General features: G+C 36.4%; 4 protein-coding genes, 1 long non-coding RNA gene, 1 other non-coding gene and 3 pseudogenes across 35 annotated transcripts; 4 read left to right on the top strand and 5 right to left on the bottom strand.

Moving 5' to 3' along the window:
- Positions 1-9,626: 9,626 nt before the first annotated feature.
- On the top strand, positions 9,627-19,566 carry LOC146938271 (putative WRKY transcription factor 31). Its single transcript, XM_085752243.1, has 6 exons — positions 9,627-10,102; positions 10,248-10,331; positions 10,569-10,709; positions 16,877-17,227; positions 17,896-18,009; positions 18,673-19,566. The coding sequence occupies exons 1-6, from the start codon at positions 9,908-9,910 to the stop codon at positions 19,216-19,218; spliced, it is 1,431 nt and encodes a 476-aa protein (XP_085608369.1). The 5' UTR covers positions 9,627-9,907; the 3' UTR covers positions 19,219-19,566.
- Positions 19,567-20,930: 1,364 nt separating this feature from the next.
- On the top strand, positions 20,931-28,883 carry EMB1789 (CCCH-type zinc finger family protein). 27 transcript variants are annotated; one of them, XR_015031239.1, is made up of 11 exons: positions 20,931-21,307; positions 22,560-23,692; positions 24,079-24,144; positions 24,816-24,881; positions 25,088-25,216; positions 26,310-26,360; positions 26,755-26,895; positions 27,187-27,493; positions 27,551-28,244; positions 28,475-28,519; positions 28,670-28,883. XR_015031239.1 is itself a non-coding variant. In XM_085752249.1 (9 exons), exons 1-9 carry the CDS (start codon positions 21,157-21,159, stop codon positions 28,108-28,110), a joined length of 2,604 nt encoding a protein of 867 aa, XP_085608375.1. In that variant the 5' UTR covers positions 20,931-21,156; the 3' UTR covers positions 28,111-28,883. The 27 variants fall into 27 exon arrangements, 7 of the variants coding, with proteins under 7 accessions (XP_085608375.1, XP_085608377.1, XP_085608376.1 ...); XR_015031244.1 differs by having other exon boundaries at positions 24,819-24,881; XR_015031242.1 differs by having other exon boundaries at positions 24,082-24,144.
- A 1,154-nt stretch (positions 28,884-30,037) lies between these two features.
- Positions 30,038-31,760, bottom strand: LOC146938274 (uncharacterized; annotated as a pseudogene). The gene is made up of 2 exons (XR_015031227.1): positions 31,473-31,760; positions 30,038-30,411 (listed from the first exon to the last, which is right to left on the bottom strand). The product of XR_015031227.1 is annotated as an uncharacterized LOC146938274 (transcript).
- Positions 30,038-35,876, bottom strand: LOC146938273 (Pentatricopeptide repeat (PPR) superfamily protein). The gene is made up of 3 exons (XM_085752244.1): positions 35,634-35,876; positions 31,473-34,626; positions 30,038-30,411 (listed from the first exon to the last, which is right to left on the bottom strand). Exons 1-2 carry the CDS (start codon positions 35,841-35,843, stop codon positions 32,266-32,268), a joined length of 2,571 nt encoding a protein of 856 aa, XP_085608370.1. The 5' UTR covers positions 35,844-35,876; the 3' UTR covers positions 30,038-30,411; positions 31,473-32,265.
- A 14,923-nt stretch (positions 35,877-50,799) lies between these two features.
- On the top strand, positions 50,800-104,696 carry LOC146938275 (uncharacterized). Of its 3 annotated transcripts, none has more exons than XR_015031250.1 (3): positions 50,800-50,981; positions 51,325-51,395; positions 104,095-104,696. It is a non-coding gene; the product is annotated as an uncharacterized LOC146938275 (long non-coding RNA). The 3 variants fall into 3 exon arrangements; XR_015031249.1 differs by lacking the exon at positions 104,095-104,696 and adding an exon at positions 51,509-52,461; XR_015031248.1 differs by lacking the exon at positions 104,095-104,696 and having other exon boundaries at positions 51,325-52,461.
- On the bottom strand, positions 83,143-84,335 carry LOC146938276 (uncharacterized; annotated as a pseudogene).
- LOC146938277 (small nucleolar RNA R71) lies at positions 90,952-91,057 on the bottom strand. Its single transcript, XR_015033813.1, has one exon. It is a non-coding gene; the product is annotated as a small nucleolar RNA R71 (small nucleolar RNA).
- Positions 104,697-106,544: 1,848 nt separating the features above from the next.
- Positions 106,545-107,845, bottom strand: LOC146938278 (putative polyamine transporter At3g19553 pseudogene; annotated as a pseudogene).
- A 4,851-nt stretch (positions 107,846-112,696) lies between these two features.
- LOC146938279 (uncharacterized) lies at positions 112,697-114,117 on the top strand. The gene is made up of 2 exons (XM_085752252.1): positions 112,697-112,972; positions 113,682-114,117. Exons 1-2 carry the CDS (start codon positions 112,880-112,882, stop codon positions 113,895-113,897), a joined length of 309 nt encoding a protein of 102 aa, XP_085608378.1. The 5' UTR covers positions 112,697-112,879; the 3' UTR covers positions 113,898-114,117.
- The last annotated feature ends 30,062 nt before the right edge of the window (positions 114,118-144,179 follow it).

Below are 144,179 nucleotides of genomic sequence, written 5' to 3' on the forward strand. Positions count from 1 at the left end.
GAGAGATTTGATGATTAGATGATGAAAACTTGTTGAATTGATGTAGAAATTATATATAGTCTTTAGATAACCCATAGGACGATTATTGGATGTAGTTTTGAGGTTAAAACCATGGAATTGGATGAGATGTTGGTGAGTTTAAGAATTAGGGTTTAATAATTGTAATAGGTTGTTAATAGATTTGAGAACCCTTTGAATTTGCATACAGTAAGTTGATGAATAATTAGTGTTCTAATGATAGGGCAATCATAGAGTAAAGATTAGGGTCAAGTTTGGAGAGTATTAGATCGAATAAGAAGTGGAAAAGATTTCCCCAAAGCGAAATCGCAGCTGAACTGCGATTTTGTTGTCAATGTGCAAAATGCGTTTTTATTGTCTCAGTTTGACAAGTTTAAGTTCCGAACTGGGTTTAGGTGTAAACAAAAAAGTTGTAGGTATGGATGTTAGCTTTCTAATGCCGTTGGTCTCACGTCAATAGGATTTATAGAACTTGAGTTGTGGTCAAATTACTGCACGTAGGTCACAGTGAACTTTTATGGACTTTCAGCACAGTTTTTCCGAATTTAAAATAAAAACTGGTATTGATCGGTACAGAATTGGTCTTAGAAGTAAACATGAAAGTTTTAGATAATTTTGTTAGCTTTCTAGTGGCTTTGGTGTGACGTGAAAATGATGTTTGGTCTGTGAGTTATGATGAAAATACTACAGGGAGGTCTTAGCAAAATTGTACGGTGACAGCATTCTCTGTTTCATGTTTTTGCGTTTTGTTCATATGTTTCTGTTTTGAATTGATCTTTGTTGTAAACATGAAAGTTGTTGATATTTGTGATATCTTTCCAATAGTTTTGGTTTGACATGAAAATATGTTGTGGATAATTTATTATGTTTTTACAAAGATACATAGTGAATTATTGTTGATGTTTAAATACGATGTTATATGAAGTTGTTTATGATTGATGAATATGATGTTTTAAGATGTTGTTTATTATCATTTGATATTGTTATATTATGATATGACATGAATTATTTATGTGATCCATATGTTGTCAAGATGTTAAGATGTTAAAACGTTAAGATGATAAGAGTTGTTAAGTCGTCGAGTCGTTATGAAGTCATCAAGTTATTAAGATGTTATGTTGTCAAGATATCAAGATGTTAGGATGTCATACATGTTCATGAAGTTGTCTAAGTTGTAGGAAGTTGAGTCCATTGCATACTCATTAAAGTTGGGGGCTTTAGGCCCGGCAGCCTTGTGCTCATTAAAGTTGTGGGCTTTAGGCCCGCCAGCCTTTGTGCTCAAACTACGTTGGGGGCTTTAAGCCCGGCAGCTTTATGCTCACATGTTGAAGAGCCTAATTACGCTCATTTATGTTGTTGAATGGTACCACATGCATTTGCATATCAAGAAGTTTTAAGATGATTTAAGATGTGAAGTTGTCGAGTTGTTAAGTTGTCAAGATGCTATGATGATTTGAGATGTTAAGAGTTACATAGTCGAGTTGAGTCGCATTGTCGAGTTAAGTGAGGTTTGATTATGAAGTTTGATTGTGATTTGATGATTATGATTTAATGATGATGTTTGTTTCTGAAGTTGATTATGAACTTGATTATGTAGTTGCTTTCGATAAATGCTATGTTTTGATAATGATACTTATGTGAATTATATGATGATGCTTACGATTATATTTGGTGTTAGATATTGATGCTTATGATCATGATTTAAGATAAGATATTTTATGAATAATAATTGAGATTACTTGATGAAGTATGTGACTAATGTAGGAAGGATAATGACACTAGTTAAGGAAGTTTAAGTTATTAGATATGATTAATGAATTATAAGATGTTTAAGTTGTTGAATGTACTTTATATGATTTATATGCTTAATATTATTGTTTGAGAAATCTCACCCCTCTGCTTGGAAATGTTGCTCTTCGTATGGGTAACTTGCACGTAACCAGGATTAGTTGCGGTCGTGAGTGGACTCCTCACAAGTGTGTCTTAGGTGCTCTGATACGTAACGAAATGGGATTATGTCTTTACTTTCTGTTCCTTACGTATTACTTTATGAATCTTTCAAGAATTGATGTTGAACTAAGTTTTATGAAATTTTATATTGAGGCCCTTGTTCCAAAGATTATTTAAGTTGTCAAACTATTCCGCTGCGAAGTTTTAAAGATTATGTTATTATATTTTTGAAGGATAAATTATTATTGCATTTACGTTTTTTAAGAAATGTGACATTCCGTTTTATGATGAAAAACTCTGATTTTATTTAAGAAATTTTTACGTTGGGAAAACGGGGTGTTACAGAAACTAAACCTATAGGAACTCACAAGTTAAATCTGATATCTCTCAACAGCTCCAAATCCTTCTCCTACACCCCTGCTTCTGCCCTTGATTCTCCCTTCACTCCTTGTTCCTATTTGACAGCAAAAACCAAGAATAAACCTCAACACAAACATGAATTTCACTTGTAGCTTAAAACCCCATGAATTTCCAAGTGGTGAGGGTGAGTATTGGCTCAGCCTAAACAAAAAAAGAGGGAAGAAAAAATTCTGCGGCTTGCTCCTAGATTAGAACATCATGGAAATCATGGAAAGATGATTGCATGTTAGGTTTAATGAAATTTTTGAGAGAAGATGGGGGAGTTCGGGAAAGAAGAGAGAATGAAGAGATGGTATGTTTTGAAGTGAGATAACAGAAGGAAGAAATGAAGGAAAAATGAGGTTTTGCAGTCTAAAAGACACTTCAATCTACTAATTTGAGTGGGATATTATGTAACAATTCGATTTTTAGGATATTATTTGTTTTATTATTTATTTAATTGTTTGATGTGTTTGAATTGTTGGGATAATTGGATTTTATTAGAGATAGAGGAAATAAGGGTATTTTGGTAATTTTAGAGTGGGCGGCAATTTAATAATTTAGAGGTTGAGAAATATTTATTAAGGTTAGTAGTAACTTGGTGGAATTACTAGAATATAGATAAATGGTAAAAAGGGATAATTAAGTGAGTTAAAAGAATTATGCTCTTTAACCAACAAAAAATGCTCATTCCCAACTGAAATTACAACAAATGTGACTTAAGTCACGTTAAAACATGCTGCTGTAACAGTACTGCTAATTGATTCATGTATGGATTCATGTATCGCTACATGAATTAGGGATAATTCATGATGAAAACAACAACATGATATCACACCTGTCACACACAAAATGAAAAAGATTGTGATTATTATCAATTGAAGTTATTAATATTAGCAAATAAAATGAGATGATGAATGAATAATAGTCACTAACCAGTGTTGTATCCGAAGAGAAGACCACGAATGCCAGCGACAACGGCGAGGCCAAGAATGTAAGGATTTTTGAAGAAAGACATCTTACAATCTGGATGCATATCTAAGTAACCTGAACTTCCCGGTGTAGACTACATAACTATCGGAACCGTCAACTTGATACTGAGAAATTTGTTTTTTTTCAACGTGACTTAACTCACGCAGCATGAGTTAAGTCATGCAGCGTGAGTTAACTCACGCAGAATTAACAGTAGCGTGAGTTAACTCACGCATGGGCATTTTAGTCTTTTTAGTTGGGAGCGAGCAACTTCTGTTGGGTAAAGAGCAGAATTTGAATTAGAATTAGTAGTGTCATTTGTTAGCAAGAATAAGATTAATCCCAATAAAAGTAAGTGAATTAAGCCCAATTGATGAGAGTATATATGATTAGTAGTAGTCACAAACTTGGGTTGTAAAATCATTTGTCAAGTTTACAAATTGGAGGCTAGAGAGAGAATAGAGAAAGGAAGAGAAGAAAGAAGAGCTCAAGGGGATAAAAGAAGGAAAGCTTAAGAGAATCAAAGTAGAGGGGAAGATTGGAGGTAGGAAAGCTTAACTTTAGGAATCATAAAGTATAGGTGTGAGATTTATTCATCTTTAGGAATGATTGTTCATATGAGCATAATCTTGGTTGTGGTGTTTATTGTGTTTTCATAAATTATTGATGGATTAAGTTAATTTTTGTGCTCCATTAACTATGCTTATTTTGGGTATGAGAAAAGTTGGAAAATTATGGTGTTGTTGTGCTAAAACTCATATTTGGTTATATAGAATAAGTGCTTTTGAGATTTTAGCTTATTTGTGTGAAATTTATGAAGTTGTTGGTGAATATTGCTAAGTTCATGTTCTATCTAATTGTTATGTTATCGGGTATGAATTTATGTCGAAATTCATGGATGTTATGATATTAATGCCTTCTTTGGACTAAATTGTTATGTTGTTGTGAATTGTATGAGAAATTGATAATATTCATGAAAGTTGTTGTTTAATTGTGGATTGGGTTTAATGGTTTGAATTGATAAAGTGTTGTTGTGATGAAATGAAGAGAATTATGTTGTTGTTTTGTTATTGTTGATGAATTAAAGATGTGAGGAAGTTTTTGCTGTTGTTGTTGTCATTTCTTTCTGAAGAGTGAAATGAACATGCTAAAATTTGATAGAAACCAACTTAAGCGAATTGAATCATGTAAGCTTGGTGTCGAAAGAGGTCTCGTTTCTGTAACCAAAACAAAAAGGGAAATTTGGACTTTTCTATTCCCAATTAGGTTTTTGTCTCTTCATGAAAGTTGTAGCTATGAATGTCAGCTTTAATTGGGCGTTGGTTTGACCTCATTTAGACATCTAGAACTAAAGATATGATAAAAAATTTACACAAGGGTCATCAGGGTCGTGCTCTTTTCCGAGGATTAGGAAACCAACTTTACTAGTCTTTTTTCTCTCTTTTTAAACTGGGTTTTGATGTAAATATGAAAGTTGTATATATGGATATTAGATTTATTTTTGCTTTGTTTTGACTTCATTATCATTTATAATACTTGAGTTATGATGAAAATACTACATGTATGTCATGCTGCATTTTTTCGTGAAACTTGAAGCATGAAAATGGATTAGAATGAAATAGAGTTTTCCCAAATGATATGATGTTTCTATGCTTGAAAAACTGTGATGTTAGACATAATGATAATATGTAGTAATGATAAGGATATGTGTGAGCATGAAACTTGGTTTATGTGAAATATGCTAAATAGACAAACTTTGGAAAAATAGATGGACTTTGACAAATGATGAATCATTCTATGTTAACTTGTGAATGACTAGGTAATAATGATAAGTTGATGAATAATATATGGATGATACATTGGTTGATTATTTGTAAATGACTAATCGTCTAAAATGATATTTTTTTTTCTAAATGAAGAGATGTTGTTTCCTTGATGTGATAGATGTTTGATGATGGTAAATTTTCTTATGAGATAATGAGAACAAATGTTGATATAATTATATGTTTTGAAACGGTGATGTGAACTATATAATAACAAGATTAAATGTAGTATGCTTGATGATGTTATAATAATGATGAAATTGTTGTTGATGTTATATCGATGATGAATATATATATATATATATATATATATATATATATATATATATCAAGTGATGATGTTAATGATGTGTGTTGTATTGTATGGATATATGCATTGTTGAGTCACATGTTCATGCATACATGGTCAAGTCCAAGTGAAGATGTTAAGTGAAGATGATAGGATAATTAATATTCAAGATGTGTGGGATATTAAATATCTAAGCGATGATGGGATCAATCGGTAACAGAACTCCGACATCCAAAGAATGGTACCACATGCATCTAGAGTCGTGTCTAGTACGTTGCATGCATATGTGTCTACTTGAGAGTTGTATGTTTGATGAATTTGTGTGATGTTGCACATGTGACTAATTGTATTCATTTTAGGATTGTTGTTTTGGTGATGGTGATGAAGTGTAAACAATATGTACTTGACTATGTGAACCTATGTGAATCTATGTAATTGGTGATTGGTGACTATGGTGTGAATGTTGTGTGTTCTTGGTGAACTCTTAAATGGTGAATATGTTTGAATGAGGTGCATTCAACTTAACGATTTATTTGATGATGATGACTTTCTTGTTCATACTTGAATTTACTTGTATCAATTTAAAATAATTATATGAGAATACATGTGAATATTGTGTGTTTATGATGAGAAAGGTGATCTAATAATGGTGCATAAACTTGTAATATCTTATGTCCATGATTGAGAATTTGATATGTTTGTTTCATATGTATGTTGTTGTTTCCTTAAAATTATTCTTATGTTCATGATTTTTTTTGTTGAGTATTTCTCACCCTTTTTCGGGTTTCAACCTATGTCATATATCTGGTGGTGTAGACATGCATGATTGACGACGCGTGATCGGCGTGAGGACTCGAGGATAGCTTGAGGCTTCCTCGCTTTTATGTTTTTGCGCTTGAAGTCTAGTTGTAGGCTCTGATTAGGATCTTGTCGAGATTTTGTTTATTTCATCTGTTGGATTATTTTTTAGAAATCCTGATGTTTTATGATGACGTATTTTGAGATGTCGAGACGATGATTTCATGTTGTTTTACTTTATGAATCCATTGCGACTGTTTTATGAAAATTAATTATGCATGATTTTGGATTATTAAAGGCGTAGTATCTTGAACCTTGTATTTATCTGTTCATTTCTTATTAAATATTGAATGTGGAATTTGAGGGTGTTACATGTTACATTCTACCCCCTTAAGAAAATTTCATCCTCGAAATCTACAAATTACCTGAGAATAACTGCGATAGCTCTTCAACATATCTGATTCCAGTTCCCACGTAGCTTCACCATCGGGCGAACCTCTCCAAAGAACTTTCACAATAGGAATCTCTTTGCTCCTTAAGGATCTGACATCATGATCAACTATTTGATCTGGTTCTGGCTGAAATGTCAAATCCGACTCCAAATCCATGGTTTCCAATTCTACTAGCTGAAAAGAATCTGGAATAAACTTCATTAGTTGAGAAACATGGAACACGTCATGCAATCCTCACATAATTGGGGGCAAGGCAAACTAATAAGTTGTTGTACCGATACGTCTGAGTCTATGAAATGATCCAATATATCTCGGGCTAAGTTTCTTAGTTCTGAATACTCCTCGTATTCCCAACTTAGGTGTAACCTTCAGTAACACATGATCTCCTTCACTGAATTCCAAAGGCCATCGCCTCTTATCTGCATAATTTTTCGGACGATTTTGTGCCATTTTTATCTTCTCCTAAATAGACTTAATCTTCATAGTAGTCTCTTGAACAATCTTTGGTCCCAAGATATCTTTGTCTCCGACCTCTGGCCAACACAAGAGAGTTCTGCATTTCGTACCATATAATGCCTCGTAAGGTGTCGTCCATATACTGGAATGGTAACTATTGTTGTAGGAAAACTAAATTAGAGGTAGATGATTACTCCAACTTCCTCCATCTTCAAGGATAAAAGCAAGTAATATATCCTCTAAAGTCTGGATAGTCCTTTCTGAATGACCATCCATCTGAGGATGATGTGACATACTCATTTTCAATCGAGTTCCCAAAGCTTTCTAAAAAGCCTTCCAAAAGTGAGAAGTGAAAATTGGATCTCTATCCGATACAATACTAACTGAAACACCATGCAACTTAAAAATTTCTGAAATAAACAACTCTGCATATTGGGACGCTTTGTAAGTAGATTTAACTGGTAAAAAAATGAGCAGATTTGGTTAATCGGTCTACGATCATGCAAATCGAATCATGTCCTCTCTGAGTATGAGGTAATCCGCTTACAAAGTCCATGGATATTTGCTCCCATTTCCATTGTGGACTTTCTAAAGGTTTAAGTAAACATGCCAACCTTTGGTATTCAATCTTAACTTGTTGGCACACAATAAGTCTCGCTACAAATTCCACAATCTCGGTTTTCATGCCAGGCCACCAATAATCTCTCTTCAAATCTTGTTACATCTTGGTAGCACCCGGATGAATTGAGAAACTACTCTTATGTATGTCTTCTAGAATTAACCTCTTAAGGCCCGCATCATTTGGAACACAAATCTTGCCCTCAAACATTGTTCCATCTGATGCCACGAAAAACTCTGGATACCCAACTCTTCTTTAGAGATCCATATCTATACTCTGTGCCTGTGGGATTTTGGAGCGTAAGTCACAATAAATTTCCAACTTATGTAGCAAAATTCCACCATCAACCTCCATGACTTCGAGATCAAGATCTCTAAATTTATCGTATAAGTTACAAGTATGCATCAACACTTTTGCTTGAATCAAAGCCTTTCGACTCAAAGCATCGGCTACTACATTCGTCTTTCCTAGATAGTATTTCAAGTCAAAATCGAAGTCTTTCAACTACTCCATCCATCTTATTTGCCTCATGTTAAGTTAATAAATACTTCAAACTCTTATGATCACTGAACAAGTCAAACTGCGCACCATACAGATGATGTTCCACACCTTCAATACAAAGACTATGGCTGCAACTCGAGATCATGAGTAGGGTATAGCCAACATTGGCTCTTTGGTTAACTTATTCTTCAAAGTTCTAAAACTATTTTCACATTCTTCATCCCAAATAAAAGGCACAACCTTCCTGGTAAGACGTGTAAAAGGCAAAGCAATTTTGGAAATTTCATGATAAATCTCGGATAATAACCTGCTAAACCCAAGAAGCTTCTAACTAATGAATAAACTTGTCCCATCAACACTAGTATCACACTCTCTATCACGCATTTTCTAACGCACACTCTCATCATTTAAAACTAGCGTTCAGACAGACACTTTGTGCACGTCTTTTCTCTCTTTTTGTTGTGTTTGTCGAATAAATTTTGAACGACAATTTTTACAAAATTTTGATTTTGATTAAAATTGTAGGTATAAATATTTTACATTTTCTTATTGTAACAAAGTATAAAGAACTTTTTCAATGACACCAAGAATATTGCAACAATATAGCAAATACAATATAAATTTTTATCGTTTTGATTGACAAGAACAATGTAACATTCTTATAGACAAATTTGTTTAAGAATATAATTGTAAGTGAAAAAACTACCCCAAAACCATCTATTCTCTTTATATATAATATAGATTCACATGAGTCTGACTCCCGCCAAATAATGTTGCTCTTATATAAATTCGGTGGAGCTCATGTGAATTTCGATCAATAAAACAAGAGTGTGCTAGAAAAGTGTAAATTAATCTCATAAACAATTGTGGTTGTCATATATAGTTTGACATTCCACCCACACCCGCTATGATTTGGATTCAAGTCTAAATTCTACAATTGATAGGTTGTGTGTTACCCTGATCTATTTGTTTTTTAATTTTTAGTGTGAACCATATATCTTCTCCATTCTCTCAAAAAGATTTTAACAATGTTGCATTCTCAATTTTGAATTTAAGTCATGACGTTAAGTTGGAAAAGATTCCTTGCCATATATTCAAATGTGTTTAGGAAAAAAAACCTAAATTAATATCACACATCCATATATATTATAGTACTGCCTCCCCTATAAAAAGAAATAGTACTGTCTTAAACACATGTCCTCCCTCCAACATTTTTCTCCTTGTTTACTTAGAAAACCTATGAAAGAGTGCCATGTGGACTGTAATACGCATCATCTTACCTCATTTCCCAAATCTTTAATATTATTATTATCAATATTCATATTCAAGTTCCTTCTCCTCACACAACCAACTTTTTTTGTTTGGAGTAAATTAATATTTGGTCTTAGTCCAAGCTAACCATTTTTGTTGCCGAGTCCATTGCATCTCACAAACTCTGACTTCAACTTAATAAGAATCAAACCCTCTCTCTTATAATCTCCACACACCTTTCTTTTTCTTTAAAACAAATTTGTGGGCATGAATACTATTGTTAGAGCTATAGAGGACTCTCCTTTGATACTCATCTAACCACTTTCTTTATCTCTCAAACACCTTTCTCCTTAATTAATATTATTATTTATATCACAAAATGGAAGAAGAAGTCATTTGTAATGATGCTATAGGAAATGTTGTTGAAGTTCCACATTCTTCTTCTTCTTCTTCTCAAGTCATGTCTTTTAATGGAAAACGACTAATCATGGATGAGGTTGATTTCTTTGCAGAGAAGAAAATGAGTCCAGTTAATGACCTAACACTTCCCCAAATGGAGCATCATCACGTAGATGTATGTATATATTGGCAAAAAGAAATTGATGAACTCATAATTATTTGATTAATTTCAATAGATATTCCATTATTCCATTTTACAATTTTATTTCATTTTTTACTAAAAGGGCTAATTTAGCTTATCGTTGTTGTTGATTTTTTAGACTAGTTTAGATCTTCTCACAAAGATTTCTCCTAGCAACAAAATGGATGATAGAGAATATGCCAATGCAAGAAACGAAAATGAGGTATGTTTTTCTTGGTGGTCATCTATAGTAGATATTGTTTTGATTTTTTGAAGAAATGTGTATATACATGTTAAGAATGGTTTTTATTTTCTTTCACATTATCACAACATATAGCATTCTATATTTTTCTATCATTCATCACATCTCATTCTTCTTTCGCATATACAATCCAATAGGAAATTGTAAAGCTAAATTGCACCATTCATTAAGAATATATTTTTCCTTTTGTGTATACAGTATGCTGCTGTGGTAGCTAAATTGCACCAAACTCACGCTGAAAATCAACGTTTAAGAGAGCTAATTGATAGGCTTAGAATTGATCACAATGCCCTAGAAGAGCATATTATGCAGCTGAAGCAGAAACAGAATAAACATGAGGTAGTTCTATTCTTTCTTATAAATAAATAAAAAATCAACTAGTTCCGCAGGATTTAATTACAGGAAAAATAATTAATTATAATCGTATTGTGAATATCAAGTAACCTCATTTATTTATTTTTTATTTATAATGTAAAAAAATCATTGCATTTCTTAAACTGTCCTTTTTTCACACAGTTTATAAAGACTTGTTGCATTGAAAGATGTTTAAAGCATAACATAGTATGATGACATTAGTTTCTATTTTTTTTTTACTAAAGTGACATTATCTAGTTGTTGCTTATATTTTGGTTTACTAAATATAGCTACTTTTTTTCTTGTATATTGTTGGGGAGTTTGGGGAGCACCAAGAACAACAATGAACTAAACGTTCAACATTTTCTCAATTTTTAATCAATATGAGACTAACTACTCATACTTGAACTCTAACAATCTTCCCTTTAAGTGTGAATCACTCACATCGCTAGCTTGATCCACACTAGTCGCTCCCCCACCAAACTGAACCATGACTTTGATACAATTCTTTCGAGATCCTAGGAAGCGTCAGGAGCGGCAATGGGCTACACGTCCAGGACTATTAAGAGAAATTAACATCATATATTTATCCTAAATTTTAAGGCATTAGGTATATAGGTCTCATCTCTTATATATCCAACATTAATTTGATCCACACTCACATTTATAGGAGATGTGAGACTAACCACTCACATTTGCATTCTCTCTTATTCAAGTGTAAGTCACCCACATCATTAGTTTGATCCACACTGGGATCCTGATCTGCCACCAAGCCGAATCATGACTCGGATACGACTTGTTTGAGATTCCATGGAGAGTCAAGAGCGGCAATGAGCTGAAGATCCAGAACTCCTAAGAGACCTTGACACCACAATTTTACCTAAAATCTTAAGACATTAGGTGTATGAGTCACCTCTCTTATATATCCAATATTTCATCAATTTCTAGTTGAAGCGAGACTAACCACTCACACTTAAATTCTGACAATATTCCCCTTAGGTGTGAGTCACCTACATCGATCATTTGCTTCATTCACACTAGGATCCTGCTAACCCAGTCAGTTGAACCATGACTCTGATACCACTTGTTGGGGAGCTCATTGAGCGTCAAAAACAGTAATGAGTTAAACGTTTAGGACCCACTAAGAGAGTTGACTCCTCGTCTTTATCCAAAATCTTAAGATATTAGGTATGAGTCAACTCTCATTTACATTCATCTTTCCTCCATTCATAGTCAATGTAGAACTCAAACGCTACTTGAACTTCAACCTATATTTGTCTAGAGTTGTATTTTTGTTTGTAACTACCTAATCAATTTTTTTTTTTTTGTATGATGAAAAACCTTTAGACCGACTAATTTTTTTCTAAATGAATTACATTTAACTCATCAATGCCAAGGAGACAAGATGAGAATCGAAACCACGAAATAATTATGATTATCAAGTATTTGTGTATCCTTCATTATCATTGTTGTGAAAGTGACTCAAAATTGGAGTTTGGAGGCCAAAATTGATGTTTGCTGAAAGTACAATTCGGTGGCCGATTTGGAAAATCGGTGGCCGATTTTGGCTGCCTTTTGGGAGGTTTTCTGTTCGGGAAAATCGGTGGCCGATTTCGCGTGCTGTTATTTTTCAGAAACGTATTTTTGGGCCAGATTTGTTACAATTTTATGGGAGTTTCTTTTACTATAAATATAGGCCGTGTATCAGACTATTTAGAGAGAGATAGAGGGGGCTGAAACAAGGGTTTAGAAATCAAACTAGGGTTTGTATAGAGTTTGTCTCTTGGCAACAAACTAGGGTTTGAAGGTTGATTCACCTTGGGAAACACTATTAGGATTGAGTCTCTTGGTTACGGGAAGAGGCTGGGATTTGGGTAGAATTAGGCGGGAGACTTATTCTTGTAACCCATTGAAATCTCTTTTGTAACGTTACTCATCATATAGTGGAACGGAGGGCTGCTCTCTCCCCCAGACTAGGTCAATTTGGACCGAACTGGGTAAACAGATTTTTTGTGTTCTCTCTTCCTTTTTTCTCGCTGTTGTTTTCTACTTTTGGCTTGTGTTAATTGTTCCATACACTTTGATTTTGGTTGCTTAATTATCCCTTGCTCCACACATCAAGTTTGTTATTGGTGTGTTTTCTCATCGAATCCGCAACAATTGGCGCCCACCGTGGGGCAAGGTCAAAGGATAATCTAGTACCATGGGTTCGAAGTGGGATATTGAGAAGTTTACCGGAGATAACGATTTTGGGTTATGGAAGGTAAAGATGGAAGCGGTGTTGATACAACAAAAGTGTGAGAAAGCTTTGAAGGGTGAAGGTTCGTTACCGGTCACCATGACACGAGCGGAGAAGACCGAGATGGTGGACAAGGCCAGGAGTGCCATTGTCTTGTGCCTCGGAGATAAAGGTTCGAGAGAAGCAGCAAAGGATACAACCGCGGCATCGATGTGGTCAAAGTTCGAATATTTGTATATGACAAAGTCTTTGACCCGTCGGCAATTCCTAAAGCAACAACTTTACTTATTCAGGATGGTAAAGTTAAAGATCGTCATGGAGCTACTTATGGAGTTCAACAAAATCATTGGTGATTTGGAGAACATTGAGGTGCGTCTTGGGGATGCGGGTGCTCTGATGGTGTGGTGTTGTTTGGAGGATGAAGAAGGTGATGTTGGTCACCTTGGGATTGATGCCTAGTGGAGCAGTGATCGTCTGGAGAGACGTTAAACACTCAACATCAGCCTGGAGAGGCGGTGGTAAGAATACTCATGATCTACCGGTTGAGGTGGAGGTTCAAGGAAGACATAGTGGGATGTACTCATTTGCTAGTTGAGAGGTTGGAAGCTCAGCTTTAGGTGGAGTTGAACACACCGGGAGTGGTACGACTATGGAGGACCTTGGGTGCTATGCTCTAGTGGTGAGCAAGGGTTTTCTTCATGAAGACGGAAGGCATTCCGGAGGTTGAAGAATGTATAGCACGGCTTGTGGAATTACCCTAAAAGTCCAAGGGTGATTGGATGCAAGGTGATCTTCAAGGAAGCGGGAGATGTCTCGTATTGAAGAGGTATGGTGTAGTCTTGTAGAACTACCTGAAATTCCTAGTGTAGTTTGGATACAAGGATCTTCGAGAAGGCGGAAGACATTCCGATGGCTGAAGAGGTTAAGGTGTGTACTTGTGGAACTACCTGAAATTCCTTGAGTAGTTTGGACACAAGGATCTTCAAAGGGGCGGAAGGCATTCCGATGATTGAAGAGATTAAGGTGTAAACTTGTGGAGCTACTTGGTGTAGTGGGAAGCAAGGGAAAGAGCAGCAAGGTGTTGATGTTAAATGGGCATCATCACTAATTTGGAGTCAAGGTGGAGATTGTTGTGAAAGTGACTCAAAATTGGAGTTTGGAGGCCAAAATTGATGTTTGCTGAAAGTACAATTCGGTGGCCGATTTGGAAAATCGGTGGCCGATTTTGGCTGCCTTTTGGGAGGTTTTCTGTTCGGGAAAAATCGGTGGCCGATTTGGAAAATCGGTGGCCGATTTCGCGTGCTGTTATTTTTCATAAACGTATTTTTGGGCCAGATTTGTTACAATTTTATGGGAGTTTCTTTTACTATAAATATAGGCCTTGTATCAGACTATTTAGAGAGAGATAGAGGGGGCTGAAACAAGGGTTTAGAAATCAAACTAGGGTTTGTATAGAGTTTGTCTCTTGGCAACAAACTAGGGTTTGAAGGTTGATTCACCTTGGGAAACACTATTAGGATTGAGTCTCTTGGTTACGGGAAGAGGCTGGGATTTGGGTAGAATTAGGCGGGAGACTTATTCTTGTAACCCATTGAAATCTCTTTTGTAACGTTACTCATCATATAGTGGAACGGAGGGCTGCTCTCTCCCCCAGACTAGGTCAATTTGGACCGAACTGGGTAAACAGATTCTTTGTGTTCTCTCTTCCTTTTTTCTCGCTGTTGTTTTCTACTTTTGGCTTGTGTTAATTGTTCCATACACTTTGATTTTGGTTGCTTAATTATCCCTTGCTCCACACATCAAGTTTGTTATTGGTGTGTTTTCTCATCGAATCCGCAACAATTGGCGCCCACCGTGGGGCAAGGTCAAAGGATAATCTAGTACCATGGGTTCGAAGTGGGATATTGAGAAGTTTACCGGAGATAACGATTTTGGGTTATGGAAGGTAAAGATGGAAGCGGTGTTGATACAACAAAAGTGTGAGAAAGCTTTGAAGGGTGAAGGTTCGTTACCGGTCACCATGACACGAGCGGAGAAGACCGAGATGGTGGACAAGGCCAGGAGTGCCATTGTCTTGTGCCTCGGAGATAAAGGTTCGAGAGAAGCAGCAAAGGATACAACCGCGGCATCGATGTGGTCAAAGTTCGAATATTTGTATATGACAAAGTCTTTGACCCGTCGGCAATTCCTAAAGCAACAACTTTACTTATTCAGGATGGTAAAGTTAAAGATCGTCATGGAGCTACTTATGGAGTTCAACAAAATCATTGGTGATTTGGAGAACATTGAGGTGCGTCTTGGGGATGCGGGTGCTCTGATGGTGTGGTGTTGTTTGGAGGATGAAGAAGGTGATGTTGGTCACCTTGGGATTGATGCCTAGTGGAGCAGTGATCGTCTGGAGAGACGTTAAACACTCAACATCAGCCTGGAGAGGCGGTGGTAAGAATACTCATGATCTACCGGTTGAGGTGGAGGTTCAAGGAAGACATAGTGGGATGTACTCATTTGCTAGTTGAGAGGTTGGAAGCTCAGCTTTAGGTGGAGTTGAACACACCGGGAGTGGTACGACTATGGAGGACCTTGGGTGCTATGCTCTAGTGGTGAGCAAGGGTTTTCTTCATGAAGACGGAAGGCATTCCGGAGGTTGAAGAATGTATAGCACGGCTTGTGGAATTACCCTAAAAGTCCAAGGGTGATTGGATGCAAGGTGATCTTCAAGGAAGCGGGAGATGTCTCGTATTGAAGAGGTATGGTGTAGTCTTGTAGAACTACCTGAAATTCCTAGTGTAGTTTGGATACAAGGATCTTCGAGAAGGCGGAAGACATTCCGATGGCTGAAGAGGTTAAGGTGTGTACTTGTGGAACTACCTGAAATTCCTTGAGTAGTTTGGACACAAGGATCTTCAAAGGGGCGGAAGGCATTCCGATGATTGAAGAGATTAAGGTGTAAACTTGTGGAGCTACTTGGTGTAGTGGGAAGCAAGGGAAAGAGCAGCAAGGTGTTGATGTTAAATGGGCATCATCACTAATTTGGAGTCAAGGTGGAGATTGTTGTGAAAGTGACTCAAAATTGGAGTTTGGAGGCCAAAATTGATGTTTGCTGAAAGTACAATTCGGTGGCCGATTTGGAAAATCGGTGGCCGATTTTGGCTGCCTTTTGGGAGGTTTTCTGTTCGGGAAAAATCGGTGGCCGATTTGGAAAATCGGTGGCCGATTTCGCGTGCTGTTATTTTTCAGAAACGTATTTTTGGGCCAGATTTGTTACAATTTTATGGGAGTTTCTTTTACTATAAATATAGGCCTTGTATCAGACTATTTAGAGAGAGATAGAGGGGGCTGAAACAAGGGTTTAGAAATCAAACTAGGGTTTGTATAGAGTTTGTCTCTTGGCAACAAACTAGGGTTTGAAGGTTGATTCACCTTGGGAAACACTATTAGGATTGAGTCTCTTGGTTACGGGAAGAGGCTGGGATTTGGGTAGAATTAGGCGGGAGACTTATTCTTGTAACCCATTGAAATCTCTTTTGTAACGTTACTCATCATATAGTGGAACGGAGGGCTGCTCTCTCCCCCAGACTAGGTCAATTTGGACCGAACTGGGTAAACAGATTCTTTGTGTTCTCTCTTCCTTTTTTCTCGCTGTTGTTTTCTACTTTTGGCTTGTGTTAATTGTTCCATACACTTTGATTTTGGTTGCTTAATTATCCCTTGCTCCACACATCAAGTTTGTTATTGGTGTGTTTTCTCATCGAATCCGCAACAATCATAAATATAAGGTATAAGATATTGATTTTTTTTTTTACAAATGGACTACTCTTATAGTTATATTGTTCTAGCTAGCTAGTATTTTTTTGGGTAAAAAAGAAGAAGCTAGCTAGTTCAGTGACTAACATATGGATCTGGTTTTGTATAGAATAATGATGAAGCAGCTGAAGAAAAGAATGGTATGAATATGATTCCAAGGCCATTTTTGTACATGGGTTTTGCTAAGGGTGAGCCTTCACAAGAGAGAGAAAACATGGTTGACTTGATGGAGTGCGATAAAAAGAGTACTCAAAAGTTTTCCAACAATGGAATTATACAAGAGAAGACTGAAAAGGAAGAAGATCATCATGAGAATTCACAAGCAAATAAAGCATTTCAAGGGTGGCTTTCAAACCAAGTTCCAAGGGTGAATTCTTTCAAGGGTGTTGATGATCAAGCATCAGAATCAATGATTAAGAAAGCTCGTGTCTCAGTTAGAGCAAGATCAGAAGCTAATATGGTTAGTGTCAAATTAATTAGCTAATCATGCCTGTTTATATTTTTCAAAACTTTTTAATCAATGATATATCACATCAAATTAATTAACAAATTTTAGCATAGATGGTATTTGGTGAATTCTAACTGATAGAAAAGTTGAAATAGCGACGGAAAAAGGCAAAATATGTCTCTAACTTCGTCGCGAAGTGTTTAAATTTCACATCAACTTTATTTTTTATTTCTCAAATTTCAGTCATTATTTCAAATTTGGTGAATTCCCTTGAGATTTTCAAGACGGAAAAAGGCAAAATATGTCTCTAACTTCGTCGCGAAGTGTTTAAATTTCACATCAACTTTATTTTTTATTTCTCAAATTTCAGTCATTATTTCAAATTTGGTGAATTCCCTTGAGATTTTCAAACCAGTGCCAACCAAGTCTCTCTTTAAGTAGCGTGGACAAAAGGATATTGAGCCTCTACTTCTAGAGGACGGCATCATTAATGTTTTGGATAAATTTTGGACAATTTTCAAACATCGTAACAACATTCATCAAACTAGTCTGCCGTAGAATTTGTTTAACACTAGTGTATATTGTGTGTGTATCGTTGAAATACAACAATGTTGTGTGCCATGTGAATTATATAATTGCTGCTAGACTAATTTTCTTTTTGATCAATTAATGTATCACAGATTTCAGATGGATGTCAATGGAGAAAATATGGACAGAAGATGGCAAAGGGGAATCCATGTCCAAGAGCTTATTATCGTTGCACAATGGGCACTGCTTGTCCAGTTCGGAAGCAAGTATATACTATCTCTCTACCTTTTATGAAATTTGATTACATACTTTTATGTTCAGTAATTTGCACATATAGAAAAGAGTCAGTCCAAAATTAATGTAGTTGAAATATTTTAAATTGGTTCTAATATAAAGTTACAAATATTTGTTTCTTTTGGTCACTCATATAGACTTGTTAAGATTTTTTTATTAAAAAAAAATAGCGAAGGGTAAAATTATTTTTAATTAAAGTGACGTTAATAATAGGTGACACATAGGTTATCCATAGAAAAATGGTGGGTAATTTATCTAATTAATGAACATTAGTCACATAAGTAGATTTTCAAGTGGCACCCACAAACTAATAAAGACACATTTTCATTGGTTGGTGGATAAGTTACCCGTCATTCTTTAAAGATAATCTAGAAGAAGAAAAAAAAAACCTTAATAATCTTTTTACAACTTTGAGAGGATTTAAAATTTGTATCTCAAGATTAAGGTCAAATTCTTAACTACTTAGCAGACTTTGTGAACATATAAACTTACTTAGATCAAATTTAAGGTTCATAAAATTTTTAAAAAGAGAAATTTGATCAACTTGACTTAATAAAGACCATTAACAAAGAGTTATACACTTTTTATACGTTTTAATTATTCATTTAATTGTTATGCTTATTTATTAAATATAGGTTCAAAGATGTGCTGAAGATAGAAGTGTTTTGGTAACAACATATGAAGGACAACATAACCATGCTCTACCACCAACAGCAAAAGCAATGGCATCAACAACAACATCAGCAGCATCAATGCTACTTTCAGGACCAATGACAAGTGCAGATGGTTTAATAAATCCAACAATATTAGAAAGTGGATCACTCCCTTGTTCACACACCATGGCAACACTCTCAGCTTCAGCTCCATTTCCAACTATCACACTAGATCTCACTGAAGAAGCTATCAATAATTCATCACAAAAACAACTACAGCAAGGACAGTTCAACCTTCTCCAACCCTTTTTGGCTCAGAAATTTATGTCAGCTCCGAATATTTTTGGAATGGAAAATGCTTCATTTGCTGATACAGTTAGTGCTGCAACAGCTGCTATGACTTCTGATCCGAAATTCACTTCTGCTCTAGTTGCTGCCATAACTTCCATCATTGGAAGTAATTCAAATCCAAACAATAATGGTCCTACTAATGGTACAATTGGAGACCAGAATTGCAATAAAGCATAGTTTAATGACTTCACTTGCAAAATTAAGCATGGTTTTAAATTGCAGTGCGCGACCGCAGTTGTGGTAGTCGTATAACGCTTTAATGGCATTGCAACTGAAATTTTGGCCATATGCGTCGGTATTTTTACTATAAAGGTTAACAACATGACTGCAACTGCGGTCGCAACCACAATTTAAGACTGTGTTGGAAATGGGTAGTTTTTCAATTTTTCCTATCCTCTTGGATAGATGGATAACTTGTTTCTGATCATTCTTTAGGATTAGAAGGATCTCACATTGATTAATTGTTGCATTTACTGTTCATTTGAACTATGATTGTGGTCTAGAATTAGAAGTGCAAAATTTGGCTTAGTGCTGTAATTTCCAAACCAATTAAGAAATAGTTAAATGCATTTTTATTTTAAAAAAATGGAATAGAAAATAGTGAGAAAATGCATTCAAATATGTAATAAATTAAATTTGTTTGAAAGTTAATTATCCTCTCCATGTCAAAAAAAAAATTGGATCGTTCTCCTTGTATTAGACTCACTTTATATTAATGACTTTGTATTTGGTTAGAATACCCTTTATGTTTTATCCTCAAAACTATGTTTTTCATTGGAAATAATATCATACTCAAGAGTCAAGAACACTTTGTGCAAGTGGGATAGTCTCTATTTCAAAAGTCAAGATTGGTGTTGTTATTATGGTAATAAGGGAGTATAAAACAATACAATATATCAAAGAAAAATTAGACCAAAAACAAGACAAACTGTTTTGAACTTTATAGTGAGTTATTGTTTGGTCAACAATACGTTGGTTGTCTAGAGTGGTTATCTTTTATATGTAAAACATCTCATAAAATTGAATCCAATGTCAATATGATTTGATCTTTTGGTAGATTGGATTCTTATCCGAACTAATCCATTATGACTATCAAAGTAAGCATTAACACCTCTACTCCCAAATGTTAACTATGCATTGACACCTCTACTCTTAAATGTTAACAAGACCCTACAACTATACACATTCCAACTCTTTCTACCAAAAAAAATTATTCCAGTTCAATTGTAGAAAAAGGAACCATTTGCATGTTAAATGAGCAAAAAGAGCAAACTTATATAAGTTGTTCTACGAAAGTCCTATTCAACGATTCAGACCGCGCGTTATTCATTCAAGCTAATAGCCTGTTTGGTACAGAGTTTTTCTACCCACGTTTTGTGTAAAAGCACGGCAGAACCCACTTTAACCCAAAAGCTCCAATTGCTAGCTTTTAAAAATCACGGCAAATTTGCTTTGGAAATCCCCCAAACTTGCTTTTTTGCTTGCAAACTCCATCCCAAACAAGCACTAACTCTAGATTTGTCATGGATAGCCTACAAAAACCAAAATAAAAATGTAAAACTAAAAAAAAAAAAACTTAAACTATCACTCTAGGATATCATCAATTTAGCCCATATTAAAATCAAGAAATGCAAGTCTTTACTATTTTTTCATCTAACTATTTAGTCTCTAAGTTAACAAAATTGATTAGTTTTCATCATAATTTAGAGATTAAATTGATGTACTCTTCATAATTTATGAACTTTTTTCTCTCAAAAAAAAAATTAAATTATGAACTTTTTAGTTGATTTTATTAATTTAAAAATTAAATTGTAAAAAAAAACACACACACACAAAAAAAAACGTATTTAGAAGAAAATAAATGTGCCCTTTCGTGGTTCATTCTTGTCACACTCGAACCACAACAACACAGCAGGAGCTCCCTCGTGTGCCGCCCTCTCACTCCAGCCGCTACGGAGGCAACATAACCCATTCAATGACTCTCTCTTCTTCAAACCCAGAATCTCGGTTCTCACTCACTCTAAGCCAATTGATGATTCTCTAATTTCTCATTCCTTCTCCAATTGTTTGTTTTAGGGTTTTAAAATTGAGAATTGTTAATGGTTTTTTTCTGCAATGGAGAAAGTAGACTCTGAAATCATCCCTATGCCTTTCCCTCCTTACCGTCGATCTCACTTCCGCAGTCATACTTACACCACCCTTCTCCGTATTCTCACCCACCTTTCCCCTTCCACGGTTTCAACTCAACAACCCCTCGACGTTCCTGGTACATCCTTTCATATCCTATTTTCCTTATTCTTACTGTTGTTGCTTCTACTTTTACCTCTTGTTTTACTACTGTTGTGTTCCGTGTCGTTGTATATTCACCATAGGAGGTGAATTTTTAGCCACTAGGCTACTAATAGAAATTGAGAGAGAAAAAGAAGGAAAGTAGTATACATTTTTTGTTATGTATTTCATCGAATCATTTCAATTGAATGTTTGGTTATGCAGTGAGAAAAACTGATTTTCAATGAATTAATTTTACTTTAGTTGAATGTAGAGTGATTTATGTTTTGATACATTTGCATGAAAGTGAGTTGAAAAATAAATTTCAGTGTAAAAATCACATTTAGACTCAAGCGATAAACCCTAGCTTGAGGTTAGAATCAACTCTGGAGGCAAAATCAATGGTACTGGAGATCAACCAGACATGTCAAAATCAATTTTACACCTTTTAAGAGTCGATTTTGGTTGTTCCAAACGTGGAACCAAACATAGGCTAAAGTGTAACGGAATTTTAACAGACCGTTATTGTCTGGTGATACATGCTATTTAGTACAAAATGTGTTCAAAATGGCGGCTATAGTGGCGTTATAACAATATTGCATAGCGGAATTTTATCAATCCGCTATTCGTGATTGAGTGATCGAGTCAGCACAGTTAGTTATACGAACATGGTCTTGTTTGGCTCTGTAGTACCAGTATTCTGCTCGCACAGTTACAAGGTTAACACATTGTTTGGCTAGCTGTGCTATATTACTCTATTAAGGGCTATGATTGCAGTGTCAGAGACATCAAAAATCTTCATGTCTCACAGCTAGGGTTGTGGAAGCGCTTGCCCCCATTCTTTTCTGATATTATTGATTTGAATGATTGTTAAATTCAGTTTCTTTTGTTAATTGAAAACACAAGGCCGTTCCTTTTCTTCAATATATTTTTTTTAGATATAAAAAAACTTCCTGTCAAAACAAAAATATAAATAATTTGATGTCACAGCTAAGGTTGCGATTGCAGACATTTTTAACTAGCCTTTTTTTTTATATTTGTTGATTGAAAAACAGAAAGGTGTTTCTTTTTCTTCATTTTTTTAATAACTTTTTTGTGAAGTTTCCTGTTGGATTTTGAATTAAAGCTTATTTGTTTGGTTGTTGTTATGGATCAAATTGATGATAGGTCCTATATAATTGCTGCACTTTTCATATTTTTTTGCTACACTCTTTGTTAAAACATTTAATAATTTTTCTTCCTCTTTCAAGATAATGGCAATGTTGGAATGGAGCAAGAAAACCAGGAAAAGGAGCCTGAGAACTTTGAGTTAAAAGTTGGTGCTGATGTCAAGGATCCCAAGGGTCCAATACCCTTGAAGGAAATGCATGATGTCCATGAGACCATTGAAAGTGTTGGAGACAAGGGCAAGGATTTGAGTGCCAATGCTATGGTCCTAGATGATGCAGCAGAATTTCTTATGGGAGTAGATGAACCGTCTACACAGACAGATGGTTTTCATTTGGAACAGATGATAATGGACGAGTTGGAGCTTGTTGTGAAAGGGGCTGAAGATCCTGTTTGTGATGATAGTTTAATCCCCCTGAACTGCGAGAAACAGAATAGCGGTAGTGAAGTTGATTTGATGGATTACCGAGTAGAACATGTTGAACATCTGCGTTCTGGTACAAACACGTCTGAAAGTGTAAGTGAGGTGCAGTCGCAAGTACAAGGAGAGCTTAATCAACTTGACTCGGAAGGCTTTCATGTGTCCGAGTCAACAAAGGGACACGCTTCTGACTCCGTGATTAGTAGTACATCAAGTATAAACAATGAAAGACAACAAAAGGAAACAGAATTGGTAACACTGGTTTGTCCTCTAGCAGGATATCTTCCTACTATTCAAGAGGGTGAATTTGAGAAGGAAGAACAGAGTGGACATAAGGTTGATGAAGCAACTCATAGTTCTTTAGATCTTGATACAAATATTGAAGCATTGAATATGACAGAAGATGGTGGATTACTGGATTCTACAATTATGGAAGATAAATGTGAAACACAAAATGAAGAGAAATCAGAGAAGTTAATTTGTGTGAAAAATACAACAAGTTCTTCCGATATTCTGATTGAAGAAGGAGATTTAGAAGAGGGAGAAATTTCTGGAGATTTTTCAATGGATGGAAACACATTTGATGTGTCTTCTGCGGATGCTATAGTTTCAGAACAGATGAAAAACATGATTTCTCCTTTCAAAACGGGTATCTCCTTTCAAGGCTTTCCATCTAATCTCTTTATGGTAAATGCAATTCAAAATACACCAACTTTAACCAAAAATCAAGTCTTGCACAAAGGATTCATGGAAGAAACCTCTATCAAAGATCACGGGAACTCATCTGTAGTACAGGTATGGGTTTCACCCATTATTTTAGCACAATATGCAATGATAACCTACCTTTTATTTTATTTACCTTTACATTATGTTTTGTACTCACTACCAATGATGAATGGAAGATAAATTTTATTTACCATTACATTATGTTTTGTACTCACTACCAATGATGAACTGAAGATATTCGATGATGATCCTTCCTTATGTAATTTTTAATATATTGCCCTATTTGAGTTTGTTTGGGAAAATTTATTTAATGGTGGAATAATGTTCTATAATACTTTATCATCAACCATATCCTTCGGCATCCTATGTAGAGTTCCATAATATAGACAACTATTCAATGATGCTAAAACTTGGTGATGTTTACTTTTCTTTGATTAATTATTGTTCATATGCAGCAGAGTGTTGATGCCAGCAGAAAGGAACAAAGTGGTCCTGATGCTAAGAAGAAGAAAAACAAAAAGGTGTTCTTCTTATATTGTTGGCTTGTTATATTTTCTTTCTTAATATTGTATTGAAGTTCGAAACTTGTGATATGGGTTTTGAGGCTAGTTGATTTTTCCTCCTCTGAAATAACTCCAATATCAGTTGATTCATTATCCTACTATTTATGAAGAAGATAATTGCTAGCAAAACACTCTCTTAACACTCTTTTTAACACACTTTCTTCCATTTGTTGAAATTAATATAGGTTCTACATTGTTTGTGTGGGACCCACATCATTTATTATAATGTATTGAAGGAATAGCTTATTATAGATAGATTGCGATAAGAATGACCACAGTAGGAATGTCACACTAGATTACTATCCGTGCGTAACTGTCTAACTGTATTAACTGGCAACTCATATTGCTTTCTCTTTCATATTGCTTTCTCTTTCCATTAAGTTTGCCAATTTATTTGCTTGTAGGTATGTCTTCATATTGCTTTCTCTTTCCATTAAGTTTGCCAATTTATTTGCCCTATTTCAATTTTTGGGCGAAATGAACTAAATATCAGAATAATTGACAAGTTATTTTACGGTCAACCAAATCCTTAAGGCTATTATTTTAGAGTTCCATAATGGGGACCAAAAATTTAATAATTTTAATGCAAGTGATGCTTATATTTTTGGTGAATTATTGATCATTTGCAGCAGATGGTTGATGCCAGTGGGAGCAAGCGTGGTCCTGGTTCTCAGGAGAAGAAAACTAGAAAGAGGGTATTATTCTGATTTTATTAATGTCTTCCTTTATGTTGTATCAATGCCCTAAACTTGTAGATATATTTTGAAGCCAATTAATTTCACATCCTTCGAAGTCGTTTCAACATTGGTTTATTGATTATCTGCAAGTTACGAGAATAATCCCTATTTCTATGTTTTCGTATTACTGATGATTTCTTTATTTGATAAAATTTGCTCTGCAGAAGAAGTATCGAAAGAACAGAGCAGAAAAGAACAGAGATCTAGGTGTTAAAAGGCCCAAGTTTCAGCCTCCAGAACAAAAACCAAAAGCTAAAGAATGTTGGCATTATATGAAAGGAAGATGCCATGAGGTTGTTATAAACTCAATTATATTAAACCCCGACTTATTCTTCACTTTATATCATGACACCTTTATGCTTGTTTTAAGTTTCTTTTTATTGTTCTTCATTATACTGTTACACTAGACGGGATAGGATTAGAAATGACGACATTACAAAGAGAATTGGGGTAGCACCTAGTAGAAAAGATGGTGGAAACTAGACTTAGGTGGTTTGGGCATGTAGAGAGAAGACATGTAGATTCTGTAGTAAGGAGAGTAGATCACATGGAGAGTAGTCAAATCACTAGACGGAGTGGAAGACCTAGAAAAACTATTAGAGAAACTATTAAGAAAGATCTAGATATTAATGAGTTGAATAGAAATATTTTATTATAGAGCATTATGGCTTCGTATGATCCATGTAGCCGACTCCACTTAGTTGGATAAGGCTTGGTTCTTGTTGTTGTATTGTACCATTACACAATGCATATGAGAACTTGTTATTTTAGTATTGATGCTTCATTTAACTTTTTGAAGGTAATAATTGTATATTTATTAATTGGAACGTAGAACTTGCTTGAATATTCATTTATATATGGGGTTAATGAGCCATGTCTTTAAATAACAAGATAAATTTCATGTTGATATTTACCTGTCATGTCAGAAGATTTCCGTATTCATGACTTAAATTAAAATCTTGTAAACTCTTCTTTTTCAGTTATATAATTTGATATTTGAATTTATCTGAACCCTGGAAACAAGTTTATTGTGGATTTGTGAAAACTGAAAGTTACCTCCAGGGCCGAACCAACACATATTGAGGCCTAATTGAAGTTTTCATACATACAAAATCATATATTAAACTAATGTAATCAAGTAAATTTTATCAACATAATGCCTTTTTATCAACTATCAAGTATTTATTATTTTTTTAAAGTAATTGAGATCGTGATTGCCTTGCTTGCCTTACCCTTGGGCCGACCCTGGTTACCTCATCAAGATCTGCAATCTGTGCAATATTTGTTTGTGTGTCTATAAATAAAATATGTAAATATAATATAATCTATCTATTGAAAATTACCAATTCTTACTTTCTCTTGCTTTGACAAAAACAAATTTGACAGGGTGATAACTGCAATTTCTCACATGATGCTATTCCTTCAACAAAGTCCATGGTATTGGTCTTTTTAAAATATTACTCCCTAGTATTCTTTTCAAGTTTAAATATGTCTATGGTCCCTGCAAATATATGCCACCTATTGGTTTTAGCCCCGGTAAATTTTTGTTTTTTATCCTTGCAAATATACCACTTTTTACTTTTGGTCCATGATTTTTGTTTTAATCTCAGTAAAATTTGTTCTTGTTGGAATTAGTCCCTTTAATGTGTTTGATATTCATTTTAGTCCTTATGTTGTCTGTACTCTGTACTAGAGGGCCTAAAATCAAATACTCTGCATATTACAGTACCAATTCCAACATGAACAAAAACATATTTAAGCTTTCTTTTCATCAAGTTGTAACAAAACCAAGAGAAATTTACAGAACCTTGTATTGATTTTGAAATTGCAGCCATGTACTCACCATGCTTGTGGCTCTTGTATGAAAGGGAATGATTGCCCATATGATCATCAGCTCAAGAAGTATCCTTGTTCCAATTTTGTGTCACAAGGCTCCTGTTGTAGAGGTGGTGAATGTAAGTTTTCACACCAGGTACGACATCCTATTCAACTTTACTTGTTGTAAATGACTTAATGTCAACGAACGTAATAAATAATCAATGTTGTCTTATAGCGGCTACACTGACGCTATAGCATAGTAAAATTTGAAAAACCAATATTGTTCCGTGATACACTATTTGTACAAATTGTTTTTGAATAGTAGCATAGTGGAATTTGAACAAACTTCTTTTTTCCGGGATCCACAATTGACAACACTGTAAATAGTGGATTTGCATTGTATATTTATTCTCTCTTGGATTAAAATGAGCTCTTTCTCATTTAGGTGCAAACCAGCCAAGATATACCTACGCCTACAAATGCTTGCAAACCAGAGTTGAAGTCTCCTCTTTCGTCAGGAAATACAAATTTCAGTACACCACTGAATAATCATGGCACTGGTTCTGTCCAACAAAACAACTCCAATTCTAAGAGAATTTATTCTCACACCAATGTAGAACATAAGGTAGACGTTTCACAGACAAAGCCTACCTCAGCACCCAAAGGAATTAGATTTATAAATGTTGCTAACTTATCACCTAGTACACCAAAACAAGACACGGTACAACCAAACAAGGGAAATCTTGTCCACAGTGGAACATGTGCAGATAAAGGTCAAAATACTGCGGAAATTTCTAAAAATATTCCAGCTGTCATGCCCAAGGGAGTCAACTTTCTTTCTTTCGGCAAAGGTTCTGTTTGCAGTTTTAAACGTTCTATTCACTCCACTGCAGAAGGAATGATATTGAAGTTGCCTCAGTCAGTCAATTTTGGTTTGTCTGAACATTCAGTTTCACTGCTGAATAAGGATGATAATGGAAAAACCAGTGATAGAACTGCACAAAATTTACCACAAACTGCGCTATTCTCACATGAGATTTCAGACAAAAACCAATCCATGGCAGAACGACTGAAATCAAGATTTTTAGGGAAAGATTCAGCTGATGATTCTGTGAGGGATCACAGCCATTGTAAATCAGTTCAAGAGGTAAATAAGGCATCTGATAATTCTCAGGCTTCAACTGTGACCTCAGCTACGCTTCTTGCTAGTCCCTTTGTTTCACTTCAATCTTCAGAAGGCCTAGTATCCAGATGTCATAAACAAGCATCAAACTTAGGCCAAAGGGCATTCATTTCGACTTTAGCTTTTGCAGCGGAGCATGAATCAAATATTAAGATGAAATGCCCTACTGGTGCTTCACCTGTATGATCAGAGGAAAATAAGTAAAACAATTGCAGCTCAAAGTTCAAAAAGAATAACATTCCTAAAAAAAAAAAATCAATCCATGAAGCTCCTGGTGATTTGAATCAAAGGCACTTCCTAACTTATTGGATGATAACCAGGTAGGGGGATGTTTAGTTTATTATGTTTCCATTTCTCTCGCGGTATGGTTGCAGGTACAGTAGCACTATAGATTGCTAATACGTAAATCCTTGGTTCAATTGTTATTTTGAACATATTTATTTTAATATAGCGGTTTCAATTTCAATAGTCCTTGTGTTATGCTCTTCATAACTCGGCAATGTAACTTCGCTTATCTTGTTACAACTCAACTTTATTGCGGACATTGTAGGTAATGCACTCATGCTGTGTTCTTTATGACAACAAATTTGCAAAGGTGGATTTCTCCATCTACCTGTCAGTCACTTACACAAGCAATATTCTTGCTTCTGGAAATGACTTGAGTTTTGAAGTGGTTAATTGGTTTTAAAATTTTGGTTCTATGATGCATGTACCTATTAAACTTGGTCTGCTGTTGCTTGTGCAGGTAACTTTGAGCAAATTGGCTGTCTTTTAAGATTTTGCACGAAAAGCTGCGTAAACCAGTTGTTTGATCTTAGTTTCTTATAATTCTGAAGGTGTATGTATTTTGTATTTAACAGTACTAGAAACTTCTGATTTCTAAATATTTTTTGGGAGAAATTCTGAAGAAAAATTAGTTTGGAGCAATATATGGCTGAATGATCTATCTTTTTGCTGCATCACCTTGTATCTTGTGATATACATGTTACAATTGTTTTCCCGTTTCATTTGCTATCATTTCTAGTTTATAATGTTTGTTCAACCATTTTAGTTTTTAACTTTATGTCTTGATCTTTGATATTCTAATGAGTCGAACTGAGTAGAGTTATATAAAAGGGTAAAGCTCTGAGACTATATATTTAGAGCGATTATTCATTTTAGTCCTTTAAAAAAAATTGACATTCAATTTTGTTTTTCATAATAATAATCTTTGGAAATTATTAATTCAGGACATATTAGTCACTAATAATCTTTGGAAATTCACTAACTGAACTGGCATATGAATAAAGCATAGAATGAAACAATGAATATACAAATCGTTGAAGTAGGGAGTTTAGTAGTTGAGATTATGAAAAGAAATTAATTTAGAACAAAAATTTAAGTTGTTTATAGAAAAGCATATGATACTTCTCTTATCAGTTGAGTTGAATTGTTCACCAAATAAGTGTAATTTGTGAGACACTCATTTTAAAACGGATGGAATAAAGAAGATCCATATAACTAATGTCTTCAGATTTTAAATGAAAAAGTAATGTCTAACTCATTTACACCATTACTCTCAAACCATTGTAATGCCTCCCCGGTGGTTTAAGCTCACTTCAGGACCCAACACATGGTTCATCATTCACAAACCAAGGGATTGGTGATTATTTTTTCTTATGTTACTTTATTGAACCTTTGTTAGTACTAATTAGATAAGCTACCAAATGAAGAAGTTCCTATACCATCCCTATACTTTAAGCAAGTATCTTCATCCTTTCATACGACTATTAAGTTTATGCTATAAATCACCTGGAATGAACAAGTTGTGCACAAGTTATGAATGCGTTTTTAAAAACAAAACAATTAATATTATCAAATCAATTGAGCCATTTGGAACTAGTACAAACATTGTTGCTTGTATTTCAGGTAAAACACGGTAGGAATTTCTAGCCTTAGTTGAAAAGTTCATCGGAATTGATCGTTACAAACAATATTATCACATTGTTCAGGAATCTCTAACCTTATTGCATGCACATGCTGGTTTAATTCATTATTGTGATTGTGATAAGGTACCCCTAAATCATGTCACAAGAATGTTTCATCATGTCCTACAATATTATAAGGAGAACACAGCAGCAACATATTTAACATATCCAATAAAAACCTAATAATTAAAAGGAGTACACACTATCCATGTTAAAGAAATTACATCATTCAAAACGAAATCTTCAACAGTCTTGTTCTGTACCCAAAGTAACAAAAACAAAAAACCAAGGCTACTACTATGTTGTAGGACACGATACTTCCAAATATAACAGTTCTGTACACCAAAATGTGGCCTCCATATAAAAACTAAACGTTAGCGAAAAATCTGTAAACTTGCAATCATTTAAGGAAGTGAAGGCTTATCAACCCAGCAATCTCAAACATAACAACTTCATCTCTCCATGCAAAGACCTTCTTCAGCTTCTCATCACAGCGAATACGCCTCTTGTTTTCAGGATCCTGTGTAATTATAAACAAAGCAAAAATTCAGTTAAAACTAGTAAAAGGTTACAAAAGTTACATAAAGTATCTGTGAATGCAAGATAGCATTAGATTAATGGATTGTTATCCCAGAAAACATTTAATTTAAGCATAACTCGGAAGTAATCAACATTGTATACAAGAGTAGTTTGTAGAAAGCTAGATGATTATATCAAACACTAAATTTGTAATTATATCAAACATGGAACTTTAGATAAGATAGCTCCAAAATTCACGATAGAACCCATCTGCATCATCCATTATCAATCATGTAAGCTGCACAGAAATGCATATACAACAAAATTCAGACATTATTGTGCAGATCAAACAATTGAAATGCAGAATAGAAGAGTTAGTAGTTCATGGCCAGACAAGTTAATCATCTAGTGTTTGTAGAACAAGTTGAGGATATCAGTCAAAATATTTTTGGAAAAGTTGTGGGACAAATTGAAGAGTGATGGCTCAATTTGAATACTCAATTTAGTCCTTCACAGTTTTCTCGCGGCCCAATTTAATGCATGACAGTAAATAATACCCAAACCCTAACATTTTCATATTGAGGACAACTTAGTGCCTGATCTTGTCTACAATATAAAAAAATTAGGGACTAATTCGGGTATTGGTTATTGTTATAAACTAAATTGTGTCGGGTCGCAAGAAAATTGTGAGACCAAATTGGATCTTCACTAAAAATAAAATATGAAGAATGGTGTTGTATTGGAGTGGCACCTAGCTTATTAGGGCTTAAGTTAAGAAGCACCAGTTGTTGGATTCAATCAAGAATTCGTCTCAACAGTCAATAATAATATACTTCATCATAATGTCTTGAAACCTCCTCATAAGATAATGAAAAGAATAAACAATCAAATGAACATTATTATATAATTAACAACTCACCAACCATTCTGAATGAACTTAATCAATGCGGTTTAACAATTTCAAAAACAAATTATTCTTAGGGTTTGTGTGAAATTTAGTTTTTTTTTTTTGGTCAAAAGGGAAAACCTTATCTAGAAGAGAAATGAATGAATTAAACAAACCTGACGATTGTGTTACTTAATGTAGGCCCAAATGTGCTTGAGTGCTTGGGTTGGTGAAATCTCAGGAAGACCGACGAGGTCTTGCATCTCCGGTGAGATTTTTTTGGGCTGCGAATTTTCCCGCCGCTGGGAGAGACACTGGCAGAAGTAACAACTGTTGTTCGGAGTGGGTTGCATCTCGTAGGTGTGGGAAACGCAACAAACCTTGGTGGTTGTTGAGGCCTGAGGATTAGAGTGGGGATGCTGTAGTAAAGTAAATAATGGTCTCGTTGCCATTGAAACCGCCATGTTCTTTCTTCTTTCACTCACAACGAACGAATGATGAATAGATTCGTATAATCTTAGTATCTCTCTCTTGGAAAATAAATGTTAACTTACTCAATAACACTATCCCCACTCCGCTCCAACCGTTATCCCATTCTCATCCCCCGCCCTCTCTTTTCAGTTACCAAAATGCCCTTTTTCAGTCGAACATCAGTCATACCTGCAGGAATCATCAGTCATACCAACAGCCTTCACTTCACATGTATTTTTCTTGATAGCATTACTACATAGTTTACTATCTACATGGCATTGATATTAACACCAACCCTTCTCCCTGCTCTTTCTATTATTTAATTTCCCATCTTTATATACAACCCAACCAGCAAACATCAATGAGCAGACATACTGCTACCTTTTTCTCCAAATAAGCTGCAGTGAAGGAGCCACCCCTTTACACAGAATTCCATACCCAGATATTATATATAATATTTCGAATTCTCGTAAACCATGAAGCAAGTCATCCACCAACTCATGGCAATTCCCTTGCCATTCTCTTCAGTAACCTACTTTTCTCCTCCTTGGAAACATGTGGGTCGATATTACCAAGGTTTTTCACGAAACTGTTTGCTTCATCTTGCCGGCTGTGCTTACAATACCAATCAACGATGGAGTTATAAGTATTTTGGTCAGGCCTACATCCTTGCTTGATCATGTATCGAATAACATCGATAGCCTCAACAAACATTGAGTCAGCAGCATAAGTTGCAACAAATGTGTTGTAAGTTACAACATTTGGAACAAGTGCAGAATCTTTCATTTCAGAAAATATCCTCAAAGCCTCCTTCATCCTGCCATTTCTGCAATATGCGTAAATAACAGTATTATATGAAATTTTATCCGGTTTCATACCTTTCTTCAGAACTTCCCTTAAGATTTCTTCTGATTTTTGGAACTTATCAGAACGGCTGTACATATACATCAAGCTATTATATGTAGTCAAACTTGGAGTAAAACCATTCTCATACATGAAGTTCAAAATCTCATTGGCCTTGGACACCACCTGCTTCCTCCCATATATTGAAATCATTGCATTCAGAGTAGTTAGGCCAGGTGTAATTCCTCTTTCCTTTAATTCAAAAAAAGCACGCTCTGTTTCCATCAGGAGATCACTCTTGCTACTTACTAGAACAAGGGTCTTTAACAGAACAGGATGTGTTTCAATAGAGCCGGAGTAGATCTCATCACCAAGTGCTTTCATCCTTTCAATCTCCTTACCATTGGCATAGGCATGAAGTAGAGAAGAGTATGTTAGCTCATTCGGTCTACAGCGACCATCCTTCATTTCAGCAATAATTTTCTCAGACTGTTCCCAAAACCCTCCTCGAGCCAACGCAGCTAAAACAGCATTATAAGTAGAGAGATCAGGAGACACTCCAGATTCCAGCATGCTTTTATAAACAGCCATTGCTTGATCAAACGAACCACATCTGCTGTATGCACTAATTAAAGTGTTGAAAGTGTCCCTCTCTGGCACAAACCCGGATCTCTTCATCTCTTTAAACACTCCTGCTACTTCAGAGTCCATTTGATTCTGTCCAAACACAGCCAAAAGCGTGTTCCAAGTAACAATATCAGGAGAACACCCACATTCCTTAATCTCGTCAAAAACTTTCATCATTTCCACAAACATTCCACGATTACCATGCATTTTGATAAGAGCATTAAAGGTACAAATATTCGGTTTGCATCCCGCCGCTTTCATTTCTTCGTAAACTTCAAAAGCAAACTCATCTTTCCCAGCCTTCTCAAACCCCGACAAAAGTGTGGTGTAAGTAAAAACATCTGGCTTAATCCCTTTCTCCACCATCTGAACTTTAAGCCGGGATGCTTCCTCCAACAAACCACCTCTAACATGAGCAGATATCAACGAATTGTAAGTAATAACAGTCGGAGAAAAGCCATTACTTTCCATATCTTTAAGAACCTGCAAAGCCTCTTTGGGTCGTCTAGCCTTCGCAAAAACATCTAACAACGCATTATAAGTAACCCTATCAGGAACAAAACCCGCAGACTTAATCCGGTCAAACACATTAACAGCTTCCTCATATAACGAACCTCGACGACAACAAGTGATAAGTGTATTATAAGTATACAGATCCGGAACCACACCATTTGTTTTCATAGAATCAAAAATGGCAGTAACACGAGACCAAGGCATACCCATTTTGCCATAAACATTCAAAATGGAATTGTAAGTAACAAGAGTAGGGGTACAACCGTCACGTTGCATTTTGTTGAACACAGAAACAGCATCATTATACCGACCTTTACTAGCATAAGCAGTTATCAAACAAGTATAAGCATAAACATCAATCTCAAACCCATCGTTTTCAAGTGTTTTAAGCAAGGATGCAGCGGATGAAACCCGACCCGCTTTGCCGAGAATGTTAACAATAACAGCAATAGCAGAACCGGTTAAAAGATTAGAAGAATCTTGATGGTTGCGAACCCAATCGAAAACGGAGAAGGCAAGTTGGGTTTTTTTGCGAAAGCCTAAAGCTTTGAGAATAGCAAGAATATCACGTGATAAACGAGTGGGGTGTGGATGAGGTTGGGTGAAAAGGGGAGAGAGGATATTGTTGAGGTGAATGGGGGTATTAGGGGGTGTGTCGAGTAAGGTGTTGAGAACATGCTGACCTGGAGGAGAGAGGTGGTGGTTGGACCAGGGTTTACCGGAGTTGGGGTCAGAGGAAGATTTGGAGATGGAGACACGAGTACGGGAGTGAGGACTTGTCAAATCAGCAATCTCAAGCATACCAAATTCATCTCTCCCTGCAAAGACATTCTTGAGGTTCTCATCAAAGCGAATAGGCCTCTTGTTTTCAGGGTCCTGTATAATAAGAAACAAAGCAAAAATTCAGTTACAAAAAGTATTTGTGAATGCAAGATAGCATTAGACTAATGGATTATTATCCCAGAAAACATTTAATTTAAGGATGACTCGGAAGTAATCAACATTGTACTAGTGTACTGTACAAGAGTAGTTGTTGAAAGCTAGACAATAATAAACACTTCATTTGTAATTATATCAAACATGTAACTTTAGATAAGATGGCTCCAAAATTGACGATAAAACCCATGTGCATCACCCATTATCATACAAGCTGAATATACAATTCAGACATATTGTCGGATCAAACTATTGAAATGCAGAATAGCAAAGTCAGTAGTTCAAGGCCAGACAGGTTAATTACCTAGTGTTTTGTAAAACAAGTGCAAATAAGGTTAAAAATAAAGAGTGGTGGATATCACAGTCAAAATGTTTTTGGAAAAGTTGTGGCACAAATTGAAGAGTGAAGACTCGATTTAGTCCTTCACAGTTTTCTTGCAGCCCAATTTAACGCATGACAATAAATAATACCCAAAACCTAACATTTACATAATAAGGACAACTTAGTGCCTGATTTTGTCTACAATATAAAAATATTAGGGACTAATTTAGGTATTGGTTATTGTCATAAACTAAATTGTGAGACCAAATTGGGTCTTGACTGAAAATAAAATATGTAGAATGGTCTTGTACTGTAGTGTAGGGCTTAAGTTAAGAAGCACCATTTGTTGGGTTCAATCTCAATAGTCAATACTAATACTTCATCCCTGGCCCTCATAATGCTATGAAGCACATACACTTCTCGGATTACACGTGTTGTATCCGACACCAACACGACACGGAAACATATAATTACACTGAATTATACGAACATTATTTTATAATTAAACAACTCAGCAACCATTCTGAATGAACTTAATCAATGCAGTTTAACAATTTCAAAAAAGGAAAACCTTATCCAGAACAGCAATGAAACATTGAAAAAGGAGAGAATGAGTTTGTTGAACCTGAAGATTGTGCTCGATATTGCCGCTGGTGGGAGAGACGGTGGCAGAAGTAACAACGACTGTTGTTCGGAGTGGGTTGCATCTAGAAGGGGTGGGAAACGCAGGAAACCTTGGTGGTTGTTGAGGCCTGAGGGCTGTTAGAGTGGATGATGATGATGTAGTAGTAGCAGTAGAGAATAATAGTCCCGTTGCCACCATTGAAACCTCCATGTTTTTTCTTCTGAACGAACAACCAACAAAACCAACTATGAATAGGTTCGGATGGATAATATTTGGTAGGGGAAAAAATTTAAAATTAGGTCCTTATTCTTTTACTCCCTCTTTCTTCAAAATATCTCTCTTTATCATTTCTGTTCTGTCTCAAAATAATTGTCAATTTAAAATATCAAAATAATATTTATTGATTTTCATTCAACTAAACTACTTAATTAACTATAATTAATAAGTATTCGTGAGCTTAGCTCAGTTGGTAGAGACAATACATAATATATGAAAGGTCCGGAGTTCAAACTCCGACCACCACAAAAAAAAAAACTAATTTTAATAATTTTAATATTGAAATCAACATAATTAATCATTTCCTTAAAAATCGTGTACAAATATTAATCGACTATTATTTTAAGATGAAGGGAATATTAATACACTAAACATATGGGCCAGCACGCCATGACCCGCTTTTTCAGCAGACTGAATGGGGCGGGTTAACTATAGAGGTAGGCTCAAAACCTCAACCTATTTAGCTTAAAATCGCGGGGTAAACGGACTGGTCATACAAATCATACCGTTTTGCCACCCATATCCATCATTATTGAGAGTTGTTTTTCTGACCCCTCAATATCTCTTTATGTTGGAAAAAAATATATTATTTAAGAGTTTATTTATTTTATTTTATTTTTACAAAAAGAAACGATATTCATTTATTCAAAATGACAAAGTACATCCATACAATAAAAATTTAAAGTCGCTAAAAACAAAAATGATGAATCTGCAAACAAACTCACATCATACATGTTAATAGCATAAAACGGCGGAGTATTTATGCCTATAAATATGATTATATTCCACTCTCCGGAATAATCATGTCTTCGAACCTGCAATGTTTGTAACACCCCGTTTTCCCAACTTGAAAATTTCATTTAAAATCAGAGTATTTAATTCATAACGGAATGTCACACACTACTTTAACACCTCAAAACAGATAATAATAATTATCCTTCAAATTCAACATCATGAAAATTCTTAAACTATTGCAGCGGAAAATAGTTCAACATTTAAAAGTCTTGGCACGCAGGCCTTATTGAAAAATCTCATAAATTAGTTCATAAAAGAGACACGTAAGGAATAGAAGTAAAAGCAAGCCCCCATCCCGTTACGTATCAGAGCACCTAGACACCAACTGAGAGTCCACTCATGAACGCCTCTAATCTTTATTACCTGCACATTACCCACGGTCGAGGCAACATATACGCAGAAGGGGTGAGATTTCATAATCAATACATTAAGCATATAATCCAATAAAATGCATTGAACAACTTAAACATTAATAACATATCAACAATTAACAATTAGCATAATTTTTCATCACATAACAAATACAATCATCATTACCATTACTAATTTTCATCACAAATCATAATCAACTTAACACTCAACTTGACGACACAACTCTTCCTTGACCATGCAACTCTATCAACTCAACAACAACTTGACAACACAACTCATCTAGACCATGCAACTTTATCAACTTGACAACAACTTGACAACTTAAACATCATGAAACTTCTTGATATGCAAATGCATGTGGTACCAATCAACAACAAATGAGCACAATAGGCTCTTCAACGTGTGAGCACAAAGGCTGTCGGGCCTAAAGCCCCCAACTTTAATGAGCACAAAGGCTGCCGGGCCTAAAGCCCCCAACTTTAATGAGCACAAAGGCTGCCGGGCCTAAAGCCCCCAACTTTAATGAGCACAAAGGCTGCCGGGCCTAAAGCCCCCAACTTTAATGAGTATGCAATGAACTCAACTTCCAACAACTTAGACAACGACGTGTACAACTCATACGACTCACAATCATGGACAACTTCTTAAATTCCAACAACATAGACCGACTCATGCAACCTCAAGACACTAACAGTCGACAACAGAAAACAGCAGCAACATACAACAATTAACAACGCTTGAATGTGTTAACATTCACATAAAGAATTAATTACATCAATATAAATATCATAAAACATCATTATAGCATTCATGCAGCAACACTTCTAATTTCAGTCACCATAACAGACTTCTGGAGCTTATGAAAGCATCCTAAACAGCTCTCTAACTTACTTCTAAGGTCATCTCAAGACTACACGTGCGGAAGGATCGCATCGGGACAATTTTGGGCAACTAACAGCCTAACTCGCAGTGGCGAGTAACTTTGCTCGCAATGGCGAGCAAAGCGCACATTCTGGGATTCCTAAGGTCCTGCTCGCAATGGCGAGCTATCTTGCTCGCAATGGCGAGTGTTTGGTTACTCGCAGTTGCGAGTTGTTTTGCTCGCAATGGCGAGCGATGGCTCCTAGCTCGCAATTGCGAGTGTTCTTGCTCGCAGTTGCGAGCGATGAATGTCAGTACGGCCAGAAACCTAAAAATCTCAACTTTTCACCTATTCTCATGTTTCTTTCATCCAATTAGCATCTAATTATCATCTTAGGCAATATCTAAGGTCTGTACACTAATTTTGCATCATTCTAACATCTTTTCATGGTTCAATCATCAAAATCGATCTTAACCCTAATTCTCAATTCTCACCAAAACTTAACCTAATCATGCTAAATTCATCCTATAGAATCATACTCTTAATAATATTGAAAATTAGTCTCACCCTTACCTGGTTATGATGAAATCGCAGCTCTCCCTCTGGTTCTCCTCTTTTCTGACTTTTCTCCCTTTTTCTCCAAAAACGTACGTATTCTGTTTTCTAACTTTTGTTGTCTATTTATCTCTCCTAATTACTCTTATCACTACTAATTGCTCATCTCACAACACAGCCCAATTTTTAATATTTTTATTTTATTTATCAAATCTTATTTTATTTAATAATAAAATAAGTCATAACAACATAACAACTTCACCACAACAAAATATCCCTCATAATTCAGTTATAAATCATATAACCCACTCAACTTCATGAATCATAAAATTCACACATATCAGTCATGAAAATCACTTAAATCATATATATAAATATATTTTTAAATAATCGAATAATTAAGACGGGCGTTACAACTCTCCCCAACTTATAGAATTTTCGTCCTCGAAAATTTACCTCAAGCAAACAACTCTGGATAAGACTCCATCATCTTACTCTCTAGCTCCCATGTCAGGCTTTCACCAGTCGTTCCACTCCAAACAACTCTCACTAGAGGTATCTCCTTGCCTCTCAACGTCTTCATCTTGTGATCATCAATCCTCAAGGGTAAGGTCTCTACCGTAAGGTTGTCTCTAACTTGCACATCATCACTCCGAATCACATGGGATGGGTCTGGAACATATTTCCTCAGATGCGACACATGAAACACATCGTGCAAATTCGATAAATGCGGTGGTAAGCCAACTCTATAAGCCACCGTGCCAATTCTCTCGGATATCTGATAAGGACCAATAAACTTTGGAGTCACATTCTTTGACTTCAATGCACGACCAACACCGGTCGTTGGAGTAACTCTCAAGAACACATGGTCTCCCTCTTGAAACTCAAGGTCTTTCTTACGCTTATCATGGTAGCTCTTCTGTCGACTCTGCGACGCTTTCATCTTCTCTTGAATCATTTTCACCTTCTCAGTAGTCTGTTGAACAATTTCTGGTCCTAGAACCACACTTTCACCGGTCTCAAACCAACACAACGGAGTCCTACACCTCCGACCATACAAAGCCTCGAAAGGTGCCATCCCAATACTTGAATGATAGCTGTTATTATAAGTGAACTCTATCAACGGAAGATGACTATCCCAAGTTCCACCTTGCTCAAGTACACAAACTCTCAACAAGTCTTCGAGTGACTGAATCGTTCTTTCCGACTGACCATCTGTTTGAGGATGATAAGCCGAACTCAATCTCAACTTAGAGCCTAAAGCCTCTTGCAAACTCTTCCAAAATCTAGAAGTAAATCTTGGATCTCTATCTGACACGATGCTTGAAGGAACACCATGCAATTTCACTATGTCTCGAATATAAATCTCTGCCAACTGAGCCACAGGAAAACTAATATTAATCGGAAGGAAATGTGCCGACTTCGTCAATCTATCAACAATCACCCAAATAGCGTCATTTCCCTTAGGAGTATTCGGCAAACTTGTCACAAAATCCATGGATATACTATCCCATTTCCATTCTGGTACATCTAACGGTGTCATCAATCCTGCAGGTTTCTGATGCTCTACCTTCGACTTCTGACAAATCAGACAAGAGTACACAAATTGTGCTACATCACGTTTCAATCCAGACCACCAAAACAACTTCTTTAAGTCATGATACATCTTTGTAGCTCCGGGATGAATACTTAAGCTACTTCTATGACTCTCTTCAAGAATCATCTTCCTTATCTCGTCATTGTCTGGAATACAAATCCTACCTCGAAACCTCAACACACCCTGATCATCGACCTTAAAGTCACTATCTTCAGTTTGATTACTAGCAACCAACAAGTCCACAAACTTAACATCAGCTTTCTGCGCATCCTTAATATCTTTTAAGAAATCATTATCAATTTTCAGCATTCCTAACTTAACGCTCCGAGATGACATTTCACAAACTAAGCTCATATCTCTAAATTGTTCAAGTAATTCAAATTCCTTCACCATCATAGCAGACATATGTAAACTCTTCCTACTTAAGGCATCCGCAACAACATTAGCTTTACCCGGATGGTAATTCAAACTAAAGTCATAATCCTTCAACAATTCGAGCCACCGCTGCTGTCGCATATTCAATTCTTTCTGATCAAACAAATACCTCAAGCTCTTGTGATCACTAAACACCTCAAATCTCGAACCATACAAGTAATGTCTCCAAATCTTAAGGACAAATACGACTGCAGCTAATTCAAGGTCGTGAGTAGGATAATTTCGTTCATGAGTTCTCAACTGTCTTGATGCATAAGCAACAACTTTACCATCTTGCATAAGCACACCGCCTAAGCCCAGTTTGGACGCATCACAATACACCGCAAAAAGGTTCATCAGGTTTTGGCAAAATCAAAACTGGAGCCGTCGTCAAACGCTTCTTCAATTCATTAAAACTGTTCTCACAATGAACATCCCACACAAAAGCTCTACCTTTACAGGCCAACTGAGTCAATGGAAGTGCCAACTTCGAAAATCCTTCGTCTTCTGTAATAACCAGCCAAACCAAGAAAACTTCTGATCTCCGTAACTGACTTAGGAGTCTCCCACTGTGATACCGCTTCAACCTTCGACGGGTCAACTGCAATACCACTACCCGAAATAATATGGCCAAGGAAACTTACTTCACTTAACCAGAACTCGCACTTTGACAGTTTTGCATACAACCTCTTTTCTTTCAGCACCTGTAAGACAATCTTCAAATGTTCTGCATGCTCTTCTTCATTCTTAGAATAAATCAAAATATCATCAATAAATACAACCACAAATTTATCTAGAAAAGCATGAAAAATTCTGTTCATATACTCCATGAACACACCAGACGCATTAGTAACACCGAAAGGCATCACTTTATATTCATAGTGCCAATACCGTGTCCTAAAGGCCGTCTTCTGCATATCTTCATCCTTCACCTTAATCTGATGGTAACCCGACCTCAAATCGATTTTACTAAACACACGTGCACCCACTAATTGATCCATCAAGTCATCAATTCTCGGAAGTGGATACCTATTCTTTATCGTCACTTTATTCAGCTGACGGTAATCTATGCACAATCTCATACTACCATCCTTCTTCTTTACCAACAATACTGGCGCTCCCCAAGGTCAGACACTCGGTCTTATAAATTTCTTATCAAGCAATTCTTCTAACTGCTTCTTCAATTCTGCCAACTCCGAAGCTGACATACGGTAAGGAGCCATCGACACAAGCTTCGTACCCGGCACAAGGTCAATTGAAAATTCAACCTCCCTCTCTGGTGGCACATCTGGTATCTCATCAGGAAAGACTTCAGGAAATTCATTCACAACGGGCAATCTATCAATTATCGACTGATTCTCTACAGACAAATACGCCATCAAAGAAAACATCAAGTTTCCATCATGTTCTAACTGCTTCAGCTGCTTGGTAGATAAAAATTCTGCTCCACTCTCATCTTCAGCAGAAGAAAGGTACACCGTCTTCCTAAAACAATTAATACAAACATGGTTGTACTCCAACCAGTTCATACTAAGGGTTACACAACAAACAACAAACAGGACAACAAGGACAATACAAAATTGTCACACAACACTACTAGGCTCGACACGACTCTACTAATTGGCCGGACGGACCGACCTGCTCTGATACCAATTGTAACACCCCGTTTTCCCAACTTGAAAATTTCATTTAAAATCAGAGTATTTAATTCATAACGGAATGTCACACACTACTTTAACACCTCAAAACAGATAATAATAATTATCCTTCAAATTCAACATCATGAAAATTCTTAAACTATTGCAGCGGAAAATAGTTCAACATTTAAAAGTCTTGGCACGCAGGCCTTATTGAAAAATCTCATAAATTAGTTCATAAAAGAGACACGTAAGGAATAGAAGTAAAAGCAAGCCCCCATCCCGTTACGTATCAGAGCACCTAGACACCAACTGAGAGTCCACTCATGAACGCCTCTAATCTTTATTACCTGCACATTACCCACGGTCGAGGCAACATATACGCAGAAGGGGTGAGATTTCATAATCAATACATTAAGCATATAATCCAATAAAATGCATTGAACAACTTAAACATTAATAACATATCAACAATTAACAATTAGCATAATTTTTCATCACATAACAAATACAATCATCATTACCATTACTAATTTTCATCACAAATCATAATCAACTTAACACTCAACTTGACGACACAACTCTTCCTTGACCATGCAACTCTATCAACTCAACAACAACTTGACAACACAACTCATCTAGACCATGCAACTTTATCAACTTGACAACAACTTGACAACTTAAACATCATGAAACTTCTTGATATGCAAATGCATGTGGTACCAATCAACAACAAATGAGCACAATAGGCTCTTCAACGTGTGAGCACAAAGGCTGCCGGGCCTAAAGCCCCCAACTTTAATGAGCACAAAGGCTGCCGGGCCTAAAGCCCCCAACTTTAATGAGTATGCAATGAACTCAACTTCCAACAACTTAGACAACGACGTGTACAACTCATACGACTCACAATCATGGACAACTTCTTAAATTCCAACAACATAGACCGACTCATGCAACCTCAAGACACTAACAGTCGACAACAGAAAACAGCAGCAACATACAACAATTAACAACGCTTGAATGTGTTAACATTCACATAAAGAATTAATTACATCAATATAAATATCATAAAACATCATTATAGCATTCATGCAGCAACACTTCTAATTTCAGTCACCATAACAGACTTCTGGAGCTTATGAAAGCATCCTAAACAGCTCTCTAACTTACTTCTAAGGTCATCTCAAGACTACACGTGCGGAAGGATCGCATCGGGACAATTTTGGGCAACTAACAGCCTAACTCGCAGTGGCGAGTAACTTTGCTCGCAATGGCGAGCAAAGCGCACATTCTGGGATTCCTAAGGTCCTGCTCGCAATGGCGAGCTATCTTGCTCGCAATGGCGAGTGTTTGGTTACTCGCAGTTGCGAGTTGTTTTGCTCGCAATGGCGAGCGATGGCTCCTAGCTCGCAATTGCGAGTGTTCTTGCTCGCAGTTGCGAGCGATGAATGTCAGTACGGCCAGAAACCTAAAAATCTCAACTTTTCACCTATTCTCATGTTTCTTTCATCCAATTAGCATCTAATTATCATCTTAGGCAATATCTAAGGTCTGTACACTAATTTTGCATCATTCTAACATCTTTTCATGGTTCAATCATCAAAATCGATCTTAACCCTAATTCTCAATTCTCACCAAAACTTAACCTAATCATGCTAAATTCATCCTATAGAATCATACTCTTAATAATATTGAAAATTAGTCTCACCCTTACCTGGTTATGATGAAATCGCAGCTCTCCCTCTGGTTCTCCTCTTTTCTGACTTTTCTCCCTTTTTCTCCAAAAACGTACGTATTCTGTTTTCTAACTTTTGTTGTCTATTTATCTCTCCTAATTACTCTTATCACTACTAATTGCTCATCTCACAACACAGCCCAATTTTTAATATTTTTATTTTATTTATCAAATCTTATTTTATTTAATAATAAAATAAGTCATAACAACATAACAACTTCACCACAACAAAATATCCCTCATAATTCAGTTATAAATCATATAACCCACTCAACTTCATGAATCATAAAATTCACACATATCAGTCATGAAAATCACTTAAATCATATATATAAATATATTTTTAAATAATCGAATAATTAAGACGGGAGTTACAATGTTGATGACGCCAAAACCATTGATTGAACCTGTACTTGCTCAAAGCTAATATTTCAATCTGAATCATATAAACCCCACACTAAGACGGAAAATCAACAAACACACCGCACAAAGACGATAAATCAAAACAAACAGAGTTGTGCAAAAACAACAAAATCACAAAAACAAACGAAAAAATAATGAAAATATGTGGAAATGACTTATTTGACTAAAAAAATAAACAAAAACAATTCGGAGAGGTGATTTTGAATCAAAATTAATCCTAAATCACCTCTCTTCGGTAGATAAGAAGAAAAGTGGTGACAACTAGAGTTTTATTTAAGAGTTTATTTATCGAAGGTTTTAAAACTATGATAAATATCCTTCAAAAACGATGTTAGCATTGTTTGAGGGGACTAAAAAATGTTCTTCAAGAGTTATATACTGAAGGTGTTAAAACCAATAAAAATGTAATCAGAGGTGAATGATTTTAGAGTTTTTTTAGAAATAATATTTGTACAACTATTTTGTAACAATTTTTGAACCACAACGAAATCATAGTACAAAAGGGAATTAGTCATTTTAGTCTCTGAACGGGAAATGAGTAGTCACTTTAGTCCCTAAATGCAGAGAAATGCAAAACAGTCCTTGAATGTAGACTCTGTTGGTCAATTTCAGGGACTAAAGTGACTATTGAAGGACTAAATTGATTAACGGAGTATGCATTCAGAGACTAATCGACCAACAGAGTCTACATTCATGGACTATTTTACAATTTATCTGCATTCAAGAACTAAAGTGCCGATTCATTTCCTATTCAAGGACTAAAGTGATTAATCTCCCTACTACAAAATATAAGAATGACCTCCCATCCTAAATTGTCTTAGTATTTAATTGCTTTCATACTGCAATGTATCGTTGTTAAATAAAGGCTTAATAGCAGTTTTGTCCCCCATATGTTTCAAGAAGTTGCGATTTTTGACCCCTAACTAAAATAATTCGATTTTGGCCCCCTATGTTTTGCCCCCTTTGCACTTTTGGCTCCCTAGGCCAATTTTGACCAAGTCAATGCTGACGTGGCGCCACATGTGTAATTTTTTTATTTTTTTAGTTAAAATTTTTTAAAAAAAGTATTTTTTTATTTTTTTAATTAAAAAAGTATATTTTTATTTTTTTAATAATTAAAAAAATAAAAAATAAAAAAATTTACACACGTGGCACCACGTCAGCATTGACTTGGTCAAAATTGGTTTAGGGGGCCAAAAGTGCAAAGGGGCAAAACATAGGGGGCCAAAATCGAATTATTTTAGTTAGGGGCCAAAATCGCAACTTCTTGAAACATAGGGGGCCAAAACTGCTATTAAGCTTTAAATAAATTGTCTTGGTATTTAATTGCTTTCATACTGCAATGTATCGCTGTTAAAAAAAATACTGCAATGTATCGCTTTCATTGTTATGTTCTCATACTAAAATTAAGGAGCAAATTAGGGATTAAGTTAAGACAGTAATTCATCTCATGTGCATAGATAGCTCTCTTGCCCTCCTTTAGATTAGAAGTGACCTCAGCTCTTCCTCTTATTGTGTTGCAGAATCGAGTGTTACAACATCAAACAGGATATAAGCCACGTGAGTTGCAGGAATGTGTTCTTGCCATTTACACTTTGCACCGCATTGTCACACTTAAGAATCAGAAGCTTAGGTGAGATCCGGAGTCCTATAAGACCTCCAAAAAAAATTTCCCCAATGAAAATACATATTAGATATCGGGTCTTAAATGATTAAGACATCACCATTGGGGATGGTCACAAGTAGTACGGGAAGGTTGAGACACCTTCCTCTCACTATTACTCCCTCCGGTCCTATTTACAAGAGACAATTTACTTTTTAGATACATTAAATAATTTATGTATTTGGTTTAGGTTCTTGACTAGATACATACATTATTCAATGTATCTAAAAAGTCAATTTTCTCTTGTAAATAGGACCGAAGAGAGTATAAACAAAAAATCTATTTTTAGATTCACTGAGTAATTAATGCATCTAGTTTGGTATGTGTTTTCTTGGTTCATGTACGCAAAGGTTGGAGGGGTTGTATTTTTGGACTCTTTTTGCGGTGGTTGAGTTTCATAAACCCGAAAGGGTCTAGTTCGATTAACCCGAAAGGGTCTGGTTGCTGACGTATTGAACTCATCCCTCGATCTGAGTTATTACGTGTTGTTTGCTCGTAAGAGCATTTTATGCATGTTGATTCAGGGGGTTGTTGGCACTTGGATTGGTTACCGTGTTGACATGCAATCCATTCAACATGTTTAAGCTTTAAATGTTCTATGCATATGTCCATTTTTCATGTTTTTTTTTTAACCTGGTTTCTCACTTGTACGCGGGTTCGCTGAGTTGCACCAGTGATTAGTGTATTTTTGTTAGGATATATTAGAGTTGTTCCACTTGAACTGATTTTTCAAGATGTATCCCCGCTTGGGTTATTCCTGTGTCAGGTCCAGTGCCCCCAGTCTTTGCATCTGTTACTTTTTATTTATTATATTTTCTTTTTGGTTTAAAAAAAGTTTACAATATAGACCAGATACATAAGAAATTCAATGAATCTGAAAATGAAATTTTTGCTTATAATAGTGATCAGAAGGTGCACTTGATAGTAGTATTCTAGTTCTGCTTTTGACTTACTTCCTTAAATATAAGTTATTATACAAATTATTAGATGCATTTATTATTATTTTTCTTTAACAAACCTTAATTAATACTACTAACTTATCTTGAAATATCCTTTCAAAAGAAAAAAACTTATCTTGAAATATAAAAAATCAGATTTAATACACATATATATAAATGATAATTTAGTAATATTTACACACAAAACAGACACATTAATTAAGAAATGTGAAAAAGACAAACGAAACTTGTATATAAGGAAGAAGTGAGTAATTAATTTGACATTGCGTGTTGTATTGTATCTAACTAATGATCTAATCCGTGGAATGCACGATTTAATACACATACAAATAAATGATAATTTAGTAATATTTACACACAAAACAGACACATTAATTAAGATATGTGATCCTTCAAAATAATAATTAAGAAATGTGAAAAGGACAAACGAAACTTGTATAAAAGGACGAAGCGAGTAATTAATTTGACATTGTGTGTGTTATTGCACCGCTTGTATTGTATCTAACTAATGATCTAACCTGTGGAATGCATGATTTAATACACATACAATTAAATGATAATTTAGTAATATCTACACATAAAACAGACACATAAATTAAGAAATGTGAAAAAGACAAACGAAACTTGTATATAAGGACGAAGCGAGTAATTAATTTGACATTGTGTTTGTTATTGCACCGCATGTATTGTATCTAACTAATGATACAATACAAGTTCAATTTCAGGCTTATAATTATCAACGGAAGGAGTACATTAGTATAGGAGCAACCGCTTTTTAGCAAGTGCACAAAATCGTAACAAGTAATAAAGTAGTAAGTTTATCGTTCTCCATAGAGATTGTCGTTCAACTTAACAATTAGTAAATTTTATTTCAAATTGTGAAAGTAAAATAGAATTGAATAGAGTTGCAGGGTTAAATTTCCCTGCCCAATGCAATATTATGTTTATGATTCAGATTATTAACGGCGATTAGGAAATCCTTGAGCCCCTTTTGTCTTTGATGGAATTAACATAGGAAACAAACAATTATGTGATGCATACTCATGATTTACTAAATTAACGGTTAAAAAAATCATACAAAGCTTCTCACAACAATATATATTTCGAATTAACCTAGGTTATATTGCGGCGTTGTCCAAAGAAGAGAGTTGAAACGATTAGGTTTTGAACTTGAATTTCATTAACATAATTATGAGTAACTAATTAAAACAGCCATGAACAAAAAATAATTTTGATTTGTCAATCCTAGTTTTAATCTCTGGATCAAATTTCAAAATTACGATTCAGAGATGTTCTTCTTATTTTCTACTACGTTCTACTAATTTTTTGAACATTTTCTCATGTTCTTGAATAATTTCTTTCAAAAGTGTTTGGTAACACAAAAAAGCTAGCTTATAGCTTGTTAGACAAGCTTATAAGCTTGTTTTGACAGAAAAGATGTGTTTGGTAAAAATCTTTTTTCGTTAGCTTATAACGTTTTTTTGATAAGTTAATTCAAGTAGCTTTTGAGCTTATAGCTTTTAGCTTTTTACACTTTCTTCCATTTTTAACCTTTAATATTATTTTATTATTTTTTCATAAAAAAAAAAGGTCACGATAAAAAGTAAACTACCGACTACCCACGTTATTATTCTGCACTATGCTCTTTTTCTTGATTTTATTTATAAACGGTTTCTCTTAGATTTATATTACCTATTTAGCATTATTTTTTTTCTTTTCGCATATTTACAATTTTAAATAAAACATACAACTTTTCATGGAAAAAAAAATAGAAAGATATGATAATGAAGTTGAGCAAATTTAATTAAAAAAATCTCAATTAAGTTCATATCATATTTATAATTTTCAAGAGGAAAAATAAATAAATACATACATACATACATACATACATACATACATACATACATACATACATACATACATACATACATACATACATACATACATACATACATACATATATATATATATATATATATATATATATATATATATATATATAGGGTTATGTTACAAGCCACCCTTTGGTGGTGTCTTTTATCAAGTCACACCTTAAGGTGTGATTTTCACTTTTTAGTTATAACTTTGCTAAAAGACACCTTCATAAAAGTAAGTTGGTGTCTTTTCGCAAATGCTCATAGAGTAACTTGAATTTTAAAGTTTCAATGCATTAAAATGCATCATTTTTAAGATAAAGTTTCTTGTTTAAACTTCTTAAGAAGTGTCAACTTGTTACTCCCTCCGTCCCATAATACTTAACACAGTTGACCTTATTACGCATGTCAATGCATAATTTTGAGCTTAAATATCTTGAATAATATATTAGAAAAAATTATGAAAATTTGATATTTTGAAAATACTCATCGAGACAAATCTAACGACATCTTATATGATATTATTTATCTTTGTATAATAATCGAAAAATATGAGTCATCTATTGCGGGACGCTAGCATTTTCCTAAAAATATTAGTGTATCTTTTTCTCTTTAAAGAGGAACAAGTGGGCCCGTGTTTTCAAATTTCAGTTTTTTTGAAACGTTTGTTACCGTTGGTGAAGAAATCGTAGGTCCCAGGCTTAAAGTCTTAAATTTTGAACCGTTGTTGAAAAAGCCAAAAGGTGTCTCAGTCTCATAAATTTTCGTTAGATAGGTGCAATAATTTGCATTTGTGCCCCCTTCCTTCCTAACCAATAAATAAATGGGTCTTATTAACAAGTGTCCTGGAATACTGGTTAAGAAATTTAAAAGTAAAAAAATTGTCTTAGAAATATAAATTGTTACTTTTAACTAACTAATTATTACAACACTTTTAATAAAATCTTACTTCTTTTAACTGCTTAACCAATGCCCCAGAAGCACTAGGTAACATTCTCGTAAATAAATATAGGTACCCATGATGTTTCCTTTATCATTTCATTCTTTTTCATTTTGGGCGTGCATAAATTCTAGTAGTTTATATAACTTATTTTTCTTTTCTAATTATGTTTTTTTACAACAATTTGTAATTATGTCTTTTATAAAACAATCTGTAATTATGTTGTTAGATTAGAATACTAGATCATACATTTTAACATAATTTTCCACCTAAATACTTTGGTTATTGCCAAATCAAGTAAAATTGAATAACATATTAATTTTGTCAAAAATAATAACAATAACATATTTAGCTCTTGGACTATTTTTTTGGTAGTGTCCAGAGTTCGAACCTCAGACCTTTGTATATATTATGCATTGTCCTTACCAACTGAGGTAAGCTTACGGGGACTAGCTTGTGGACTATTAGTAGTGATTGTTTAATTTTATAATCTAAAGACATAAAGTTAAATTTTTTATGGAGATTCTAATCACAAAAATACATTTGATGAAGATTGTTTGGCTAAGTGTCTTCTCCTCTCCGCTAGATAAATATCATTTCTTCATCAAACTGAATTAAGCTGTCAGAGAGTAAGAGACTAATTTATCCCTATTATCAAAACATCATAACTAATTTGGATTTATTTTTTGTCACTGAATTAAACCATGAGAAAATCGTTCAGGATCGAATTGGGTAATATTCACTCCAATATTTACATTGATAGTCCATATCAATTAAATCATTATTATTTGTAAAAAAAGATCAATACAATTATTTATTTTATTTTTGTCGAGGATTTAAATTATTTTATCTTCAATTCTTTTAACCAAATTTAAATTTACTAAAACAATTTTACCATTATAGAATTAAACATACAGGTGGTACATGATTAGGTTCATCTGAAATTAGGTAATATTAAAATTCATTTATTTATTTTCCAATAATATCATACAAGGGTAATATTGGAACCCTCTAAAGTTGGTTCTTTCCTTCGTATATAAAAGTCCTAAAGTCCTGTTATTGAGAAAGACAGAAAAGTAGAAAACAAAAAAAGCAGAGGAAAGCAGAGCAATATACAGAATTTGAAAACAAAGTCTGAAACTTTAAGAAAAAAGTGATCATTGGGTGTTACAGTTTGAAAAATATGGAAGAGTTTGAAAGCTCCAAAACCTTGGAAGCATTTTGTTCTTGTTCTGGAACTGTTAAGGTAACAAAAAACACATGATCTTTTAATTAACTTATTTAGAAACTGTTACTTACAAGCTTATGCTTTTATTTTCTATATATCATTTCAGAATTTTCTTAATTTTCATCAATAAGTGTTTTTGTATTTTTTTTCATACTAAAATCTCTCAGCTAATTATATGGCCCTTTAGTTGTTCTATCTTCATGATATTGTGATTTGTAGGAAATAGGAAATTGGGTTTAGGGTTTCTTTTTCTTATGTATTCAGTGAACATAATTTAATTAATATTACACTGCATGATAAATATAAAAAGATGGGTGTGTAATTTACTAGGCTAGGCTCATATTGATAATTGTTTTTGCAGCAATGTGAACCTGGATATACAGCTCCTCCTCCAAAGAAATCAGAGATAAATGATGAAGTAATGTCCATAAGGTACTTAACCGCGTTTAATTCAATCAAAAAGAACATTCAAATAATTATTTAATTTATTTAATCCTTCGTTTCATATTATTAAGTCTTAGCTAAATATGATAATACAATTTAAGGCGGAGAAAGAAGCTTCAAATGCTATAAGAGAAGCTGAGGTGGAAGGAATTGTAATAGAAAGTGATTGATTACTCAGAATGCAGCTCTACCACTAAGCGTATGTTTGGCGATACGTTTTCCTCTTCCAAACTGGCGTTTTACTTTTTCAAACCACCTTTTAAGGTATTTCAGTTTGTTTGGGTGAATGAAAATCGCTTCCAACAAACTCAGTTTTGAGACCAAAACGCCGGTACAGCTAAAGCAGGAATTCCTAACTTTTACTTTTGTGAAACTCAGTTTTGATTTCAATGACATGTATAGTTACCAATATACCCATGTTTTCTTCTCCAATTTCCTAGTAATAAACATCTTTCTTCTTCTCCTTCTTCCTTAAAAAGAACATCTTTCTTCTTCTTTATTGTTGCAAATCTATCCTAATTTTATCGGATTTGCAGATCTGTTCTTAATTGGTCAAAGAAAGAAAAGGAACCGAAAAACTTAAAACAAAGAAAAGGAATTGAAAAACTGCAGATCTGTTCATAATTGTAATTGGTGAGAGATGGAGAAATGGTAGAATAAGAGAAAAATAGTGAGATGAGGAAGAAGAAAGGCTAGAAGAGTTAGTAGTGAGAGGTGGAGAAAAAGATGGAAATGGGTAGACTTATAACGAAGCTTCTGGAGAAATTCAGAAATAGAAATAGAATAAAGGAGACGTGAGGAAGTATTAAAAATAACTCTCAATTTGTTATAAAAATATAGAGTAATGAAGAGAAAGAGAGAAAAGTGAGAGAAGTAGTATTTTCATCTATATCCGTTTCTCTTACAAAGCACCCTATTTATAGGGAAAAACAGAAGAGCATAGTCATTGATGTGGGACATCCACTATAATATATTTATAACACTCCTCTTGGATGTCCACCGAAAATATGCCTCATTAAAACCTTACTAAAATAAAAACCCAGTGAAAAAAAAATCTAGTGAAGGAAAAAGAGTACAATATCCTTTTGAGTGTGAACTGCCTCATTAAAAACCTTACCAGGAAAACCCAATGTGATAAAACCTAGGTGAAGGGAAAAAGAGTGCAGAATACATTTATTTCTCCCCCTCATGAAGACAAATATCTCTTAGACGACGAAGACCAACTTTTAGTACAAGTTTCTCAATAACTTTACTTGGGAGTGACTTTGTAAAAACATCTGCAAGATTATCACACGAACGAATTTGTTGAATGTTGACCTCACCATTCTTTTGAAGATCATGAGTGAAAAAGAATTTTGGAGAAATATGTTTTGTTCGGTCTCCTTTAATGTATCCTTCTTCCAACTGAGCGATGCATGCTGTATTATCTTCGTAAATTATTGTTGCATCCATTCTTCTGGAGGATAAACCACAATTCTTTTGGATGTGCTTAATCATGGATCTTAACCAAACACATTCTCTACTTGCCTCATGTAATGCTAAAAGTTCCGCATGATTTGATGATGTTGTTGTTATTGTCTGTTTCATATATCTCCATGAAATTGATGTATCTCCACTTGTAAACAAATAACCTGTTTGTGATCTACCATGACGAGGATATGACAAATAACCTGCATCTGCATAACCAATTAATTCTAGTTTGGGTACTTTAGGATAAAACAAACCCATATCCATCGTACCTCAAAGATAACGAAATACATGCTTGATCCCATTCCAATGTCTTTGTGTAGGTGAAGAACTATATCTTGATAATAGGTTGACAGAAAAAGCTATATCCGGACGCGTATAATTAGCAAGATACATTAGTGCTCCTATTGCACTAAGATATGGTACTTCAGGACGAAGTAGTTCTTCATCTTCTTCTCGAGGTCCGAAAAGATCTTTCTTCACATCTAGTTATCTAACAACCATTGGAGTAGGTAATGGATGAGATTTGTCCATGTAGAAACGTTTTAACACTTTTGCTATGTAAGTTTCTTGATGCACAAAAATTCCATTATTTAAATGTTCGATTTGCAATCTGAGACAAAACTTTGTCTTTCCCAAATCTTTCATTTCGAATTCTTTCTTCAGGAAATCTATGGCTTTTGAAAGCTCTTCGGGAGTTCCAATAATGTTTATGTCATCAACATAGACAACAATTATAGCAAATTCATTTTCAGATCTTTTCATAAAAATACATGGACAAACAGAGTCATTTTTGTATCCCTCCTTTAGCAAATATTCACTGAGGCGATTATACCACATGCGTCCAGATTGTTTTAGCCCATAGAGAGACTTATTTAATTTTATGGAGTAGTCTTCCCTAGATCCTGAACTATTTGCATCAGGCATGTTAAATCCTTTAGGGATCTTTATGTAGATGTCACTATCAAGTGAGTCATACAAGTAGGCTGTAACAACATCCAACATGTGCAAATTGAGCCCTTCATGAGCTATAAGGCTAATTAAGTATCTAAAAGTAGTTGCATCAACTACAGGTGAGTATGTCTCATTAAAATTAATTTCGGGTCTTTGGGAAAACCCTTGAGCAACAAGTCTTGCTTTGTATCTTGCAACTTCACCATTCTCATTGCGTTTTCAGACAAACACCCATTTATATCCAACTGGCGTCACGCCTTTAGATGTTCGGACAACAGGTCCAAATACTTTTCTCTTATTAAGAGAATTTACTTCTGCTTCAATTGCATCTTTTCATTTTGGCCAATTTTCGCTTTGTTTACATTCTTTAATAGACCTTGGTTCTTGATTCTCGTTATCATTTATCACATTTAGCGTTATATTATATGCGAAAATATCGTCAACGTTGACTTCATGTCGGTTCCATTGTATTCCATTGGTGACATAATTTATTGAGATCTCTTGATTTTCATGTATTTCAGGTATCTGATTAGGTTCTTCTGGAACTGAAATATTGATTATGTCAGAATGCTCTTTTAAAGTTTCTATATCCTCGTTTGGACCATCTTTTCTTTTAGCTCCTTTTCTTGCTCGAGGATTTTTATCTTTGGAACCGACTGGTCTACCACGCTTCATGTGTGGTTGAGAGTCGTTTGCAATATGAGATAGTCCAACAGGAACATCCATTTTTATTGGAGCATTAGCAGCTGGTATATATGATTTAGTCACACTTTTTGGATCAGTGAATGTAACTGACAATTGGTTTGCTAAGCTTTGCAAATGAATTATCTTTTGAACTTCTAGTTCACATTGTTTAGTTCGAGGATCAAGATGAGACAATGAAAGTTCATTCCAACTGATCTCCTTTTTCAGCTGCATTTTCTCTCCCCCTAGTGTTGGGAAATTTGATTCATCAAAGTGACAATCAGCAAACCTATATGTAAATAAATCTCCTGTTGTGGGTTCGAGATACTTTATAATTGATGGAGATTCATATCCAATGTATATTCCCAACCTTCTTTGAGGACTCATCTTAGTGCGTTGTGGTGGAGGAATTGGAACATATACCGCACATCCAAAAATTCTTAGATGGGAAAAAATTCTCGACCAAGAACCATTTCTAAAGGGGAGGAGTTATGATAACTTGTTGGCCTGATGCGAATCAATGATGCAGCATGCAAAATTGCATGTCCCCAAGTGGAAATGGGCAATTTGCATCTCATGAGAAGTGGTCTTGCAATTAACTGTATACGCTTGATAAATGATTCCGCAAATCCATTTTGTGTATGAACATGTGCTACATGATGTTCAATGTAAATCCCAATGGACATACAATATTAATTAAATGATTGAGATGAGAACTCAGCGGCATTATCAAGTCGTATTTTCTTGACAAGATAATCAGGGAAATGAGATCTTATTTGAATCAGTTGAGCTAGCAACCTCGCCAATGCCTGATTGCGAGTTGACAACAAACAAACATGTGACCATCTAGTTGATGCATCAATTAAAACTATAAGGTATCTAAATGGTCCACATGGTGGGTGTATTGGCCTACAAATATCACCATGTATTCGCTCTAAAATTTTTTAGAGATTCACTTCCAATTTTTGTTGGTGATGGCCTGATTATCAACTTTCCTTGTGAACTTCCAGATATAGTACTAACACCTTTTGTCGCTTTATCAAAGAAGAAAAATATTTTTTATCCTTGAAAATTGTATGAGTTGTTCCACTATCGGCGAGACACATATCTCCATTATTGAGGTTAATGTTAATACTCATTCTATCTAAAAATGAACAAATAAGATATAAGTATAAATGTAAAAACTAGATAAGCGTAATGACTAGCAATGAAGGTTGAAAACACACTTAGAAATAAAACTTTTATTATCATTAGCATAAGAAAGATAAAAACATAACATAAACCCCCCTTTTTTTTCATAGGAAAATAAAAAGGCACTCTTAAATATGATTATTTATTGGTGGGGTTCTATTTCTGAACACTTCCATCTCCAATGAGATGATCAATCTTTCCATCATGATCAACAAAGAAATCAGCAGCATCTAAGTGGGTAACATCCATATTACCATAATCATAGTCATCATCTTCACATGCAAAATGAGTTTCAGCTTTTTTATCTTTATTTTTAAGTGATTGTTGGTAAAGATCAACTAGATGCTTTGGTGTACGACATGTACGACTCCAATGGCCTTTGCCTCCACAATGATAGCAAATATTCTCATTATTTTTGCTGCTTTGACCAATCTCATTCTTTCCAACATTTTTCATCTTCTGGTTAGAAAATGTGTTTTTGTAATCTCCATTGTGATTACGATTGAGACCACGACCACGTCCACGTCCACGTCCACGACCATGACCTTGCCCACGGCCACGACTACGACCATGGCCACGACCACGACCACGAGTTTGTCCATAGTGATCACGTGTTGCTACATTCACTTCTGGGAATGGAGCACTACCAGTGGGACGAGCCTCGTGATTTTTCATCTAAAGCTCGTTATTTTGTTCTGCCACAAGCTGGCAGGATATCAAGTTAGAATACTTTTAAAAACCTTTTTCGCGGTATTGCTGTTGCAGGAGCACATTAGATGCATGACAAGTGGAGAATGTTTTTTCTAACATATCCGCATCAGTCACTTTTTCTCCACACAATGTCAATAGAGAAGTAATTTTAAATACAGCCGAGTTATATTCGGTTACAGACTTAAAGTCCTGTAAACGCAAATGCATCCATTCGTAACGAGCTTTAGGAAGAATGACAGTTTTTTGATGGTCAAACCTTTCTTTTAAATTGTTCCAAAGAACTTTTGGATCTTTTACGGTAAGTTATTCATTTTTCAGGTCCTGATGAAGGTGGTGACGAAGGAATATCATGGCCTTAGCCTTTTGTTGATCAGTTGTTTCGTTTCCTTCTTTAATAGTATCTCCATGACCTTCGGCATTTAAATGAATTTCAGCATCAAGGGCCCAAGCCAGATAATTTTTTCCCGAAATATCAAGCGCCTCAAAATCAAGTTTTGAAAGGTTCGACATGATTCTATCTAGAATACAGAAGAGCATAATCAACATTTAATATATATATATATATATATATATATATATATATATATATATACTATGACGAAAATAAAAATACCATTTTATTTAATAGCAACGATTACAAAACATTATAATATTTTAATCTAAGTCTCTACCAAAACAAAAAGTAACCACACAAGCTAAGCCTAATAATGGTAAAACACTAATTATAGCTAATCCTACAAAATCTTTTCCTAATTCTTCAATATGAGTGAAAATGATGAAGAACAAAATAACAACAAGTAGAGTGATGCATAGGAGAAAGATTTTAGCCATTTTGTAAGTATGGGTAAATATTTTGAGATGTTAAAATTATGAATGAAGGTGAGGTATTTATAGAGTGAATTTTGTAAAAATGACCGTTAATTTCATTGTTCATAGCCGTTGAAATCACTGTTCATGACCGTTGAAACCACTGTTCATGATCGTTGAATAATGAGAAAAATATTTTAAGTGTTAAATATCATCTAAGTTAGGACATGATTTTGTTTTTCAAATGGTCTGCAATACCATTTTTAGTCCAGTCAAATGCTACAAAGAACTACACGCGGACAAGTGGTTAGCACATGGTTTTTGTTTGTCTACAATACTACTCCTACCCACATGCACGTGGGATAACCAGCCAAAGCAATTTGCTGAAGCAAATTGTCACACAAAGTCTCATGCATTTATTGTAGCTATAAATTCAAAAACTGTTATAAATATATTATAGTGGATGTCCCACATCAATGACTATGCTCTTCTGTTTTTCCCTATAAATAGGGTGCTTTGTAAGAGAAACGGATATAGATGAAAATACTACTCCTCTCACTTTTCTCTCTTTCTCTTCATTACTCTATATTTTTATAACACGTTATCAGCACGATTGTTTCTACCGGAAGTTTACACTACTGCTAGGCATGTTACCTATACTCATCACTTTAATATCATTACTTAATATTGCTATGTATATCATTTATCTTTATTATCTGCCCCGGTTATAGAAAACTGGCAATCCGTCAAGTGATTTATAACTAGAGTGACTATTATTGTTATTATTACTTTACCTCTTATTATAGAAACCTGACAACTCGTCAAGTGATCTATAATAAGTATGGATATTATTATTTAAAGTGGTGATCTAAAATCTCATATATACTATATTATCACGAAAGATAATTTCGAGTAGTGATACTAACTTTTATATTTAATGGAGGTCTAAAACCCCATATATATATATACTATATTATTACGAAAGATAATTTCGAGTAGTGATACTAACCAAAGCTATGCAATCTTTTCACATCAAAGTCATCTAACCAAAGTGTGAAACCTGTATGTGAATGCCATGCTTTCAAACTTTGCAACTTATGCTTCTGCACCGAGCTATACCATAGGCTTACTATTTGAAAGAAAAATGCAACCTGCAATAAATGCATGAGACTTTGTGTGACAATTTGCTTCAGCAAATTGCTTTGGCTGGTTATCCCACGTGCATGTGAGTAGGAGTAGTATTGTAGACAAACAAAAACCATGTGCTAACCACTTGTCCGCGTGTAGTTCTTTGTAGCATTTGACTGGACTAAAAATGGTATTGCAGACCATTTGAAAAACAAAATCATGTCCTAACTTAGATGATATTGAACACTTAAAATATTTTTCTCATTATTCAACGATCATGAACAGTGATTTCAACGGTCATGAACAGTGTTTTCAACGACTATGAACAGTGAAATTAACGGTCATTTTTACAAATTTCACTCTATAAATACCTCACCTTCATTCATAATTTTCACATCTCAAAAATATTTACCCATACTTTCAAAATGGCTAAAATCTTTCTCCTATGCATCACTCTACTTGTTGTTATTTTGTTCTTCATCATTTTCACTCATATTGAAGAATTAGGAAAAGATTTTGTAGGATTAGCTATAATTAGCGTTTTACCATTATTAGGCTTAGCTTGTGCGGTTACTTTTTGTTTTGGTAGAGACTTAGATTAAAATATTATAATGTTTTGTAATCATTGCTATTAAATAAAATGGTATTTTTATTTTCGTCATAGTATGTATATATATATATATATATATATATATATATATATATATATTAAATGTTGATTATGCTTTTTTGAATTCTAGATAGAATCATGTCGAACCTTTCAAAACTTGATTTTGAGGCTCTTGATATTTCGGGAAAAAATTATCTGGCTTGGGCCCTTGATGCCGAAATTCATTTAAATGCTAAAGGTCATGGAGATACTATTAAAGAAGGAAACGAAACAACTGATCAACAAAAGGCTAAGGCCATGATATTCCTTCGTCACCACCTTCATCAGGATCTAAAAAATGAATACCTTACCGTAAAAGGTCCAAAAGTTCTTTGGAACAATTTAAAAGAAAGGTTTGACCATCAAAAAAACTGTCATTCTTCCTAAAGCTCGTTACGAATGGATGCATTTGCGTTTACAGGACTTTAAGTCTGTAACCGAATATAACTCGGTTGTATTTAAAATTACTTCTCTATTGACATTGTGTGGAGAAAAAGCGACTGATGCTTATATGTTAGAAAAAAACATTCTCCACTTTTCATGCATCTAATGTGCTCCTGCAGCAACAATACCACGAAAAAGTTTTAAAAAGTATTCTGACTTGATATCCTGCCTGCTTGTGGCAGACCAAAATAACGAGTTTTTGATGAAAAATCACGAGGCCCGTCCCACTGGTAGTGCTCCATTCCCAGAAGTGAATGTAGCAACACATGATCACTATGGACAAACTCGTGGTCGTGGTCGTGGCCATGGTCGTAGTCGTGGTCGTGGGCAAGGTCATGGTCGTGGACGTGGTCGTGGTCTTAATCGTAATCACAATGGAGATTACAAAAACACATTTTCTCACCAGAAGATGAAAAATGTTGGAAAGAATGAGATTGGTCAAAGCAGCAAAAATAATTAGAATATTTGTTATCGTTGTGGAGGCAAAGGCCATTGGAGTCCTACATGTCGTACGCCAAAGCATCTAGTTGATCTTTACCAACAATCACTTAAAAATAAAGATAAAAAGGCTGAAACTCATTTTGCATGTGAAGATGATGACTATGATTATGGTAATATGGATGTTACCCACTTAGATGCTGCTGATTTCTTTGTTGATCCTGATGGAAAGATTGATCATCTCATTGGAGATGGAAGTGTTCAGAAATAGAACCCCACCAATAAATAATCATATTTAAGAGTGCCTTTTTATTTTCCTATGAAAAAAAGGGGGATTTATGTTATGTTTTTATCTTTCTTATGCTAATGATAATAAAAGTTTTATTTCTAAGTGTGTTTTCAACCTTCATTGCTAGTCATTACACTTATCTAATTTTTACATTTATACTTATCTCTTATTTGTTCATTATTAGATAGAATGAGTATTAACATTAACCTCAATAATGGAGATATGTGTCTCACCGATAGTGGAACAACTCATACAACTTTCAAGGATAAAAAATATTTCTCTTCTTTGATAAAGCGACAAACTGGTGTTAGTACTATATCTGGAAGTTCAAAAATAATTGAAGGCTCCGGAAGAGCTAATGTAATATTGTGTGGAGGAACAAATTTAAACATTGAGAATGCATTATATTCTCCCAAGTCTCATAGGAATTTACTAAGTTTCAAGGATATTCGTCTAAATGGATATCATATTGAAACAAGAAATGAAGGAAATGTTGAATATCTTTATATAACGAGACATAATTTGGATAAAATAAGTGTAGTGGAAAAGTTACCTGCCTTTTCCTCTGGTTTGTACTACACTTATATAAGTGCATTTGAATCACATGTGATTGTAAACCAGAAGTTTACAAATCATAATAAATTTGTTGTTTGGCATGACATGTTAGGCCATCCCGGGTCTATAATGATGCGAAAAATAATTAATAATTCTTGTGGTCATCAGTTGAAGAGCCAGGAGAATCTTCAATCTGATAAGTTCTCATGTACCTCTTGTTCACAAGGGAAGTTGATAATCAGGCCATCACCAACAAAAATTGGAAGTGAATCTCTAAATTTTTTAGAGCGAATACATGGTGATATTTGTGGGCCAATACACCCACCATGTGGACCATTTAGATACTTTATGGTTTTAATTGATGCATCAACTAGATGGTCACATGTTTGTTTGTTGTCAACTCGCAATCAGGCATTTGCGAGGTTGCTAGCTCAACTGATTCGAATAAGAGCTCATTTCCCTGATTATCATGTCAAGAAAATAATGACAGTCAAGTTCGGGCAGAATTCTGATTTTCTCAAATTTTCACCTAATCTCATGGTTCTAACCTCAAAACAGCTTCTAATAATCACCCTATGGATATTCTAAGGTATGTACATAACTTCTACATCAATTCAACAAGTTTTCATCATCCAATCATCAAATTCTCTCTTAAAACCCTAATTTTCAATCCTCACAATCTCAACCTACGTCATGTTAAATCTAATTTTCAGAATCATACACTTAATATTACTGAAAGTTAGTCTCACCCTTACCTTATAACAGATGAAATCGGCAGCCTCCAGTGTTCTCTCATCTTCTCTTGACTTTTCTCCCTTTTTCACCAAAAACTGATCGCACGTTCTGTCTTTCTCTAAACCTAACTTCTCTATTTAAAACATCTCTTCTATTCTTTCTATTTTCCTCTTAACCATTAAACTCTCTAAATTTATAAAACAGCCCCACATCTCAATATTTATTTTACTTTCAAATCTTATTTTATTAAATAATAAAATAAGTCACAAAATCTCATAACATCTCTAAAAATCATATAACTCACATAAATCTTATAAATCACATCAAATCACCTATAAAACGCATAAGTCTCATAAATCACATAAATCATATAAATATATGCTACAACTCATTAAAATAATTAAATAATTCGAACGGGCGTTACAACTCTCCCCAACTTATAGAATTTTCGTCCTCGAAAATTTACCTCAAGCAAACAACTCTGGATAAGACTCCAGCATCTTACTCTCTAACTCCCACGTCAAGCTTTCACCAGTCGCTCCGTCCCATACGACTTTCACAAGAGGTATCTCCTTGCCTCTCAACTTCTTCACTTCACTGTTTTATCTTGGTTTTCGGGTGTCAAACATTGATTACGTTTGAACCTTTTTAACCGGTGATATCTTATTTTTTCTTGGGAAGGGAAAAAGTAAGCAAAACCCTTGAGAATCGAGGTCCGGGAGTTGTTTTCGCTACGGGAAGGTGTTAGGAACCCATAACGACTATAGTATCCTATAGGAACCGTCTCTAATTTCTACGCGCGCGCTTTATTTTTAAATGCTATGTTGAAAGTGATATTAAGCCTAAGAATATTCTAAGTGAAGAATTGGAGGGAGAAGAATGTGTTTGAATTTTTATTTTATTTGAATTGAAGGAATTTTGTTCCTTGCCTACGTACCCGTTTAAGGGATCAAATCCACTGTAGTTCTCTTCCAAAAATGTTTTTGTTTTTATTGGTTGATTTTAGTTTGAAAATTGGATTTTGAAGAATGAGAGAGAGGCCTCAAGGGCATAAGATTGTAAAAAAATGTGAGGTGGAATTGGTCATTTGCAAAAAGGTCTAAGTATGATTAAAATTCTTTAAGATTTTTGTTTAAGAAAAGAAAAGGAAAATTCAATGGGGTTTTGATCCCAAGGTTTATTAAGAAAAATATTTGAGTGATGTTGTTCATATATTTTTTTGGAAAATTGATTTTTTCTAAGTATAAAGCCTAAGCATACATCTAAAGCATTCAATCCTAAACATACATCTAAACATGCATATTCTAGCTATATACCTAAAGTGATGTGTGTGCATGTGTCGGTGCTTGTGTCGGTGTACATCATTAGAGTCCATTGTCCTTATTACATCGTGCCCTAGTTTACATTCTATGGTCTTGCAAGAATTTAAAGGCATAAGAAAAATATTACAAAATTCCTAAGTTTTACATTCTACTTTTTGCATGAACTTTAAAGTGTAGAAAAATAAAAGGATGAAGATGTGAGATGGAAGATGAAATGCTCATGATGTATGAAATACAATAGAGGAAATTGTTAGTAATATAAGGCATAGAGAGATAGAGATATAGGTAAGTAAGATGGCACTAACAAAGTGGCAAAGCTTAACAAAACAAGTAGTAAAATATGCCTACAAAATCACCACAACAACAAGGCAAACACATGACCTATAATCCTCACATCATGACCACTTCACAAAGTGTTTTATTTCAGTCCTAACACAAGAATTATGAGGGAATATCAAGCCAAGTCTTATGGCACATTTTAAGCATGTTTTACACTTTATTTTCACAAGAAATCTCTCATTACTTGCAAGACAAGAAACTCATAATTGGACACACAAAACTGTAAAAAAACAAGCACATATCCAGAGATAAACACATCACAAAGTCAATATCAAGCATCAATATCACATAACAAGGTATCATGGTCAAATCATAACAAGATTTCACAAAAATTACCAAGAAAAGTAAACAAGTAACAAGAATTAATACACCTATTTTTTTGTCAAATTTTATCATGCAAAAATACCATAAAACACTAAAGAAAATACCAAAAACTCATGGGAATTTATTTGGAATTTTGGCACAAAATTTTGACGCACAGGAGGTGTAAGAAGCAAAGTGCAGTGTAGAAATAACAAGAAAATTCAGCAAATCACGAAATCCACAACAAACAGGCCCAAGCCCAGAGTCCTGAGTGGATTTGGATCATCCAAATGCCTCAGAGGCGTTGGATTGATCCACTCCCTTCAAAACCCTAGATCTAACGGTGATTAGCCAAGCAGCGCATGATAAGCTCAATTAGGCACACAAGGAAATTGGATCAGGACCATACACATGATCATACAGCAAGATCAACGGTTGAGACGTTGGTTCAAAGGTGAACCAGACTAGTTCAGGTGAACCGGTCCGGTTCACTCCCTCTATATAACTTAAGAGGCCGGTCTAGGCCTCATTCGTTCCATTCACTTCTCTCTCTTCTCTCATCTTCTCTCCTTTCTCTCTCTAAACTCTCTGCAACCTTAACCTAGCCGGGAACTGGGAAGGACGGCGGAGGAACGGCGGAGGAAGATGAATCTTCATCTTCTCCGACGATCTGAAAGAGTTTTTCACACAGAAATGTCCGTCTTCCTTCCCTCTTCACGAATCTGAGGTTATTTTTGTGAAATCATAGTGGAAACGAAGTAGATCGGACTTTGTATTCACAGTTTCTAGGGTTTTCAAACTTTTCCTAAATTTTTCGAAACTAAACCCTAATTCGTCCTATTTTCTTCACTGATGATGACTATACACTCTGATTTGGAAAAATAAACGGTGAATCTTCATGATTTTTGAAATTAGGGTTTCGACTTTGAAATTTTTCAAAAGCTTTTCAGGATCTTCACTTCGATTCACCGTTTATCTTGTACTACGAATCTTCGATGATGATATAAAGTTAAAACGAGAAGGATTTGTGTGTTTACCTGAGTTTGATCTGGAGATTCAAACGAGATAGATCCTTGCAAGCTTTTGGTTCTTCTGGTAAGCTTCGAAACCGAAAATAAATCGGTGCTTGATCTTCTTCTTCTTCGAACTGGTTTGATTTTGCTTCAATTTCTCTTCTTCTCTTCTCAAGAAAACCCTTCGTGATCGCACTTTTGTGTTCGAATTGCGAAGGTACGAGCTCAATGATGAAGGTTCTTGATGAATCTCTGAGAGTTCGTATCAATTCGAATTGATTTTCACAATAATTGCTGAATTAAGCTTCGTGTTGATAAAACTGATATGAATCTGATGAATTTCGAAGTTCTGGAAAACGGTTAGGGTTTCTGTTATGAGTGTTCTTGAAGGTTTTTCTGGAAATTTTGGTGTTTGATCTTTGATGATCAGAGAGAGAATTAGAAACGTGTTTTTGGTGATTTTTGATGAGTTGGCGTGTTGTGATTGATTCTGTTACTGCATTGAATGATGTGGCCTTTATATAGGCTGACATGTGTGATAGTTGGACTAGTGCTTTGCTGCCACGTGGATTTGGACTAAACTTGGACTGAAATGAATTAAGGACTGACCTGCAATTTTTTAAGACTTTGGGGCCTGACTGCAATTTTGATAATTTGGACTAATATGCAATTTTAAGACTTAAGTGGACTGAAATGTAATTTGACCAAAAAAGACTTAAGAAGTTTGACCTTAAAAAAAAAAATTCGAATCAAAAAAGGACCTAAAAGAAAATAAAGTGACTCAAGGGACTAAAAATGCAATTTTTGGGAACCTTAGGACTAAAATGAAAAGAAAAAGTTAATAAAATTGAATAAAAAACGTAATTTTGAATAAACGTAAAGTGAAACCAATAAAAAACACAAAACGGACTAAAATGAACCAACTACTCTAAATGAGGTACTTTAAAGTAACCTCTCTCTGCCGGAATTTTGTGTGAAAAGACCAAAATGCCCCTGGGGCTAAAACGACTAAAAAATGACTCAGATGCAAATTTTAAAATGGATTTTTAACAGGGAATTGAAGCAAGAGCTTATACAAGCAAAATTAAAAACTCAGAGACAATTTTAGGGGATTAAACAGAGCTTTAACACATGAAAAGACTAAAATGCCCCTAGGGGCAAAACTGACTCAAAATGACTTTAAATGCAATTTTTGAGATGGACTTTGACTCAGAATTGAAATGAGGACTTATTCAAACTATTTGAAAGGACTCAAACAAATTTTTAAAAGATTGAGAGAAATTTTAACACAAGAAATGACTAAAATGCCCTTCTATGTGAATTTTGCAAATAACATTGAAATAAAATGCAGAGGAAAGATGCAATTGATCAAAGACAGTTCAAATGACTTGAAATGCAAGAAAAGAAGAATTGAGTTAGTATTTTTAGGTCAAAAATTAGGGTATAACAGCTGCCCCTATTTAAGTTTCTTTGTCCGGAGAGTCAAGAGACGAAGTCTTTGATTTGACGGGACGAAGATACTTAAATATTAACATTTGCACTGCTTTTGGACATAAAAATACGTTTTTCAGATTTTCAAAAATATGAATGCCCTGCAGCACTTTGATTATGAATGCAAGACAAACAACTGGAGTCCATGGAACATGTCATGTCACTGGGGACTCAGGTGGACATTGACAGGGTGGACAGACCAGGGGATAGAAAATAAGGTACAAGTTGTTCTTTGGATCGAACTAGCCACTTGACCAAGGAATACAAAACAAGAGATAGGTACAAGCTGTTCTTGGGATCGAACTTGACACTTGACCGAAAACATAGACATATAGGCAGATACAAGCTGTTCTTTGGATCGAACTTGACACTTGATTGATGATACAAACAGGTAGACAGGTACAAACTGTTCTTTGGATCAAACTGGCTGTTTGGCTGGAGATATAGACAAAAGGGTAGATACAAACTGTTCTTTGGATCGAACTTGCCGCTGGATCACCACCACATCATATAAGTAGGTGCAAACTGTTCTTTGGATCGAACTTGTCGTTTGGCTGATAATAAAGCATAAGCTGGGTACGAACTGCTCTTTGGATCGAACTTGTCGTTTGTCCGGAAGTATAGGTATATAAGCAGGTACAAGTTGTTCTTTGGATCGAACTTGGCACTTGACCAGTAACAAGATACAAATTGGAAGTCTGATTTAGAAAGATACCAATTGAGAGCAAGTTGATATTGACTTGACTTGAAAATAGACATGACCATTTTGTTGGCCCAAGAGCAAATTGAGAGTGGATTATCATTGACAAAGACATTGAATGGAAAGTTTGAGATTGAAAGAGAGATTGAGAATTGAGAGACATAGACATAGACATTGGATTTGGAGAGTTGAAATTGACATTGAGATTGGATTGAAAATTGAGATTGAATCGAATTTGACATTTGAAATTGGATTGAAGGTTGAAATTGGATTGAATTTGACCATTGAAATTGGAATTGAGTTGAAACTGAAATTGAGATTGGATTGAATTGAAATTGAGGTTTGAGAGTTGAGATTGCATCGAATTTGACAGTTGAAATTGAATTGAATTGAAATTGAGATTGAATTGAAATTGGGATTTGAGTTGGGAATTGAAATTGGGTTGAATTGAAAGGGGAGATTGAATTTGAAATTGGAAGTGGAAACTGATTCAGATTGAAAGTTGAAATTGGAAATGCAACATGTATGTATGGTATAACAAGATTATTGAATGTATGAGCACATAAAATGCATGATTATGCATGTATGAATGCTTGAAATGCATGATTGGTTTGTAGTTTGACAAGGAAGTTTCACAGAGGCAGATGAAACATTGGAAGATTGGGCACGTAGTGGCTCGTGCTGCAACATGTTCACATAGAAATCCTCCTTGGAGAGATCGTCGTTGAAAGGCGTATCAAAACCATGGCTGAGGGCAATATAAACTTGTAGAGAAGGGGACCTTGGAAGATTTTTTGACACAGGTCGCCGTTGTTAGGCGTGTCAGTGCCGGGTAAACGTTGGGTGTTCGCATCTGTGGTCAACGCTTTTCATTTTCATTTTTCATTCTTTCATTCTTCAATCCCATTTTTGCCTGAACCGCCCTTTCGGGTTTTCGATTCACCGGGGAATAATATTCTTTTCATTGCCCCATTTTTGCCTGATTTGCCTTCACAGGTTGTCAATCAGCGGGGTGCTCATTTTTGCCTAAGCCGCCCTTTCGGGTTTTCAACTTAGCGAGCTTTTCATTTTTATTTTTTTCAATTTTTTTTCATTTTCATTCTGTTTTTTCATTCTTGCCATTGACCACAGATCACCCTGGGGAGTAACCTGCTTGTAACATGTATTGAGATAGATATTGACATTCATTTATTCATGCATGTTTCATTGAAATGTACCCTATTGCTCAGGTTTGTTTTCAAAATAGACAGGAAAAGATTTTTCAATTTTCAAAAACGTTTGTTTCAGACATTGACATTATCAATATAGAAAGAAAATATTTTGTATATAGCATTGAAAGTGGAAAGAACAATAGAGTTTCAAACAAATAGCACAGACTCAAATTGATGTAGAAGAGTGAGGGTCAGCCAAAGGCATGACTTCACGGATTTACAAAGCTTGGAAAATGGTAATTTTATTGGTTGGTGATACATTGAACACGATGACCGCTACATTTCATAGAAATTTTGAATTCACAAGTACAGAAACTTCTGATGAAGACGATCATTGACAGTTGCAGACGCCCCAAGGGGTGATGGTGATTTGCCAGATATAGTTACTTGTCATTTATCAACCTCATTTTTGTATGAACCGCCCTTTCGGGTTTTCGGCTCATCGAGGCGCTCATTCTTGCCTGAGTTGCGTACAATCTCAGCGAGCTTTTTCATATTCATTCATTTTTTTGTCCATAACTTTTGCCTGGATCGCCCTTTCGGGTTTTCGATCCACCGGGAAGCGCATTTTTGCCTAGGCCGCCCTTTCGGGTTTTCGACCTACCACGCTGTTCTTTTCTTTTTAGACAAAGTATTTCTTGACTATATCAGCATTAACAGGATTTGGAAGCTCAACACCATCCATGTGTGTAAGAATCAAGGCACCACTAGAGAAAACCTTCTTGACAACATAAGGACCTTCATAGTTAGGTGTCCACTTGCCCCTTGGGTCGGGTTGCTGACTTATTCTTCTTTTCAATACAAGTTCGCCTTCCTTGAATTCTCGAGGTCGGACTTTCTTGTCAAAAGCATTCTTCATTCGCACTTGATACAACTGTCCATGAGCCATAGCATTCATACGTTTCTCTTCAATCAGATTCAATTGATCGTACCGACTTTGACACCATTCAGCCTCAGTTAATTTTGCTTCCATGATCACTCGAAGAGATGGAATCTCCACTTCCATAGGGAGAACTGCTTCCATGCCATATACCAAAGAGAAAGGAGTTGCCCCGGTTGAACCGCGCACCGTAGTACGGTAACCATGCAAGGCAAACGGTAGCATCTCATGCCAGTCTTTGTAAGTAGTGACCATCTTCTGAACAATCTTCTTGATGTTCTTGTTGGCGGCCTCAACTGCACCATTCATCTGAGGTCTATAAGGAGAGGAGTTGTGATGTTCAATTTTGAATTCTTCACATAAAGCTTGCATCATGCTATTGTTCAGATTGGAACCATTGTCAGTGATGATTTTATTGGGAACACCGTATCGACAGATGATGTTATTCTTGATAAACTTGACAACCACTTGCTTGGTCACATTTGCGTAGGAGGCAGCTTCAACCCACTTGGTGAAATAGTCAATTGCCACTAGGATGAAACGATGTCCATTGGAAGCTTTTGGTTCAATTCTTCCGATCATGTCAATGCCCCACATAGAGAAAGGCCACGGGGAAGATATAACATTGAGAGCGTGTGGAGGCACATGAATCTTGTCAGCATAAATTTGACATTTGTGGCATCTCTTGGCATGTTTGTGGCAATCACGCTCCATAGTTATCCAGTAATAGCCGGCTCTTAACAGTTATCTTGACATAGTGTGACCCGAAGCGTGGGTCCCAAAAGTACCGTCATGTACATCATGCATCAACTTCTCAGCTTCTTGCTTATCAACACACCTTAACAAGACCATGTCATAGTTCCTCTTGTATAGGATTTCTCCGTCCAGAAGGAATTTACTAGCCCATCGTCTTAAAGTCTTTTTATCCCTGTTGGAAGCACCAGGTGGATATTCATGATTCTGCAAGAATTGTTTGATGTTGTAATACCAAGGCTTTTTACCATTCACATCTTCATCAGCTTGATCTGGCACATTTTCAATAGTAAACACATGAGCGGGTCTATCAAGACGCTGCACTTTGATTACGGGCACATCATTCCAATGGTTCACGCGAAACATGGAAGATAAAGTAGCAAGAGCGTCAGCCATCTGATTTTCATCCCGAGGGATATGGTGCAGCTCAACCTTGGTAAAATATGTCAATAGACGTCTTGCATAGTCACGGTATGGGATCAACTTCTCATGATGAGTTTCCTATTCACCCTTTATCTGATTTATAACAAGTGCAGAATCTCCATAGATGTCAAGGTGCTTAATTCTCAGATCAAGGGCTTCTTCAATGCCCAAGATGCATGCTTCATATTCAGCTATGTTGTTTGTGCATTCAAAGGTTATTCGAGCGGTGAAAGGAATGTGGTACCCCTGCGGAGTTACAATAATGGCCCCAATTCCTTTACCATAAGCATTGACAGCACCATCAAACACTAAGCCCCACTTGCTATTGGGGTCCGGCCCTTCATTGATCAGTGGTTCCTCACAGTCTTTTGCTTTCAGATACATAATCTCTTCATCAGGGAAATCAAACTTAATCGGCTGGTAATCATCAAGAGGTTGGCAAGCGAGATGCTCAGCAAGGATACTTCCTTTGATTGCTTTCTGAGTTTTGTACACAATATCATATTCAGACAACAACATTTGCCAACGTGCAATCTTCCCAGTAACAGCAGGCTTTTCAAAGATGTACTTGATTGGATCCATTCGGGATATCAACCAAGTTGTATAATTCACCATATAATGACGCAGGCGTTTGGCAGCCCAGGCTAAAGCACAACAAGTCTTTTCAAGCATTGTATACCGAGTCTCACAGTCGGTGAACTTCTTGCTCAGATAGTAGATAGCATGCTCTTTCTTACCAGTCTCATCTTGTTGACCGAGAACACAACCCACTGAATCATCTAACACTGACAGATACATAATCAAAGGCCTTCCTTCCACTGGTGGGACAAGGATAGGTGACTCCACCAGGTATTCTTTAATGCTATCAAAAGCTTCCTGGCATTCATCATTCCATACAACAGGTTGATTCTTTCTGAGCAACTTGAAAATCGGTCCGCAGGTAGTAGTCATGTGAGATATAAATCTTGAAATATAATTCATACGTCCGAGGAAACCTCTGACTTGCTTTTCAGTTTGAGGGGCCGGCATCTCTCTAATGGCTCGGACTTTGTCAGGATCAACTTCAATGCCTCTTTGGCTGACAATGAAGCCTAGCAACTTTCCTGATCTTACACCAAATGTGCATTTGTTAGGATTCAGACGCAGCTTGTACTTTCTTAGTCTTTCAAACATCTTTTTCAAATACATAACATGCTGCTCTTCATCACTTGACTTCACAATCATATCATCAACATATACTTCAATCTCTTTGTGAATCATATCATGAAACAGGGTGGTCATACCTCTTTGATAGGTTGCACCAGCATTTATCAAGCCGAACGGCATCACTTTATAACAGAATGTTCCCCATGGAGTAATGAAGGACGTCTTTTCTCTATCTTCAGGAGACATCCGTATCTGGTTATAGCCAGAGAAACCATCCATAAAAGAGAACACTTTGGATTGAGCAGTACTGTCACCAAGTACATCAATATGAGGCAATGGGAAGTTTTCTTTTGGACTGGCTTTATTCAGATCTCTGTAATCAACACACATTCGAACTTTCCCATCTTTCTTTGGTACTGGTACGATGTTGGCAATCCACTCAGGATATTCAGCTGTCATGAGGAAACCCGCATCAATTTGCTTTTGCACTTCAGCCTTGATCTTAAGAGCCATGTCTGGACGAGACCTTCTCAATTTTTGTTTGACAGGAGGACATTCAGGTCTTGTCGGTATCCGATGTTCCACAATCTTGGGATCTAGACCCGGCATATCTTCATAGGACCATGCAAAGACGTCTGGATAATCATGGAGAAGCTGAGTAATCTTCTTTTTCACCTCTGGCTCAAGTGCGGCACCAATCTTGATCTCTCGCTTGTTCTCTTCAGTACCCAGGTTGATAAGCTCAATCTCTTCCTGGTGAGGCTGAATGGCTCTTCTTTCTTGCTCAAGCAGTCGAGTGATCTCATACGGTATCTCTTCATCATCTTCCTCATCTTCAGCTTCATATACAGGAAATTCAAAATTTGGAGGAACCATAGGGTCACTGTGTTCAACGGGTTTATTATGGTTCAATCTGCATAATATGATTGGGATGATTTTAAAAAATGTTTTCTATGCAAATTTTTGAAATTAATAAGAAAAATATGGATGTTTTGGTTCTTTCTGGCATTACCATTATTTCCAAGAAAAAGGCACTAAAGAGTAAAAAACAAAGAGTCGTGAGAAAGACGACAACTTTTATTGATGACGGCAATGCCGAAACAAACATGCCCTTACAATGATATCATTTTCGCCTTGGGCAGAGCGAAAGGATTGTTATTTTGAAAACAAAAAGAAAAAAACATGAGCAACAAGACACATTACATGGAAGCATGCATGACTAAAGGAACATCAATGGCCTCCCAATTTCTCACAGTGCCTCCTGGTACAACAAATGTAGGCACATAACTACTCTCAGCAACGTCTTCAGTAATAGTATTGATAAACCCAGCACTGTAGAAAGTTCCTATTGAAACACCAGAGGTTGGGGAGAATCCAAGGCCCTCTTTACGCTTGTTTTCCAGAATCTGGATCACTTTGCCCCAGCCAGCAGCTTGCCCTTCTTGTACAGCTTTCTGGGCGTCTTTCAATGAAGCCATAGCAGTACCAGCTCTTCGATGCTCCGCACCTTCAACAGTCAAGCCTTGAAGTGACGTCCCTTCAGCGGACCCTGCTTCAACACAAGAGAAAGATGACACTTGGCTAACCAGATATGCTTCTTCACCATGCACAGTGACAATCTTACCGTTCTTCACAAACTTGAGCTTTTGATGCAAAGTAGAAGTTACTGCCCCAGCGTCATGAATCCATGGTCTTCCGAGGAGACAACTGTAAGAAGCATTGATGTCCATGACCTGGAAAGTAATCTGAAATGTCTCGGGACCAATGGTAATTGGCAAGTCTACTTCCCCAAGAACATCTTTGCGAGATCCGTCGAAAGCCTTAACCAGATAGCTACTTCCCCTCAGAGAGATTCCACGATGACTCAACTGTCTTAGTGTAGATTCAGGCATTAAATTCAAGGATGATCCAGTGTCCACCAGCACATTGGATATCATGTTAGACTTGCAGTGTACCGAGATATCCAGAGCTAAATTGTGGTGTTTCCCTGCTCCAGGGAGTTCATCGTCACCAAACCCCAAGTTATTGCAAGCAGTGATGTTACCCACTATTCCATCGAACTGATCCACAGAGACTTCATGATCAACATAGGTCTGTTCCAGTACCTTCATCAACACTTTCCTGTGAGCTTCTGAGCTCAAGAGCAGAGACAAGATGGATATCTTTGACGGAGTTTGCAGCAGCTGGTCAACAATTTTATAATCGCTCTTCTTAATAAGCCTCAGAATTTCGTCCAGATTAGACTCGTCAATAGATTGGCCTGTTGGGCCGGGGCTCTTGTCAATAGGGGGAGCAACTGGTGGAGTCACTGTGGCAATAGGTGTAACCACCTTCTTTTGGAACAAGGGTGGACGGACTTTTCCGCTTCTCAGGGCTGTAATTTCTCCCGCAACATTATCAACTGTAACTGGGGATACCAGAGGCACCTCCACTCCATTCTCAATCATGGTTGCATTGTACTTGTAAGGAATTGCTTTTGTAGAGGCATATGATACAGGACCAGGTAACCTGATCACCAAAGGTTCGACATTTCTTGTCTGGGATGCACTTCCAGCAGGAGAATCATGAAACACTGGCACAATTACACATACATCACTGACAATCAGGTGTTTGTCATCCATCAGGCTCTGTATATCATCTTGCACCACACAACAACCCATGGGATTTTGAAGACATTCTGAACAAGAAGCATGATCGTGATTGAACAAAGAAGCTTGGCAAAGCTTGACATGTAGCGGCACCAAAGGAGTAACAACATTACGGACATCCAACATGAGATCCTCTTGAGGAACAGGAACTCTTTCAAAAGCCTCGATCATGTTAACTGCGGCATGGTTTGGAAGTGGATTGTCAAGAACATGAGGAACACAATTTTCGAAAGTCAACCGTCCTTTTTCTATCAGGTCTTTCACAATATATTTCAGAGCATAGCAACCCTCAACATCGTGGCCTTGAGCACCCTGATGAAATTCGCATGTAAGATCCTGTCGGAACCTGGGAGGCAAAGGATTAGGCGGAGGCTTGCCTAGTCTAGTGACACAGTGTCCTTTAGCAAGTAAAGTTGGGAGCAGCTCAGCATACCGCATAGGTATTGGTGGAAAATAGGTCTTGGGCCGAGGACCCTGTTGTTGCTGCTGTTGTTGCTGAGCAGGAGGCTGTTGTTGTACTTGTTGAGCAATGGCATTAACGGGCACTGGTGGTTGACCTGGTGGCAGAGGATATTGCTGATAGAATGGTGGGAAGAAAGGATGTTGAGAGTACTGCATGTATTGATAGGGCAGAGGTAATTGTGTAGCAGCTGCAGATGGGTTGCCAGATACCATCCCTACTTCAGATTCTTTCCTCTTATGGTGGCCATTACCGTACTTCTTTGGTGCACTGGCTGAAGATTCACCCTTCTCAAGAACAATGATACCCTCTCTGACAGCCTCCTCTAGACGAGTTCCCATAGTGACCATGTCGGAGAAGTTGTTTGGAGCAGAGACTATCATTCTTTCCTTATATTCCTTCTTTAGAGTCTTCAGGAATGTCTGCGTTAATTCTTCCTCATCAAGCCGAGGAGAAACACGGGCAGCTGCCCCTCTCCATCTCTGGGCATATTCACGAAAGGTTTCATCTGACTTCTGAGACAAGGACTTAAGAGAGTCCCTATTTGGCTTCAGACGAGTGTTGAACTCATAATGACTTTCAAAGGCAGCAGCAAGATCTTCGAAAGTATGGATATCGTCTTTGCTCAAACCAGTGTACCAATCTGCCGCATCTTCTGCTAGGCTGTCTTGGAAGCAGTGTATCATCAGTGCATCATTGTCTGCATAATTGGCCATCTTTCGGACGTACCGAATGACATGGCTATGTGGACAGGAAGATCCATTGTATTTGTCAAAATCTGGCACTTTAAACTTCTTAGGAATCTTAAATCGGGATACCAAGCACAGATCCCGAGCCTTAGTAGAGACATTGTTCCCACGGATAGCCTTGACCTCACGGAGTTCTCCAGCCAACTCCCTTAACTGTCTTTTCATAGCTTCCATTGCAGGGTCTTGTCCACGCAGAGTATCGACATCAATCACCTGTTGCACAGTGTGGACGATAGGATCGGTAACAACAGTAGTCACCTGAGGCATAGCAGTGGATACGGGAATCTGTCTTTGACTAGCAAAACCAGAGACACCAGCAGCAGTATTAGGAGAATAGTAAGCTGAGAGTCCATAAGGACGCCCATTGGGCATAACAAAACGAGCATCAGTAACCACAGTAGACAGTGGGATAGAGGGAATTGTTTCAGTAGAAACTGGGACAGATGTGGCTGGTTGTTCTTGGGCAGCCATCATAGTGGACATAGCGTCCTGAGCCTTAGCCAAGTCTTCTTTCATAGCAGCCAATTCGGCACGGAGCTGAGCATTTTCTTCTTTAAAGTTAGCCATAATCCTTCTCTTGTGAAATCTTGTTTGATGAATTCTATCTGGTTGGTAGACTTTGCGAACACGAGCCACTTTTCAGACTGCGGCGGACAAAACCAGGAGGCAATGAGCACGAGAGAAGTTTTTTGTGACCAATGAGTGCATATGATGCATGAAATGTGTAAATGCACATGCAAAAAGACTCTTTTTGTGTTATCGAAGGGTTTTAGACAAACTAGAAACTTGTAAACATTACTAAACAACAATTAGCATAAACGGGAAACAAACAACCAACATATAGTTTTACAAGACGATTCCCTTTGAAATGCTAAGCCAAGGGATAGACTTTGAAATGTAAAACAACAAAAATAACTGGAAATAACAACAGGAAAAAGAAATTCTCAAACATAGGAAGTGGAAGCATCATCCTCGGACTCAGACTCATAGCTGCAGTATCGTGCATAGAAGTCACGGGCCCCCGTAGCCCTCTTAGAGTCCCTCATAAGCAACCTATCTTTCTCTTCGATCTCTCTCCTAGCCTTAGCTAACTCTTTCTTCAGTGTCAAGACCTCATGAGTCTGCTGTTCATCCTTTCAATCCAAAGTCATGATCAAGTTCTCAGCCTCATAGTATCTAGCCCTCCACTGATGCTTCTCCCGACTTTCCATAGCTAGATGCTCCTGATACATCTCCTGGGTAGGTGGGAGTAGAGGCAAAGGCATGGTAGGAATAGATGCAAACACATATCTCATAGAGGGGTAAGGCATACCGATCTCCACAGCTTGGTTTATCACCCACTGTGTATAGGCCTTATGAGCAACACTGGACCTTACACCCATATGCTTCACCTCTTTCTTCCGAAGTTTGGACCAAGCTTCCATGAAATCCTCTCTTATTCTCGTGGGAGCATTGGAGTAGTGAAAGAAGTAAGGAGTTGTAGCAAGATTGATGGGTTTTCCTTTCATCGGGAAACCAAATTGTCGCAAAGCAAGCTCCGGGTTATAGTTGATTCCACCCCGGGTACCAAGAAGAGGTACATTAAGAAACTTCCCACCGCCAAAGATGATTTCCTTAACCCTAGAAGTGGGAGTGAGCCAAACCACTTCATTAGGAGTGAGAGCCATAGTCCTCTGTGAAATAGACCAATTCTCCGGATTGTCGTGGAAAGACTGCGGAAGGTGCGAAATAAACCACCTATAGAGGAGAGGCACACAACAAAGAATATATCCACGACCTTTGCCGGAACGATCGTGAATAGCATGGTATGTGTCAGCTAGCAAAGTAGGAACCAGATTCTTGGAGTGGAAGATCATAATAGCGTTCATGTCCACGAAGTCATCAAGATTCGAAAAGAGAATAAGCCCATAGATGAGAAGTGCAAGAATAGCCTCAAGAGTGTCCTGACAAGTGGTATTGAGGTTGGCTTTCCCAAGAAGATACTCTGAAGTGAACCCTCGGATGCGTGCCTTAGTGACAAGATTCTTGGAGACATCGGTGGTCTTGAGATAGAGATCTTTAGCAATAACCAAAGGAGTAGGAGGATTTTCAAGTCCCGCGAAGGGCACCCCCTTAGCAATAGATAAACCCATCAAGTGAGAATAAGCCTCTAGAGTAGGCACCAACTAAAAGTCGGGAAAAGTAAAACACCGATACTCCCGATCATAGAATTGCACTAGAGTGTGCACAAGCTTCTTATCCACATTAGTCTGGAGAATAGTAAGTAAAGCCCCGTAACGATGTCGGAAACCAGTCGGATCCTCAACCCTGAGTGCCAAATCTCTCAAACTAGCCAAATCCACTTCCTTGAACTTGTAGGACTTAGTCTTCTTCATTCCTACAATGTTTACAAATTCAACTTGTCTAAGCCCTTCAATAACAATGCATGACAAAAGTTTATGCATGTATGCATGTATGCGTGAATGCATGACTATGTTCAAGTTCGGAGAAAACATGGTGGGTTGAAGTTCAAAGTCGAGGAGTCATGGGTGGACACGGTGTCCGGTGAACTAGGGCTTTAGGATAATAGTAACCGGGTTCTAAAAAGGCTCCCAAGTTGCAACCTCTCCGACGTATATCATGGTGTCACGAGACAACACTCGCTCCATGATTATCCGTGGAAGGCCTAACTTGAGTGTAGTATCGCGTGATGACCAAAACTCGAGACAACACTCGGTTTAGCCTCCGCACTACGTCCTAGAAAATGGCCATGGATGGGTTTGGTTATCTACGGTTCATAGCGTCATAGAACAATTAGAAGTAAAGTGCCTAAACGCGACAACACGCGCCGACAACATCACCCCCAAAATGCCTCAACTATGTGGGATTGATCGCATAATCCAAAACACGAGGCAACCCCCGGAATGAATTGTCGACTATATCCCTCCTAAATCCTAAGTTCACTCAGCCCGGGTGCAGGACTTTTGATATTCTCACCCCACACGTTTGCAAGAAATTAAACATTTATTCACATAGGAAAGCAAGTAAAAGAAACAAGTAAAAAGAGCGCAAGCGTGGAAATAAAGACTAGGCGTAACTCTCGAATCTCCCCAGTGAAGTCGCCAGCTGTTTTATCTTGGTTTTCGGGTGTCAAACATTGATTACGTTTGAACCTTTTTAACCGGTGATATCTTATTTTTTCTTGGGAAGGGAAAAAGTAAGCAAAACCCTTGAGAATCAAGGTCCGGGAGTTGTTTTCGCTACGGGAAGGTGTTAGGCACCCATAACGACTATAGTATCCTATAGGAACCGTCTCTAATTTCTACGCGCGCGCTTTATTTTTAAATGCTATGTTGAAAGTGATATTAAGCCTAAGAATATTCTAAGTGAAGAATTGGAGGGAGAAGAATGTGTTTGAATTTTTATTTTATTTGAATTGAAGGAATTTTGTTCCTTGCCTACGTACCCGTTTAAGGGATCAAATCCACCGTAGTTCTCTTCCAAAAATGTTTTTGTTTTTGTTGGTTGATTTTAGTTTGAAAATTGGATTTTGAAGAATGAGAGAGAGACCTCAAGGGCATAAGATTGTAAAAAAATGTGAGGTGGAATTGGTCATTTGCAAAAAGGTCTAAGTATGATTAAAATTCTTTAAGATTTTTGTTTAAGAAAAGAAAAGGAAAATTCAATGGGATTTTGATCCCAAGGTTTATTAAGAAAAATATTTGAGTGATGTTGTTCATATATTTTTTTGGAAAATTGATTTTTTCTAAGTATAAAGCCTAAGCATACATCTAAAGCATTCAATCCTAAACATACATCTAAACATGCATATTCTAGCTATATACCTAAAGTGATGTGTGTGCATGTGTCGGTGTACATCATTAGAGTCCATTGTCCTTATTACATCGTGCCCTAGTTTACATTCTATGGTCTTGCAAGAATTTAAAGGCATAAGAAAAATATTACAAAATTCCTAAGTTTTACATTCTACTTTTTGCATGAACTTTAAAGTGTAGAAAAATAAAAGGATGAAGATGTGAGATGGAAGATGAAATGCTCATGATGTACGAAATACAATAGAGGAAATTGTTAGTAATATAAGGCATAGAGAGATAGAGATATAGGTAAGTAAGATGGCACTAACAAAGTGGCAAAGCTTAACAAAACAAGTAGTAAAATATGCCTACAAAATCACCACAACAACAAGGCAAACACATGACCTATAATCCTCACATCATGACCACTTCACAAAGTGTTTTATTTCAGTCCTAACACAAGAATTATGAGGGAATATCAAGCCAAGTCTTATGGCACATTTTAAGCATGTTTTACACTTTATTTTCACAAGAAATCTCTCATTACTTGCAAGACAAGAAACTCATAATTGGACACACAAAACTGTAAAAAAACAAGCACATATCCAGAGATAAACACATCACAAAGTCAATATCAAGCATCAATATCACATAACAAGGTATCATGGTCAAATCATAACAAGATTTCACAAAAATTACCAAGAAAAGTAAACAAGTAACAAGAATTAATACACCTATTTTTTTGTCAAATTTTATCATGCAAAAATACCATAAAACACTAAAGAAAATACCAAGAACTCATGGGAATTTATTTGGAATTTTGGCACAAAATTTTGACGCACAGGAGGTGTAAGAAGCAAAGTGCAGTGTAGAAATAACAAGAAAATTCAGCAAATCACGAAATCCACAACAAACAGGCCCAAGCCCAGAGTCCTGAGTGGATTTGGATCATCCAAATGCCTCAGAGGCGTTGGATTGATCCACTCCCTTCAAAACCCTAGATCTAACGGTGATTAGCCAAGCAGCGCATGATAAGCTCAATTAGGCACACAAGGAAATTGGATCAGGACCGTACACATGATCATACAGCAAGATCAACGGTTGAGACGTTGGTTCAAAGGTGAACCAGACTGGTTCAGGTGAACCGGTCCGGTTCACTCCCTCTATATAACTTAAGAGGCCGGTCTAGGCCTCATTCGTTCCATTCACTTCTCTCTCTTCTCTCATCTTCTCTCCTTTCTCTCTCTAAACTCTCTGCAACCTTAACCTAGCCGGGAACTGGGAAGGACGGCCGAGGAACGGCGGAGGAAGATGAATCTTCATCTTCTCCGACGATCTGAAAGAGTTTTTCACACAGAAATGTCCGTCTTCCTTCCCTCTTCACGAATCTGAGGTTATTTTTGTGAAATCATAGTGGAAACGAAGTAGATCGGACTTTGTATTCACAGTTTCTAGGGTTTTCAAACTTTTCCTAAATTTTTCGAAACTAAACCCTAATTCGTCCTATTTTCTTCACTGATGATGATTATACACTCTGATTTGGAAAAATAAACGGTGAATCTTCATGATTTTTGAAATTAGGGTTTCGACTTTGAAATTTTTCAAAAGCTTTTCAGGATCTTCACTTCGATTCACCGTTTATCTTGTACTACGAATCTTCGATGATGATATAAAGTTAAAACGAGAAGGATTTGTGTGTTTACCTGAGTTTGATCTGGAGATTCGAACAAGATAGATCCTTGCAAGCTTTTGGTTCTTCTGGTAAGCTTCGAAACCGAAAATAAATCGGTGCTTGATCTTCTTCTTCTTCGAACTGGTTTGATTTTGCTTCAATTTCTCTTCTTCTCTTCTCAAGAAAACCCTTCGTGATCGCACTTTTGTGTTCGAATTGCGAAGGTACGAGCTCAATGATGAAGGTTCTTGATGAATCTCTGAGAGTTCGTATCAATTCGAATTGATTTTCACAATAATTGCTGAATTAAGCTTCGTGTTGATAAAACTGATATGAATCTGATGAATTTCGAAGTTCTGGAAAACGGTTAGGGTTTCTGTTATGAGTGTTCTTGAAGGTTTTTCTGGAAATTTTGGTGTTTGATCTTTGATGATCAGAGAGAGAATTAGAAACGTGTTTTTGGTGATTTTTGATGAGTTGGCGTGTTGTGATTGATTCTGTTACTGCATTGAATGATGTGGCCTTTATATAGGCTGACATGTGTGATAGTTGGACCAGTGCTTTGCTGCCACGTGGATTTGGACTAAACTTGGACTGAAATGAATTAAGGACTGACCTGCAATTTTTTAAGACTTTGGGGCCTGACTGCAATTTTGATAATTTGGACTAATATGCAATTTTAAGACTTAAGTGGACTGAAATGTAATTTGACCAAAAAAGACTTAAGAAGTTTGACTTTAAAAAAAAAAATCGAATCAAAAAAGGACCTAAAAGAAAATAAAGTGACTCAAGGGACTAAAAATGCAATTTTTGGGAACCTTAGGACTAAAATGAAAAGAAAAAGTTAATAAAATTGAATAAAAAACGTAATTTTGAATAAACGTAAAGTGAAACCAATAAAAAACACAAAACGGACTAAAATGAACCAACTACTCTAAATGAGGTACTTTAAAGTAACCTCTCTCTGCCGGAATTTTGTGTGAAAAGACCAAAATGCCCCTGGGGCTAAAACGACTAAAAAATGACTCAGATGCAAATTTTAAAATGGATTTTTAACAGGGAATTGAAGCAAGAGCTTATACAAGCAAAATTAAAAACTCAGAGACAATTTTAGGGGATTAAACAGAGCTTTAACACATGAAAAGACTAAAATGCCCCTAGGGGCAAAACTGACTCAAAATGACTTTAAATGCAATTTTTGAGATGGACTTTGACTCAGAATTGAAATGAGGACTTATTCAAACTATTTGAAAGGACTCAAACAAATTTTTAAAAGATTGAGAGAAATTTTAACACAAGAAATGACTAAAATGCCCTTCTATGTGAATTTTGCAAATAACATTGAAATAAAATGCAGAGGAAAGATGCAATTGATCAAAGACAGTTCAAATGACTTGAAATGCAAGAAAAGAAGAATTGAGTTAGTATTTTTAGGTCCAAAATTAGGGTATAACATTCACGACCTTCGATCCTCACTGGTAAGGTCTCCACTGTAAGGTTATCTCTAACTTGCACATCATCTCTTTGGATCATATGAGATGGATCCGGAACATACTTCCGAAGTTGCGACACATGAAACACATCATGCAAATTCGAAAGATGCGGTGGTAAACCCACTCGATAAGCCACCGTCCCTACTCTCTCAGATATCTGATACGGACCAATAAACCTCGGAGTCAACTTCTTTGACTTCAATGCACGACCAACACCGGTCATGGGAGTAACTCTTAGAAATACATGATCTCCTTCTTGAAATTCAAGGTCTTTCCTACGCTTATCATGATAACTCTTTTGTCGACTCTGCGACGCTTTCATCTTTTCTCGAATCATCTTTACCTTCTCAGTAGTCTATTGAACAATCTCTGGTCCCAAAACCACATTCTCTCCTGACTCAAACCAACACAACAGAGTTCTGCACCTCCTACCATACAAAGCCTCGAAAGGTGTCATTCCAATACTAGAATGATAACTGTTATTATACGTGAACTCTATTAGTGGAAGATGACTATCCCAAGTTCCTCCTTGCTTGAGTACACAAACTCATCATCTTCCTTAAATGCTGACTGATTATCGGATTCCTGCCTCTTGTCTTGACTAGGCACTTCTTTCCTTTTCTGGGCTTCTACAGCTACCTCGTTGGTTTCTCTTCTAAGTTGTTTGGGAGAAAAGATTCGACCACTTCGGTTCATTCCACTGCCTTCAGAAATATGGGTAACCTTATCCATTGCCTTCATAGGTTTGTCTTCTGCTCTCTCTTCAGGTTCATGGACAAAGGCGGTTGCATCATAATTCCAAGGTACTGCTTTAGAGCTTTTGTAAGGAAATGGCGATAGAACACAAATGACAATAGGTTGCTTTTGGTTCATCAATAGTTGGGAGCCTCTTTTTTTATAATGGATCTCGGTAGGTTTCAGCACTTCTTTGTTGCTTTCAAAGTGCAGCTCAATAACTGAGACATATGCCCTTTTCCTTGTTTGACTAACTCGGAATATGCCTTGATTTATCAATTCTTGCAATTGTTCTTTGACCAACTAACAACCTTCGGGGCTTAAGGCTCATTCTTCACAATTGTCATCAGTTCCTTTGATCAAGCCGCATTTGGCGAGCTTGGCATGGACCATCAGCAAATGATTTCTTACTTCTTATACTCTCTTGATCTCGTCAAAGTCTGCACTGTCCTCCACATCATTGACATTTAGGACATTATAACTCGGCAGATGATTGTTTTTCACATCGGGCCCCTCCTCTTGGAAGGACATGCTCTTATTGTTGACTAGCTCTTGCATCGTCTCTCAAAGTGCTCTTCAATCTTCAATGGAATGGCCAATTTCCCTAGAATAAAACTCGCATTTTGCATTTGGATTATTACACCAATGCGGATATGGCAGTTTCAAAGGTCTGACATTTTGAGGCACCACTAAAGAATTCTTTATCAAGAGAGGCAAAAGTTGGTTGTAAGGGATGGGGATCGGGTCGATCTGACATGGCCGCTGATTGTTGGGAGGTCGATATTGATTCTGATCTGAGGTTGGACTCCAATGATTTTGCACAGGTGTTGTTGTGGCAACATAATACTGATCTTGGTATGGTACTTGAAGAGTATAGGGATGATAGGCATTTTTAGGCGGACGATAGGAATTTCGAGGATCAGTCATTACGACATTGGTCTCTCCTTCCTTCTTCTCGGGGAAAGAGGTCAGAAATTTCCTTGCAGCAACTTGACCATTTGAGCATTTGCGATCATTCCATTCTTTAAACCCACTTCCACCATCTCTTTAATAATGACCAAATCAGAGAAACCGGAGGAGGCACTTTCTATCACCTTTTCATATTATAAAGCTTGTAGGGTTCCTATGAAAATTCTTACCAGTTCTCTTTTGGACAGAGGTGGTTCAATTTGTGATGCTAATTCTCTCCACCATTGTGCATATTCTTCGAACATTTCTGTTCCCTTCTTGGTTAAATCCTGCAATTGCATCCTATCTAGTGCCATACCCATGTTGTATTTGTACTGTCTGACAAAGGCTTATGCTAAATCCTTCCAAGTCTGGTTCCTACTCTTCTCGAGATGCATATACCAATTCAAAGAAGCACCACTGAGACTGTCTTGGAAGAAGTGGATGAGGAGCTTATTATCTTGTGTAGCTATACCCATTTTTTGCAATACATGATCAAGTGATTGCAAGGACAAGTCAATCCTTTGTATTTTTCAAAATCTGGAATTTTGAATTTGGGGGGAATCACCACATTTAGGTCCAAGCACATACCAAGAGGATCCAACCCAAATTCACTATTCCCTTCCATTACTTTGACCCTTTTTTCTAAAGTAAGAATCTTCCCTCTAACTTCTTCATTCTCACCTACTGCAGCTGGTCGTATATCTATTGAAGGTTTGGTATGATCCCTCTGAGGGCCTGACGGGTTGGAAGAATGATACACCAACATTGTGTTTTCTGTTGTACCTTGAGGCATTGGAAATCATGCAGCAATATAATCATTCTCATGTATAACAGGAGTTCCATTTGGATGAGCTACTGATGCTTGAGTAGGACGAGGCTGAGACAGACCACTTTCAGTAGGGTTCTCAATTTGTGGAGGTGTGTAGCCTTGAAGAAGATCAAATGGAGACAAATGTATGCATGTTATGGATGACGTTAATGCAAATGCATGAAAAAGTTTTTTTCCTTTATTATTATGATTAGTTTTTGGGAATTGCAAGGCTTTTGATGTTACCGCAAGTATCTACCAATTGTAAAGGTATTGAGATAAAGAGAAACATAAGTAACCGAAAAGCAATAAGGATTTTTCATTAATAATCAAAGAGTCATACAAACAAGAAGGTTACAAACTTTTTAGATTGCCTCAATCTCCTCCCTAAAGTCTCTTCTCATAGTCTTACAGAATTCAACAAAAGTAGTGACTTCCGAAGGAGTGTTCAAGGGATGCATTGCTACTTCAGCTGCTTCCAACTTCGTATGGATGGTTTCAATCACATCATTGGCCTACTTTGCTAGTCTTGAAAACATTCTTCCAATGCAGACATTCGTCATGGAGTACTCGGAAAAGAGTTCCACTTTCAACCAAGTTAACCAAGTTCATATAGCGATGCTCCCACCCTTCATTTTCTCTTTTGAGGTGTTCAGAATTTTCTCCTTAACGGTCACAGAAATTCTAGAATTCTTCCAAATTCTCTTGTTCCTTTTTCAATTAAAGTTGACTCCTCACAAGTGCTCTTTCCAATGCTTCCTTTTGTAGCCTCTCACTTAGCACATATCCCTCATACCCATTCACCATGTTTGTTATCTGTTGTTTTGCATCTTCGAGCTCTTCTTTTAGCTTATTTCCCTCAACTTGAGATCTTTTTGATAGCTCTCTCAATTCGTCGGCTCTATCTAAGAGTTCATCTCGCTCTTGGTTCTTATGCTTGAGCTAAGAATTTGCTCCTCCCAAACATCCATGCACCTTGCGTCTTTCGTCCTCCTCAAGCCTTAGCCTTTTGTTGATACTCTCAATGATTTTGTCCTTTCAAACTCCTTCCCATTTTAGCGTGCAGTTTTCTTGAGTAGCTTTGAGTAGAATAGCTTGCAACTCTTCTTTTTCTTTGTTGAGTTGTGCAATGGTTACTTTGAGCTCTTCTACTTCCTCTATTGAAATAGGAATAAGCTCGGGGGACCAAGGTGGAATAGGGGTTTTGACAATGAATGGTAGTTTCACTTGTTGGACTCTTTCTTTAACCCATTGTCGTTAAGTCTCTTTGCTGGATCCAACCTTGCATTTCCAATCACTTCCCTTGTTAAATTTTCCCATGTTCGAATAATCTTTTGTAATACCACAAGGTCATTGGCACCCATGTCATGTAACACTAGACATTCCAAAGATTTCTCTTCGGGCTTCTCCCATATAGGACGTGTAACACCCCGTTTTCCCAACGTAAAAATTTCTTAATACAAATCAGAGTTTAACAACTTAAACAGAATGCTACACTTCTTAAAAATCATAAATGGAATAAATTAATATTTATCCTTCAAAATTCAATCAACAATTAATTAATACTTTGCAGCGGAATTATTCATCATCTAAAATAGTCTTTGCCACGAAGGCGTCATCATAAAAGTCTCATAAATAGTCTAAAACATAATAATTAGTTCAAATCCATCAACTTTATTATAAATCTCTTAAAACAATACGTAAGGAATAGAAACCAGTGTCAAAATTCTCATCCCGTTACGTATCAGAGCACCTAAGGACACAGTGAGAGATAGTCACCCACGACCGCAGGTAATCTTGATTACCTGCAAGTTACCCATACGAAGAGCAACATTTTCAAGCAGAAGGGGTGAGATTTCTCAAAAAATAATATTAAGCTCATAAATCATCAATTACATTTAACAATATAAACATCTTATAATTTAACGATTATAATCAAATACATAGACATCATCATTTCATCTTAGCAATATATAATCATATAGCAGTCACAATCATCGTCACATATCATCATACTAAAAGGCATCACAAAGTAATTCGTTAAAACATCACAACTTAACAATTTGACTTGACAATGTATCTAGACTCGACTATGCAACTCTTAACGTCTTAAACCATCTTTGATCATCATGAAAATGCAAATGCATGTGGTACCAATCTAGGGCATAAGCCCTCGTCGCTATTGAGCATAAATATACTCCTACGGCATAAGCCCTCGTCGCTATTGAGCAAAAGCTCCTAGGGCATGAGCCCTCGTCTCTGGTTGAGCAAAAGCTCCATCGTCGTGGTTGAGCAAAAGCTCCAGGGCATGAGCCCTCGTCTTTAAATGAGTATGCATGGACTCAACATCTTACGTCTTAGAAACTTCATGAACATCTATGACATCTTGACAACATAACATCTTAACAACTTGATGACTTCATAACGACTCGACGACTTAACAAACTCTTTGACTTAGACCGACATTTACATCTTAAATAAGACTCAGCAGTATATGCAGCATATAAATAATTCATCTCATATCAGCATCATAGTACAACAACATCAAATGATAATCAACACATCTTAAACATCGCATCATCATAAGCATCATAATTAACACATATAGTGCATAAATAACAAGATCACATCTTTATATAATCCATCTTTAAATCACACATCTTCAAATAACACATCTTTATATAACACATCAATTACATCATTGAATAACACATCAATACACATCATCAAATAAATCATCTAAGACTTATTATTTCACATACTTAAAAGAGTAGAAATAATTATTCTAAACTAATATAATAGCAGTTCATGGATTAACATGTGTGTACGTATATACAATGTATAAATCGGTTATAAAAATAGATAAGGTGTAACACTAAATCATACATATATGTACATACATGGACATGTATCTCATAAATTATATAAATCGGTGTCTTTCAAAAATCATGCTAACAAATAATTACTCCAATCTAAACTATAAATAATAGATCAATCAATTTATTTAAACAATAACTCAGAGAAGGAGGATATGAGTCGAAGGACATTGGCATATAGGTATACAGGATAATGTACTCGGAATAAAAAGTAGTAAAGTAGTAACTAATAGTTTGTCACAGTTTTTAATTATCTTTTGCCTACTAATTTATTCATCAACTAATTTAAATTAAAGCAAATAGTTAGAGCCTTTGATCACATGGATTCAATTCAGTTTCACTTAATATCAATTAATTGATTTAGCCTTCAAGCCAATTTAATGAATAACAAATCTTGGCACATATAAGATCACGGAAAGGCATTGGTGTCTATGAATAAAGAAAACCATCGGTAACAATTATACAATATAATTAAGGACATCGACAGATACATATCAACAGAATATACATCACAAATTTAACACAGTTAAAACATGAATTTAGAGATAATCACATACCCAAAAGCATAGCAATAAATTAGAGCACGAATTTAACATCAATTCATCATAAGATCTTGAAAAGAAGGAAGAAAAACATAAACCCTTCACTACCCATATGTTCATACAACCCGTTATGGTGAATAGAGACTCCCCCATACAAACTCATCGTAAAGCATGTTAGATGCAATCTAATGATTCACAAACCTAATATTAGTGAAAGATAGTCTCACCCTTACCTTAGATTGTTTTTCTGAAATCAAAAGCAGCGTTCTTCCTTCGTAGGGTTCTCTCTCTGAGTTCTCCTCTTCTCTTCTCTTCTCTTCTCTTCTCTCTTGTTCTCCTCTTTTCCAAAAAGCGGTTTAACGTAAAACTCTTTCTAAAAACCTAACTTCTCTATTTGTAACACCTTCTTATTTCTCTTACACCTCAAAACTACTTTTTTCCTCATAATCTTATTTATTTCTAAATTAAATATATCTCTCACAAATAACAAATATATTTCTACATCAAATAACAAATATATCTCTAACAAATAACAAATATATTTCTACACCAAATAACAAATATATCTCTAACAAATAACAAATATATTTCTACACCAAATAACAAATATATCTCTAACAAATAACAAATATATTATGCTAGTAAATACCAACATATAACATAACAAAATACCACTCATCAAAATAAATCAACTAAATCATAAAAAGACATTTAATCTCAAAACTACCTCCAAATCTACTTACTCTAATAATTCTCATATTCTTATAAATAATAGAATAATGCCACTTAATAAAATACTAACACCTCACATATTTAAATAAATCACATAAATAGACTCTAACTTAATAAAAATAATTAAATAAAAAGGAGGGCGTTACAGGACGTCCCAATTGTCTTAGAGTCAAAATTGCATTGTAGTTTATGCATGCTTTAGATCCTATGAGTGGCACATTTGGGAATTCCCCACAACTGATGACGATTTCTTTGATGTCGAGCTTCCTTGGATACCAATGCATCACGCTTTCGTTAAGGGATGCCAAACTTATCCATCTTGTTCATCTGTGATTGGTCCTTGCACATGTGAGATATGAACCAACGATAGAGTAAAAGAAAACAACATATAATATTGCCGCCTCGCTTCTCGTGACGCATGTGAAGAGTGTAGTACACATTGGCCAAGAGTGGGAGAACTGGATCTTTGTCTTTCTTAAGAACATCCTAAAAGACACTTGATGACGGTGCATCAACATTAGTTTTTAGTCGCATTTATGCCTTTATTATAGCATTTAGAGAGTCAACTGCAATGAATTCATGGTGAAATCAAGCCAAAACAGGAACAAGAGCTCAAGAGAAGAAATTTCAAGAAACCAAGGAAAAATTGCCTAATAACCAAGCATCGTGCCACGTTGGTGACTTTCGTGGCACGTTGAAGGAAGCGTGGGACAAAGGATTCAGCTCTGGAAATTTCGTGGCACGAAGCAATATGCAACGTGCCACGATGGTTGATTTTGTCTGCTGCCACGTAGGATTAATGAAGCATCGTGCCACGACCAGACCGTATCGTGGCACGATGATGGGCTTTTTCTGAAACCCTAATTTCTTTCTATAAATATCCAGCTTCTAGCAAGGGTTTTGGTACGGATTATTATTGCGATTTTGAGCACTAAGGACGACAGGAGACCAAGGAACGAGCCCTGAATCTCATACCAACACCCCGTTGGTTAGATTTATGTATGTTTTCTCTTGTTATTTCTTATGATTGTTTAGCTATGAGTAGCTAAACCTTTAGTTTGGTTAAGCCATGATGAAACTCTTGTAATATATGATTTTGTAGTTGAACTCTCTCTATAATCAATGCTATTCAGTTTTTATTCAGAATTACTTGTATTTATTGCTTTTCATGATTATTGTTTTGTATGACTACTAGCCCTAGCTTCTTGCAATCACATGAATTGATCTTAGGAATTGAATGACTACTAGCCCTAGCTTTTAATCCTGAAATAGTAATTTTGTTTAACTCAACACTAGGAGCCTAGAGATAGGAAATTGAGGGTTATGATACATGAATTAACTTTCCAATATTGCTTCCGCGGTTATTCAATCATGTTAAGAGATTAATAGGGTTATAACTTAGGAAAGGGTTTTGAGTCAAGAGATTGATCAAAACCACTTAGTTAATTTATCGTAAAAACTGAGTAGTAATTGAGAGTAGAGAGAGGTAGACCTTTCATATAGAGCAATAGTGGATTCACCGGCTTAATCATTCATCTTAATATAATTTTCTTTCGAACTCTTTCTACTTTAATCAAATCTGATTAAAACCAAACTTTACTGCCTAGGGCAACCAATTATGAACTTTAAACATCCTAACGTATAACGAGCTTGCTGGAATTGAAATTAACACAGTCCTTGTGGATCGATATTTTTACTACTTCGATAGTTTTTGGTACACTTGCCAGATATCTATCAAGTTTTTGGCGCCGTTGCCGGGGACTGTTGATTTATTTCAACAAAGCAATTACGTTATAATTTAGGATTTCTGCAATTTAATTTTTTGTTTTTAATTTTTATTTTTCTGTTTTCGTATTCATTTGATGACTTTGCGTTGTGCAGTGCTACTAAGGTATTTTGCTGTTTATGCGAGGTAAAGTGAGCGCCGACGATCTCGAATTCGATCCAGAAATTGAAAGAACTGCTAGAGCACTCCGGAAAACTGTCCGGTCGCAAAGGTTAGCTCATTCCGTTCCACCGGGTGTTCGAGAACAAATACCGGAGCCACTCTCAACTGAATCTGAAACCATGGGAGACCCTGCACCAAGACCAAAGCTAGGAGATTATGGGTTAGCACTCATCGCGGTCAACTGACCCATACTTTTCAACCAGCTAACCCTGTTGCTTTCGACATCAAGACAACTGTCCTCAACGGTTTGAGGGACAAGCAATTCGATGGGACTGAAGCTATGAGTCCTCATGAACACTTGAGCCGCTTTGCTGAAACTTGTGAATTATGTGTGCAACCAGCCACCGTGACTGAAGCACAAAAGAAACTAAGGCTATTTCCTTTCACCTTGACGGGAAGAGCAAAAGATTGGTTGCTAACAATACCAAACGGGACTGTCCAAACATGGGAAGAGTTAGAGCTGAAGTTCTTAGAGAAATATTTCCCTATGTCTAAGTATTGGGAAAAGAAGATGGAGATCTCTAACTTCAAGCAAGGAGAAGGTGAATCATTGTATGATGCTTGGGAGCGATTCAACTTGCTTCTTAAGAGATGCCCTAATCATGAATTCACCGAGAAACAATACCTCCAAATCTTCACTGAGGGGGTAACACCAAACACTAGGATGTTCTTAGATGCTTCCGCGGGAGGTAGTCTCAAGAGCAAAACTGATCATGAAGTCCAAGCTTTAATCGAGAACATGGCTGAAAATGAGTATCGTGCTGAAGCTAAGAAGAAGGAAATAGGAGTGTTTGGGGTGAGTGAACAAACTACTATCCTTGCTAACCAAGCAGCTATGAACAAACAAATCGAGGCTCTAACTAAGGAGTTTCAAGGCTTCACTTTGGCTCACAAGCAACAACAAGTGGCTGCAATCAAATGTGATGTATACGGGGAAGAACATCCCAATGGTGAATGTGTGCCTGAAGGGTCTAGTGAAGAAGCTAACTACATGGGAGGATATCAAAGGCAAAATCAATACTACACTCCAGGAATCAACAAGCATCCCAATCTAAGCTATTCAAATAACAACGCTTTGAACTCTCAGATGCTTTCTCCTCCACAACAACAACAAAGAAAGCCATCAGCTCTTGAGGAAACTATGATGAACTTCATGAAGATGACTCAAGGCAACTTTGAAGAGATGAAGAAGAGTCAAGAGGCTGAAAGAAAGAACAATGAAGCCTCTAGAAAGATGCTTGAGACTCAGCTGGGGCAATTAGCAAAGCAATTGGCTGAACAAAACAAAGGGGGATTCTCAGGTAACACAAAAGACAACCCTAAGAATGAGTCTTGCAATGCTATTGAATTGAGGAGCAAAAAGGTTCTTAAACCTTTAGTTCAAAAGACTCCAAAGAAAGTTGACGGAGTAGTAGAGGAGGACGGTGAAATTGAAAAGAATAATGAGGGAATAGTTGAAAAAGAGATTGAACATGGTGTAGTTGAAAAGGAGAATGATCAAGGAGTAGTTGAAAATGAAGAGAAGAAAAAAACAGAGGGAGAAAAAAGTGAGAAATTGATTGATGAAGACTCAATTTTGAGGAAGTTTAAGAGCCAAATATTGAAGGATGGAGACAAGCAACAAGTTGTTCCATCATATGTGAAGCTTCCCTACCCTCATTTAGCCAAGAAAAAGAAGAAGGAGGAAGGTCAATTCAAGAAGTTTATGCAACTTTTCTCACAACTTCAGGTGAACATTCCTTTCGGTGAGGCTCTTGATCAAATGCCTTTATATGCTAAGTTCATGAAGGATTTGTTGACTGGAAGAAGAAAGCCAAAAGATGATGAAAACATTGCACTTTCAGAAAATGGTAGTGCTATTCTTTAAAAGAAACTTTCACCAAAACTAAAAGATCCAGGTGCTTTCACTATTCCTTGTTCAATTGGACCGGTAGACATCGGAAGAGCTTTGTGTGATTTAGGGGCAAGTATCAACTTGATGCCCCTTTCAATGATGAAAAAGCTTGGATGTGGGGAGCCAAAACCAACAAGAATGACCATTACTTTAGCTGATCGGTCAATCTCTTACCATTTTGGTATACTTGAAGATGTGTTAGTTAAGGTCAACGAGCTAGTATTCCCTGCTGATTTTGTGATTCTAGACATGGCTGAAGACGAAGACATGCCACTCATTCTAGGAAGACCCTTCCTTGCAACTGGTCGTGCTTTGATTGATGTTGAAATGGGCGAGCTTATGTTGAGATTCCACAATGAGCAAGTGGTGTTTAATATTTTTGAAGCCATGAAACATCGAGCTGAAAATCCTAAGTGCTACCGGATTGATGTCATTGAGGAGATAGTTGAAGATGATTCTCGTGAACCTCAACCAACACAACCTATGGAGAGAACACTTGTTAATTCTATAGAGAATGATGAAGATATTGAAGATGTTGAGGTGAAGGAGTGTGTCAAGCAACTTGAGGCAAGTAAGCAACAAATACAGCCACCGCCACTTGAAAACATACTTGGTGAAAAATATGGGGGATCGGAAACCTTGAACAATGCAAAAGAAAAAAATCCAGAGTTAAAAGAACTCCCTCCACACTTGAAATATGTCTTCCTTAGTGAGGATTTCTCCAGACCAGCAATCATCAGTAATACACTGACACCTTTAGAGGAAGAGAAACTAATGAGGGTGTTGAGAAGCAATCAAGAAGCACTGGGATGGAGTATTTATGATCTAAAGGGTATTAGTCCAGCCTATTGTATGCACAAAATACATATGGAGGCTGAATACAAACCTGTAGTTCAACCTCAAAGGAGACTAAATCCAACAATGAAGGAGGTGGTTAAAAAGGAGGTGTTAAAGTTGCTCGATGCAGGCATGATTTACCCTATTTCTGACAGCTCTTGGGTAAGTCCTGTTCATGTAGTACCTAAAAAAGGAGGAATGACGGTAGTGGCTAATGAAAAGAATGAATTGATACCCACACGCATCGTCACCGGTTGGAGAATGTGTATAGATTACCGGAGGCTGAATTCCGCCACAAGGAAAGATCACTTCCCATTACCATTCATGGATCAAATGCTAGAAAGGTTGGCTGGCCAAGCCTTTTACTGCTTCTTGGATGGGTATTCAGGGTATAATCAGATTGCGGTGGCTCCGGAAGACCAAGAAAAGACTGCCTTCACTTGTCCTTTTGGTATATTTGCTTATAGGAGGATGCCCTTTGGGTTGTGTAATGCACCGGCGACCTTCCAACGGTGTATGCTCTCCATCTTCTCTGATATGATAGAGAAGAACATTGAGGTATTCATGGACGACTTTTCTGTGTTTGGTAAATCTTTTGATGAATGCTTGTTTCACTTAAATGCTGTACTTAGAAGATGCACCGAAACGAACCTTGTTTTAAATTGGGAAAAGTGTCATTTTATGGTTACCGAAGGTATAGTTTTGGGGCATAAAATAAGTGCTAAAGGCATAGAAGTGGATCAAGCAAAGATAGAGGTTATAGAGAAATTTCCCCCACCTGGTAATGTTAAAGGAGTTAGGAGTTTCTTGGGGCATGCCGGTTTCTATCGGCGTTTTATCAAAGATTTTTCAAAAATTTCTAAGCCCCTTTGCAACCTCTTGGTCAAAGAGAATGATTTTGATTTTGACTCTGAATGTTTAAATGCTTTTTCTTTGATTAAAACCAAGTTGGTGACTGCACCAATAATCATTGCACCCGATTGGGATTTACCTTTTGAACTTATGTGTGACACAAGTGATTATGCTGTTGGTGCAGTCCTAGGCCAACGAAAGAACAAATTTTTCCATGCAATTTACTATGCAAGCAAGGTTTTAAATGAAAATCAAGTCAACTATTCCACTACTGAAAAGGAATTGCTTGCAGTGATATTTGCATTGGAGAAATTTCGTTCTTATCTAATAGGCTCCAAAGTCATTGCTTTTACAGATCATGCAGCCCTTAAATATCTCTTGACGAAAGGGGATTCGAAGCCTCGGCTGTTGAGGTGGATCCTTTTATTACAAGAATTTGACCTGGAGATTCGTGACAAGAAAGGAGTGGAGAATGTGGTAGCTGATCACCTCTCAAGGTTGGAAAATGAGGAGGTGACAAAGAAAGAGAAGGCCATAACGGCTGAATTCCCAGATGAAAAGCTGATGGCCGTTGAAGAAAGGCCTTGGTTTGCCGACATGGCAAATTTTAAGGCCGGTAACATAATTCCGAATGACATGGAGCAGCACCAGAGGAAAAAGTTTTTCAAGGATGCAAACCACTATTTGTGGGATGATCCTTATTTATTCAAGGTAAGTGTTGATGGTTTGATTAGACGTTGTGTTGCAGGAATGGAAGCTAATAGTATCATGTGGCACTGTCATAGCTCAGCTTATGGGGGCCACCATAATGGAGAAAGAACCGCTGCAAAAATCTTGCAAAGTGGCTTTTGGTGGCCCACACTCTTCAAGGATTGCCAAGAGTTTGTAAAGAGGTGTGATGAATGCCAAAGAACAGGTAGTATCTCAAAGAGGAATGAAATGCCCCTAACTGGAATCATCGAGGTTGAACCTTTTGATTGCTGGGGCATAGATTTTATGGGACCATTTCCCTCCTCTTACTTTTATCTCCATATACTTGTGTGTGTTGACTATGTTACCAAGTGGGTTGAAGTGATACCATGTGTTGCTAATGATGCTAAAACTGTGGTTAATTTCTTGAAAAGGAATATTTTCACTAGGTTTGGAACCCCTAGAGTTTTGATCAGTGATGGGGGGAAGCACTTTTGCAACAATCTTCTTGAATCTGTGCTTAAAAAGTTTAACATCAAACACAAAGTTGCAACTCCCTATCATCCTCAAACTAGTGGTCAAGCGGAGGTTTCAAACCGTCAGTTGAAACAAATTTTGGAGAAAACTGCAGCGTCTTCTAGGAAGGATTGGTCTAGGAAGTTAGACGACGCTCTTTGGGCATATAGAACTGCGTTTAAGACGCACCTTGGGATGTCCCCTTATCAGTTGGTTTATGGAAAGGCTTGTCATCTCCCAGTTGAATTGGAACATAAAGTGTATTGGGCTATCAAAGCCCTAAATTTTGATCAAACTTTAGATGGAAAGAAAAGGCTGTTAAAACTTAATGAGCTAGAGGAGATGAGATTGTGTGCGTACGAGAACGCCGTAATTTACAAAGAGAGAACTAAGAGGTATCATGACAAGGGATTGGTGAGGAGAGAATTTTATATTGGACAACTTGTTTTGCTGTTTAATTCCAGGTTGAAGTTATTTCCCGGGAAGTTAAAATCCAAGTGGTCCGGACCATTCGTGATTGTAGACATGACTCCCTATGGAGCTGTGGAGCTGAGCAAGCCTGGTGCACAAGAGACTTTCAAGGTTAATACACAAAGGCTGAAACCTTACCTTAGAGGCGAACTCCCTAAGAATAGAGCGGGAGTGGTGTTGGATGATCCTTAAGGGTCATCATAAGTCAAGCTAGTGACGGTAAAGAAGCGCTGGATGGGAGGCAACCCATTGGATTTAGGTCCACTCAGGTATTGTTTATATTTATTTACTGCATTTTACAAAACAAAAATAGCAAAAAGATTTTTATGAAAGCTGAAAGCAAAATTTTTCTTCATGATCGTGGCACGCCAGTTTCTCATCGTGGCACGCCAGTTTCTCATCGTGGCACGATTTGGAAACTAAAATCAGGATGGAAGCCACTGGAAATTTCGTGGCACGAGTGTTTCCAAATCGTGGCACGTTTGCTGGAGAAACTATGATCGTGGCACGATGGTTATAATCGCGACACGATGCTACCTTGAGCTAAAAATCATGGCACAATTGCTCTCCCTTATATACCCATCTCACAAAATTTTCACCATTTTCTCCAAACCCCTTATCAAGACCATTGCCAAAAATCTCCTCTCATTCCTCCCCTACCACTCAACTCAATTACCCTTATAAATCTTCATCTTCATTACCCTTCTAAGCTTCAAAGTCCATAAAAAATCTAAAAATCGTCAACCCTAACTCCACAGACGACCTCTGCATTCAATAAACATTCCAGAACCCCCCATCAACCAAACTACCAACAAGCACCTACTTATTGGAAATCTTACCATAAAAGTGCTGGTGACAAAGAGGGTCGTCTTCAATCCAACTTCGCTCATGGGAAGGCAACTAGTAATCAGAGCGTGAATGAATTGTTTGCTGGCTTGCAAGCTGATCCGGAGGCCACTGATGAAGATGAGCAGTGATGGACTTGGAGTCCAATTTTATTTTTCAGCTTTATGTATTTTGTTCCTTTTATTTTGATGTACTTTTTATTCCGTTTGAACATTATGTTGGTGCGTCGTTGTTTAACTTTATTGCCCCCGTTTGTGATGCTTTCCTGGGTTTATTATTAATGAATCTGTTTGTTTGTGGAAATTTATCAGTCTCATAACAGTGCTATACCAATGATATGCCAAAGAGTTCAAGGAGGATGATGCCTAATTAATTCAAAGGGAAGTGTACGGCAAAGGAAATAGGTAGCCACAACTCCCAGATATCTCAACTTGTAAGGTCCATAGCCAAATTTTTATTTTTCCAATTTTACATATATGAGTGTTCCATGCAACTGCTGTTTCTAGAACTTGCGATATTTCTCTATTTGTTGATTGGTCTTGTTTTGTACACACTAAGGCAAAGTGCTTGGTACCTAGAGCCTTTTTGAACCTACCTTGATTTATACATTATTTATCCTTTGTAAAGCCAATTTGAGCCATTAGGTATAGATCACTTTTGTTCGGTGACGAGACATATTACAAACCTAGAAGACCTTAGGAATGAATGTCCCAATTATTTGTTTGAAGTAAGCTCTTTAGGTTATGTGAAATGTTCAAGTTTGGGGTTGCTTCTGGAATTAGCAACTTACTAAGTTTGGGGTGGGGGTACTAGAGAAAAGAAATGGAAAATTTTTATATTTTATCTCTTGAAAAGCACTTGAAAATGTGCAGAAAAAAAAAATGAAAAGAAAAGAATCTTGTATATGAGACCAACAATGCTTATATGTCTCAAAAGAATAAAAGTTCTCTAGTACTCTTCTATGTTCAATTTGAAAGGAAGGATTGGTTTTCTGTGATGTTACCAAAGATACCCAAGTAGTATGAGCTTAACTTCATTATTTATAACACTACTTCCCAAATTATATCCACCTTTCACCTAAGCCCCGTTATAACCCTGAAAGACCTTAAAAGTGTGTACTTGACTCTGACTTTGATTGACAGTTTAGAAATTTTTCAAGCTTATGGTAATACAGCAGACTTGCATGATGATTGTGTGACCCTATTCAAACAATTGCGTGGAGTTGTGGATTTGGAGGTATGAGCTAGGCATCCGGTACATCATTACACCGGAAAGGAGTGAACTTTTTAAGCATATCATTGGTTGGTAAGTTGTTATCTCACTGTGATTTTTCCATTTGCAAATTTGATTCCTTGAGGACAAGGAATGGTTTAAGTTTGGGGTTGTGATGACGGTGCATCAACATTAGTTTTTAGTCGCATTTATGCCTTTATTATAGCATTTAGAGAGTCAACTGCAATGAATTCATGGTGAAATCAAGCCAAAACAGGAACAAGAGCTCAAGAGAAGAAATTTCAAGAAACCAAGGAAAAATTGCCTAATAACCAAGCATCGTGCCACATTGGTGACTTTCGTGGCACGTTGAAGGAAGCGTGGGACAAAGGATTCAGCTCTGGAAATTTCGTGGCACGAAGCAATATGCAACGTGCCACGATGGTTGATTTTGTCTGCTGCCACGTAGGATTAATGAAGCATCGTGCCACGACCAGACCGTATCGTGGCACGATGATGGGCTTTTTCTAAAACCCTAATTTCTTTCTATAAATATCCAGCTGCTAGCAAGGGTTTTGGTACGGATTATTATTGCGATTTTGAGCACTAAGGACGACATGAGACCAAGGAACGAGCCCTGAATCTCATACCAACACCCCGTTGGTTAGATTTATGTATGTTTTCTCTTGTTATTTCTTATGATTGTTTAGCTATGAGTAGCTAAACCTTTAGTTTGGTTAAGCCATGATGAAACTCTTGTAATATATGATTTTGTAGTTGAACTCTCTCTATAATCAATGCTATTCAGTTTTTATTCAGAATTACTTGTATTTATTGCTTTTCATGATTATTGTTTTGTATGACTACTAGCCCTAGCTTCTTGCAATCACATGAATTGATCTTAGGAATTGAATGACTACTAGCCCTAGCTTTTAATCCTGAAATAGTAATTTTGTTTAACTCAACACTAGGAGCCTAGAGATAGGAAATTGAGGGTTATGATACATGAATTAACGTTCCAATATTGCTTCCGCGGTTATTCAATCATGTTAAGAGATTAATAGGGTTATAACTTAGGAAATGGTTTTGAGTCAAGAGATTGATCAAAACCACTTAGTTAATTTATCGTAAAAACTGAGTAGTAATTGAGAGTAGAGAGAGGTAGACCTTTCATATAGAGCAATAGTGGATTCACCGGCTTAATCATTCATCTTAATATAATTTTCTTTCGAACTCTTTCTACTTTAATCAAATCTGATTAAAACCAAACTTTACTGCCTAGGGCAACCAATTACGAACTTTAAACATCCTAACGTATAACGAGCTTGCTGGAATTGAAATTAACACAGTCCTTGTGGATCGATATTTTTACTACTTCGATAGTTTTTGGTACACTTACCAGATATCTATCAACACTGATTGTGGCAAAATCAACAAAGTTTTCGGTTGATGGGAACAATATCAAACCATAAACAAGGAGGGCTATCATGTTGTTAAATGATGACAGTCAGTCATTCACTATTTTTAGAGTCCTTTTAATTAAGTTTTTATTCTAGTGCTATTAGTTTAATACTTAGTTTAGAGTCATTTTAAATAAATTGTCGTTATTAATTTATTGAGTCTACTAGTGTTCTATTAGTCAATTAGTGTGCCCCTTGAAGGACGAAAATAAGCAGGCATGTCATACCTTTATTGGCCAACCAAGGAAAACAAAAGTGTGATAATAATTGAAAGAGTGGTGAATGAAAAGAATTCAAGTATTTGCATAATTGGGCTTTATTATGTGACCCGAAAGAAGAAAGAAACAGGAGCTAGGCAACCTGAAAAAGAAAATATAAAAAGGAACACGCACACAAAGGATGGGAGGGATTCACGCTTTGGATTTTTGGATCACGGTTTTTGGAAAAGGAGCCGCACGCATCACGAGAGAAGGGAGAAGCACATGGAAATATAGAGTAACAACACCGACTGAATAAAATTGAGGAGCAACGTCAATACGACGGAATTTTATCGGTTTAATTTCTTTACTCTGTTGTTTATTTCTTTTATCATGTGTAGCTAATTTCCTGTGATTAGGTCAAGAGATGATTCTGTACTACCTCATGTGATGTAACCTGAAACTCTTACGTTTATGAATTTCAATCTAGTTTATTCAGCATATTTTATTCTTAATGCTTTTATGATCCTGACCAGATATAATTGATCTAAGAGAATATATGACTACTGACACTAGCGTGTATCTCGGAAATATGTATGTTGTTCTTTCTAACGGACAACCTAGGGATATAGCGTTGTTAGATAGTGACAATTGAATTAACGCACTAAATAGCCTTTGATGATTATAGGTTCACCTAAGGAATTAGGGAATTATGATTAGACGAGAGGACTTAGGATCAAGGGATTGAACTAAGTTAATTTGTTAATTCGTCGTTGATTTTGTGAAATTTGTAGGCTTAAGAAATAGGTTACTAATGGGTGATGTATAGATGAATCGATTGACCTAGTCATCTCTTTTAAACATTCCAAACACCAATTTTATTTTTCAGTTATTTATTTATCATTGCAACCAAAACCAACTTGCCTAAGGCAACCCCCTTATTTACTTACATCTTAAATATTAATGAAATTGCCAAGTAGAGATTAGAACAGTCCTCGTGGATACGAATTAAATTATTACTTCGATATTAATTAGTACACTTGCTAATTTTCTATCATTAAAGGACTTCATAACTCAGAACGCGGAAAACTCACGTGCCTTTTTCTCTAGATAACTTCGGAGGAAACCGAGAGTGTTCCCTCTAGTCTTCACATTGCTAGCAAATCCGAAAACTTCAAAGTTTAGAGCTTCAACAATTTTTTCAACTTTTATAGGATGGCCAATTTCCACATATGGACCCTTGCCTTTCGGAGGAATGCCCGCAATCCTTTCAAACTCTTCAAAGCGTGGTTGCTAGTTGGAAGTCTTGAAATTGGAAACACATCACTATACAGTGGTGAACAAGAGGTCAAGGATGCCACCATACTTCAAGACAAAAGCACCCTTTGGAATTGTTGTTAACTCGACGCTCAAATCTCTAAGACTTTCCAAATCTACGAGATCAACTTTCAATGACAGAGTTATTCTTTTCTCGGAGCCCATGTTCAATTTGTTATACACTTGTAACACAATTTTTGCCTTTGCAATTCCATGAAACAAAATTGTATATTAAGAAAATGATTTTATATATGTTGTGTGGGAAACAAAACTTAAAGGGAAGGCTCCCTATGAGGGCTTAGTTCTATGTGCTTTCTATATCAGGGTTCTCACCAAGGATAGTTATAAGGTTTTCTTGTGTGTTAGGAGCACATGAGTCATGGAGGCATCTAGAAATTTTGGCATAATAATGGGTTAACCATTATACGACAACCTTTCACGAGTGTGTCTCTTCTAGGCGGGGTTTGTACCAACCAAACCGAGATGTCTACCTCGAAAGCCAATACAGATACCAAAATTTGAAGAGGTTCTAATATGAATGTCCTTAGAGTTAGAGGTCCAATTCGAAATTTCGCCATAATAACGGGCTAGCCATTTATATGGAAGACCTTTCAACGAAGAGGATCATCTCTAAGCGAGGTCTTCATATTGACTAAATGAGATGTCTATCTCGAAAGCTAATACTATGCAAACCACCATCCTAAACCTAGGTTTTTAAAGCTTGGATGTAGAGCTCCACTCAAAAGTGTTTTGAACAGCACAACCCCAATTCAATAGCACAATAATATAAAGGCGCAAAAATAAATAAAGCGCAATTAAAATAAAGCAAATAAGATAAAAGATAAACACACATGGAAGGTGATGACATGTCATCTTACGTTATTCTTAGCATGTTTTTCAGTCTATTTTAGTAGGTTTTACCATCAAAGCAGTGGAATATTAGATCAATTGCCTATGATTTCTAGACTTTTGAAATGTTTTCTATATTTGAATTTGTAATTCTATTCTTCCCAAAACATAGCAATTTTAGGGTGATCTTGAAGTAATTCACGAAGAAATCAAGCAAATCAGGCCAAACAAGACATCCGAAGATTTATATGGACCTTGGGAAGATGAAGAATGAAGATTCAACAGGCCTCATAAGACTTTACAGAGGGAGGAATTTTGTTCCCAAGTTCTAAGACATCTTACAACGAAGAAAACACCTCAATAGACGAAGAAAACATGAGAAAATGCATTGAAGCGCCCAACACACAATTTCTTATGAAAAAAGTCACTTTTCGTGACTTTTTTGCCCCTTGAAGCCCATGTTTTAAGCCCAAGTTAGGTGGAAACTTTCCCTATAAATATTGCCTTCCTCATTCACAATTTCTTGTTTAGAACTGAAGTAGTTCAAGAGGAAGGCGATTCTAGGAGCAAGGAGGAGTTCTATCTTCTCATATTTTTTCTAGGGTATGTGTTTATCATTTTGTATTTTGTCTTAGTTATCATGTGTGACTAGATATTTATAGGCTAGGGTTCTAAGATGAACCTCTATTTGCTTTGTTGGATAATTATTTATTATTAATGTCATTTATTTTAATATATTTTCTGTTCACTAGTAAGTTTCATTAGGATTTATTTATTTCGGCAAAGTGCAACCCTAGATTAGGTACTTAGGTCGTGACAGGTCTTAATATTGCTATTACTATCTGGATGTTTATATCTTGATATTTATATCCTTATACTAATAACTACATGTCTAGGAAGTAAATGGACTCCATCTCTACTCATAACAAAATTCTAGAAACTCAAATTTTCCAAGTTGCTCAACAAGTAGCTTCTTCCTCTAGATCCTCCGGAGTATTTCCGGGACAACCTGGACCAAATCCAAAATGTCAAATGAACGTTATCACCCTTAGGAATGATAAACAACTAGAGGAATACAAGGGGAATGGTGAGACCAATGAGAGTGGAAAAAAGAGTGAGGAACCACAAAGTGGAAAGGTTGGGGGAGAAAGTGAAAAACCTAGTACACCACCATCATACAAGCCAAAAATATCATTTCCACGAAGATTTGCCCGGTCAAAACTAGATTAGTAATTTAGGAAGTTTGTTGAATTGTTGAAAAAATTCTACATAAACATTTCGTTCGCAAAAGCTCTGTCTCAAATGTCATCCTATACAAAAAATTTGAAAGAAATTTTATCAAAGAAAAGATCCTTGGATTTTTTCTATCATTGAAATTTGAAATTAATTACTATAATCAATTTTTAGAATAATTCTCCCTAACTGTGAACTATTATATCATACCCAAACAAATACTCAATACTCACAGAAATCAAAATCTATATATATTCCATTGCTCATTTAATTTATGGTAAGAAAATTTGAATCGCTATTCATAATAGCTTATGAGACAAAATGACATACTATCAAGTTACAACTTACAACCACTTCTACAATCACTTCATATATAAAAAAAAATAAAAAATAAAAAAACTTACAATCATTTCTACAACATGGCATAAGGAATCATATTTTAACTTCTAATTTGTGGATCTTCAGCAAATCACACTTGAAGAAGCTACACTTGTCAATGATCCTGCATAACCTGCACTTCATCAATATCTATAATCAACACAAAATGAACAATATATATAAAAGCAGAAATGCACTCAAATCACTCATCTCATTGTTAACCAGCATTATTCATTAATGAAGTTATCTTCAACAATAGCGGGTGCACCAAAGCTATTACCAACATCAACAAAAGTTGGAAGTCCACCAGTTGTCAAGCCCTCTCAATAAGCTAGTAAAATAATCATATAAGTCAGTGAGAAAGAATTGTTACCAACAAGATCAATGATGTGTGGTTCAATGACTTGATGATATGTTACTCCGAGCGGGAGACATTCAAGTCACTTGATGATGTTGATATTATTCGAACATTCACCACAAAGAGATCTTAGAAAGGGCATTTACCTCCTAATTTTATTTAGCACACTATTGACAAATTATGTTTCATCTCTCTTATTTCAATACTTTTGTTGACAAAATGACGAACCTCTTTTATTTCGATTTATAACTATTTATATATTATGTCACATATGAATTTACGGTTAAAATTTTACCCATACTATACAAAATTCATGGCTCCGCCACTGGCAATAAACATATACTTCAGCTTCAAATGTTTTTAATACAAGTTTGGGCAAGAAGCGAGATACTTTTCAAAAGTATTTAGTGTATCTCATCTTTAAATATTTTGATTCAATTCAATTATTATCTCATGGATGTCAAATATGGTCATTTTATCTTATCTTAGTTTAGTGATAATAAGCTAGACACTGATACTGTAGACAAAAATTCCAGATGCATCGTACATATGAGACCTGCTAAGATGCTTGATAAGGTAACAGTTACTGAAAGTGATGCAGTTGTCTATTAAGTGAAGATGCTTGATATTTTCAGCAGAGTTCATGTTGGAATTAATTCAGCAAATAATTGTCAGAACCATGATGTGGTGTATGATGGTAATGGATCTTGGATTTTTTCTACCAGCTGAAACTAACAATTTCACAAGCTAGTTGTATAATATGAGGAACTGTATTGTAAGTTCTGAATAGTTAAACTAGTAGACTAAGAGTTGTTAAATTGATATGCGGTTAATCAAATATTGCAGTTTGTTTTATCTTAATTTACAAAATTAAATAGAGTAGGTGTTTTAGAAATCTAATATTGCAGTTTGTTTTTCAACTATATTCTCAGAATCTTTGTACTTTTTGTGTTTTAATAAAGGAATATTACTACTCTTTTTAAAAGTCATAGATAAGATAAAAGTATAGAAAATAAAATTTGTATTGATAATGATAATGTTGATTACATTAAGGTACAATAAGACATATATGTCAGTGAGAACAACTGATTAATGTAACTAATTTTTTCTTGTAAAAAAAAGGGTAACTAATTTTATTTTTTTTTCAAATGAGGGGAGTGTAACTAAATTTTACATCTAACACTTTCAATAAGAACATTTTAGTCAAACAAATTGTTTTATCATATATAGTAAGCTAATATAATTACTGAATTTTCAAAATTGATATACAAATTTAAAGGGCTAATAATAATGAGAAAAAAATAGATTAAAGCTACATGATAATTGACGTGCTACTAGGGATGGCAATTGGACCCAGACCCGATGGGCACCCGCAAAAAATACCAGCTATGGGTAGGGTAAAACCCCACTTTCATGATCAGTCCGGGCTTGGGTATAGGTAATTACCCGCAAATTTGAATGGGTATGGGCACTGTACTACCCAGCCCCGCAACCCGCATATATGTATTTATATAATATGATAAATAATTTATTTATTTTTTGTGTACAATTAATTATTAATTTAACTATTTAAGTCTAACCCTAAACCTAAAACAGCTTAATAAAAACTTTAGTAACAATTTATTATGACTTTAACGTATGACTTTTTAACGTATAATTGATGTAAGGTATCTATTTTTTTTCTTTCTAGTGATTTTTTGGATGTTTTTTTTATTTGGCTAAATACCAAGATTCGTACTCTTTTATGAGTTGGTTGAAATTTTTTGGATCATAGTTTTATTTCAATTGGGGTATTTTTTTTATTGTCTTTTCAAGGTTAAAGCGCAGGTAATGGATACGGGTGTATGGGGAAGGGCACTAAAGTTGTTACCCACGAAGGTACGGGGTAGGGGCATTTTTTACAAACGCTGATATGGGGATGGGTACTATACCCTGTCCATTGGATACCCATCCCTACGTGCTACTTTGTTTCAGGCAAAAGAAGAAAAAGACAAGACTATATCCAAGGTGTTTAATTATTGATCGATCCATATTGAATTAGTTGGAGGGAGGAGTAGGAAAAGCAAGGGTTTATAATGAAAGCACATATTGATTTTTCTCAAAAGAACATATGAATATATTTATGCTGTTGCATTCTCATGTGCAAAATAATTTATTCTTCTTTATTGGACCCGTACTTGCAAGGTCTATATAGCAGTCCATTACATTATATATTCAAAACATTTTCATGTGAATTGGCAGGTTAATTTCAATATATATTTTTCTAGACAATAATATTTCATATCGATTAGCAGCTTCCAATACGTACGTACGTATTGATTCATGGGAAGATCAAACATGTTCATGCATCTCTGGTAATATATAGTATCTTTAATTTCTATAATAATGCAGTAACACAATTGTGAGTGAATGAATGAAACTTACTACTATAATATTGGATGCAGGAGAACGGCTAAGGGAGCGGAGAGTCCTACCGGGCTCGGCAGATACTTAGGAAGAGAAGTTGGGTCGAAGCAGACAGTATTGGAGTCATCGTCATCGTCATATTCAAGTTGCTGGGTTCCACATCCAAGGACTGGAATTTACTTCCCTGTTGGCCATGAATGGGTAATGAAGGATGTTCCTGACGGCGCTGCCATCTTTTCCGAGACCTGTTACTTCAGAAACTAATAATGTTCACAAATTCATGATATTGCAATATATGCATGCATTAAAATTGAACTAATGTAATGTCATATGTATACACCTCCATCATCACCAGAAAATAAATACACTACTATTACTATATCATATATGCAGTGCTTTCACCCCCAACATCAACCACCGCCATCTAATATCTAATAAAAATGTCCTTTGCTACCAAGGTAAGATGAAACCAGCTAAGTGAGGTATCAAATTGAACAAATTAAATCAAGGAGGAGATTTTATGTTTGCAATTTTTGTTAGGACATCGTATGGAAACCAAAGTATTCGTTTATTATGGTTGTCAGGTATATAAACCAAAGTATGGAAACATTGCCTTCCAAATGTTTACAAGAATAAGTAACAAAGCAGGAGGCAAACAAAGCATAGCGGCCCCATATGTTTACAACGGAACTCTGCAAGGTCTGCAAAGATTTGGCTTCATCAATCTCAAAGTTATAAAAGCTGCAAACTCAAGAAGCATTGCTATAGCATATAAGAAATTGAGGAACTCCAGTGTTTGCTGAAAGCTCATCCATGACAAGAAGATAACTCCATACTTAGACCTAGAAAGTATATAGTACCACCATCAATGTTAGGTCGTTGTTACCTTTTTGTTCAAGCAATTAATATCAAATCTGAAATTATTCATCTACCACTCACTTAAGACTGAATGGTAGGTACTGCAGACACTACAAATTCCAAAACAGATAACCTTGTTGCTTATATACAAATCTAATTAAAAGAAAGATACTATATACAGGAGGGTATCATCATAGTGGAATTTAGTTTGATATTTACTTGGAAAAGAGAGAGAAAAAAATGAGACATGGCACAACACAGTAGTGACCTTGATGAGAATACACCAGGAAGCAAACCCATTTTGCTCATTCCAAGAAGTTGAAAAGCATCACTGCTCATTTCTGCTTCAAACAATCCAAGGTTAGACATGGCAGCCGCGGCTTGAATCCACAGTTTAAGACAAAAACCACTAACCAACATCCTGACTTTTGCAATATAACCACTCAAGGCACCTGTCCCTGCTAGCAACGGAATCAAATACGAACAGATCACCAAAACCAATCCTCCAAGAAGTGCTTCCGGGAACATTTTACCGGATGCTCAACCTGTCCAGCAAGAGTACTAACGAGCATTATCCCATTAATTCAAATTCCAAAACATATTATTAAAGTAACCACACCAATTCACCCTTGGTCTAATTCTCGGAAGAGAAAGAACCACGATAACTAGTGAAAAAATGGCTAAAATAACAGCAGAGAAACCAACAATGTGAAAACTGAAGACCTCTATAATTCAAGTAAGCGAAAACGTAATCCCGAAAAGAACAGGGATTCGAGCGGTTAAAAATAGGAAAATAATGTTTCAAGTAATCAAGAAACAAAACAGGATAAAGAGCATTGTCCAAAACACCACTAAAGAGCGTTGTGACGGAAAACAGTGGCAAAAGGCCGATTAAGGATAGAAGAGGACCGCCACCAGACCGGCTCTAACAGAATCTTCAACTCTGAATGGACCGCCGGAGACTTCGTAGAAGATTGAAGCAATAAGAGGTAATAAGGTCAGTTTTGGCAGCAGCAGAATCATCAACTTACTTCAGCCATCAACTGTTGAAGTAGTGATTGCTAGTTATACATAAACTAGTTATACATAAATGTATTTTGTTATAATGACATAATTTATAATAGAGCACTTGATTAAAGATAGACCCAGAAAAACCTATAACAAGTAACACGTCAAACCAGTACCTTAAAATTTTAAAACAAAATTAAATTTATTTAAGCAAAGTCTTGTGAGGCTCAACATACTTCCACTGATAATTAAAATGAGTGGAAAAATTGGATGGTTTTACAAGATAACTCAAAGGTGGCGACTAAGGATGTTTGTGATGTAGGAAAGGCGATTAGGGTGAAGTTTAAGTGGGACAGTGCAAACATGTTTAGCGACATAAAGAAAGTAAATTAAACATTCATCGGACATAAAAGAGGACTTAAGAGAGGATTTGATGCACTTTTTTCATGAGTTTCATCGGAATGGTAAGTTAACAAGGGATTAAATAGTACTTTATTTTTTTTTTTTTAAGGAGGATTAAATAGTACTTTTATAGCTATGATTCCAAAAGTGGAGAGTCCACAGCGGCTGTCTGATTTTAGGTTTATTTCACTGGTTGAGTTGTTTATATGAAATCCTAGAAAAAGTGTTTGCGAACAAGTTGAGAAAAATTATTGTGAGTGTTATTTCTGATACTCAATCATCCTTTGTTCATGGTAGACAGGTTCTAGATGGGATTCTCATTACGAATGAGTTGGTGGATGACGTGCGTAAATTAAAAAATGAATTATTGTTTTTTAAAGTGGACGTACATACGATTCGGTGGATTGAAAGTATCTTGAAGATGAATTCTCCAACGTTGTGGGGCAAGTGGATATTAGAATATGTAACTACAGATACGGTGTCACTTCTATTCAATGGTGGCCCAACTGATGAGTTTAAGATGGAATGGAAAGGGGGTTATGTCAAGGTGATCCTCTGTCACCTTTTCTTTTCTTATTGGCCGCAGAAGGCTTAAATGTCATGATGAACGCAATAGTGAAAGAGGGTTTGTTCACTGGATACAGGGTGGGGGGGCACAATGATGTTGTTACATTCCATTCACATTCTGCAAATGATACTTTGATGGCGGGAGTTAAAGTTGGGCCGATGTTAGATCCTTGAAGGACGTTCTTATTCTGTTTGAAGCAATATATGAGTTGAAGTTTAATTTTCATAAAAGTATATTGGTTGGGGTCATAGTCACAGAATTCGCACTGTAGCTGGAGAACCGCGAACCAGTTCGCGGTACTTTTACGAACCGGTTCGTCAAAATTCGTTTAGAATTCTTCGAGAACCAAGTACCCAGCGAACCAAGACAAAAAAGACTGGAAAAAGAGAAAAAAATTGAACTAATTAACAAAGAGTCTAGGACAGCGACATCAGCCATAGAAAGCTGACAAATCACTGGTCCCACCCATTAAAAAGGTATGGGAAGCTCTCTGTTACTCAATGAAATTGAAAGTAGGAAGATGCTTTATTTATAATATAGCTTTCCCTTCAATGTTTGTGGAGTAACCGATGTGGGACTAGTTCAAGTAAAATATATCTCCATGTTTTCATATCAGTGAGGTTCAACTAGTATGCCACTAAATTTTTGCAAAATTTTTATTATTTCTATTGATAGTATTAATATTTTCATTCTCTTTTTATATTTTTAATTAGTTTTTTATTATCTATAATGTATTGATTATTATATTTAAAGTGCCACGAACCCAAGCGTACCGACTATGTATACCCCCCACGTACCGAATTCTTTTAAGAGTTGCGAACCGCGAACCCGAACCCGTACCACGTACCGAAGCGAATTGCGAACTGTGTGACTATGTGTTGTGCTACCAGGATCAAATATTCATCAATGATATCTTCTATGCGAAAAGTTGCTTCCCTAAGTTGCTTCACCCATATTTTGACTCCTTCACTGGTGTTGTCTCCTTCAGCTCCTGCTGCTCTTTTATCAGCGTCCTTCAGGAAAGCTTGAATGCTTTCCAGTTCAGCTTTAATGTATGCAAATTCCTTGTGAGTGCCTCTCAACCATAGTCACACAGTTCGCAATTCGCTTCGGTACGTGGTACGGGTTCGGGTACGCGGTTCGCAACTCTTAAAAGAATTTGGTACGTGGGGGGTATACATAGTCGGTACGCTTGGGTTCGTGGCACTTTAAATATAATAATCAATACATTATAGATAATAAAACACTAATTAAAAATATAAAAAGAGAATGAAAATATTAATACTATCAATAGAAATAATAAAAATTTTGCAAAAATTTAGTGGCATACTAGTTGAACCTCACTGATATGAAAACATGGAGATATATTTTACTTGAACTAGTCCCACATCGGTTACTCCACAAACATTGAAGGGAAAGCTATATTATAAATAAAGCATCTTCCTACTTTCAATTTCATTGAGTAACAGAGAGCTTCCCATACCTTTTTAATGGGTGGGACCAGTAATTTGTCAGCTTTCTATGGCTGATGTCGCTGTCCTAGACTCTTTGTTAATTAGTTCAATTTTTTTCTCTTTTTCCAGTCTTTTTAAGTCTTGGTTCGCTGGGTACTTGGTTCTCGAAGAATTCTAAACGAATTTTGACGAACCGGTTCGTAAAAGTACCGCGAACCGGTTTGCACGAACCGGTTCGCAGTTCGCGAATTCTGTGACTATGGTTGGGGTTAATGTAGCCAATTCTTAGTTGAATGAGACGTCCTTGGTTATGAATTGCAAACATGAGCCTACCCATTGGCAGTGATTCAAAATAATTAAACGTTTGGTTGCCTTTAATTTTGATTAAGTTAAAAGTAGTTTGTGGGGTTGGAAGAGTTGTAACCTTTCATTGTAGAGTATGATGGTGGGTTTGGGGTTAGGATGACACATGATTTTTTAATCTTGCTTTGTTTATAAAGTGGTGGTTGTGGGTGTGGAAGAGAGAGAGATAGAGTTTATGGTACCGATTGTTTATTTATTGTTATGGTGTAGGGAAATAGAGCAAGAAGGGGATATGTTTGGTTGCAGAATGTTAATAAAGGGCAAGATGGGGATATGTTTGGTGGCAGAATATTATTAAAGATTAAAGAGAGTGTTGGTGTGGGAGTGCGGAGTTGGTTAATGGTAATATCATGCATCTGTTGGAAGATATGTCCTCTACCTTGTTCTGGAAAGACCTTCGGTTGGAAGAAATTCTGTTATGTGATAGATTCGATAGTTTATATGATTTAACATATAATAAAACAACGACGATGGCTGATTTGCATTCTTTGGGTCGGGGAATGAATAGTGTGACGTGGAAGTGGTGTAGGTGTATGTTTGCCTATGAGGAATAGCAATTAGGGGAACTTAGTGAGCTTGTAACCTATATTGTTTTACAGGAGGCTAAGGATGATAGGTGGGTTTGACAACGTCATTCGTCCAAATGATACTCAGTGAGTAGCAAGTACAACTACTTGATTTCTACGGACGGTAATGCTACTTTTGATAACAGTAACAATGTTTGGTTAAAATTGGTTCCGCTTAAAGTCTTTTTGGTTCCGCTTTGCGTCTACTTCTTAACCGTATTCTGACTAAAGACAACTTGCTTAAGAAATGGGCTATTAATGACAATGATTGTCTTTGCTTAAGAAGGTGTGAGGTGAATGAAGATAGAGATAATTTGTTTGTCAGATGTGATTTTTTTGGCTGGTTATGGTCTTTGGTGGCAAATTGATTAGTCTATGAAATAGTATGTCACATAATTCTTCATGAATATCATATGTAATTTGGTGTTTTAGGTGGTTTTTCAAAAAGGAAGTGTCTTTCATTGAATATTGTTTGCCTTTCTACATGTAGGATCATTTGAAAAGAATGCAATTGTTGTATTTTTCGACATAAAGAGGAAAATTTACAAACTTAAAGTGGAAAGACTAAGTTTTAGTCATATCGGTGGTTGAAATCAAAATACGTTTCGTTTGATTTCGATTACCTTGTTTGTTTGTTGTCTCTTAGCTAGCTAATTTTCTTTTCCTTTATGTTATAACAAGATTCATATTATGTACTCCCTCCGTTTCAAAATGAGTGTCGCTTTAGCTAATTGCACACATGTTAAGGAATGGAATAATGTTGTCCAAAGATATGATACTTTTACTAAAATAGACTCGCTAGTTATTGGTGCATTTGTCATCATTATAAATTAAAGTACAAAATGATATTTTGGAAGTTGTGTGGATAATAATAATTAAGGGTATTATTGGGAAAAAGTAATTAATAGTACATTGAAAAGTGAGAATGACATTCATTTTGAAACAAATTATTTTTGCTAAAGCGGCACTCATTTTGGAACGGAGGGAGTAGTATCTTTTTGTAATCTTTTCGGGCACGAGTTGTACCGAAAAGGTTATCGTTAGTACTATCATTTTGGCTTGTTAAAAAATAAAATGAAATGATATTTGAACAATAATTTTTTGACAACTTTTGTGACAATTTATTCTCATACTCACATTATGTTTTTACTTTCTCTCAATTGTTTTGATTTTTGTGTCATTACTTCATTTTCTCTATAAATTAAAGTTGTCTCATAGGTTGTTATTGAAATAGTTGTTCAAATAACACAACTCAAAAAAAAATTATGTAAAAGTCGATTTTGTCAACAAAGAAAAATGTAAAAGTCAATAAAAATTTTCAAAGGATGTAATACTCGATAAATATAAGTCTTAATTATCCCTTTAAAAAAAAAGTCTTAATTATCTCTTATTTGTATCTATCTACTTTAACAACAAGTCTTCCATCTATTTTGGGTGTGTTGGCCAAACAATCTTTCATTTGTACTTATCTTAGCCAATAGATATATTTGTGTAGACACTAACACTATCACATAGGGTGCAGAGTGTGCAAAGTTGTCCGTTTAGGTTGCATGAAGTGTTCCACTTCAACAACACCACGTGTACATCACTAGCTTCCACCTATAGACACATCCCCATTCTCCCAACTTCAATATTTTTTCTCTCTCTCTTTATCAAAATCCTCCTCATAGAGAGAGAGAGAGAGAGTAACCATACTATGGCTGGTGCCCAATTCCTCACTCTTCTTCACTCATCTTCAAGATCTTCTTTGCTCAGACCCTCTAGACCATTCTTCTACAACTCTATCAAGGTACCATTTAATTTTTATCCCTTGATGTTTTTAATTAAATTGTATAATATTTTTTTCTTTCAATTAATTGGTGTTACAAAAACTATATAAAATTGTTTAATTTAATTTTAATTTTTTTTTGAAAGTAAGAATGATCCTAGTAGGAGATTGAATTGAAGAAAGAAAATGTTGAATTTTAAATTTTAGTTTGTACTTTGGTTGAAATTAAAGAGTTAGATTTGTTGGTTGTGTTTAAAGAAGAAGCTTAATTTTATTGCATGTAGAATTAATGAAGAATTGTTCTGCATGATCCTGTTTTGTGAAGTGGAAAAATTAAAGGTTGAAAAGTGGATCAAAAGATTCAAAAATCAAAACCCATCAAGAAAGTAAAGATTTTTCATTTTGAACCCAAATTTAACATCTTTACTCAAATGGGTTTGCTTAAAAATTGTCAAATTGATCAAAAAGTTTGATTTTTAGTTTTATGATTTTGTGACTTTGAAACTGTTTATTGTACTATGAAGCATGAACACTCCTTGGATTAAGCGTGTCGGACACGACACCGACACTTGTAATTACACTGTATTACGTGATTTTTTTTCAAATTATTAACTGTGTCGGTGTGCCAGTGTGTCGTGTCCGTATCCGTGCTTGATAGTTATTTACACTTTACAATGAACATGAATTATCAAATCATTTATTAATTATTGAACATGCTTTAATTTGATAGAATTATGGACAAGAAGTGAAGGAAAAAGAGAGTCATTTGAGAAAAGAGAGAGCACCATCTACAGCTGAAGAATTTCAGAGAGTGGCAGAAGAGAAAACCAATGGAACACAAAAAGTGAAAAGTCAAACAGTTGATAAAGCAATTGATGCTGCTGAAGAAGCTACAAAGGGAAATTCAAGGATTGAAAATGTTAAGAACAAGTACAAGGAGCATTAATCTTAGGAACTTGTTATGCTAACTTCAATTCTGAGATTGTTGTTTTGTAAGTTAGAATAAGGGATGTCTTGTGTTTTTCCAAAAAGTTTGTGTAATTGTTAGTGTTTTTGCAACAGAATGAGACTAGAACAGTTGAATTTCTTTGCAAGTATTATGAATTTATGAGTTTAATGGTTCATATGTGTGAAACAATAAGAATTTCTTGGTTTGTATTGTTGAACTTAATCTCCATTTTTTTTATTTAGATGGGGACTTCATGAATCATTAGGCTTTTACCAACTCATCTGTCTATTTTAATTTTTAAAATCAAAAGGACATTCTTGGTGGAAGTCTTTTCTTCTTTGAGTGTCATGATACCACATGAGAATGTATCATGCTCTAAATGAAGCACGGATACTCATTGGATTAGTTATGTCCCGAATACTCATTGGATTAGTTGTGACCCGATGTTGGACACACGTCGGTGTTTGACACTTATAATTATAGTAAATTTATCATTTTTATCTAATTATTGGGTTGGTGTCTGTTTTGTGTCTGTGTCTGCATTTCATAGATCCACGTGAGAATAGGTTCTATTTTTTTAAGATAAAGGATCATTTAGAGAATATATTTCTCTGACAAATGTTATTTTATACATATGGATCAAGAAGCAAATTGATAACCTTATACTTAAGGGACCCAATGCATTATTAATTTGGTTTGTTATGTGTGTTGTACTATCCCTTGTTGGCATAAAGCAACCAAATACACCAACGGAAATTATGCTTGCATTTAATACTAGTTCTCTCATTTTTGTATTTTTTGCAACTTTTGTGATCAACCTCAAGGTTGGATTGATTGAGCGTAAATAGTAGACTTCTTTTTTCTTCATAAATTGTGTCCCTATATTTGTCTCATTCAATCATTTTACACATAATAAAATAAGATGGTAAATGGATGAAAGGAAATGGTGGCTTTATTGAATCATGTTAATTATTGATGTATTTTTGTTAGTAAATGTAAAATGAAAAATAATATCTTGAGCGAAAGGTATATAATATTAACTAGAGGGTACAATTCAAAGTTACATTGAAAATTAAAAGTGATTATTTTTTTAGACAAATTTCTTTTTTTCAAATGCGATATTAACAACCGAATAATTAGTCCTTTTTTTTTTTTTTAAGGAAGGAATCGAATAAGGGCCCGTTTGTTACGGATTAAAATAAAAGTGATTTTGATATAAAATAATTTAGAGATTATATTTTAGAGATTATATGAAAAATAGAATCTATTTTGCGTTTGTTTACTGTAATAAAAATCATTTTTTTAAACAAATAATCTAGTTTGTTTGGATACAACTATATAAAAAGGATTTTTTGTTACAAAATCAGTTCAATCTTTTAAATTATATTTTCTCTCTCCTCTAAAAAAAATCTATTTTATTTTAAGCTGCTCCTAACAGCTTCTCATTTGAAGCTGTTTTTAGATTATTTTTAGATTCTGATTTTTTTAAAAATCTATAACAAACGGATGCAAAACTCTTAAAAGTGATTATTTGTTTAAAAAAAGTGATTTTTTTTCTTAAAAAAGCTATAACAAACGGGCTCTAATTAGTCCTTGAAATGTTAATTCAGTCGCAAGAACTCACTCTTACAATATATTTTTTTTTAATAAACCTTATAATATCAATTTGGGATGGTTTTTTTTTTAGCAATTTGGGATGAGTTTTAAACCTTCAATATCACACTTTAAGTAATAATATTTCTCCTTGATATTTGTATAATCGTTTAATGACAATTTTTGAACAAATTTCTCTCATTCGGTCATTATGTTTTTACTTTCTTTTTTAAGGAACATTATGCTTTTACTATATTTGTTTCTTTTCCGCTTTATTATTTTTAACTAATTAAAAAATATTCTAGAATTATCATAAAATAGTTATACAAATATCGTTATTATTAATATAAAAAAATAGAGAATAAACAAAAAGACATGTTTTTGCCTTAAATGGTTCCTCAATTTGAGTTTATCTTCCTATCCAAATTTGACTTTATTGTATAGCGGATATTCATAGGTGGAGCGAGTCTGTGGCCATTGAAGGCATGAATTAATTTCCATTTTTCTCTCGTTACAATTTTGTAGTGTCAGCAGTTTAGAAATGTGTGATTTTTTTTGTCAGCAATTGGTGTCAAAGTTATTTTCTTCTTATCTGTTATACGTGAAAAAAAATAAAAAAATCAACTAGTCATGATTAGAGAAATTCATTCTTAATATGAATAAGTGGAGAATCTGAATTTAAACCTCGGCTCCCGCATACATTATGTGATGTTTTTATCAATTGAGATATATTCACAAAGACAAATATTCTCCTTTTATATGCTCGTAAAACATATTTTAACAAATGAATTAAATTGATTATCTCGTCATACTGATAGTGTAGTGGTTTACACTATTACGATCTTCGATCACTATCATAAATAAGTATTACTTTTTTAACTTTATTAAATAAATTAAATATTTGATTTATATTATAGATCAGATGCATTAATTATTCAATTATTATTAAAAAAAAACAATTTTTTTATAATAGAGATCGGAGGGAGTAGGATACAGTGTAGGCTCGATCCTACGACAAGCCCCCTTCCTCCTCATATTTGTGTATTGGTTGAACCTTACATGTGATAGTACAACACAACACACCTAACATAACCAACAAAACAAATAAGGGAAATACTAATGAATGTTTGTGGGACACTCTTCAAAGACTTTAAATGATAACTTTTATGAAATTTTGTGAATCAATGTATTGAAAATCAAAATATTTGACTTTCTTAAAGAATAATTTCTTATTTTAAAATCTTTAAAAAAAATGCTTCGGAGACATACATTAACAAAACCCACCAAATAATATAGTGTGATCGACATGAATACCCTACAAGTGATAGTACATAGCACAAAACCAAAATTTATCCCGTTTCTTCTCAAGAATCAATTATTTAGAAATTTTGTGTTCCTTTTTATTTTTCGTATTCAAAGTATATAAACTATGAAAAATGATATTTATACAATCATTTTACGATAACTCTCTCAAACGTGTATTGTGTTTTTACTCTCTTTACTTCTTTATATTGTTTTTGTATCAAAAGAAGAAAAAGAAAATTGTTCAAAAAATTGTTCTATAGCATCCACATTGGTGAAGTCTTCACCATTTAAGACTGGGTACCTAATAGGTACCCCCAATGTGATTTTTTTTTAGGGTCTTCTAGGACCCAGGGTCTCACTTAAGACCTCAATGCTTAAGTGGATCCCACATAACTTTTTCTTAAAATAATCATTGTCATTGTGTCGTAAATAAATAGTTATTGGTGGGAGCCATATAGACCTTTTGTTAGAGGATCTTCATTGGAGTGGTTGAGTACCTATTAGATACTATTATTAAAAAATTATAAAATAAGTGATGTGTCCATGTAAAACCCATTTAAGACCTCAAAATTAAGAATCTCCATTGTGGATGCTCTTAGAGATGATTTCTACTTGAACATTTGGTCATTGAAGGCTTGAAGCAAACTTCTATTTTCATCTTTAGAATTTCATAAAAGTAGCTAGCTAGCTATACGTCTATTTTTTAAAAATATGAAAGAGAATTTCTACTTTAATTTGTGGTTATCAAAGGATTGAAGCAATTTATAATTTTATCTAGTTAGAATTTCGTAAAGGTAGCAAGTTAGATCACAAATATGTCTTTTATTGTGAAAGAAGTTGCACATGGACCCTCCATTGATGCTATGTTAATTCTTATCCAATTCCTTTGTGGTTGGAGGTTAGCATCCACTTTGAAGTTGATTCAAAAGACAGCTACTAGGTCCACATGACATATTCAATACCACAAAAAATAATTCAGTGGGCCAATAAACTTATTTGATTGATAAAACGAATCATGTAATTCACACTTTATTTTTGTATACATGTGATCATCCATAATAGGAAACGCTTTTTGAAAAGCTATCATATGTGAGTTGGTGCGTGTTTAGTTGTACGTCGAAAAGAATTGATTTTGATAGAAATTGATTATATAGAATTGATTTTGATTGAAAGTAATTTGAACTAAAAGTAGTTTATGTTTGGATACATTCATATAAAAGTGAGTTGAAGCATAAATATATGTGTGAAAATCAATTCTAAAATCAAAAGCTACAAAACTTATCTTCGAGTAGAATCAATTCTAAAGGCATAATCAATTCTACTCGACGGCAACTAAATATGTCAGAATCAATTCTACCATTCAGAATCGATTCTGGTCACTCTAGAAGTAAAACCAAACATACACTTGGTTAGTTTCATTAAAAAAAATAAAAAAAAAAGAGTGAGTTATTTAGCTCTATGGCAACACGACTGAGAGTCTATATGAAAACAAACAATTCTAACATCAAATCTATAAGAAGTTACTTTTATTAAATATTTCTAAACCTAAATTATTATTTTTAACTCATTTTTAATTACAATTAATTTTAAAAAATATAGTTATTGAAAATTATTTTTTATGGTCGTAGAATTAAATTGTGTCAAATTCGAGTTTGTACCACAACTCCTTTTGCTTAGATGGGATCGACTCGTAAACTCAACTAGTAAAATAATATCAGTTTATCTAAAATTAAAATTATGTTAAAATGGTTATACACATGACATATATAGACTAATATGATATTAAATAGTTTAATAAATCTAAATATTAACTTAATTATAAAACACAAATATACTTAATCACTAAAATAAAGCGTCATGATTAACCTTGTATCAAAATGAAGTGTCCAAGACTTGCGACCTTGTCAGCATCGAAGCCTCGCTGACGTTAGGGTTTCACTGTTTAAGATTACTATGTTTGGTTCATTTCTCTCGTTCAATCACTTGAGGTAATGTGTTTGAAAAGAGTCGTTTGGTTATTGAAAGCAGTACACTTTCACGCGTTAAATGAGCTTATGGATCAGGAAAAAAGAAGATTTGAGCTCAACAAAACAGTTTTTTTAAAAGTAAAATTGCAAACTCGCTTAAAATCAAAAGAGTTTATTTAATTTCACCGATTTTAGTCCAAATCAAATCGCTCAAACTCGGTTCAAGCTCCAATTTCACTAAAAATGAGTTTGCCACCAAATTAATAATAGAGTTTATGAGTTAATACTAGAGTTTCAGAACACTAATTAACACATTCAAAGAGTTCTCGGGTTTCTTTTTCTCCTTGTTATTAACTACCTTGACTAATTCCTAATTTATGCCATATGACATGAATATGTTGTGATTTGTTTGGTTTTGGAGGTTTGACCGTGTAGAGTGAATTGTTCTTCTGGAAAATGTGGAGAAAATGCTTCACTAAATTACAATGAGAAAAATTGACATGCACCGTCATATTAAAGCTCACATGCAACTGTCAATATAATTTAATTTTAAAGTTTTTGTTTAAAAAGTCAAAGCTATACTAACATCAAACAATCCATATTGAAAGGATCATAGAAGTGTTGAACTCCGAATATTTTATTTATTCATCTTTAAAAAGTGAATTTTTAGTTATAAATTACTAAAAAAATAAAATATATTTATGTGTGTCCTACCACTTTATATCAATCTCATGTATTTCATAAAAAAAGTTAGTTAATACTTCATGATAAAAAAAAATGAATGAGTTGTTGTGAGACCGAAGGACCGAAACAGTGCTTATCAACTGCAGCCAAAACAATACCCCTCTTATCGTAACTTAGGGAATACAGTATTAATCTCGTTCTTATCCAACCAAGTATCCTGTTGCATTCAGATGGACCACAAATTTAATGCAAAGTCAAAATCAATCAAAGAACTTGCAATTTGTTGGCATATCTATAATCTATAATATATTTTAAAGGAGAAAATTTAATTGCATTATTATATATGGGCGTTTTTGTGTTTTTTCTTTCTTTCTTTTTTAACAAAAGGGGTGTATGCGGTGTTATCTACTCATAGTATGTTATTCTAATAGTTTATTTCATTTTAATCATTTTTTATGAATAAAATTTAAGGTGAGATGGTGGTGTTTCAGTCCAAAAAGAAAAAATATGTTTGGGCTTAAAATCCACTTAGAACAAAACAACCAGCATTGCAGGTGTATACTCAGTTGACGTCGGCGAAGCATTGGGACTTCATCATGCTCTGCAATGCACGAGTGATATGCAACTTGATAGCATTGATTTTGAAGTAGATTTCTGTTGGAACACTAGTTAAAGTCTAGTGAAAAAATTGGAAAGAAAGAAAACACTATGAGAAACTAGTGTGTGGGTATGTGACTTAAAAATGTCCCACATTGGAGAGTCACCCCAACTAGTAAGTGTTTATATAAGGGTGGGGTGACCTCCAAGGGTGTGCCCTTGGGGTACCCATTTTTGTGAATGGGTGAACGCTTACAAAATACATATATCACACGCGCGACGACGCCGCCGTCCGACCGGCCGGGCTTGGGTCGTGGGTTGGAAAATTGATATATAATTTTTTGTCACTTGAAAATGTTAAATTAATTAATTAATTTTTCATTATACGAAAGCGTTCGCGTAACAAATTCTATAAAAGGAGAGCTCCCCCCACTCAGTCTTCACACCAAAATCTCACAGTTGATGCTTCCTGTGTGATTTTCTCTCTTCTCCCTTCGATTTTAAAGTATGTAAGTTAGACAAATCTCTGTATGGTCTAAAACAAGCCCCTAAGCAATGGCATGAAAAGTTTGACAACTTAATGATTTCGAATGAGTTCAAAGTGAATGAAAGTGACAAATGTATCTACTACAAGTATGATAAAAACATTTGCACTATCATATGTCTATATGTAGACGATCTACTCATATTTGGGTCAAACATTCCTGCCATAAATTCTGTGAAATCACTGTTGAGTAACAACTTTGATATGAAGGACCTAGGAGAAGCTGATGTAATTCTTGGCATCAAGATTACTAGATCAGATAAAGGAATTTCCTTGGATCAGTCTCATTATGTTGAGAAGATATTAAGGAAATACAACTACATTGATTGTAAACCTGCAAGCACACCTTATGATCCAAGTGTAAAACTTTTTAAGAACACTGGAGATGGTGTTAGACAAACTGAATATGCGAGCATCATTGGCAGTCTCAGATATGCCACTGATTGTACTAGACCCGACATTGCCTATGTCGTGGGACTCTTATGCAGATTTACAAGTAGGCCAAGCAAGGAGCATTGGCATGCTATTGAGAGAGTCATGAGATACCTGAAAGGGACTATGACATTAGGACTGCATTATCAAAAATATCCTGCTGTACTTGAAGGGTACAGTGATGCAGATTGGAACACCTTGTCGGATGATTCCAAAGCGACCAGCGGCTATATATTTAGCATAGCTGGAGGAGCTGTTTCTTGGAAGTCTAAGAAGCAGACCATTCTGGCTCAGTCCACAATGGAATCTGAGATGATAGCACTAGCTACTGCTAGTGAAGAAGCAAGTTGGCTAAGATCCTTGCTAGCTGAAATCCCTTTATGGGAGAAACTGTTACCAGCTGTGTTAATTCATTGTGATAGTACCGCGGCTATTGCAAAGATTAAGAATCGTTATTACAATGGTAAGAGACGACAGATAAGGCGAAAACACAGCACGATTAGAGAATGTATCTCTAATGGAGCGGTTAGAGTTGATTTTGTACGTACGAATGAAAACTTAGCTGATCCTTTGACGAAATGACTTAATAGAGAGAAAGTCCGAGAAACATCCAGTAGGATGGGACTAATGTCTATAGCCCACTAAATGATGGTAACCCGACCTATATGACTGGAGATCCCAAGATTTAGGTTCAATGGGTAAAAACAAGTCATGAAGTGGTAGAACATGCTATGAGAGAAAGAATATAGAAAGCATGATCCTGCAGCGAAAGAAGGATGAGTTAATAGTAACTCTTAATGAGATCTATACTCTAATTGAGTGGGGTACACAGCTACATGAGTACCCTTGATAGACTCACCTATACGAATGTGGAACTTAGGCCGGTCCTATGGAATTTTGAGGCAGAATTTCTAGAGCATTCGTTAAAACCGGGATACACGTGCAGGGCCTTAAAACGCACGGGCTTTTAGAATACACCTATGAAAAGGTTTGTGTGTGGATTCTATGTCTGAGATAGAGTTCAATGCTGTAAGCAACTCTTGTTAAATCAGAATACCTTCCACTATGCAAAGGTTCGAGTTGTTAACAACACCTTTGTATATTAGCAAATCTTATGGAAACGTTTTACGTTATTTCTCGAAACCATTTTGAAGTCAAGTGGGGGATTGTTGGAACACTAGTTAAAGTCTAGTGAAAAAATTGGAAAGAAAGAAAACACTATGAGAAACTAGTGTGTGGGTATGTGACTTAAAAATGTCCCACATTGGAGAGTCACCCCAACTAGTAAGTGTTTATACAAGGGTGGGGTGACCTCCAAGGGTGTGCCCTTGGGGTACCCATTTTTGTGAACGGGTGAACGCTTACAAAATACATATATCACACGCGAGACGACGACGCTGCCGTCCGTCCGACCGGCCGGGCCGGGCTTGGGCTTGGGTCGTGGGTCGTGGGTTGGAAAATTGATATATATTTTTTTGTCACTTGAAAATGTTAAATTAATTAATTAATTTTTCATTATACGAAAGCGTTCGCGTAACAAATTGATGTGTTACACTTCGACCCGATCCAAACCAGTATCCAGAAACTTCCGGATATTTCCAATTAAGAAAACGCGTTTGCTTTGCTTAAGGATTAAGCAAACTTAATCCCCAAGTCACGCGTAAAACGCGTTTGCTTAAGGATTAAGCAAACTTAATCCCCAAGTAATTCTCGCGAACTCTGCCTATAAAAGGAGAGCTCCCCCCACTCATTCTTCACACCAAAATCTCACAGTTGATGCTTCCTTTGCGATTTTCTCTCTTCTCCCTTCGATTTTAAAGTATGTAAGTTAGACAAATCTATGTATGGTCTAAAACAAGCCCCTAAGCAATGGCATGAAAAGTTTGACAACTTAATGATTTCGAATGAGTTCAAAGTGAATGAAAGTGACAAATGTATCTACTACAAGTATGATAAAAACATTTGCACTATCATATGTCTATATGTAGACGATCTACTCATATTTGGGTCAAACATTCCTGCCATAAATTCTGTGAAATCACTGTTGAGTAACAACTTTGATATGAAGGACCTAGGAGAAGCTGATGTAATTCTTGGCATCAAGATTACTAGATCAGATAAAGGAATTTCCTTGGATCAGTCTCATTATGTTGAGAAGATATTAAGGAAATACAACTACATTGATTGTAAACCTGCAAGCACACCTTATGATCCAAGTGTAAAACTTTTTAAGAACACTGGAGATGGTGTTAGACAAACTGAATATGCGAGCATCATTGGCAGTCTCAGATATGCCACTGATTGTACTAGACCCGACATTGCCTATGTCGTGGGACTCTTATGCAGATTTACAAGTAGGCCAAGCAAGGAGCATTGGCATGCTATTGAGAGAGTCATGAGATACCTGAAAGGGACTATGACATTAGGACTGCATTATCAAAAATATCCTGCTGTACTTGAAGGGTACAGTGATGCAGATTGGAACACCTTGTCGGATGATTCCAAAGCGACCAGCGGCTATATATTTAGCATAGCTGGAGGAGCTGTTTCTTGGAAGTCTAAGAAGCAGACCATTCTGGCTCAGTCCACAATGGAATCTGAGATGATAGCACTAGCTACTGCTAGTGAAGAAGCAAGTTGGCTAAGATCCTTGCTAGCTGAAATCCCTTTATGGGAGAAACTGTTACCAGCTGTGTTAATTCATTGTGATAGTACCGCGGCTATTGCAAAGATTAAGAATCGTTATTACAATGGTAAGAGACGACAGATAAGGCGAAAACACAGCACGATTAGTGAATGTATCTCTAATGGAGCGGTTAGAGTTGATTTTGTACGTACGAATGAAAACTTAGCTGATCCTTTGACGAAAGGACTTAATAGAGAGAAAGTCCGAGAAACATCCAGTAGGATGGGACTAATGTCTATAGCCCACTAAATGATGGTAACCCGACCTATATGACTGGAGATCCCAAGATTTAGGTTCAATGGGTAAAAACAAGTCATGAAGTGGTAGAACATGCTATGAGAGAAAGAATATAGAAAGCATGATCCTGCAGCGAAAGAAGGATGAGTTAATAGTAACTCTTAATGAGATCTATACTCTAATTGAGTGGGGTACACAGCTACATGAGTACCCTTGATAGACTCACCTATACGAATGTGGAACTTAGGCCGGTCCTATGGAATTTTGAGGCAGAATTTCTAGAGCATTCGTTAAAACCGGGATACACGTGCAGGGCCTTAAAACGCACGGGCTTTTAGAATACACCTATGAAAAGGTTTGTGTGTGGATTCTATGTCTGAGATAGAGTTCAATGCTGTAAGCAACTCTTGTTAAATCAGAATACCTTCCACTATGCAAAGGTTCGAGTTGTTAACAACACCTTTGTATATTAGCAAATCTTATGGAAACGTTTTACGTTATTTCTCGAAACCATTTTGAAGTCAAGTGGGGGATTGTTGGAACACTAGTTAAAGTCTAGTGAAAAAATTGGAAAGAAAGAAAACACTATGAGAAACTAGTGTGTGGGTATGTGACTTAAAAATGTCCCACATTGGAGAGTCACCCCAACTAGTAAGTGTTTATACAAGGGTGGGGTGACCTCCAAGGGTGTGCCCTTGGGGTACCCATTTTTGTGAACGGGTGAACGCTTACAAAATACATATATCACACGCGAGACGACGACGCTGCCGTCCGTCCGACCGGCCGGGCCGGGCTTGGGCTTGGGTCGTGGGTCGTGGGTTGGAAAATTGATATATATTTTTTTGTCACTTGAAAATGTTAAATTAATTAATTAATTTTTCATTATACGAAAGCGTTCGCGTAACAAATTGATGTGTTACACTTCGACCCGATCCAAACCAGTATCCAGAAACTTCCGGATATTTCCAATTAAGAAAACGCGTTTGCTTTGCTTAAGGATTAAGCAAACTTAATCCCCAAGTCACGCGTAAAACGCGTTTGCTTAAGGATTAAGCAAACTTAATCCCCAAGTAATTCTCGCGAACTCTGCCTATAAAAGGAGAGCTCCCCCCACTCATTCTTCACACCAAAATCTCACAGTTGATGCTTCCTTTGCGATTTTCTCTCTTCTCCCTTCGATTTTAAAGTATGTAAGTTAGACAAATCTATGTATGGTCTAAAACAAGCCCCTAAGCAATGGCATGAAAAGTTTGACAACTTAATGATTTCGAATGAGTTCAAAGTGAATGAAAGTGACAAATGTATCTACTACAAGTATGATAAAAACATTTGCACTATCATATGTCTATATGTAGACGATCTACTCATATTTGGGTCAAACATTCCTGCCATAAATTCTGTGAAATCACTGTTGAGTAACAACTTTGATATGAAGGACCTAGGAGAAGCTGATGTAATTCTTGGCATCAAGATTACTAGATCAGATAAAGGAATTTCCTTGGATCAGTCTCATTATGTTGAGAAGATATTAAGGAAATACAACTACATTGATTGTAAACCTGCAAGCACACCTTATGATCCAAGTGTAAAACTTTTTAAGAACACTGGAGATGGTGTTAGACAAACTGAATATGCGAGCATCATTGGCAGTCTCAGATATGCCACTGATTGTACTAGACCCGACATTGCCTATGTCGTGGGACTCTTATGCAGATTTACAAGTAGGCCAAGCAAGGAGCATTGGCATGCTATTGAGAGAGTCATGAGATACCTGAAAGGGACTATGACATTAGGACTGCATTATCAAAAATATCCTGCTGTACTTGAAGGGTACAGTGATGCAGATTGGAACACCTTGTCGGATGATTCCAAAGCGACCAGCGGCTATATATTTAGCATAGCTGGAGGAGCTGTTTCTTGGAAGTCTAAGAAGCAGACCATTCTGGCTCAGTCCACAATGGAATCTGAGATGATAGCACTAGCTACTGCTAGTGAAGAAGCAAGTTGGCTAAGATCCTTGCTAGCTGAAATCCCTTTATGGGAGAAACTGTTACCAGCTGTGTTAATTCATTGTGATAGTACCGCGGCTATTGCAAAGATTAAGAATCGTTATTACAATGGTAAGAGACGACAGATAAGGCGAAAACACAGCACGATTAGTGAATGTATCTCTAATGGAGCGGTTAGAGTTGATTTTGTACGTACGAATGAAAACTTAGCTGATCCTTTGACGAAAGGACTTAATAGAGAGAAAGTCCGAGAAACATCCAGTAGGATGGGACTAATGTCTATAGCCCACTAAATGATGGTAACCCGACCTATATGACTGGAGATCCCAAGATTTAGGTTCAATGGGTAAAAACAAGTCATGAAGTGGTAGAACATGCTATGAGAGAAAGAATATAGAAAGCATGATCCTGCAGCGAAAGAAGGATGAGTTAATAGTAACTCTTAATGAGATCTATACTCTAATTGAGTGGGGTACACAGCTACATGAGTACCCTTGATAGACTCACCTATACGAATGTGGAACTTAGGCCGGTCCTATGGAATTTTGAGGCAGAATTTCTAGAGCATTCGTTAAAACCGGGATACACGTGCAGGGCCTTAAAACGCACGGGCTTTTAGAATACACCTATGAAAAGGTTTGTGTGTGGATTCTATGTCTGAGATAGAGTTCAATGCTGTAAGCAACTCTTGTTAAATCAGAATACCTTCCACTATGCAAAGGTTCAAGTTGTTAACAACACCTTTGTATATTAGCAAATCTTATGGAAACGTTTTACGTTATTTCTCGAAACCATTTTGAAGTCAAGTGGGGGATTGTTGGAACACTAGTTAAAGTCTAGTGAAAAAATTGGAAAGAAAGAAAACACTATGAGAAACTAGTGTGTGGGTATGTGACTTAAAAATGTCCCACATTGGAGAGTCCCCCCAACTAGTAAGTGTTTATATAAGGGTGGGGTGACCTCCAAGGGTGTGCCCTTGGGGTACCCATTTTTGTGAACGGGTGAACGCTTACAAAATACATATATCACACGCGAGACGACGACGCCGCCGTCCGTCCGACCGGGCGGGCCGGGCTTGGGCTTGGGTCGTGGGTTGGAAAATTGATATATATTTTTTTGTCACTTGAAAATGTTAAATTAATTAATTAATTTTTCATTATACGAAAGCGTTCGCGTAACAAATTGATGTGTTACACTTCGACCCGATCCAAACCAGTATCCAGAAACTTTCGGATATTTCCAATTAAGAAAACGCGTTTGCTTTGCTTAAGGATTAAGCAAACTTAATCCCCAAGTCACGCGTAAAACGCGTTTGCTTAAGGATTAAGCAAACTTAATCCCCAAGTAATTCTCGCGAACTCTGCCTATAAAAGGAGAGCTCCCCCCACTCATTCTTCACACCAAAATCTCACAGTTGATGCTTCCTGTGCGATTTTCTCTCTTCTCCCTTCGATTTTAAAGTATGTAAGTTAGACAAATCTATGTATGGTCTAAAACAAGCCCCTAAGCAATGGCATGAAAAGTTTGACAACTTAATGATTTCGAATGAGTTCAAAGTGAATGAAAGTGACAAATGTATCTACTACAAGTATGATAAAAACATTTGCACTATCATATGTCTATATGTAGACGATCTACTCATATTTGGGTCAAACATTCCTGCCATAAATTCTGTGAAATCACTGTTGAGTAACAACTTTGATATGAAGGACCTAGGAGAAGCTGATGTAATTCTTGGCATCAAGATTACTAGATCAGATAAAGGAATTTCCTTGGATCAGTCTCATTATGTTGAGAAGATATTAAGGAAATACAACTACATTGATTGTAAACCTGCAAGCACACCTTATGATCCAAGTGTAAAACTTTTTAAGAACACTGGAGATGGTGTTAGACAAACTGAATATGCGAGCATCATTGGCAGTCTCAGATATGCCACTGATTGTACTAGACCGACATTGCCTATGTCGTGGGACTCTTATGCAGATTTACAAGTAGGCCAAGCAAGGAGCATTGGCATGCTATTGAGAGAGTCATGAGATACCTGAAAGGGACTATGACATTAGGACTGCATTATCAAAAATATCCTGCTGTACTTGAAGGGTACAGTGATGCAGATTGGAACACCTTGTCGGATGATTCCAAAGCGACCAGCGGCTATATATTTAGCATAGCTGGAGGAGCTGTTTCTTGGAAGTCTAAGAAGCAGACCATTCTGGCTCAGTCCACAATGGAATCTGAGATGATAGCACTAGCTACTGCTAGTGAAGAAGCAAGTTGGCTAAGATCCTTGCTAGCTGAAATCCCTTTATGGGAGAAACCGTTACCAGCTGTGTTAATTCATTGTGATAGTACCGCGGCTATTGCAAAGATTAAGAATCGTTATTACAATGGTAAGAGACGACAGATAAGGCGAAAACACAGCACGATTAGAGAATGTATCTCTAATGGAGCGGTTAGAGTTGATTTTGTACGTACGAATGAAAACTTAGCTGATCCTTTGACGAAAGGACTTAATAGAGAGAAAGTCCGAGAAACATCCAGTAGGATGGGACTAATGTCTATAGCCCACTAAATGATGGTAACCCGACCTATATGACTGGAGATCCCAAGATTTAGGTTCAATGGGTAAAAACAAGTCATGAAGTGGTAGAACATGCTATGAGAGAAAGAATATAGAAAGCATGATCCTGCAGCGAAAGAAGGATGAGTTAATAGTAACTCTTAATGAGATCTATACTCTAATTGAGTGGGGTACACAGCTACAGGAGTACCCTTGATAGACTCACCTATACGAATGTGGAACTTAGGCCGGTCCTATGGAATTTTGAGGCAGAATTTCTAGAGCATTCGTTAAAACCGGGATACACGTGCAGGGCCTTAAAACGCACGGGCTTTTAGAATACACCTATGAAAAGGTTTGTGTGTGGATTCTATGTCTGAGATAGAGTTCAATGCTGTAAGCAACTCTTGTTAAATCAGAATACCTTCCACTATGCAAAGGTTCAAGTTGTTAACAACACCTTTGTATATTAGCAAATCTTATGGAAACGTTTTACGTTATTTCTCGAAACCATTTTGAAGTCAAGTGGGGGATTGTTGGAACACTAGTTAAAGTCTAGTGAAAAAATTGGAAAGAAAGAAAACACTATGAGAAACTAGTGTGTGGGTATGTGACTTAAAAATGTCCCACATTGGAGAGTCACCCCAACTAGTAAGTGTTTATATAAGGGTGGGGTGACCTCCAAGGGTGTGCCCTTGGGGTACCCATTTTTGTGAACGGGTGAACGCTTACAAAATACATATATCACACGCGAGACGACGACGCCGCCGTCCGTCCGACCGGCCGGGCCGGGCTTGGGCTTGGGTCGTGGGTTGGAAAATTGATATATATTTTTTTGTCACTTGAAAATGTTAAATTAATTAATTAATTTTTCATTATACGAAAGCGTTCGCGTAACAAATTGATGTGTTACACTTCGACCCGATCCAAACCAGTATCCAGAAACTTCCGGATATTTCCAATTAAGAAAACGCGTTTGCTTTGCTTAAGGATTAAGCAAACTTAATCCCCAAGTCACGCGTAAAACGCGTTTGCTTAAGGATTAAGCAAACTTAATCCCCAAGTAATTCTCGCGAACTCTGCCTATAAAAGGAGAGCTCCCCCCACTCATTCTTCACACCAAAATCTCACAGTTGATGCTTCCTGTGCGATTTTCTCTCTTCTCCCTTCGATTTTAAAGTATGTAAGTTAGACAAATCTCTGTATGGTCTAAAACAAGCCCCTAAGCAATGGCATGAAAAGTTTGACAACTTAATGATTTCGAATGAGTTCAAAGTGAATGAAAGTGACAAATGTATCTACTACAAGTATGATAAAAACATTTGCACTATCATATGTCTATATGTAGACGATCTACTCATATTTGGGTCAAACATTCCTGCCATAAATTCTGTGAAATCACTGTTGAGTAACAACTTTGATATGAAGGACCTAGGAGAAGCTGATGTAATTCTTGGCATCAAGATTACTAGATCAGATAAAGGAATTTCCTTGGATCAGTCTCATTATGTTGAGAAGATATTAAGGAAATACAACTACATTGATTGTAAACCTGCAAGCACACCTTATGATCCAAGTGTAAAACTTTTTAAGAACACTGGAGATGGTGTTAGACAAACTGAATATGCGAGCATCATTGGCAGTCTCAGATATGCCACTGATTGTACTAGACCCGACATTGCCTATGTCGTGGGACTCTTATGCAGATTTACAAGTAGGCCAAGCAAGGAGCATTGGCATGCTATTGAGAGAGTCATGAGATACCTGAAAGGGACTATGACATTAGGACTGCATTATCAAAAATATCCTGCTGTACTTGAAGGGTACAGTGATGCAGATTGGAACACCTTGTCGGATGATTCCAAAGCGACCAGCGGCTATATATTTAGCATAGCTGGAGGAGCTGTTTCTTGGAAGTCTAAGAAGCAGACCATTCTGGCTCAGTCCACAATGGAATCTGAGATGATAGCACTAGCTACTGCTAGTGAAGAAGCAAGTTGGCTAAGATCCTTGCTAGCTGAAATCCCTTTATGGGAGAAACTGTTACCAGCTGTGTTAATTCATTGTGATAGTACCGCGGCTATTGCAAAGATTAAGAATCGTTATTACAATGGTAAGAGACGACAGATAAGGCGAAAACACAGCACGATTAGAGAATGTATCTCTAATGGAGCGGTTAGAGTTGATTTTGTACGTACGAATGAAAACTTAGCTGATCCTTTGACGACAGGACTTAATAGAGAGAAAGTCCGAGAAACATCCAGTAGGATGGGACTAATGTCTATAGCCCACTAAATGATGGTAACCCGACCTATATGACTGGAGATCCCAAGATTTAGGTTCAATGGGTAAAAACAAGTCATGAAGTGGTAGAACATGCTATGAGAGAAAGAATATAGAAAGCATGATCCTGCAGCGAAAGAAGGATGAGTTAATAGTAACTCTTAATGAGATCTATACTCTAATTGAGTGGGGTACACAGCTACATGAGTACCCTTGATAGACTCACCTATACGAATGTGGAACTTAGGCCGGTCCTATGGAATTTTGAGGCAGAATTTCTAGAGCATTCGTTAAAACCGGGATACACGTGCAGGGCCTTAAAACGCACGGGCTTTTAGAATACACCTATGAAAAGGTTTGTGTGTGGATTCTATGTCTGAGATAGAGTTCAATGCTGTAAGCAACTCTTGTTAAATCAGAATACCTTCCACTATGCAAAGGTTCAAGTTGTTAACAACACCTTTGTATATTAGCAAATCTTATGGAAACGTTTTACGTTATTTCTCGAAACCATTTTGAAGTCAAGTGGGGGATTGTTGGAACACTAGTTAAAGTCTAGTGAAAAAATTGGAAAGAAAGAAAACACTATGAGAAACTAGTGTGTGGGTATGTGACTTAAAAATGTCCCACATTGGAGAGTCACCCCAACTAGTAAGTGTTTATATAAGGGTGGGGTGACCTCCAAGGGTGTGCCCTTGGGGTACCCATTTTTGTGAACGGGTGAACGCTTACAAAATACATATATCACACGCGAGATGACGACGCCGCCGTCCGTCCGACCGGCCGGGCCGGGCTTGGGCTTGGGTCGTGGGTCGTGGGTTGGAAAATTGATATATATTTTTTTGTCACTTGAAAATGTTAAATTAATTAATTAATTTTTCATTATACGAAAGCGTTCGCGTAACAAATTGATGTGTTACACTTCGACCCGATCCAAACCAGTATCCAGAAACTTTCGGATATTTCCAATTAAGAAAACGCGTTTGCTTTGCTTAAGGATTAAGCAAACTTAATCCCCAAGTCACGCGTAAAACGCGTTTGCTTAAGGATTAAGCAAACTTAATCCCCAAGTAATTCTCGCGAACTCTGCCTATAAAAGGAGAGCTCCCCCCACTCATTCTTCACACCAAAATCTCACAGTTGATGCTTCCTGTGCGATTTTCTCTCTTCTCCCTTCGATTTTAAAGTATGTAAGTTAGACAAATCTATGTATGGTCTAAAACAAGCCCCTAAGCAATGGCATGAAAAGTTTGACAACTTAATGATTTCGAATGAGTTCAAAGTGAATGAAAGTGACAAATGTATCTACTACAAGTATGATAAAAACATTTGCACTATCATATGTCTATATGTAGACGATCTACTCATATTTGGGTCAAACATTCCTGCCATAAATTCTGTGAAATCACTGTTGAGTAACAACTTTGATATGAAGGACCTAGGAGAAGCTGATGTAATTCTTGGCATCAAGATTACTAGATCAGATAAAGGAATTTCCTTGGATCAGTCTCATTATGTTGAGAAGATATTAAGGAAATACAACTACATTGATTGTAAACCTGCAAGCACACCTTATGATCCAAGTGTAAAACTTTTTAAGAACACTGGAGATGGTGTTAGACAAACTGAATATGCGAGCATCATTGGCAGTCTCAGATATGCCACTGATTGTACTAGACCCGACATTGCCTATGTCGTGGGACTCTTATGCAGATTTACAAGTAGGCCAAGCAAGGAGCATTGGCATGCTATTGAGAGAGTCATGAGATACCTGAAAGGGACTATGACATTAGGACTGCATTATCAAAAATATCCTGCTGTACTTGAAGGGTACAGTGATGCAGATTGGAACACCTTGTCGGATGATTCCAAAGCGACCAGCGGCTATATATTTAGCATAGCTGGAGGAGCTGTTTCTTGGAAGTCTAAGAAGCAGACCATTCTGGCTCAGTCCACAATGGAATCTGAGATGATAGCACTAGCTACTGCTAGTGAAGAAGCAAGTTGGCTAAGATCCTTGCTAGCTGAAATCCCTTTATGGGAGAAACCGTTACCAGCTGTGTTAATTCATTGTGATAGTACCGCGGCTATTGCAAAGATTAAGAATCGTTATTACAATGGTAAGAGACGACAGATAAGGCGAAAACACAGCACGATTAGAGAATGTATCTCTAATGGAGCGGTTAGAGTTGATTTTGTACGTACGAATGAAAACTTAGCTGATCCTTTGACGAAAGGACTTAATAGAGAGAAAGTCCGAGAAACATCCAGTAGGATGGGACTAATGTCTATAGCCCACTAAATGATGGTAACCCGACCTATATGACTGGAGATCCCAAGATTTAGGTTCAATGGGTAAAAACAAGTCATGAAGTGGTAGAACATGCTATGAGAGAAAGAATATAGAAAGCATGATCCTGCAGCGAAAGAAGGATGAGTTAATAGTAACTCTTAATGAGATCTATACTCTAATTGAGTGGGGTACACAGCTACATGAGTACCCTTGATAGACTCACCTATACGAATGTGGAACTTAGGCCGGTCCTATGGAATTTTGAGGCAGAATTTCTAGAGCATTCGTTAAAACCGGGATACACGTGCAGGGCCTTAAAACGCACGGGCTTTTAGAATACACCTATGAAAAGGTTTGTGTGTGGATTCTATGTCTGAGATAGAGTTCAATGCTGTAAGCAACTCTTGTTAAATCAGAATACCTTCCACTATGCAAAGGTTCGAGTTGTTAACAACACCTTTGTATATTAGCAAATCTTATGGAAACGTTTTACGTTATTTCTCGAAACCATTTTGAAGTCAAGTGGGGGATTGTTGGAACACTAGTTAAAGTCTAGTGAAAAAATTGGAAAGAAAGAAAACACTATGAGAAACTAGTGTGTGGGTATGTGACTTAAAAATGTCCCACATTGGAGAGTCACCCCAACTAGTAAGTGTTCATTTTGGGGCGAGATCCTAAGGCGCATCTTTTATTCGTTTCCTCTGGCATATTTTGGCATCTTGTTCATTTTGGGGGCTGTTAATGGTTTTTTGGTGTTAGAGATTATTTTTCCCTTTTGGAGCTCTGATGCTTCCTCGTTGTTGTTATGGGTGTTGTAAAGGGGTTTTGTCCTCTAAAAACTTTCTTCTTGTTGGACATCTTTTTAGCATTTCTTGTGCTTTGAGATGTTCTTCTTTATTTCAATAAAATCTTTTTGCTTCTTCAAAAAAAAAAAAAGTAAGTGTTTATATAAGGGTGGGGTGACCTCCAAGGGTGTGCCCTTGGGGTACCCATTTTTGTGAACGGGTGAACGCTTACAAAATACATATATCACACGCGAGACGACGACGCCGCCGTCCGTCCGACCGGCCGGGCCGGGCTTGGGCTTGGGTCGTGGGTCGTGGGTTGGAAAATTGATATATATTTTTTTGTCACTTGAAAATGTTAAATTAATTAATTAATTTTTCATTATACGAAAGCGTTCGCGTAACAAATTGATGTGTTACACTTCGACCCGATCCAAACCAGTATCCAGAAACTTCCGGATATTTCCAATTAAGAAAACGCGTTTGCTTTGCTTAAGGATTAAGCAAACTTAATCCCCAAGTCACGCGTAAAACGCGTTTGCTTAAGGATTAAGCAAACTTAATCCCCAAGTAATTCTCGCGAACTCTGCCTATAAAAGGAGAGCTCCCCCCACTCATTCTTCACACCAAAATCTCACAGTTGATGCTTCCTGTGCGATTTTCTCTCTTCTCCCTTCGATTTTAAAGTATGTAAGTTAGACAAATCTCTGTATGGTCTAAAACAAGCCCCTAAGCAATGGCATGAAAAGTTTGACAACTTAATGATTTCGAATGAGTTCAAAGTGAATGAAAGTGACAAATGTATCTACTACAAGTATGATAAAAACATTTGCACTATCATATGTCTATATGTAGACGATCTACTCATATTTGGGTCAAACATTCCTGCCATAAATTCTGTGAAATCACTGTTGAGTAACAACTTTGATATGAAGGACCTAGGAGAAGCTGATGTAATTCTTGGCATCAAGATTACTAGATCAGATAAAGGAATTTCCTTGGATCAGTCTCATTATGTTGAGAAGATATTAAGGAAATACAACTACATTGATTGTAAACCTGCAAGCACACCTTATGATCCAAGTGTAAAACTTTTTAAGAACACTGGAGATGGTGTTAGACAAACTGAATATGCGAGCATCATTGGCAGTCTCAGATATGCCACTGATTGTACTAGACCCGACATTGCCTATGTCGTGGGACTCTTATGCAGATTTACAAGTAGGCCAAGCAAGGAGCATTGGCATGCTATTGAGAGAGTCATGAGATACCTGAAAGGGACTATGACATTAGGACTGCATTATCAAAAATATCCTGCTGTACTTGAAGGGTACAGTGATGCAGATTGGAACACCTTGTCGGATGATTCCAAAGCGACCAGCGGCTATATATTTAGCATAGCTGGAGGAGCTGTTTCTTGGAAGTCTAAGAAGCAGACCATTCTGGTTCAGTCCACAATGGAATCTGAGATGATAGCACTAGCTACTGCTAGTGAAGAAGCAAGTTGGCTAAGATCCTTGCTAGCTGAAATCCCTTTATGGGAGAAACCGTTACCAGCTGTGTTAATTCATTGTGATAGTACCGCGGCTATTGCAAAGATTAAGAATCGTTATTACAATGGTAAGAGACGACAGATAAGGCGAAAACACAGCACGATTAGAGAATGTATCTCTAATGGAGCGGTTAGAGTTGATTTTGTACGTACGAATGAAAACTTAGCTGATCCTTTGACGAAAGGACTTAATAGAGAGAAAGTCCGAGAAACATCCAGTAGGATGGGACTAATGTCTATAGCCCACTAAATGATGGTAACCCGACCTATATGACTGGAGATCCCAAGATTTAGGTTCAATGGGTAAAAACAAGTCATGAAGTGGTAGAACATGCTATGAGAGAAAGAATATAGAAAGCATGATCCTGCAGCGAAAGAAGGATGAGTTAATAGTAACTCTTAATGAGATCTATACTCTAATTGAGTGGGGTACACAGCTACAGGAGTACCCTTGATAGACTCACCTATACGAATGTGGAACTTAGGCCGGTCCTATGGAATTTTGAGGCAGAATTTCTAGAGCATTCGTTAAAACCGGGATACACGTGCAGGGCCTTAAAACGCACGGGCTTTTAGAATACACCTATGAAAAGGTTTGTGTGTGGATTCTATGTCTGAGATAGAGTTCAATGCTGTAAGCAACTCTTGTTAAATCAGAATACCTTCCACTATGCAAAGGTTCAAGTTGTTAACAACACCTTTGTATATTAGCAAATCTTATGGAAACGTTTTACGTTATTTCTCGAAACCATTTTGAAGTCAAGTGGGGGATTGTTGGAACACTAGTTAAAGTCTAGTGAAAAAATTGGAAAGAAAGAAAACACTATGAGAAACTAGTGTGTGGGTATGTGACTTAAAAATGTCCCACATTGGAGAGTCACCCCAACTAGTAAGTGTTTATATAAGGGTGGGGTGACCTCCAAGGGTGTGCCCTTGGGGTACCCATTTTTGTGAACGGGTGAACGCTTACAAAATACATATATCACACGCGAGACGACGACGCCGCCGTCCGTCCGACCGGCCGGGCCGGGCTTGGGCTTGGGTCGTGGGTTGGAAAATTGATATATATTTTTTTGTCACTTGAAAATGTTAAATTAATTAATTAATTTTTCATTATACGAAAGCGTTCGCGTAACAAATTGATGTGTTACACTTCGACCCGATCCAAACCAGTATCCAGAAACTTCCGGATATTTCCAATTAAGAAAACGCGTTTGCTTTGCTTAAGGATTAAGCAAACTTAATCCCCAAGTCACGCGTAAAACGCGTTTGCTTAAGGATTAAGCAAACTTAATCCCCAAGTAATTCTCGCGAACTCTGCCTATAAAAGGAGAGCTCCCCCCACTCATTCTTCACACCAAAATCTCACAGTTGATGCTTCCTGTGCGATTTTCTCTCTTCTCCCTTCGATTTTAAAGTATGTAAGTTAGACAAATCTCTGTATGGTCTAAAACAAGCCCCTAAGCAATGGCATGAAAAGTTTGACAACTTAATGATTTCGAATGAGTTCAAAGTGAATGAAAGTGACAAATGTATCTACTACAAGTATGATAAAAACATTTGCACTATCATATGTCTATATGTAGACGATCTACTCATATTTGGGTCAAACATTCCTGCCATAAATTCTGTGAAATCACTGTTGAGTAACAACTTTGATATGAAGGACCTAGGAGAAGCTGATGTAATTCTTGGCATCAAGATTACTAGATCAGATAAAGGAATTTCCTTGGATCAGTCTCATTATGTTGAGAAGATATTAAGGAAATACAACTACATTTATTGTAAACCTGCAAGCACACCTTATGATCCAAGTGTAAAACTTTTTAAGAACACTGGAGATGGTGTTAGACAAACTGAATATGCGAGCATCATTGGCAGTCTCAGATATGCCACTGATTGTACTAGACCCGACATTGCCTATGTCGTGGGACTCTTATGCAGATTTACAAGTAGGCCAAGCAAGGAGCATTGGCATACTATTGAGAGAGTCATGAGATACCTGAAAGGGACTATGACATTAGGACTGCATTATCAAAAATATCCTGCTGTACTTGAAGGGTACAGTGATGCAGATTGGAACACCTTGTCGGATGATTCCAAAGCGACCAGCGGCTATATATTTAGCATAGCTGGAGGAGCTGTTTCTTGGAAGTCTAAGAAGCAGACCATTCTGGCTCAGTCCACAATGGAATCTGAGATGATAGCACTAGCTACTGCTAGTGAAGAAGCAAGTTGGCTAAGATCCTTGCTAGCTGAAATCCCTTTATGGGAGAAACCGTTACCAGCTGTGTTAATTCATTGTGATAGTACCGCGGCTATTGCAAAGATTAAGAATCGTTATTACAATGGTAAGAGACGACAGATAAGGCGAAAACACAGCACGATTAGAGAATGTATCTCTAATGGAGCGGTTAGAGTTGATTTTGTACGTACGAATGAAAACTTAGCTGATCCTTTGACGAAAGGACTTAATAGAGAGAAAGTCCGAGAAACATCCAGTAGGATGGGACTAATGTCTATAGCCCACTAAATGATGGTAACCCGACCTATATGACTGGAGATCCCAAGATTTAGGTTCAATGGGTAAAAACAAGTCATGAAGTGGTAGAACATGCTATGAGAGAAAGAATATAGAAAGCATGATCCTGCAGCGAAAGAAGGATGAGTTAATAGTAACTCTTAATGAGATCTATACTCTAATTGAGTGGGGTACACAGCTACAGGAGTACCCTTGATAGACTCACCTATACGAATGTGGAACTTAGGCCGGTCCTATGGAATTTTGAGGCAGAATTTCTAGAGCATTCGTTAAAACCGGGATACACGTGCAGGGCCTTAAAACGCACGGGCTTTTAGAATACACCTATGAAAAGGTTTGTGTGTGGATTCTATGTCTGAGATAGAGTTCAATGCTGTAAGCAACTCTTGTTAAATCAGAATACCTTCCACTATGCAAAGGTTCAAGTTGTTAACAACACCTTTGTATATTAGCAAATCTTATGGAAACGTTTTACGTTATTTCTCGAAACCATTTTGAAGTCAAGTGGGGGATTGTTGGAACACTAGTTAAAGTCTAGTGAAAAAATTGGAAAGAAAGAAAACACTATGAGAAACTAGTGTGTGGGTATGTGACTTAAAAATGTCCCACATTGGAGAGTCACCCCAACTAGTAAGTGTTTATATAAGGGTGGGGTGACCTCCAAGGGTGTGCCCTTGGGGTACCCATTTTTGTGAACGGGTGAACGCTTACAAAATACATATATCACACGCGAGACGACGACGCCGCCGTCCGTCCGACCGGCCGGGCCGGGCTTGGGCTTGGGTCGTGGGTTGGAAAATTGATATATATTTTTTTGTCACTTGAAAATGTTAAATTAATTAATTAATTTTTCATTATACGAAAGCGTTCGCGTAACAAATTGATGTGTTACACTTCGACCCGATCCAAACCAGTATCCAGAAACTTCCGGATATTTCCAATTAAGAAAACGCGTTTGCTTTGCTTAAGGATTAAGCAAACTTAATCCCCAAGTCACGCGTAAAACGCGTTTGCTTAAGGATTAAGCAAACTTAATCCCCAAGTAATTCTCGCGAACTCTGCCTATAAAAGGAGAGCTCCCCCCACTCATTCTTCACACCAAAATCTCACAGTTGATGCTTCCTGTGCGGTTTTCTCTCTTCTCCCTTCGATTTTAAAGTATGTAAGTTAGACAAATCTCTGTATGGTCTAAAACAAGCCCCTAAGCAATGGCATGAAAAGTTTGACAACTTAATGATTTCGAATGAGTTCAAAGTGAATGAAAGTGACAAATGTATCTACTACAAGTATGATAAAAACATTTGCACTATCATATGTCTATATGTAGACGATCTACTCATATTTGGGTCAAACATTCCTGCCATAAATTCTGTGAAATCACTGTTGAGTAACAACTTTGATATGAAGGACCTAGGAGAAGCTGATGTAATTCTTGGCATCAAGATTACTAGATCAGATAAAGGAATTTCCTTGGATCAGTCTCATTATGTTGAGAAGATATTAAGGAAATACAACTACATTGATTGTAAACCTGCAAGCACACCTTATGATCCAAGTGTAAAACTTTTTAAGAACACTGGAGATGGTGTTAGACAAACTGAATATGCGAGCATCATTGGCAGTCTCAGATATGCCACTGATTGTACTAGACCCGACATTGCCTATGTCGTGGGACTCTTATGCAGATTTACAAGTAGGCCAAGCAAGGAGCATTGGCATGCTATTGAGAGAGTCATGAGATACCTGAAAGGGACTATGACATTAGGACTGCATTATCAAAAATATCCTGCTGTACTTGAAGGGTACAGTGATGCAGATTGGAACACCTTGTCGGATGATTCCAAAGCGACCAGCGGCTATATATTTAGCATAGCTGGAGGAGCTGTTTCTTGGAAGTCTAAGAAGCAGACCATTCTGGCTCAGTCCACAATGGAATCTGAGATGATAGCACTAGCTACTGCTAGTGAAGAAGCAAGTTGGCTAAGATCCTTGCTAGCTGAAATCCCTTTATGGGAGAAACCGTTACCAGCTGTGTTAATTCATTGTGATAGTACCGCGGCTATTGCAAAGATTAAGAATCGTTATTACAATGGTAAGAGACGACAGATAAGGCGAAAACACAGCACGATTAGAGAATGTATCTCTAATGGAGCGGTTAGAGTTGATTTTGTACGTACAAATGAAAACTTAGCTGATCCTTTGACGAAAGGACTTAATAGAGAGAAAGTCCGAGAAACATCCAGTAGGATGGGACTAATGTCTATAGCCCACTAAATGATGGTAACCCGACCTATATGACTGGAGATCCCAAGATTTAGGTTCAATGGGTAAAAACAAGTCATGAAGTGGTAGAACATGCTATGAGAGAAAGAATATAGAAAGCATGATCCTGCAGCGAAAGAAGGATGAGTTAATAGTAACTCTTAATGAGATCTATACTCTAATTGAGTGGGGTACACAGCTACAGGAGTACCCTTGATAGACTCACCTATACGAATGTGGAACTTAGGCCGGTCCTATGGAATTTTGAGGCAGAATTTCTAGAGCATTCGTTAAAACCGGGATACACGTGCAGGGCCTTAAAACGCACGGGCTTTTAGAATACACCTATGAAAAGGTTTGTGTGTGAATTCTATGTCTGAGATAGAGTTCAATGCTGTAAGCAACTCTTGTTAAATCAGAATACCTTCCACTATGCAAAGGTTCAAGTTGTTAACAACACCTTTGTATATTAGCAAATCTTATGGAAACGTTTTACGTTATTTCTCGAAACCATTTTGAAGTCAAGTGGGGGATTGTTGGAACACTAGTTAAAGTCTAGTGAAAAAATTGGAAAGAAAGAAAACACTATGAGAAACTAGTGTGTGGGTATGTGACTTAAAAATGTCCCACATTGGAGAGTCACCCCAACTAGTAAGTGTTTATATAAGGGTGGGGTGACCTCCAAGGGTGTGCCCTTGGGGTACCCATTTTTGTGAACGGGTGAACGCTTACAAAATACATATATCACACGCGAGACGACGACGCCGCCGTCCGTCCGACCGGCCGGGCCGGGCTTGGGCTTGGGTCGTGGGTCGTGGGTTGGAAAATTGATATATATTTTTTTGTCACTTGAAAATGTTAAATTAATTAATTAATTTTTCATTATACGAAAGCGTTCGCGTAACAAATTGATGTGTTACACTTCGACCCGATCCAAACCAGTATCCAGAAACTTCCGGATATTTCCAATTAAGAAAACGCGTTTGCCTTGCTTAAGGATTAAGCAAACTTAATCCCCAAGTCACGCGTAAAACGCGTTTGCTTAAGGATTAAGCAAACTTAATCCCCAAGTAATTCTCGCGAACTCTGCCTATAAAAGGAGAGCTCCCCCCACTCATTCTTCACACCAAAATCTCACAGTTGATGCTTCCTGTGCGATTTTCTCTCTTCTCCCTTCGATTTTAAAGTATGTAAGTTAGACAAATCTCTGTATGGTCTAAAACAAGCCCCTAAGCAATGGCATGAAAAGTTTGACAACTTAATGATTTCGAATGAGTTCAAAGTGAATGAAAGTGACAAATGTATCTACTACAAGTATGATAAAAACATTTGCACTATCATATGTCTATATGTAGACGATCTACTCATATTTGGGTCAAACATTCCTGCCATAAATTCTGTGAAATCACTGTTGAGTAACAACTTTGATATGAAGGACCTAGGAGAAGCTGATGTAATTCTTGGCATCAAGATTACTAGATCAGATAAAGGAATTTCCTTGGATCAGTCTCATTATGTTGAGAAGATATTAAGGAAATACAACTACATTGATTGTAAACCTGCAAGCACACCTTATGATCCAAGTGTAAAACTTTTTAAGAACACTGGAGATGGTGTTAGACAAACTGAATATGCGAGCATCATTGGCAGTCTCAGATATGCCACTGATTGTACTAGACCCGACATTGCCTATGTCGTGGGACTCTTATGCAGATTTACAAGTAGGCCAAGCAAGGAGCATTGGCATGCTATTGAGAGAGTCATGAGATACCTGAAAGGGACTATGACATTAGGACTGCATTATCAAAAATATCCTGCTGTACTTGAAGGGTACAGTGATGCAGATTGGAACACCTTGTCGGATGATTCCAAAGCGACCAGCGGCTATATATTTAGCATAGCTGGAGGAGCTGTTTCTTGGAAGTCTAAGAAGCAGACCATTCTGGCTCAGTCCACAATGGAATCTGAGATGATAGCACTAGCTACTGCTAGTGAAGAAGCAAGTTGGCTAAGATCCTTGCTAGCTGAAATCCCTTTATGGGAGAAACCGTTACCAGCTGTGTTAATTCATTGTGATAGTACCGCGGCTATTGCAAAGATTAAGAATCGTTATTACAATGGTAAGAGACGACAGATAAGGCGAAAACACAGCACGATTAGAGAATGTATCTCTAATGGAGCGGTTAGAGTTGATTTTGTACGTACGAATGAAAACTTAGCTGATCCTTTGACGAAAGGACTTAATAGAGAGAAAGTCCGAGAAACATCCAGTAGGATGGGACTAATGTCTATAGCCCACTAAATGATGGTAACCCGACCTATATGACTGGAGATCCCAAGATTTAGGTTCAATGGGTAAAAACAAGTCATGAAGTGGTAGAACATGCTATGAGAGAAAGAATATAGAAAGCATGATCCTGCAGCGAAAGAAGGATGAGTTAATAGTAACTCTTAATGAGATCTATACTCTAATTGAGTGGGGTACACAGCTACAGGAGTACCCTTGATAGACTCACCTATACGAATGTGGAACTTAGGCCGGTCCTATGGAATTTTGAGGCAGAATTTCTAGAGCATTCGTTAAAACCGGGATACACGTGCAGGGCCTTAAAACGCACGGGCTTTTAGAATACACCTATGAAAAGGTTTGTGTGTGGATTCTATGTCTGAGATAGAGTTCAATGCTGTAAGCAACTCTTGTTAAATCAGAATACCTTCCACTATGCAAAGGTTCAAGTTGTTAACAACACCTTTGTATATTAGCAAATCTTATGGAAACGTTTTACGTTATTTCTCGAAACCATTTTGAAGTCAAGTGGGGGATTGTTGGAACACTAGTTAAAGTCTAGTGAAAAAATTGGAAAGAAAGAAAACACTATGAGAAACTAGTGTGTGGGTATGTGACTTAAAAATGTCCCACATTGGAGAGTCACCCCAACTAGTAAGTGTTTATATAAGGGTGGGGTGACCTCCAAGGGTGTGCCCTTGGGGTACCCATTTTTGTGAACGGGTGAACGCTTACAAAATACATATATCACACGCGAGACGACGACGCCGCCGTCCGTCCGACCGGCCGGGCCGGGCTTGGGCTTGGGTCGTGGGTTGGAAAATTGATATATATTTTTTTGTCACTTGAAAATGTTAAATTAATTAATTAATTTTTCATTATACGAAAGCGTTCGCGTAACAAATTGATGTGTTACACTTCGACCCGATCCAAACCAGTATCCAGAAACTTCCGGATATTTCCAATTAAGAAAACGCGTTTGCTTTGCTTAAGGATTAAGCAAACTTAATCCCCAAGTCACGCGTAAAACGCGTTTGCTTAAGGATTAAGCAAACTTAATCCCCAAGTAATTCTCGCGAACTCTGCCTATAAAAGGAGAGCTCCCCCCACTCATTCTTCACACCAAAATCTCACAGTTGATGCTTCCTGTGCGGTTTTCTCTCTTCTCCCTTCGATTTTAAAGTATGTAAGTTAGACAAATCTCTGTATGGTCTAAAACAAGCCCCTAAGCAATGGCATGAAAAGTTTGACAACTTAATGATTTCGAATGAGTTCAAAGTGAATGAAAGTGACAAATGTATCTACTACAAGTATGATAAAAACATTTGCACTATCATATGTCTATATGTAGACGATCTACTCATATTTGGGTCAAACATTCCTGCCATAAATTCTGTGAAATCACTGTTGAGTAACAACTTTGATATGAAGGACCTAGGAGAAGCTGATGTAATTCTTGGCATCAAGATTACTAGATCAGATAAAGGAATTTCCTTGGATCAGTCTCATTATGTTGAGAAGATATTAAGGAAATACAACTACATTTATTGTAAACCTGCAAGCACACCTTATGATCCAAGTGTAAAACTTTTTAAGAACACTGGAGATGGTGTTAGACAAACTGAATATGCGAGCATCATTGGCAGTCTCAGATATGC

This window comes from Medicago sativa, chromosome 3 (assembly GCF_051527215.1).
Source record: "Medicago sativa cultivar Bolivia chromosome 3, Bolivia_mono, whole genome shotgun sequence".
NCBI classification, from domain to species: Eukaryota; Viridiplantae; Streptophyta; class Magnoliopsida; order Fabales; family Fabaceae; genus Medicago; species Medicago sativa.

Excerpts from the sequence above, each read along its gene's own strand:
- LOC146938279 (XM_085752252.1), top strand. The coding sequence starts at position 112,880 with ATGGCTGGTGCCCAATTCCTCACTCTTCTTCACTCATCTTCAAGATCT. Across the intron at positions 112,973-113,681 it reads TCTTCTACAACTCTATCAAG|AATTATGGACAAGAAGTGAA; the intron begins GTACCATTTAAT and ends TTAATTTGATAG.
- LOC146938271 (XM_085752243.1), top strand. The coding sequence starts at position 9,908 with ATGGAAGAAGAAGTCATTTGTAATGATGCTATAGGAAATGTTGTTGAA. Across the intron at positions 10,103-10,247 it reads TGGAGCATCATCACGTAGAT|ACTAGTTTAGATCTTCTCAC; the intron begins GTATGTATATAT and ends TTGATTTTTTAG. Across the intron at positions 10,332-10,568 it reads ATGCAAGAAACGAAAATGAG|TATGCTGCTGTGGTAGCTAA; the intron begins GTATGTTTTTCT and ends TTGTGTATACAG.
- EMB1789 (XM_085752245.1), top strand. The coding sequence starts at position 21,157 with ATGGAGAAAGTAGACTCTGAAATCATCCCTATGCCTTTCCCTCCTTAC. Across the intron at positions 24,882-25,087 it reads AGAAGAAAACTAGAAAGAGG|AAGAAGTATCGAAAGAACAG; the intron begins GTATTATTCTGA and ends TTTGCTCTGCAG. Across the intron at positions 26,896-27,186 it reads AATGTAAGTTTTCACACCAG|GTGCAAACCAGCCAAGATAT; the intron begins GTACGACATCCT and ends TTTCTCATTTAG.
- LOC146938273 (XM_085752244.1), bottom strand. The coding sequence starts at position 35,843 with ATGGAGGTTTCAATGGTGGCAACGGGACTATTATTCTCTACTGCTACT. Across the intron at positions 34,627-35,633 it reads ATATCGAGCACAATCTTCAG|GACCCTGAAAACAAGAGGCC; the intron begins GTTCAACAAACT and ends CTTATTATACAG.